The sequence below is a fragment of the Lissotriton helveticus genome, chromosome 1_1 (assembly GCF_964261635.1).
Source record: "Lissotriton helveticus chromosome 1_1, aLisHel1.1, whole genome shotgun sequence".
Taxonomy (NCBI): domain Eukaryota; kingdom Metazoa; phylum Chordata; class Amphibia; order Caudata; family Salamandridae; genus Lissotriton; species Lissotriton helveticus.
Genome location: NC_136057.1, coordinates 1,721,147,557 through 1,721,291,735, shown reverse-complemented (window position 1 = coordinate 1,721,291,735; position 144,179 = coordinate 1,721,147,557). Strand labels below are relative to the sequence as shown.

At 44.9% G+C, this 144,179-nt stretch overlaps 1 protein-coding gene across 1 annotated transcript; it reads left to right on the top strand.

Annotated features, from left to right (window-relative positions):
- The first annotated feature begins 41,810 nt into the window (after positions 1–41,810).
- Positions 41,811–126,942, top strand: LOC144833098 (keratin, type II cytoskeletal 80-like). Its single transcript, XM_078689143.1, has 9 exons — positions 41,811–42,587; positions 49,976–50,196; positions 101,590–101,650; positions 102,727–102,822; positions 114,420–114,584; positions 115,221–115,346; positions 116,353–116,573; positions 123,121–123,167; positions 123,280–126,942. The coding sequence occupies exons 1-9, from the start codon at positions 42,234–42,236 to the stop codon at positions 123,384–123,386; spliced, it is 1,398 nt and encodes a 465-aa protein (XP_078545269.1). The 5' UTR covers positions 41,811–42,233; the 3' UTR covers positions 123,387–126,942.
- Positions 126,943–144,179: the final 17,237 nt, after the last annotated feature.

Sequence of the window (144,179 nt, the reverse complement as noted above, 5' to 3'; positions counted from 1 at the left end):
AAGGGCTGCCACCTTTGATAACCCCTGCTCAACCCTGTGGTAATGTAGCACGAGCAGTTAGGCCTATCTCAGAGGCAATGTGTGAAGCGTTTATGACCACGTACAATCAGGCAGTAATGACACCACAAAAGGACACAACTCAGGTTGATATAGAAAAATATTATCTTTATCTAACAGTTTAACTCAAAACTCTCAAAGCGTTTCAACAACTACAATTGACGTCAACCCATAGGGACTCAAAGAGACAACAACGTATTCCCCCAAAGCGTGACACTGACTGAGTTCAGGGCCAGGACCTACGCGGCCCGTTGCGCACCAGATACCTGTTGTTGGAAGGGACTACAGCACGCAGCTTCTGGAAGAAGTGGAGACGGTGACTGGCAGACTCCCAGCGACCACAAGTCTCAGGGGCTGAGGTCCGCAGCGTGCACTCACAGTGGTTTGGGCACTCAGGGACAAGCGGGCCCCCAGCGGCAGCAGCGCGTGGCTGCGGCGGCCCGGGCTGGTGGTGATGGCTCTCGTCGTGCAGCTCCGCGGTGGACTCACAGCGGCAGCAGCTCTCTCTTAGCTGCGGCAGCCCACAGGGCAAATCCCAAGGATGCAAAGAGGTCAAGGGTGCGGTGCTCAGCGGCCACAATTCTTGCTTAGATGCAGTGGCCCACAGGGCAAATTACGAGGATGCAAAGTTGTCAGTGGGGCGGGCGCTCAGCGGCCACAGCTCTCCCTTAGCTGCAGCGGCCCATGGGGCAAATTACGATGCTGCAAAGTAGCACAGGGTGTGGGCACTCAGTGACTACAGCTCTCTCTTGGCTGCAGCGGCCCACGGGACAAATCACGATGATGCACAGTAGCAAAGGGTGTTAGCGCTCAGCGCCTACAGCTCTCTCTTGGCTGCGGCGGCCCACGGGACAAATCACTATGATGCACAGTAGCAAAGGGTGTGGGCACTCAGCGGCCACAGCTCTCTCTTGGCTGCGGTGGCCCACGGGACAAATCACGATGATGCACAGTAGCAAAGGGGGTGGGCACTCAGCGGCTACAGCTCTCTCCTGGCTGCGGCGGCCAACGGGGCAAATCACGGTGATGCAAAGTAGCAAAGGGTGCGGGCACTCAGCGGCAGCAGCTCACTCTCAGCTGCGGCGGTCCGCACGACAAAGGATAGTCTTGACCAGACGGACACCACGGTGGACGCTCAGTAGCCACAGCTCTCTCTCAACTGCAGCGGTCCACGCAGATTCTGCGGAAGGTCCGAACGTGCAGATTCCGGCAGGTGCTCAGCGGCGGCAGCTCTCTCTCAGCTGCAGCGGCCCGCACAGATCCAGCAAAAGGGTTGAAGGTACAGGTTTAGGCGGGCCCTCAGCAGCGGCAGTTCTCTCCTTAGCTGCAGCGGCCCACACAGGTTTAGTAAAGAGGTACAAAGGTTCAGAGTCAGGCGTGCGCTCTGCGGCGGCAGCTCTCTCTTAGCTGCAGCGGCCCGCACTGGTTCAGCAAAAGTTTACAAAGTCTCAATTTCGATTCAGGCGGGCTCTCAGCGGCAGCAGCTCTCTCTTAGCTGCAGTGGCCCGTACAGGTTTAGCAAAAGTTCAGAAGGGCCCAATCCGTGGCCCTCGCAGTAGAACTAGAGGCTCTGGATTACTCGACGGAGGCCTCACCTGCAAGCAGAACTCCTCGCACAGGAATTCCGACGGCTGACGGGGTGAAGTCTAATGTTCCTGAGACTTCTGCAGGAGGCGCTCTCGATTTTAGACCCTCGGGTAGTTTCTTCGGCAAGCTTGATGAAAGTTTCATAGTCCTTTCCTCTGTTCACTCGGACAGAGTTTCGTCTTGACATCTAGAAGGAACACCCTTGGCAAAAGTTCCAGTGCAGCATTTTATACCTAAAAAGTATTTGTTCTTGAAGGTTGAAAATCACTGACTCCGGACAGAACCAGTTCAGTGGGGTCGGGGAGCACTTGATTTACGAGGCGACATCCTGCCCTTTCAGAATGAGGGGGTCTGCGATCAGCAACCCAGTCGGAGGTGTAGCCATCATTCACCTTGCCAGGCACGGCCCTGCTCGGATCAAAGAGTCACCCCTCCCCATGCTCTGAATACCGATCTCTCTCTCCAGCCAGGTCTGACCCAGCTGGCCCTGCTGCTCCAAAACCAGATGGCCAATACACATACTCGCAACAGCCTACAGTAAAGCTTAGGCAAGAAACGATCACGTTTTTAGGAAAGGTATTTCTACACATGTAATATATAAACAGTCCTTACTAAAAGATGCCCCTCAATGTCCTGAGCATATACCTACCAAACTCGAGGTTCTTATCAGGTTCCTAGGGCCCGATAGGATGATAGAAAGCAACCTTTAACCGGCCCATCCTGGCCAATGAGAATGGATCGTTTCACAATAGTGACAGGGAAATGGAGGGTAACTCACTATTGAAACAGGCTACACAATGTAGGTATTATAGTTATCCTTATTCATACAGGTATATATATATATACAGAGATCATTGGCGCTGGGCACTGAGTAGAAGTGGCATGGCGCCCAGAACATCTAAATCCAACCAATCTAAAGGATAGGGAAAGTAGAGAGGAAGGGAGACCCACACCAATGATGCCAGGTCTAACACACACCATACAATAAATAGTGAACTCCATAATTTGGGGAAACACTTGAGGCATTGCTGAACACTATATGTGCCATTCTCACACAAGGCATACTTTCCAACACTCTTAGCATTGACAAGACCTTCCAAGGTTAAGGAGTAGGAAAGGCTACTGTGACCATGAAGACCTCACCAAATAACATTCTATTACCCTCCTCCGAGACAAAATCATCTAGAAGTCAGCCATGAACCAGCCACATGAAGGAATCAAGACTAACAACCTCCACTGGACTCCCAGTCAGAACTCAGGCCACAGTTCGCCGAGAAAGGTTAACCGTCCCAGTGGTTGACTATGCCTTCCTCATTACAGATAATGGCAAACCTGGCCTCCTCGTATTTCTTGACCTTTCTTTTGCTTTTGATAAGGTTACCCATCAAGCCCTACTCAACATAAGTGTCTTCACTTTTTACAACATCATCCTGCATTGGTTCATCTACTACAGACATGCAAATGAACACCTGAAGTTTATGGCACATTTAAGTGACCTGCGTTGTACTCCAAGGCTCTATTAACAATTGTTTTGTATAGGGCAGCTGTTCCTTACAGTATTAGCACACCTTACATAGAATAGGAATAGGATCAAATTACATTACAAGAAACAAATAAGTAATACTATGATTTCATAATAAAGAGTCAAACATAGAGATTATATTTGAGCAAAGAGACCTAGTTGAGAAATAGCCTGAAGTGATGGGTGTTTAGAAATCTCTTAAAGGAGAAGAGGGTAGTATGAAATACTGCATCTGCAGGGAGAGACTTTCAAAATGAGTTAGCCGCTACGTCTAGCTTGTCAATCATATACAAGCTTTAGGAGGAACTTCTTTGAGTACTCCTAATGAACAAGAACATGAAGATCTACCAGTACACGGGTGGCCTGGACCTCTTTTAATAGATTTCACTCAGACCAAAAATGAGAGCATGTGGAACTGCGACTCCATCATACAAGCACAGATTTCGAAATCTGACCTGAATCTGAAACCACTGTGCTATTTGTCTTGAACGCCAATGAGAACAGACAAGCTTGTTTGCAAGTATTGCTAGCTGGAATGGACTTCAACAGATGCATCCCTCAACTTTTCAATAGCCTCAACTCTCTTGGATTCCATGTTAAGAGGAGCCTCATCTTCAGGACCGACAGCACTGAGTACTCATCTAGTCAGGCACCCATTCTCCCTTTTGCAGAATCAAGTCATACATCCCAGAGACCAGGTTCAGAACTACAGCTCAAGCGTCCATTGAGACATATCTCAAAAACTGTAATTCCTTGTTCACCAGTATCCTAGTTATTAGCCTCGCATCACTAACAATTCTCTTCCACACACCTGCATGTCTAAGAAATACAACCAGCTCACGGCCATGCTGTAAGAATTCTTCTTGCTCTTCCTATATGCTTACATCACTATTACAATTTACGCCTTCATCTTGAAGGCTGTGATCTTCAACACACCATTCAAACGTGCACACAATATCAAACTCTCCGGTGGTGAACACATGTAACCATGACACTGTCAGATCTGAAACTAAGAAGTGCCTGAAGAAAAAGACCACAAGATGGGCACCTGCCATGCACCAAGAACTTGGAACTCAAGTCCGGCACAGTTACGATAAGCATCCTCACAGATTTGACAAGCACCTATATTTCTTTAAAAAAAAAAAATATTTAGCTATTTTTTCAATGTTTTCTAAGTGTATATGTAATGCCAGTCAATAAAAATGCACTCACATTTAATATCATGAAAGGATGATCAATGATGTTTAAGTGACATATAATACCAAAGTTACAGATTGATAGGTTAACAAATGAGGATCGCAATCTAACTTAGTCATGGGCACCACATATGTAACATTTCCAGAGCATATCATCCATAAGCAAGAAGACCAAGGAGGCAACCACCCAGTCTGAGAATTGTAAGCATGTACCCATAAAATGTTCCAGTGCCATTTGTCAGTCAGTGTCTTGTCATTGGCCGCCATATGACACAATAAATATGCACGTAGCGGCACCCATATATCTTGAGGTCGGGAGGCTGCAGGTTGCATCTCTGGTGTAGCTCTAGTTGTTTATGTGAGGTCCCATAGCCATAGTTTGTTAGTGGGCATCTAGCCACTGCCCCAATGTTTTACCAGCTGCATTTTGGCTAGGAGTAGGACCAGATCCACAGACTTCCTGGGTGCTGTTATTATGAGTTTCACCCACTCAGGAGAGCTAATTTTGGCTCCAGTTCAATAGGTGTATCAGTCATTTTAGAGCTAATGCTACCCACCTCCAGCCAATAGTGATAGCAATATATCTGGTTGCATCCCCATGCTAAGTTTAAAAATCCTCACTCGGGGGCGCCACATCCTAGGCATTCGGAGTTAGGCTTGAGGCAGGACCTGATGTGGATATAGCCTGTGAGGAGAGCAGAAGTGAATAATGCGAAGTCCCCTAATAGGTGAGAGGGCTTTGGTTCATGAGCAGGAATATTCCCAATCCTTGTCTGATAACAGAATCTGCAGCTCTCCATTCCATTTGTTTCTCAAGCTTGGAATGTGAATAGGGGTCTGCAAGTGAGAAGAGTTATTTAGGATGGCCACCAGCCGTTTAGGCATTTTGGTCGAGGTTATGATTTCCAGGTGGGAAAAAGAGGCTTCATCACTTTACCGGGTACCTGAAGCATGTGGCATAAAAGTATATCTAACTATGTGTAGGTGGGATTGTTTGTAAATGCATCGGTGCCAATAAACTCATCATCCCTATATAGGCCTCCCCACTTTGTAATGTTAAGATGTGGAAGTTGTATTGCAGCCTTACCTTCGCCAGTCAGTGGTAGGCCAGGGTGCCAATTAAAAAAATAGTAGGGATGTGCATTAAATTGAGGCTTGCCCTGCTCTTCACTCTATCCCATTACAGCTTTGTGCAATTACTGGTGGTTACTTCAGCCTGCTGGTTATGGCGCGTTGACAGATGAGTGGTGCGAGAGTGATGGGGGTCAGCATTATATTTTCGACTGCTACATGTAGTATTGGGTTGGGGTGTAGTACCAGTAGTAGATGATTTGTGACTGCACCCATAAATAATGCAGCTCAAGGTCTTTAGCTGCAAATCCCTCTTAGCAATATGGTAGCGTTAGCGTTACGCATTTAAGCTGGTTGTTTGCTGCCCATTCCAGCCTAATCATCAGAGAACATAACACCTGGAAGAATGATTCAGCAAGCTGGCTGGGAATATTAACAACATATAATAGAACTTTGGACAGCACTACCATTTTAAACAGTGTGACCTAGTCAACAAAATAAAACACTGGAGTATGTAGTAAATGAACATTCAACAAAGTAGAGCGCCTTGGTGGCATCCAGGAATAGAGCTGCCACAACTAACTGTGGAACTATATGAGGCAAGAGTTCAAAGAGAGTGTGTAGCTTGTGTGCTGTTGTTTGCTGAGGTTCCGTGAATTCTGAACCCGTTTCATAAAGGTCATGGTTTTGTTACGAATTTGATATTAGCGAACCGTAACTAGTTAGTGCGGCAAGTATGAGTGTTTTCATCATGTTAGACCAATGGATTCACTACGTATTTAGGGATTTCGTTCTGAACCCTTGGGTTCCATTTTGTGTATGGCAGCCATTTTGTGGTTGCCCTCACATAGGCCGATGACTGTGGCTGAACTAGTCTTTTTAAGGACATGTACACCTTAGCTCGAGTTCGTGCTGACTCCTGATTGACCTGAGTGAACTGACCCTGTTGCCTGAAGCTGACCTTGTTAAACCAGTTCCTGCCCTTTAGCTGATCAAGATTAAGGATCAGAGCACAGGACATCATAAAGTTTTATTGCACACAAATATGCCTTATCCTACTCTCACCTGTTTCTGCTCCTTTCTTTATGGTCTATTTATGATTGGGTTGTGGCCTTTTTTATTATGGGTTCGTTCGACCTGTCTAAAGAAGAATGTTGGGTTTGACCGATGATTGATCATGGGCTGGGCAACTGAAAAGTGGGTTTTACCGTCATGCGATACCTCTGGTGTGGATACATGTGATTGGACAGTTTGTAAATGTTAGGTATTTGTCTGGAATGTGATTTTTGGCATGAAAAGGGATGACTTGCTTTGTAAAACTGAGCAGTCTCCTGAGAACTCATACCGTGATGACTTCTAGGACTTCTGTTACTGGCTGCAGCCAATAAATTTGATCTTTGACGCCACCAAGAAGTATCCCGTGTCTCTGTATTCTAAGACAGGGGAACCCGAAGACTTTGGGTGTGCCCCTGGCGCCGCTGGGTTCTAAAACCCGGTTCTTCAGTTGGCGCCCAACGTGGGGCGACTTCAGCGGTACCGGTCCATGCCTGAAGATCGTGAGGAGCTTCGTGAGGAAATTCTGGAGGACGGCCACCACTTCATTGACCCCGGCATGTCGAACGTGGACTGAAGGTCTTTGCTGCGAGGCTTCCCGCTTTCCTGACGGCTATGAAGGACTGCTGCCCTGACTGTCGCCCTGTCTTGGACCCATTTGTGATGCTTTGTACGGCGAGACGATAGACGGGTCTTCTGGTGGCGTGACTGATACCTCAGTTAAGTATAAGTGGGTCGCTCCCAGTCCTTAGTTTTTGGTCCTTTGGTTCTTAGTTTGTTTGGTGCTTAGTTTTGATTTGAAAATTGCAATTTCCAAAGCCGAGGGTCTCATATATTTACAAGTGTATCGGTAGAGATAATCCCTTGAAGTTTGAAGCTCGATTAGTGAGCGAAGATGCCTAATCATAGCAAATTTGGTACTTGGTTTGGTTGTGGTTGCAACAGGGATTACCGATTGGAGGATTCGTGTCCGATACCTCCGGTTGGAACTCCGACTTATGAGCTCTATTCTAAACACGGAGTAGGCCCCATTACGTTCAATGAAGTATGGGTCCACTACACTAGATAAGACGGTGTCTTACAATGGCCCCAACATGGTAGCTTTAATACAGAGATTTTAGACAATTTAGAAACTAAATTATTTAGGAAGAAAGCCCGGCCGGCAATGTTTGACTCCTTTCGCCTTTGGCGTAAAGTAGCCAGACAACGAGAAATTAAACAAGCTAAAAGAGATAAAAGAGAAAAGGATGTATCAATAATGCAAGCTGCTAGGCAGCTTAAAGAAAACGAAGAAGATAAAACAATTGAGGTGTCAGATAGGCAACGTTGCATGGCCATAGATAAATGTTATCCGGCCTTGCCGTCTTCTCCTCCGAAAGCGATTGAAGATCTTGAAAAAGATTCTTTGATCTCTCATTTACTAAGATTGCCACCTCCTTATGTGCAGGGTGCTACTGCGCCTCCATTACCACCGGTTGTTCCACCCTTTGTTGTTCAACCTCCTGCTGTTGTTCAGCCACTCGGTGCTCCACAGATGGTTTTACCTTCTCCTGTGCAACCCACTCTAGGGTCGCCATCTTTGCTACCAACTTTGCCTCAAGCTTCTTTGCCTTCTACTTCTGTTTCTTCGCCTCCGACTGTTCTTATGCCTACACCTTCTTTGCCTCAGAATACTTGTTCTCCTATTCTTATGTCTGCTTCTTCTCCTTCTGCTCGAAAACGAATGACCGAGACTGTTGTTAGTCTGCTGTCTCCATTGTTTGGAACAAGGGGTGGTGATGGACAGAGTCTCTGAATTAAGCAGAGTACTCTCACCCAGTCAAGAGATCAGGGCTAGATCCAACACCGTTTTTTAGCTCATTGCACCATCCCAGTTTCAGAACCTGGCTGTATGCAAATTAGTCTGTCCCTGGCCCAGTGCATCATGGGAACAGGGCAGACCAGACTACAAAAGCCAATTCTTACACTGGGAAGGAAACAAGCTTCCGGGGACCGGTTTCTGGCATTTCAGCCGTCTTCGGTTCGGCTTGCTTGAATCCTGATGGTGCAATGAGCAAGGGACTCACATCTGAGTATACCCTTCCACGCTTAGGGTGGACAAAATAATTTACAACAAGGGGTGGTGATGGACAGAGTCTCTGAATTAAGCAGAGTACTCTCACCCAGTCAAGAGATCAGGGCTAGATCCAACACCGGACAGACTAATTTGCATATAGCCAGGTTCTGAACTGGGATGGTGCAGTGAGCTAAAAAACGGTGATGGATCAAGCCCTGATCTGTTGACTGGGTAGGAGTGTTCTGATTAACTCAGATACTCTGTCCATCACCACCCCCTTTTTGTAATTATTTTGGCCACCATGAGTGTGGAAGGGTATGCTCAGACATGAGTCCCTTGCTCATTGCACCATCAGGATTCAAGCAAGCCAGGCCGAAGACGGCTGTAATGCCAGAAACCGGTCCCCGGAAGCTTGTTTCCTTTCCAGTGAAGAATTGGCTTGGTAGTTTGGTCTGCCCTGTTCCCATGATGCACTGGGCCAGGGACAGACTAATTTGCATATAGCCAGGTTCTGAACTGGGATGGTGCAGTGAGCTAAAAAACGGTGATGGATCAAGCCCTGATCTGTTGACTGGGTAGGAGTGTTCTGATTAACTCAGATACTCTGTCCATCACCACCCCCTTTTTGTAATTATTTTGGCCACCATGAGTGTGGAAGGGTATGCTCAGACATGAGTCCCTTGCTCATTGCACCATCAGGATTCAAGCAAGCCGGGCCGAAGACGGCTGTAATGCCAGAAACCGGTCCCTGGAAGCTTGTTTCCTTTCCAGTGAAGAATTGGCTTGGTAGTTTGGTCTGCCCTGTTCCCATGATGCACTGGGCCAGGGACAGACTAATTTGCATATAGCCAGGTTCTGAACTGGGATGGTGCAGTGAGCTAAAAAACGGTGATGGATCAAGCCCTGATCTGTTGACTGGGTAGGAGTGTTCTGATTAACTCAGATACTCTGTCCATCACCACCCCCTTTTTGTAATTGTCTCCATTGTTTGGGTCATTGAATATGACCCCTGTTTCGGAACGTAAGCAGAGTCGTAGTCAGCTTCCTAGTTCCGAGGAACGGACAGTGTTGGATTTGTTGGCTCGTAGATGGATTTTGAATGCTTCAAGGTATAATTTGCCAGCGGTTATGGATGTTTTCTTTCAGTGGGAACCGCCTAAGCAAAGGTATGTTTTCGATGTGATGTGTACTTTCCTGCGTCAGGAATGGGAAGATAATGAGTTGAGTCCGATTCCGCAGGATGTGCTTGATGTTCAGTCAGATTTTGCTAAAGGGATGATAGTGGACACTGATGTTACAGATGCTGTAGAGATGATATTGGCTTTTAGATCTAGACTTCCGCCTCAGACGTTGTATGAACCTGATCCCTCTGTTATGAGGAAAGTGAGACAGTATCCAATGAGAGAGGTTACTCCACTTTGGGAAAGAAGGAGACGCAACTGCTAATCCGCCTGTTTTGCCTCATTTTCAGCAAATATGGGTACATGTCCCTTGGAAGAGAGCAGAGGTCTTGGCTCTTAAGCAGACCTTACCTGATCCTCGTAAGAATCCTGCTGGTTACTACAAAGAGTTGTCTCAGACAGTAGATGCGTGTATAATGAATTTAGCCGACGTTGACATGTTGATGGGTAATGTAGTTCCGCAACCTTTGTGGGCGAAGATTCGTCATGAGAATCATGCAGCAGAGTTAGGTGATACTTGGGCGAATATTGTTGCTGCAGATGGTAGACAAGTAGGAGGTGCTAAACCTGAACCCTTAGTTGCAGAATTACCTGGTAGAATTATTACTTTGATGAAGACGATGATGCCTGCTTTACGAGTGAATTGGGATAAGTTAGCAGCATGCAAGCAGAAGAAAGATGAGAGTGTGTCTGACTTCTTCACTAGGTTTGAAGAGACGTTTATCGATCACAGTGGTCAGGATATGAGTACGGAAGGTGGTCAAAGGTTGTTCGTGGATAAATTTGTCTTTAATTTGCTTCCCGAACTTTCTAATAAGTTGAAGGACTCTGAGAGTTCATGGGCCGTTTCTTCGTCGGCCCAGATATTGGCTACTGCTCAATATTACGAGAATAGGGATAAAGATGAGAAGGATAAAATAGAGAAGAAAACGAAGGATTTAAAGACGAAAGTTCTTTTGCAGCAAGCTTATCCGCCTCGTCAGAATCAGCCTCAGTTTCAGCAACCTCCACAATTTCAGAGATTGTTACAGAAGCCTGAGCCTTATGTTCAGCGATTCTTTCCTGGCCCGAATCAGTGTGCTTACTGCAGAGAGGAAAGTCATTTCAAGAATAATTGTCCGACTTTGTTACAGCGTGCGAATGGTGCACCTGGTCAGAGAGGTCGTGGTGGTTTTCAGCAAGCGCCTAGAGGAAGAGGTCGTGGTGTGATCCCCCGGAATGAGCGTTCCTCTTCCCTACAGAATTCTGCGAATTTTTTTGATAGAGAGTGTTTCGAGTGGTCAGTCTCCTCAGTACTATGTTGAGAATTACTATGTTGAAGGTGAGAGTGTTGGTTATAATGATAACTAGGACAGCCATGGACAAAGTAAGGGAGTAGTGTCAGTTCCAGTAGATCAGAGTGGACCGTATGTTGAAGTGATTACATCAGGTGTAGTAGAACCTTTTCTTTTGGATACTGGTGCGACAAAGAGTTCTATATGCATTCTAAACTCCCTGGCGCACCTTTGTCTGGCTTGACCAATGTTTCCGTAGGATTTTCAGGCGCCCCAGTTCGTTATCCGGTTTCTAGTCCTTTGTCCCTTTCTATTGGCCCTTGTGAATTGGAAGCTCCACTTATTCTAACGACTGGTTGTGGTGAGAATTTGTTAGGATTGGACTTGCTGAAAAGATTGTATGCAACATTGCATTGTTCTCCTTCGGGAGTACAACTCACTCTTGGTAAGAAAGTGATTTCTCCAATGTATTTGTCTAAAGATTGTTTGCCACTGGAATTACGTTCGCTTCCTGAAACGCTTTGGGCTACAGGTCCAAATAATGTTGGTCTTTTGCAGATTCCACCGTATGTTGTTACGCTAAAGTCGAATGTTAAGTTGCCTCGTATACCACAATACAAGATTTCGAGTGATGGTGAGAGAGCTCTTTTAGCGATTGTCTATGATCTGGTTGAGAAGGGTGTGGTTGGGGAAACGAGAGGTAACGTGTGCAATAGCCCGGTTTTGCCTGTTCTTAAGCGTACAGATGCTTCTCAGCCACCTGTGTACCGGTTTGTGATCGACCTTTGAGAGGTCAACAAGATTGTCGTGCCACAGTTTCCCGTGGTACCTGATATTACTGCATTATTGACTCTGATTCCTGCTTCAGCAGTTTGGTTTTCTGTCATCGACTTGAAGAATGCTTCCTTCAGTATTCCTATTGCTGAGGAGAGTAGGGATATTTTTGGCTTCTCATTAGGAGGACGAAGCTTCCGATTTAAGAGAGCTCCCCAAGGTTATTGTGAAAGTCCCTCAATTTATAGTCAAGCGTTGAAAACTCAGCTGAGACGGGTTTGTGTTACCAGTTGGTTCTACTCTTATTCAGTATGTCGATGATTTGTTGATTACTGCTGATGACGAAGAGATTTGTAAAGAGGCTACTCTTTCGTTGTTGCGATATTTGTCTCTATTTGACTCTTTTAATTGTAGAGTAGAATTCTTTGAGACTATGCGGAAGATTAAATAAAAAAAAAATTGCTAATCAACCGCAGGAAAGTCAGAAAGGGTTCAACACCAATTTAAGGAAACCTTCCACATCTGTACCAGCAGGTGGGTCTTTGGGTCCTGAGATTGCGGTCTTCGAGTCTAAAGTGCTAAATGACATTGAATCATTAGAGACCAGAGAATTGCACAATATTCACAAAAATATGTCTAGGTCAGATTGGGAAGCCGTTAAAAGCCTGCAGAACAACTGTGATCTGACCATAAAAAGTGCAGACAAAGGGGGAGCTGTAGTTGTCCTTAACACCTGTGATTATGAAACTGAGGTCTACCGTTTACTCAATGTCCGTGCTAATTACCAGCCACTTAACAAAGATCCCACTCCTGAATTGCTTACCATCATAAAAGGGTTGGTGGGAGAGGCCAAGGAAAAGAATTGGATTTCTGGGAAGGAAGCGGAGTTCTTGGTGAACACCAGCCCTAGAACTCCTGCGTTTTATATCCTCCCAAAAATTCATAAGCCAGCCAGGCCCACCCCGGGCAGGCCCATCGTGTCCGGGATACAGTCGGTTCTTGAACCACTATCGCAATTCGCGGATTACTTTCTGCGCGAATCGGTAGTCACACAGAAATCTTTTGTTAAGGATACTATGGACATTTTAAACATCATCAATGATATGTCATTTGATCCCTCTGCAGAGATTTTGGTAACAATTGACATTGAGTCTCTGTATTCTTGTATACCCCAGGACGCTACGCTGGTGGCAGCAGCACGCGCCCTGGGATCACAGGAATGGTTTTATGATGCACCACAAACTTTCGTGTTACAGTGCATTGAATTAGCCTTAACCAGGAATTTTTTCAGCTACAAGGACAAGCTGTTCTTACAAACTACGGGAACATCTATGGGGGCCACTATGGCTCCCAGCCTAGCATGTATATATGTTGGCCAGTTTGAAGAGCACGTCGTCCACCCCACCACCAATCCCTTCAGAGACCATTTGCGCCTCTGGAGGAGATACATAGACGACGTGCTCTGCATCTGGACTGGGGACGAACCAACTCTTCTGGAATTTTTCAACTGGTTAAATGTGCAGGATCAGTGCCTGCGTTTCACGTGGTCTTATAGCCGTGAATCTGCAGTATATCTTGACTTGGATATTACAGCTAAAGATGACTGCCTCCTGACGAGTGTCCATCATAAACCCACCGACAGGAACTCTCTATTGGCATACGACTCATACCATCCAAGGGCCTTGAGAGATAACCTGCCGGTGGGCCAGTTTCTTAGATTTCGCAGGAACTGCTCAACTAGGGAAATGTATAATGAGCAGGCCCAAGTTCTATGTGAGAAATTCGAAAGGAGGAACTACCCTGCAAAGATCATAAAACAAGCCAGAAAAAGAGCACTAAACACACCCAGGAGTGCTCTTCTTGAGGTCAACCATAAAGAAAAAAGTGATTGTCTCCCAGTGGTCATGACCTTTGATCCACTGGCCACGAAAATAAGACAATCCATACGTAAACACTGGTCCCTATTGTCTAGCGGAGATTTCAGAATGCCACCACCTAGGTTCGCTTTTAAGCGTGCTAGTAATTTAAAAGATAAACTAGTCCATACTAGGACACAAGTCAACAATGTGGCTAAAAATAGCACAGTCCCCAATGGACATTTCCCTTGTGGGGGCTGTTCTGTGTGCCCCCTTACTTCCAAGACGACAAGTGTGACCCTGCAATCAGGCAAAGAATGGTTTCTGACTAAGTTCAGCAACTGTAACACCACCAATGTGGTGTACAGGCTGGAGTGCGAATGTGGGTTAGAGTACATAGGACTCACTACCCGCAAGGTAAAAACGCGGATTCAAGAGCACCTTAGTACTATCAGAGCAGGGAAACTGACTACTAAATTAGTCCAACACTGCCACACTAATAAACATTCATTCCGGTGGGTAGTGTTGGAAAAAGTAACAGGAGAGTCTGGCATGGTGGAGCGGCTGCTCACTACTAAGGAGGCCAGATGGATCTACCAAGAGAAATGTGAAAGGATAGGGCTCAATGAACTCCTTGAATGGAATAAAGTGAAATAAAGTGCTTCACACCTACTTTGTTATGTATGGTGAGCCCGTGGGTATTGTTGCAATCTGTACCCCTGTTTCAGTATAGACTTCGTAGCTGATGATTAATCAATATGCTACCTTGTATATGTACCTGAGTAACAAATATTACCTGGATACTATGGCTTATTCTCGTACATATCCATTTTTGATGCGGCTTTAATCCTGTGGTAACTAGAATGCTGCCTTGTACGTTGCACTGTAGTACTCACTGTTGCCCTTAAATTATTGGCTGGAGAAATCCAGTTGTAGATGTTGCACTATAATTTTGAAAACGTACTAATTAAAAATTCCTTTTCACATTAGACGACCAAGACATTATTTGAATGAATTTTTATGGTTTATGTCTTAGGTTTACGTTTGGCAGGTTTTGAATAAGGTGCCCGGCGAGTTCCGCGTTGCCTTCCTGTATAAACATACAGGCTTTCCCCAATCCAAAATGGAAGTTCCGTGCTCTCGCGAGTGCACGGGATCCCTCAGCGACGCCCAGGAACTATTTGGTTCACGCTTCTCAGCCTTGGGGCGTTCGCGAGTGCTGAGTTATTGCCGGCCCCGACTCTCTTTCTGGTAAGACGTAAGACTTCTAGTTTTGGGCTCGCGAGCTATACGCAGGAATGCGAAATTCGAACATAGCGGTGTGAAAAGCTTTGTGATCCATGCATTTACTGAGTTTGAGATTTTTCTCAAACGAACAATTATTTAACTATGGGGTCTGAAATCGCCACCAACGATATGTTTGGAAATGCAAGTGTGAGCCGCTAATGACTGCGTTGTGATAACAGAATTGAAGGGGCATTAATTTTCTCCTTTTTCCCCCCGTTCCCACCCCCCCTTGCCCCCTTCTCCTCGGGGCATACAGGCTTACTATGGGGTGTTGGTCTAATGCATTAGACCGGAGGTAGACGTACAGAGAACACAATTGAAAAATAAACATTTTGTTTTGCAGTAACTGTACAGAAAGAAAAGTTACCCACGTTTGGGGTTACCCAGAAACCTACCTGGGGTTGAACCTCTCGACTGGTATGCGCCATGGTGGTCGATTGAGGGTAAATAATGGATGTTGTCTGTGGTATGGGTGCTCTTACTTTCTAAAGCCTTCTGTTTGGGCTTTGTTTATAAGGAAAGATGACAATCACACATACAATTTTGGGTGTGTTTTTATTTGTTTTTTTCAGTTGTGAAGACAAAGTATGTCCTAATGCAGTGGCCTAACCTGTGACACCCTGAAGAAATTGCCTGAATTGGGATTGGCAATGAAACATGTCGGCAAGTAGAGCAGGGCTAGATAGGTATTAGCCTTCCTCTCCTTTTTAACTTCCCGCAACCAACACTTAATTAAGAGAATAAAGCTAAACTTTGTGTTGTTTGTGTGGCTTTTATATGTTTTATGTTTGACACATTCTTTTGTGTTTTTGTCTGTTCTCACACACTGCATTCTCTCACAAACACTGTTTTGTTTGTTTTTTGGACACAAGTCTTTCTTTTGAGCTTGATGGTGCCAATGATGAGAGCAGGGCAATCCTGGTGAGTACCTGCCAGGTTCCCGTTGGTGGTTCGCCCGTGAGGCGCCATCTTGCTCACACACACTTTTTTCTATCTGTCTTAATTTGACACTTAAGTGTGTGTTTTGTTTGTCTCACAACTGTTGTCTACTTTTCCATGGGACTGGGCAGATGTTTTAAATAAGGCATAACCTGGATGTACCTCCTACCTCATTCATCAAAAGAGAGGAGTGGTTTGCAAATGATTTGCATATGATGGTACACCATAAAGTGGTTTAAGATTTAATGCCGAGGTGGTCTAGGTCTTATTTGTGAATGCGATATTTGTCTGACCTTCATCATAAAGTGTCGCCTTTCCAAGTTGCAATATTGCCGCCAAGAGGTAACCTACTTAGGTCATCTCTTGTCGAAGGAGGGAAGGAAATTGACCCCAGAAAGAATTCAGGCGATTGCGCAAATGAGTGTGCCATCGACACAGAGAGAAGTTCGTGCCTTTTTGGGTATTACGTCATATTGTAGAAAGTGGATCCCCAATTTTTCACTGTTGGCGAAACCTATGTTAGCATTGACTCTGAAAGATACTCCGTATCCTCTTCCTTGGTCTGATGAATGCCAGAAAAGTTTTTCTGAATTACGTAATGCATTGTGTTCGGCTCCTGTGTTGGGTACTCCAGACTATAGCAAGCCTTTTATGTTGTATGTGCACGAGAGAGAAGGATGTGCGTTGTCAGTGTTGACCCAATCTTTTGGGGACAAGCAGCGTCCATGTGCGTATTTCTCAGCAACGTTAGACCCAGTTGCTAAATCATTGCCGAGTTGTTTGAGAGCTACAGCCGCAGCTGCCGTTTCTATTCGACAGTCTGCTGGTGTGGTATTGGATAATACACTGATTGTGATGGTTCCGCATGCAGTGGATACTTTACTAAATAGGACTAAGACACAGCACCTTACTAGTGCACGTCTTCCCGGTTACGAGTTGACACTTTTGGCTAGCCATGTTCACATTAAAAGATGTAATGTGTTGAATCCAGCTACGTTGTTGCCGATCTCTACAGAGACGGATGCTCAAGAACAGCATGATTGTTTTCTTCGTACAGAGGAAGAAACAAAAGCTAGAGTGGATCTTAAGGACACTCCTTTTGAGAATGTTGATGGTACGCTGTGGGTTGATGGTTCGTGTTTTAAGCTTCCGAATGGTGAAACGACCGCACCGTATGCTATCACAACTTTAAATACAGTCGTTGAGACAGCACGCATACCACAGAATTCTGCGCAAGCAGCAGAGTTGATTGCATCAACGAGAGCGTGTGTTTTGTCTGAAGGAAAGAGAGTGAATGTCTATACCGATAGCCAGTACGCGTTTGGTGTTGCTCATAGTTTTGGACGCTTGTGGAAGGAAAGGGGATTCTTGACATCCCATGGGACTAAGATTCAGCATGGACAGTTGGTGAATGAGCTTCTCGAATCACTTACTTTGCCGAAGCAAGTTGCGATTGTGAAGTGTAGTGCTCATCGGAAGGTTACGGACAATGTTGGCCGTGGTAATGCGTTTGCGGATGAAGTTGCGAAATACACAGCAAGAAATCTGATGAGCCGAATGTATGTTGCAGGCCCTGTGAGATGGATTGGTGATGTTGGAATGTACGAAGATACGATTGAGAGTGTGAAATCAATACAGGCTGAAGCTACTGAAAGTGAGAAGAATGTTTGGAGAGAAACTACGGGTAGATTGGATTCGACTGGCTGTTGGGTTGAATTGTCAGAACACCAAAGATGGATGTTGCCAGATGCGTATGTGCTTGCGGTGGTTACGATTGCACATGGTTTGTCTCACATTAGTGTGAAAGGGATTTGTATGTTGTTGGCTCCAGTATGGCAAACTGCTGGAATTTCCAAATGTGCGGAAAATGTGGTCAAGAATTGCATGGTGTGTTAGATGTATAATCCTGGCAAGGGAACTCCAACTCCAGCTGGTCATTTTGCGCCTCCGACGTATCCATTCGAGGTTTTGCAATTGGATTTCATCCACATGGAAAGGTGCAATAGTTTAAAGTACGTCCTTGTAGTTGTTTGTGCCTTTTCTAGATGGGTAGAAGCATACCCCCTAAAAGATAATACTGCCTCGTCCACTGCCAAAGTCCTGGTCAAAGAATATTTCCCTAGATTTGGATTGCCAAGGTATGGAGTGATAATGGAAGTGAATTTGTGGGGAAGGTGATGAAAAGAGTGTGTGAAGGGTTGGGAATTCGTCAGAAGTTTCACGCTGCGAATCATCCCCAATCGGCTGGTTTAGTGGAATGCTATAATGGCACCCTAAAGCTGAAACTGGCCAAGATTCAAGCGAGCACTGGTCTCCAATGGCCCGATGCTTTACCGTTGGCACTTTTGTCAACTAGAACTACAGTACATTCCCGAATAGGCCTTAGTCCCTATGAGATAGTTTTCGGCCGTCCGGCAAATGTGTGGGAAGTGCCGAGGCCAACGAAGTTCAGTGACATCGATTATCCTATGCTAGTGGACTACTTGTATGACTTAACGACTAAATTACGTGTCTTGCATCAACAGGTTCATGATAAATTGCCGCCAGCTTCTGTAGATCCAGGTCACACCCTCAATCCTGGTGACTGGATTTTGGTGAAGAACTTTCAGCGAACCAATAATGATCAGCCCCGCTGGACCGGCCCACACCAAATCTTGTTGTCTACGAGGACCTCAGTGAAAGTTTTCGGGAAAAAGAACTGGATCCACGGCGTACATTGTAAGAGAGCACCGTTGCCTCTGCCGTACGACCAGTGGGTCCGTGAAGGTATTGCAGATTCCGAGACTGAAAGGGTGCCGAAGTTTGCACCATTTAGCGATGCTGAGTTGGTATGGGGAGGTTCCGAGAAAGAAGATGAAGATGTTCTGCAAGAAGCTGTGCCTTTGTCTCTAAGATTGGACACTACTGAACCTGAACTATTATTCCAAAGTCAAACGAAGCCTGGGAAAGACCGTTATAATCTACGACCTAGGGACAATGAACTAATAAAGTGAATAATTCCTTTTTGATTTTTGGAACTGAACTCTCTCAGCCAAGAAACTTTTTGGTATATTTTTGTGAACCACCATCCGGGTTCAGCTGTAGGGTCACGGTGTAAAGACTAAGGAGTGCAGCCGAAGACGCAAGGTCGATGGTTCTGGTTGGTCTAAGGGAGTTCCCTGGGCTGACAGAAGCATTCTTTAGCAGAAGAAAACCAACCGTCGTGAACAGCATCGGTTAGAGGATGGAGTTTTTTGAGATTGAGAGAACTGTTGAGAAAATGAACTTTAAGAAGAAACTGTGTAGAATTATGCATAGCAAATGTTTTCTGATCACATGTATTTTGATGTTTTTTAGCATGACGTTAGCTTTGGTGGGTTGGATTGTATTTTCTCTTCAACTGATTTCTGCACCCATTTATTTATTATTTATTTGCGAGTTTGTATAGCGCTAGGATAAACTCCCAAAGGAGTATCTCCACGCTCAAAGACAGCAGCAAGCATAGGTCAGGACAATGACAATAATACCGCACCAGAACGCATAGATTAGCTGAGCTTTAAAAGTCATAGCTCAACTAGTTTTGCTTGAACAGGAGGGTTTTCAGTTGCTTTCTAAAGGAAAAATGATCGGAACACTGTCTCAGTTGAAAAGGAAGATCGTTCCATAAGATAGGACCTACCACTGTTAAAGCCTTACCACCCAGTCTGGTCCTGCTGATCCTGGGTACCCTCAGCAGCGACTGCTCACTTGACCTGAGTGTGCGTGTAGGAACATATGGAACGAATTTATTAGCCAAATAGGCAGGTCCCAAATCATGTAAACCTTTATGTATAATGCAGCAGGTCTTAAAATTCACTCTTTGGCGAATGGATAACCAATTAAGTTTATCCAACAGAGGTTTAGATGGAGATCTGGGGGGGCATTGAGGACTAGCCTGGCTGCTGTGTTTTGCACCACCTGCAGTCGGTCTAGTACCTCTTCATTTGCAGACACCAGAAGACCGTTACAATAATCAAGTCGGCTGATGACTAGAGCCTGAACCAGAGTTCTTCTGATGGAGTCCGGAAGGAACGGGAAGATCCTACGGAGGAGGCCTATCACGTGGAAACAGGATCCCACCGTGGTATTTCCATGTTGTTTCATGGTCAACTCCGGCTCCAGCCGAACCCCAAGGTTCTTGATTATTTGTTTTGGTTCGGGAACTGGGCCTAGATCCAGTGGCCACCAATCAGGGGACCATTGTACCTTAGCCTCACCGAAAAGCATCACCTCAGTCTTACCAACATTGCAGTGCAAAAAGTTGGAAGACATCCACTGGGATACTGCTTTCATCCCCTCGGAGAAAGATTGTATAACCTCCGGAGTTAGTAGTTTAAAGGGAAAAAGCAGCTGAGTGTTGTCAGCATAGGACACTGGACAGAAGCCAAAGGCTCTTGTTATATCTGCCAGCGGGGCCACATAGGTGTTAAAGAGAGTTGGGCTCAGACACGAGCCCTGTGGCACCCCCTTGGTGATCTTAACCTCATCCGACCGTAAATCACCCATGGTGACACATTGGGTGCGGTCGGAGAGAAAGCTCTTTATCCAGTCCAGTGCCTTGCCACCGAGTCCATTCACAGTCAGTCGTTCGATCAAGATCTTATGCGAGATGGTATCGAACGCTGCCGATAGATCCAGTAGCACCAGGACAACGGAAAAGCCCCTGTCCTGGTACATACGGAGGTCATCCGTTATCGACAGCAGGGCCATTTCGGTGCTATATTTTGGCCTAAAACCTGACTGTGAAGGATCAAGGCTTCCCGATTGTTCCAGGAACTTGGACAAATGCTTATTAGTGTGCTTTTCAATGATTTTCCCCAAAAAAGGCAGCAGGGAGATAGGCCTAAGATTGGACATGTTGGTCCACGGGAAGGAGGTGTTCTTCCGAATAGGTCTGACTAGGGCCTTTTTCCATTCCCATGGGACACATCCCGTTGTTAACGAGAGGTTCACCAGACTCTGAATGTCCGGACCAAGTACTCTCCCCACCGTTCCCATTAATCTTGCTGGTAGTAGATCAGAAGGGCTCCCACTTTTGATGTTATTGATCAGCATCTCTACCTCTGGCAGAGAGATCTCAGGAAAATTGAGAATTGAGTTAGAATTGGTGACAATTGCTTGCACCGGCATGTGGACATCCTGACTGATTATGGGTGGAATAAGTGCCTCTATTTTCTCATAGATAGCGTCAATTTTCTCGGTAAAAAAACTAACTCGAGATGTCGTCACAAATATGTTGGGACGCCTTGTCCGCACTTTCACATGCCACTGGTTTTAAAAAGGTGTTTACAATTTGGAAAAGCACTTTCGGATCGTTACCTGCCGCCTCCAATTGTGAGGTAACATAGCTTTTGCGTGCAGATCGGATGGCTTTATGGTAGATGTTTATAGCCCTCTGATAATTGATTTTATCCTCTTCCAAGTGCGACTTTCTCCAAACTTTCTCAGTCTTCCTAGCAGTACGCTTAAGGCACCGCAGTTCTTCAGAAAACCAGACTTCCTGTTTCCTTGCAGGACGACTTTTAAATATTTTTAGTGGGGCAATCTGCTCCACTGCACTAAGAGTGGCAGAATCATAATTAAATAGGGCAGAATCAATGTCATCAGTATCTAGAATATGTGGGGCAGCATAAACCTTTTTAAAGGTTTCATCAGATATTTTATGCCATTGCCTTCGCCGAACCGGGATCTGTGGAGGGTAATTGGGAAATATCTCAATCTTCGGCATCGAAAACTCAAGAACAAAGTGATCTGTCCAGTTAGTCTGTTTAGGCACATAGCACTTAATACCAGGAAAATTGGAAAGAATCATGTCTAAAGTGTGACCCGCCAGATGTGTAGGCTCACTATTACACTGTTTCAATCCCAGCAGAGATACATCGGTCAAAAAGGATTGAACCTCCATGCTGTCTTTCCTCTCGCTGTGAATTTTAAAATCTCCAAGCAGTATAAAATCTTTATCTGCATCAACATAGGGAGCGAGGGCTTCCACTAACACACTAGAAACTCTTTTTGTGGGGCCTGGGGGGCGGTAAACTAATGCTCCCTTCCTGCTGTGTTTGGCAGACGAACCAACCTTAAAAACCATCATTTCGAAAGCAGGATAGCACCATTGGTCTAAAACAGAAACCGTAATGTTGTCTCTATGTACTATCGCTATTCCCCCTCCGGCTTTCTTGGGTCGATCCAGTCTGATGATTTTATACCATTCCGGGATCCCAAGAGTAATAGCCGGGATGGAATGGGGTTTAAGCCACGTCTCCGTGAAAAAACACAGATCAGGTTTGTGTGTAGAAATAAGGTCCCATACCTCGATAAAATGTTTGGCTAGCGACCTTATATTACATAACAGGTTCATCCCACCCTGAATGATTTCGATGGGCTTATGAGTAATGCGTTGTTGGAATTTATTAATAGTCCTGGGGCATGCGTCATTTACAGCTTGAAATTGACATTGCCTGCATGAGAACGGCCCATCGGGAGGGGGATGGCTTTTTAGCTCACAGAATGTCTGTGGGTTAGTTCTTAAACGCTTCAGAGCCTGTGAGGAGTAGCTCACCCTTGATTTCTTTGGGGCGTTGGATCCAGATGGGAATAATGCCATGGCCCCTGGCCCCGTCCAGTCGCGGACGGGCGCAGACGGGCTTCTCTCTGGCTTGTCTCAGGCGCTCCCCTGCGCGCGACCGCTGCGCGCTCAGAGCGACGAGAGGGCTAAATAGCCCCTCCTCTTACACAGCTAGACCGCTACCCGCCGCGTGAAGCGGAAGTGGAGTGTTGTGCTGGTCTCGCTCTTACCTGTTCGCCCTCCTCTCTACGGCGCTATTTGCCGAGTCGGACCTGGGCGGGCAAGCTACAACATCGAGCGGACTTCCCTTGGTGTAAACAGGTAGAGTTAGAGTTATAACTCTGTGACACTGTAAAAAAACGCGCTACAATTTTGAAGTTAAAATATTACAGATAGTGCAATTTTAAAATCTGGTTTCATTTACCATTATCAGAGTCAATGTCACGCTAGCTGGCGTCAAGAGGTTCGGGAGGACTCTGCCACTGTCTCCCCTAGCCGCCATTTCCCAACCTACGACTTTACCGGCTACTACTTCTTTGCATTCCTTTCATGTCTTACCTGAACACGAACAGATTAGAAGGTCAGAATTTGTAAACAACTCGTTCATACAGTTACTGCATCAACATCAGTTGGTGGTGAACATCACTAATTGCTGGGTGTGCGGTCTTATGCCGCATACTACGGATAGAGGTGTTCCCTATTTGATTTGACCGTTTAGTCAGAATGGTTCTTTGTGGGCTTTTCAGACTATGTTCCTTTATGCCCTTGAGGTTTATCCTCCGCGTTCTGTAAGAGAAAACACGAGTAATCAAGCTTTGGTGAAAGGAGTTCTGAATATGAGTAGAGAGATTGACACTTATAGAACTATTCCCAGAGATGAGCTAATGGCATATGTCGGTTGGAATGCAACTGGATACAGTATTAGTCTGAGTGAAAAGCAGAAACGAAAGAAGTCATCTCCGATTTGGATCGTACCCCACCGAGGTCATTTTTGTCTGCAAGGTAATGGCAGGAATCCGAAAGCTCAGTTGGGGAAGAGCGTTTGTACTCAGACGTACGTTTTTACGTCTCAATATTCCCCGCCGTTTTGGCAGCTAAGGGCACGTATTTTGTTTGTTACGACAGAGCATATACATGGTTGCCCCCTGATTTTTCAGGCACATGTTATGTTGGTTACTTGTTGCCTCCTACGTATACTGCAGCGGCAGATTACCACAGAACTAGAGTAGTTAGAGGTGTCTTCAGTAAGGAAGATACTTCAGGACAAGAATTGGGAGATTTTCTTAAGGGTTTCCTGCCGTTTTGGGGACCTATGGTTAATAGTAGGAACATACGGCAATTGACGAGAGTGGTTGAGTCCACCATAGTTGAGACTTCCGGTGCCCTTAGTAATTTGACTGCTGAGCTCCAATCGGATCGTCTTATGACGTTGCAGAATCGAGTTGCGTTAGACGTCATACTTGCAGACAGAGGAGGGGTATGTAAATTGATTCAATCGAGCTGCTGCATTTTTATTCCAGACAATGCTCCTACAGTGTACCAGGCCATTTCCAAGCTACATAAGATTTCTGAGTCTGTACACATGGACGAAGGAGATTGGTCGTTGATGGGATGGTTTTGGGGATTGTTATCCACTTGGGGATGGAAGATCCTGATGATCATTGGGATGGCTTTAGCGATTCTTTTCCTGTTCTGTCTTTGTGTGCAGTGCGCTCCTGCTATATGTGGCCTCTGTGCTACTACGTGTGCAAGGAGGCCTGCCCCAAGAGAGGTACTAAGTAATAAGATTATGCTCCAGCAACATCTTGATGATCTGATGAATTTAGACCTGGACTCAGATTGACGTGAGTTTAGGTTATTGCCTATGTAAGGGCAAAAGGAGGGCCTGAGGTTGCGTGAATTCTGAACCCGTTTCATAAAGGTCACGGTTTTGTTACGAATTTGATATTAGAGAACCGTAACTAGTTAGTGCGGCAAGTATGAGTGTTTTCGTCATGTTAGACCAATGGATTCACTACGTATTTAGGGATTTCGTTCTGAACCCTTGGGTTCCATTTTGTGTATGGCAGCCATTTTGTGGTTGCCCTCACATAGGCCGATGACTGTGGCTGAACTAGTCTTTTTAAGGACATGTACACCTTAGCTCGAGTTCGTGCTGACTCCTGATTGACCTGAGTGAACTGACCCTGTTGCCTGAAGCTGACCTTGTTAAACCAGTTCCTGCCCTTTAGCTATCCAAGATTAAGGATCAGAGCACAGGACATCATAAAGTTTTATTGCACACAAATATGCCTTATCCTACTCTCACCTGTTTCTGCTCCTTTCTTTATGGTCTATTTATGATTGGGTTGTGGCCTTTTTTATTATGGGTTTGTTCGACCTGTCTAAAGAAGAATGTTGGGTTTGACCGATGATTGATCATGGGCTGGGCAACTGAAAAGTGGGTTTTACCGTCATGCGATACCTCTGGTGTGGATACATGTAATTGGACAGTTTGTAAATGTTAGGTATTTGTCTGGAATGTGATTTTTGGCATGAAAAGGGATGACTTGCTTTGTAAAATTGAGCAGTCTCCTGAGAACTCATACCGTGATGACTTCTAGGACTTCTGTTACTGGCTGCAGCCAATAAATTTGATCTTTGACCCCACCAAGAAGTATCCTGTGTCTCTGTATTCTAAGACAGGTGAACCCGAAGACTTTGGGCGTACCCCTGGCGCCGCTGGGTTCTAAAACCCGGTTCTTCATTGCCCGGGGTGAAGCCTGTCTGTTCCGGTAAATCCAAATCTGGGACCAGCGAGAGTAGCCTGTTCACTAACAGTCTTGCAATAATTTTGATATCATGCTTTATTATCAAAAGGAGTCTATTTCAATCATAGCTTTCGGGGGTGGGGGGGTCTCTTTGAGGAGAGTGATCAGAAGGATTTCCCTCATGGTCAGAGGGAGACTTTGTTTGGTAGGAGGCTGTTCAAAGAGGGGTAATAGGTGGGGGGGTTGGGATCTCTGCAAATCCCTTGTAAAATGTAGCTGGCAGATCATCTGTCCCTGGGACTTTTCCGGTAGGGAAGTGCTTAATTACAGTCACTATGTCCTCCACTGTAAATAGTTACCTCAAGTATTCTGTGTGTGTGTCACTTAGTCATGTGAATGCAATGACATTTAGATAATCATCTATGTGTGTAGTCGAGTTAAGTTTGGATTCATAGAGGTATGTGTAATACAACATGAATCCCTGCTAGATGTTCTCAGTATCAAGTATGATATCACCAGTGTTGGACCTGGCCCTTTTTGCAGGGTTAAGCCCAAATGTTTTGCCCTCTTCCTCCAATTTTTTCTGACCTGTTTTTGTTGGCTTTAGGACTCTGGGCCCTTTACTACTGCTGATCAGTGCTAAAGTGCATATGCTTTCTGTCTAAATTATAATATTGATTGGTTTATCCATGATTGGCATATTTGATTTACTGAAATCCCTAGTAAAGTGCACTGTTTGTGCCCAGGGCCTGTAAATTAAGTGTCTGTGTGGGCAGTTTCAAACTGCCATGTCGACCTGGCAAGTGCAGACCATCCCTTTTTCTACAGAAGGCCCAATGTAGCCCCATAAGCAGCGTGCAGTGTATGTGAAAGGCAAGGCATGCACTGGTGTGTTTCACATATCCTGACAGTGAAATACTGCCTATTTTGTTTTTCACTATTGCAATGGTTATCTCTCTTTTAGGTTATCATTGGAGCTGCCTTGTATCCTCTTAAAAGTGTAACTTTCAGTTAGGAAGAGATAGAGATTTGGAGTTTGGGCTCCCTGGACTAAATTGAATTTAAAAATACATCTGCTAGTGAAGTTGGTTTTTAAATTGTGTGTTTGAAAATGTCATCTTTAGAAAGTGGGCATTTTCTTGCTTTGCCATTCTGTGACTCTGCTTGCCTGTGGAACTAACGTCTGGTTTAGATTGACAGTTGGGCTGTTTGTGCATTCATTCTAGACAGTCAAACAAAGGTATCTGAGGTGTGCCCTGCATATCCTGATGGCCCATCACCAGGCTGATGGGTCTTCCTGAGTTAGAGTGGTGGGACAAGCTGTAACTGACACCTGAATAGGGCTGTGCCTGTCCTCAAAAAAAGCTATCTCCACCCCCTGTAGTGTGCCTGGAGCCAGGTCAGGGAGAGGCAGGATCTTCTGTAATACAAAAACTTTCCTTTAAATTCTTCCAAGGCAGAAACTGGTAGAAGTACTGGAGCCGTGTCACCGTAACTTCAGAACACTTCTGGACTTAGAGGAAATTCTGCCAAAAAGAGCTGGGGAAGCTGTAGGAGGGGAACTGTTGAGCTGGCCTGCTGCTTGCTGTTTTTGTCTTGGACTGTGAAAGGACTGGACTTTGTTACGTTATGTTATGTTAAATTTAATTTCTATAGCGCACGGCTACTCGAATAGAGTGTCCCGGCGCTCTATTTTTTTGGCAGCTCAGAGAAAAAAACATAACACCATATAAGACTTTAATGAACAGTAAACAAAAGAACACACTAAAGGGTAAAAAGCCAGGTTTTAAGGCCTTTGCTTTATTATCCTGCTTGACAATGAACTTCAGGGTCTTGTATGTGCTTGCCTTCTGTTAAGAAGTTGCAGGGTCATCAAAGACTTCAACATATCGACCTTCAGTGCCTGTTTTTACTGTCACAGTCTTGCTGTGTGTTTGAAAAACCAACGCACTGGTGCGGTGCAGCAAAAGAATCAATGCAGCGCCTGTTGTGCAGCTCCAAGATTACCGCAGCTGAGTCCTGAGCATCTTGTCTCTGATGCCAGAGGCACCCAATCCGACGTAGGCCCTACTGTGTGGTTGAAGTTTCAACACTTCACCTGCATCACGGCTGGGGAATTGATGCAGCACCTGTTTTTACGCATCGATCCAGTGCGACCGGATTTTCCGTCCATCGCACCTATGCGGCAAGGCTTCATCGGCATTGCCCAGCAGTAAGAAACTGAGGCCGCATGTCCGAAACTCGACGCATCCTCCCCTTGCAGAAGGGAATTTTTCCATCACCTCCCCTGACAGCAAGGAATCGAGGCATCACCTCCTCTGCACCGCAGGAGGAAGTGAGGGATGACCTCCTCCGGCAGTAAGGAATCGACGCATGACCTCCCTTGAGAGTAAGGAATCTACGCATTACTTTTTTTGGGCCACCTCATTTCCCCTGAGTCTGTTTTCGTCTTTTGATTTTGGAACATGCTTCGGATTGTTGCGAGGACTCAAACCCATCCTGGGCTTCTTTGATGCCCCTACCAGGCAGATTATCATCCAGGCCCTGATCATGTCAAGACTTGATTACGCCATTTCACTGTATCTGGGTGCTAACAAAGCTGAAATACAGAGGCTTCAGAGAGTTCAGAATGCGGCCGCAAGATCTCTCTTCGGTCTGTGTAGAGTTTGCTCAGTGTCTAGCGCCATTTGCCGTCTCCACTGGTTGCCTGTGGCTAGGCAAATTGAGTTTAAGGCTCTCTGTATAGCTTTCAAAGCCCTGAAACTGGCATCTCCGAAAATCCTGACCGACCTGCTTCTACCTTATGTCCCCTCCCGCCAGCTTCGCTTCAGAGGACAACACCGGGCGGTGGTCCGCCGAGTTAGGAGGGTTCATGCCGGAGGTCGTTCCTTTCGGAAGAGAGCGGCCTTCCTCTTCAATTCCTTGCCGCCCTACATTTGGGGGCTTAATATTTATCTCGCGTTCAGGAAAGCCATAAAAACCTTTCTCTTCCCCACTCCGTAGGTCTCCCTTAGCCCTTTTGTGTGTTGCCACCTCACTGCTGTTCAGTGCCAGGGACGCCTATTTGCTGGGGCAGCTATTGCGCTTTATAAACCTGCTAACATAACATAACACATCCTAGGTACTTTGAACTAAAAAGTGACGCATCCATAGTTTCCTATGGACTGAACTATTTTGGACCTTCTAAAAGTGATATCTTTTCTTGTGTATGTTGGATTTTTGGCATTTTGGTCTTGTATTAATCAGATAAAGATTGGTTATTTTTCTAAACTGGTGTGGTGTCCATTTGCAGTGGTTTCACTGTGTTACTGTGCATCTTTTGTACAAATGCTTTACAGATTGCCTCTGAGATAAGCCTGACTGCTCATGCCAAGCTACCAAGGGGGTTATCTTAGCTGTTTTATCACCTTACCCTGACTAGAAAGGAGGGTCCCTACTTGGACAGGGTGCAAACCACTGCCAACCACTGACCCCTATGTCTAACAACCAGCATTATCTTTAATACAGATAACATTATTTGTGGTCTAGGGCTATTTAATGAGGCCGGTTATGGACTTGCTAGAGCAATTTCCCTCCCCAAACGTGTGTGCTATGGTGTATTTTCCTAAGAATTTGAGCCTCTCTATGAGATTTATTTATATTCATAGAATTTAGTTCTAATATTGGCTAGTGCTGTAGTGCCAAGCCCCAGCATCAGCTTGGCCTGAAAATCGTTGCTATCTTGATCAAGAGATTTCATGTGGTTTCTTAACGATTGGAGCATGCAATTTTGCTTTGTAATGCAAAGCCCTTGGACCACCACCTTGAATGCTTCCCAGACAGTGTATATGTCCTCTATGAAGCCTACAGTATGTTTAAAATATTCCAAAATTTCAGGATGCATTTTGGCACAGAATACATTATTCCGCAAAGCCCCTGGTGATAGCATAATTTCATTAGGTGTTTGCTTTGGGCCTCGAAGCTGCCATTTTAGCAGGACCAAAGCATCATTGGAATGTGTTCTAGCTAGGTGCTGCACATCTACATCCAAAGAGATGTCTCGTGTGGAGAACTAATAGTCAAGCCTTGATGGCATTATTGGTGAGAAAATGCAAGTACCCTCTTTTGTGCTGGATGACTCAGCCACTAGTCTGAGGGACAGAGAGTAGTTCTCAGGACAATTAGTGGAAAATAACTTCTGCAGAAGGATGTTGAGAGCACCGATCTCTAGCTCTAGTTCTGTTTGTCATAACGAGCTAGGTCTCCCCTTTGTTGAGAATTATATTAGTGCTCGCCCCCTGCTTTTTTGGCATGCTATTTGACAAAATACAGAGGGAGCACTAACAAAAGACATTATAAAAGACTACCTTGCATGTGACAATGGTAGAAAAATCACCTGGATTAAGTACATCGAATCCTGTCTGCGCAAGATTGGTTGGAACCAATTATTTGAAAATCCGGAGGACCCTTTTCCTATTACAAAGAAACAGCTGCAGGCGTGCTGGTACCAACATTTGCAGGAAGAGAGAACAAAGAGAGAGATAGTAAAAACAGATCGGACTATCTTACTAGGAATCAGGGATGAATGGGCTTACCCCAATGTTATTTGATTGGCAACATCAATCAATCAATCACTGCATTTCTAAAGCGCGCTAGATACCCGTGAGGGTCTCAAGGCGCTGGGGTGGGGGGTTGCTACTGATCGAAGACCCAGGTCTTGAGAAGTCTTCTGAAGGCCAGCAGGTCCTGAGTCTGTCGTAGGCTGGTGGGAAGAGTGTTCCAGGTATTGGCGGCACTATGTAGGAGAAGGATCTGCCACCGGCAGTGGCTTTCTGGATACGAGGAACTGTGGCGAGGGCGAGGTTGGCTGAGCGGAGGCGTCGGGTGGGGGTGTGGAAGCTGAGTCGGTTGTTGAGGTATGTAGGTCCGGTGTTGTGTAGGACTTTGTGTGCGTGGATGAGGAGTTTGAAGGTGATCCTCTTGTTGACGGGGAGCCAGTGCAGGCCTCTCAGGTGGGGTGTGATGTGGCTGCGTCGGGGGACTTCGAGGATCAGTCGTGCCGAGGCGTTCTGGAATCGTTGTAGTTATCTCAGGAGCTTGGTTGTTGTTCCTGAGTAGAGGGCATTCCCTTAGTCGAGTCTGCTGGTTACGAGGGCCTGGGTGACGGTTTTTCTTGTGTCGGGGGGGGATCCATTTGAAGATCCTGCGGAGCATTCGGAGGGTGTTGAAGCAGGACGTGGAGACGGCGTTGACTTGCCTGGTCATGGAGAGGGTGGAGTCGAGGATGACCCCCAGGTTGCGTGCGTGGTCTGTGCGTTACGGGGCTGTGCCTAGCGATGTGGGCCACCAAGAGTCGTCCCAGGCCGATGGGGTGGGTCCGAGAATGAGGACCTCCGTTTTGTCTGAATTCAGCTTCAGTCTGCTGTCCTTCATCCAGTCGGCTACGGCCTTCATTCCTCTGTGGAGGTTGGCTTTGGCGGTGTGGGGTCTTCGGTGAGGGATATGATCAGCTGGGTGTTGTCAGCGTAGGAGATGATGTTGAGGTTGTGTTGTCGTGCGACGTGGGCGAGCGGTGCCATGTAGATATTGAACAGCGTCGGGCTGAGGGAGGATCCCTGTGGGATGCCGCAGAAGATCTCGGTGGTTTTTGAGCGGAAGGGTGGGAGGCGGACGCTCTGGGTTCTGCCGGAGAGGAAGGATGTGGTCCAGGCCAGGGCCTTCTCTTGGATTCCGGCGTCATGGAGGCGTGCTGATAGGGTTCGGTGGCAGACTGTGTCAAAGGCTGCTGATAGGTCCAGGAGGATGAGGGCGGCTGTTTCTCCTTTGTCCATCAGGATCCTGATGTCGTCAGTGGCGGAGATGAGGGCAGTCTCGGTGCTGTGGTTGCTGCGAAAACCAGATTGGGTAGGGTCCAGGATGTTGTTGTCTTCGAGGTAGCGGGTTAGCTGTTTGTTGACAATCTTCTCTGTCACTTTTGCTGGGAACCGGAGCAGGGAGATGGGCCGGACGTTCTTGCGGTCTTTGGGGTCCGCTTTGGGCTTTTTCAGGAGGGCGTTGATCTTGGCGTGCTTCCAGCTTTCCGGGAAGGTTGCTGTTTCGAAGGAGCTGTTGATTGTTTTCCGGAGGTGGGGTGCGATGATTGTGCTGGCTTTGTTGAAGACGTGGTGAGGGCAGGGGTCGAATGGGGATCCGGAGTGGATGGACTACATGGTTTTGATGGTGTCTTTGTCGCTGACGTGGGACCAGGCGGTCAGGCGGCTGGTGCGAGTGGTGATCGCAGGGGTGGTGGGCTCGGTGGTGGGTGCAGGGGTGTCGAAGTTGAAGCTGTCGTGGATGTCGGCGATCTTGCGGTGAAAGAAGGTGGCCAGGGAGTCGCACAGGTCCTGTGATGGTAGGATGTTGTAGGTGTTGGAGCTGGGGTTGGAGAGTTCCTTCACGATGCTGAAGAGCTCTTTGGTGTTGTGTGCGTTGTTGTCTAAGCGGTCCTTGAAGGCGGTCCTCTTGGCGGTCCTGATGGGTTGGTGGTGTCTGCAGGTGGCGCTTTTGTGGGCTGTGTGGCTGTCTGGTGTGCGGTCGTGGAGCCATTTCTTCTCCAGCTTACGACAGGTGCGCTTGGAGGTCCGGAGGACTTCGGTGAACCAGGCGGCTTTCTTGTTGGTGTGGTTGGTTGTGGAGGTCTTGAAAGGGGCGAGGGTGTTGGCGCAGTCGTAGATCCACTGTTTGAGGTTGGTCGCGGCGGTGTCTGGGTCGGTGGGGTCGGTGGGTGGTCTCAGGGTGAGGGTGGTGGTCAGTTGGTCCTTGGTGAACTTGCCCCAGCAGCGGCGTGGCAGCTGTTGGGTGCCGTGGTGTGTGGTGGGTTTCCTGAAGGTGAAGTGGACGCATCTGTGGTCGGTCCAGTGGGGTTCGGTGGTGTGGTTGAAGGAGACGTGGGGGCTTGTGGAGAAGATGGGGTCCAGCGTGTGTCCAGCGGTGTGGGTGTGTGTCGTCACGAGCTGTTTGAGTCCGAGGTTGGCGAGGTTGTCGATCAGGGCGGTGGAGTTGGCGTCGTTGTTGTTCTCGAGGTGGAAGGTCAGGTCCCCGAGAAGGATGTAGTCCATGGAGGCGAGGGCGTGGGTGCTGACGAGGTCGGCGATGGTGTCGCAGAACTGTGGTCGTGGTCCGGGTGGTCTGTAGATTTATTCCACTATGAATTTTCCTAAATCGAACGATTAATTACACACAGTATTCATGTTGTTGCATTGGTTGAGAAGTTGAGTTGTAAAATAGACTAATTGTATGATTTTATGATTATCCCACAGTGACCCCCGAAGAAGGGCGTGCAGCCCGAAATGCATTGGGTAATTTTATTGAAATAAATACTGCCTTAAAAGAATTCACGTATCTTTCATGTTCTTGGAAAAGTCACGTGACTCCATGGAGCAGTAGAAACTTGGAAATAATGTGTACACGAAGCGTGTGGCTCTGTTCAAAAAACACTGACAAGACATGGTTCAAATAATTTTGATGAAACGGATAAAAAGGACAAAAAATAAAAGCATGGATTAAGATAAGCCGAAAAACGGCACATTTGCTGTGCATTCACTTGGGACTGGATGAAGTCCCACCTCTGTTGAAGTTAGTAACCTAGTGCGATTGGGCACGGCACTTCAGTGAAGTCGCACGCATATAATGACACAAATTGAATTAACTTTAAAAATACTGAAGCTACAGGTGTGCATCCTGCCTTTACAAATAAGCATCTTAACCTTTGCCCGACACCAGGATTGCACCCACGGAAATCAAAAGAGAAAGAAACAATGGGAGGAGTTGTCGAGTTCACACGCAAAGAATCAACGTCGTGGTTCTGGGAGAAGACAGTGTATCTACAAAGACTGTTACTCATATGAATACACCAACATGTTTTATTTATTTCAGATGGACTGTGGGGTTAATTGGGTTCATGATATTTAGAGGTTGATGTTGACCGTATAGGGGGATTATGGGAAAGTGAGTCCCGAAAAATACTGGCATCATAAACCACATAGTGAGAGCGGGAAAAGTTGATGTGATGAACCAATCAGGGCCATCGGGACGAGTTATAAATGCAGAAGGATTGTGGGAGGCGGAAGGGCGTTTGGAGAGAACCAGGAGGGAAACGGTGTGCTTTTTTTAAAAGTGAACGGCAGGTACGTGATACTCGAGATTGGATTACCGTACTTTAAGAACACGGACATTGCTATTGAAGAATTGTTGAATTTCTAGGATTAGATTGAAAGGTGTTTTCACCGTCAGTATACTTGTGATCGCAATAGAGCGGAATGATATTCAGTTTTTTGGAGATGGTTCACGAAGGGGGTACGCCGAGAGTATTAACACCAGTTAAAATCTTGTAAACACCATTTGTTGAGAGAGTTTCAGATGGGGAAATGCGATGGGAGGTCAGAAGGGGCATAATGACTAGGAACAAGCCGTTGAATTGTAAAATAGACTATTTAGGTTTGAGGGGAGAAATATAGATCTGATAAGCGCACAGCGCTGGTTCATTTATTCCACTATGAATTTTCCTAAATCGAACGATTAATTACACACAGTATTAATGTTGTTGCATTAATTGAGAAGTTGAGTTGTAAAATAGACTAATTGTATGATTTTATGATAATCCCACAGTGACCCCCGAAGAAGGGTGTGCAGCCCGAAATGCATTGGGTAATTTTATTGAAATAAACACTGCCTTAAAAGAATTCACGTATCTTTCATGTTCTTGGAAAAGTCACGTGACTCCATGGAGCAGTAGAAACTTGGAAATAATGTGTACACGCAGCGTGTGGCTCTGTTAAAAAAACACTGACAAGACATGGTTAAAATAATTTTGATGAAACGGATAAAAAGGACAAAAAATAAAAGCATGGATTAAGATAAGCCAAAAAATGGCACATTTGCTGTGCATTCACTTGGGACTGGATGAAGTCCCACCTCTGTTAAAGAAAACAATCTCAACTGCCATTGCTGGGGCCTAATAGCCCATGTCTGCCCTGCGGTTCCCCCAAACGAAGTCTGATCAAGTTTGATTATTCCCAATTTTCATCATTATTATAAAGATCGAAACAAAATGTGCTTAATTGGCAGGGTCTATCTATACTATATACATAAGACAAACAAGTAGACTATCATTACGAGTATGGTAGAGTGATGTTCTTGGAGGCGGGATTTCATTCTGCCATACTTTGAGTGGTCATGTGAGTCTGCACCTAGGATTACCAGGTATGGAAATAATGGACACAGTTTCACTATGTACAGATCTGCACAAGGTAAAACTGCAGAACACTTGTCATAGCAAGGATGCAAAGGCAAAGGGCTGCATAGAGTTGGGTGGGATCACTAACAGAATATCGGGACCAAAAATATTGTGTGGACAGAACATTGTGTCAAAAATATCGAGGACCGAAATATCAAGATGGTAAGTGCAAATACGCAAGTTTAGATTTACTATTCTTAACTCCACATCTACATACCTTGAAGATATATGTATTGTCAAGGTACACATATGTAGAGATATACATAGTAAAATGTTGCTTACCTATAGAAACTTATCTTCACAATATTCTTGCCCTCGATATTCTTGACATGATATTTCGTCTCACAATATTTTTGGTACCAACATTCTGTCTAAACACCAGTGGGTGAGCAACTGAAAGCTCAAGCCAGGCTTGAGCCTGAAGCTTGCCTCTGGCTCAGCTCAATGTCTTTTTGGAACACCGAGCCCATAATAAGCCAAGCTTCTGTGTAGCTTCTGTCTGCCACCCTCCCTCTACACAGTATGTGGTGTTATGGCCAGAGCAGCGGACTTTTGAATTCGGGAACCAGGTTTAAGCCTCGGTGCTGGCTCAACATCCTGTGAATCTGGACAAATCACGTAATATATAAAATGAATGTGACCTTGTGTAATGTAACTGGTGCTCACGTAAAGCACTTCAATACCTTTAGGTCGAGTTCGCACTGTACAAAAACTGCAGAAAAATGCACAAAGAGGGAAAAATAAGGCTGTAACCTAAAAAAGGAGAGACAAATAAATAGCTATTTATTGTCTGATCTGTAAAAAGTGAAACCAGAAAACATGGATAAATCATGGATTTCCCCTCTTAAATTGTGTGATCTTAGGAAACTATTTTATTTTGGCAAAACCCTGTTTTCTTCATTATCACGTATGAAAGCACTTCCACATATGTGATTTTAAAATATCCCTTGCACAAAAACCTTTTGAGTTGGACCTAATAGATTGTAATGTTGCTCTATAATAATGTGGGTCACATACAAGGTTTACATGACAACTGTCTTGCCTCTTAATTCACTAATGGTTCATGTTTAAAAACTATCCTGTTTAATAAGTACTTCTCAGTTTAGTGATATATTGTGATGTATTAATGTCAAAGCATCCATGTTAACGACAGACACGTTTTAAAAAAATGTAAGAGACTTTATCATATTTTACATTATGATTGTTGTATGATTTATACAGCAAACATTTTCAGGGCTTACCTCGTGCATTGGCTCTAAGAGCCAAGCCAGGCCCTTGGCTTCACTCTGGCTCAGTTCTCCCTGTTAATTTGTTGGCTTCCCCACTTCTAGGCCTACATCCATTCACTGCCCTGCAGCACAGCCTCCCATGGCCCCTTCGTGTGCCCTGCCCCCCACCCCTCAAGGCACATTAGCCCCCACTAATATTTACCACCTGCATAATGCATATGGTAAATGTCAGTAGAGTAGTACATGGATTTGGGGAAAGCATATATTTTAACGGGTATTTCGGAGTCTGTAAAGTTATTCTTTATTCAGGAACTATAACTCATAGCATCTGGATTTAGATGGAGAGATTTCGACCAGAATCAGAGCTACTGACCGAGTTTTCCCGCAGCTAACTTCGACCAACACATCATGAGGGTCCAAGTCTCATATCATCATGGGCAGCTTTTGTTTTACTGGTGACATTTAGAATTCCAGTTCTTTTTTGTTTGGGATGTATTACTGAAATCTATTGATTTAGAGTATAAGTAAGGTATTTAACCTAATGTTACTGTGCCTGTTAAGAATGTGACTTTGTTCGTTGGTAGAAATGGTTAGGCCCAAACTATCAAAACTGAGGGGAGAAAATAGCAGAGTTACTTTCCTAAACATCGGAGTAGTAAAAGATTGCTCAACATCTACTTAGTTAGAGACTAACAGTGGCTCCTGGAGCATAGAATGTGGGAGGCCAAAATTACATGCACCAAGCGTAGAACCTAATGACCTGAGTAGGATCAATGAGAAATAGACAAGTTACTTTCATTCTGTAACAGCCTTTTCTAGTTGAGACTCCCTCTAGCCACAGATTCTTGCCCTTAGAATTATGCCTAGGCGTCAGACTGGATCTGGACATTTTTTCGTGAGCAGTATGCATGTACACCGGTGGCTGGTGTTATTCCATTCTGCATGGAGTCGGCAGCCTCATCTATGCTGGAAATTATGTGTGCTGTGCCTATATAAGTGCCACCCCATCGCGCTGGCATCAGTTTCTTTTTGCTATTATCCACGCTAGGAGTATGGAGCCACGAAGAACACTGATCACTGGTTTGTGGAACTAGGGCCCTGAAAAGGGAGCAGCCTTGGATCTATAAATCAGTTTTCAGAGTGGGGAGGATGGGTGGGTCTGTAAGGAATCTGCAAGGCGCAACCGAAGGTAAGTAACTTGTTCATCTGGTAGAGACTTATAGCCTCAGATTCCTTACCTTAGAATATATACTCAAGCAATGCCTCTCCAGACGTGGGTCTGCAAACTTGATTTAGACTAGGAAGTCATGCAGGACTGAACAGGCAATGTGTCCATTCCGATGGACCGAACTGTCCAGGCTGTATTTCTTGGTGAAAGTATGCAGTGAGGTCCAAATTCCTGCCTGGCAGATGTCCAGGACCAGAGCTCTGTGTGCTAACGCAGTGGTCGCAGCCTTTGCTCTGGTGGAATGAACATGCAAACCCTTGCTTCTTGGCCAATGCATAGCAGATCATAATGCAGACTATGATCCATTGGGAGATGGTGTGTTTCTATAAGGCCTTCCCTTTTGTGGTACCAACATATCCCGCGAAGAGTTGATCGTCCACCAGAAACGGTATTGAGCGGTCAAGGTAGAACAACAAAGCTCTTTTTGGTCCAGACGGTGGAGTATCTCCTCTTCCTTAGAGGGATTAGGAGAAGCATAAAAAGTAGGCAAAGTCATGGGCTGGCCTATGGGGACCACCTTCAGCAAGAAGTTTGTTTGGAAAGAAAGAGACATATGGAGCCTGGGATGACAGGGCCTGCAGTTCACTGACCCTCTGGGCAGATGTAATTACCACCAGAAAGACTGTCTTGATGGTGAGAAACCTAAGAGGGCAGGTATAAAGCAGCCGAAAGAGAGATTACATTAGAAAAGTAACAACCAAGTTAAGATCCCATTGAGGCACAACAAAGGTATCTGGATGAAATAACTGTTGCAAACGTTTGGGGAACCTATTTACAATTAGAGACTTGAAGAGAGAAGGCTGATCTGGCTAACGCAGGAAGGGGGAGATAGCCGATAAATAACCCTTCAATGAACATAATGCAGAGCCTTGCTGGGCCAGGGTAAGGATAAACAAAAGAACGTGGGAAAGGGGTGCAGATAAAGGCTTAACCTGTTTGGTTGTACGCCATGTCACAAACTTGCTCTAATGGCCGGCGTATACCGTCTTGGTGGAGGTTACAGAATTCGTGTGGAAGGCCGAAAGCTGCCAAATGTTGCTGCTCAATCTTCACGCATGAAAGTGGAGCATTGACAGGTTCAGGTGGAGAACCCTCCCCTGCTGCTATGTGAGAAGATCCTTCAAAAGGGGCATCCTGATCATAGGACCGATGGCCATGCTCAACAGCTCAGGAAACCAGACTCTCCGAGCCCAGTCAGGAGCCAAACGGACGAGTCTGGCCCGGTCGTTCCTGATGTTCTTGAGAACTCTGGGTAGGAGTGGTATGAGCAAAAAGGGGTACAGGAGATTGGAGCTCCACTTGAGACATAAAGCGTCTACAAGCAACAGCCACCTTGGAATCTACGGCACACAGAACTTCTGACATTGTGCGTTCTCAGCAGTGGTGAACAGATCTAACCACGGCTTTCGTCACTGCTGAAAGAGACCATACACCAGCTCTGAATGAAGATACCATTTGTGAACCGCTAGGCATCTTCAGCTGAGTTCATAAACTCCTACGTTCAGAGATCCAGCTAAGTGTTGAACTACTAGGGAAATGCCCTATCTTTTCAGCCATGCCCAGAGATGTAGGGCCTCTTGACAAACGATCCCCAAACCCACACCACCCTGTTTGTTGCAGTACCACATGGCGTTGGTCTTGAACATCTGCACTGGCCTTCCCTTTATGGAGGTTAGAAAGGCTTTCAATGCCAGTTGGATCACTCGAAGTTCCAAAAGGTTGATGTAGAGTGTGCAGTCCATATTCTTCCGGAGGCCTCTGATCTCCACCTCTCCCAGATGGCTGCCCCAGCCTAGGAGTGATGCATCTACCACTACGGTCAGATCTGGTTGGGGAAGGGAGAGGGGTCTGCTGCTGAACCAATCACGGTTTGTTAACCACCGATGCAAATATTTTGCAGTGCCCTCAGCGATCTAGACCATGTCAGAGATATTTCACTGATGCTGCGCCCAATGGAAAATGTGGTCCCACTGCAGAGCCTGCATATGCCAGTTGGCATGTGTCACACACAGGATGCAGGCGGCCATGATGCTCAGCAGGCTCAGAGTCAGTCTAGCCGAAATCTAGGATAGAGGATGAAACATCGCTATCATAGCCTGAATATCTGGATTTTTCGATCGGGAGGATAAGCCCGAAACTTCACTGTGTCCAGAACAGCTCCAAAGACAGGATGCATCTAAAAAGGGGTTGGTGTGACATTGGCACGTTCATAGTAAGCCCCAGTGAGTGAAGGCGGTCTGCCGTAGTCTAGGGGTGGGAGACGACCACCTGGGGTGAGTATGCATTCAACAGCCAATTGCGGATATAAAGGAAGTCTGGCACCCCTGATCGCTGCAAATGAGCTGAAACCACAGCCATCATCTTGGTGAAAAGCCAAGGGGCACTGGGAAGGCCAAAGGGGAGCATGGTGAACTGAAAGTGCTCATTATCTACCATGAACCACTGGTATGTTCAGTGGGCAGGCAGGATCGGGATAAGAAAGTATGCGTCCTGCAAGTTCAATGCTACCATCCAGTCTCCTGGGTCCAGGGCAGACAGGATTTGAGCGAGCATGAGCATTTTGAATTTCTCCTTTTTCAGGAAGAAATTGAAAGGGAGCATGCCTTTGACAGGATGAAGACCTCCATCCTTCTTGGGCACCAGAAAGTAGCGGTAATAGCAACCACGACATACTGCTGATGCCGGCATCCTCTCTGTGGCTCCCTTGGCCAAGAGAACTGTCACTTCCTGGAGAAATAAGGAGAAATGGTCCTTCATCAGCCTATCGCATGTGGGTGGCATGAGTGGAGTGGTAGTCATGGAGGGCCCCTTCGGATAATCTGGAAAAACCCAGCGGTCAGATGCTATTGACCTCCAGTGGTGCAGGTGATGGCATATCCTGCCTCCCACTGGATGCCCAAGAGGCAGACGAAGTGTGGGTCTGTCACCAACATTTACTGGTGACAGGAGTCACAGGGCTTAAAGTCAGCCTGCTTCACGGACATCCCTGCCACACCACGAGAAAATGTCTCAAAAATCTTTGACAAAAGGGTTGCATAAAGGTCAGTCAAAAAGTGACTGGAGATAGCTCTTCTACAGATCTGCGCTGACTGGCATGGGAAGAAAAGAACAGACGTCAGTACGCTGGGGTGGCACCTTTATAGGCAGCACGCAATTCACTTTCAGCACGACCAATGCTGAAGGATGTCACATACCGGCATGCAGGGGTACTGCTTACCAGTCTGATACCTGGGGATAATTCTAAGGTAAGGAACCTGCAGCTAGAGGTCTCTGTCACATTCTGTGGCACACTAGTTAACCCAAACTCACAGGGAACGATTTTAATGAAACATTTGGTTTAACAGAAAGGTGAGCATGTGATTCACTGCATATTGATCTGTGGACATACAAACGCATGGCTTGATGGAGCAATGAATGTATATTTGGGTGGACACTACAGAGCTCTATAGGTTGCTCTGTGACCCGGATGGTCCCATAGAGCCTTTAGGCAGAGAGAATGGGACACTGAGAATTAATCCAGATAAAGCTTCTGCTCATTTTGCCCTGCTCTAAAGGTCACATGTGCCTTGATGTGTAGCCAATAAGGTGAATTCTCGTTCGGTTGATGATGCCTGAGAGCTCCTTTGTAAATTTCAGCCTGGCTGCAGTATTCTGGGCACTGAAAGGCGTATCGACAGGTAGGTAAAGATTGAGGATGTTGCCTTTGTCCAGGTGAGGGAAGACACCATTGTTGCCACTATTACAGATGAGGAAGTAGTAACATTTCAGTTTTATTGATCTTTATTCGGATATGATCTATCCATAAAAGTACAGACAGACATTTCAGATCAAGCATGGTTAACAGTGTGACATACGACCTACTAGAATTGCCTGAGTACTCAGATTCACTTGCCGGAGCAGGATCAGTTGTAGTTTGATTTTAACTTTGGCCTCGTCGGTGACTTACTGACTAAAAACATGTGATGGATGTGTGCCTGTAAATGGTCATGCATTGGGGGCTGTGAGCGTTTATTTGGAATTTTCAGCAAGTGTGTATCAATCTGAAAGCGTGTGATTCTCTGTTGCTGTACCTGATTGTGTATGTTTATCTATACGTTCTGTGCAGATTTGTGTGTTTAATTATCTGTGAGTTTCAGCCCCTTCTCTGCAGTGGCAGCTGGCACGGATTGGGGGTGGCAGGGCGGGTGAGGGAGTGAAAATAAAATTGAGACTTACCTCTTCACTGCCACCATCCCTCCTCTGTTGCCGTTTCTCTTCCTGACAAGTCCCAGAAGCAGGAAGCACATAGCCTCCCCTAAGCCAATCACAACGCTGCTGTCAGCAGCGTCGTGATTGCTCTGAGCGCCGTGGTTCGGCGCTCAGACAGGGACTAGCATCCTGTGCATGTTCTCCACCTAGGCTGTGCAATACAAGATGGCCGGCCAACCCGTCATGCACACAGAGAGTTCCCACCGCTCCTTCCCCTGCTGTTTACAGCCCAACCCTGTCCCACACCCACAACTGAGCCACTATGGAAAAATAAAATGAAAATCACATTGCGTTATTATCATTTTATTTTTCCTTTTTTGCACTGCTGAAAAGCCACCCCTGACTGCCCCAATGTGTCTAGGTGTTTATCTTTCTGTGACAATGTGTGTGTTATCGCCTGAGTTCGGTGGCAGAGTCTACCTGTCTGTGGATTAGTGTGTATCTTTCAGTATGTTTATTTGAAGCTTGCTTCTGTGCGTTTTCTGTAAATGTGTGTATGTGATTATGTGTTACTTTGCTGGATTAAATTTGAGCAGGGGAGTGGGGTGCCGAAACATTTTTTTTTGTTAATCCGTGCCATGTCTGTGCGTTTCTCTTTAAGTGGCAGTGCCAGTAAGTCTGTATGCTTCCTTGTGCATTCCTCTGCCCGTCGGGCTCTGATAGTTTGCCTCCGCCTTTGTAGGCATCTGGTACAGTACCTGTATTGTTTTACCAGGTCTGCTTTTCGGCTTTCTGTCACTACAAGTTTAATCGTTCGGTGTATGCCTTTATACCTGTTTTTAGGTGTTTGCATCTGTGCTGTTTTTCTCACAATTATCTGCTTCGAGATGTAATATGTATATTTCTCTACTCAAACAACGTGCTTGAGAAATAAGAAAAAGACAACAGGTCGGTCTGGAAAATTTGCAAAAACAGTCACACCCTTAAAGCAATTACTGGTGCCAGGGTGTTAGGGATGTTACGCTGAAACACTGCTGTGAGCGGGCGGATTGCAATCTGTACTCGCTCCCAAGGAAAACATTAATCTTCCCAGCAAGCTGCTTCGTCCTTCCCTGAAACTTTGCCCCAGATCCCGTGCAGGTTGCTGCCATGGCGAGCGGTCTCGAGCCATTCTGGCTCCATCGGAGCAAAAGTACGTCCACCAGCGAAACTGTCGTCCAGAAGGTAAAGGTGCGCTCAGCCGTGAGTGGCTCTTCCGGTGGGGGTGTCGTCGGAGACTACCATTCCATGTTCAACGGGGCCACCGATTCTAACAGCAACGACTACGCAGCTACGTCCTCTTTCACCCACGTGACGACCAATGGCGGCCATTCCGCGCAGTCGACCGACAGCGATTCTGATAGCGCCCCGCGCACGTCATCCAGGAAAAGGGTGACGTTCCAGGAGAACGGAGCCAATCTCGACACGACCCAGGACGACGAGTGTGCGTCATTCAAAGACAAGGTGAGAAGGAGACTGTTTAGTTGGCCCGTGTGGGCTCGGTGAGTCGGAGGCAGGGGAAAGGAGTGGTAGCAATGAGTTAGAGACGGAGAGTCGCTGGGGGAGAAAGGAGAGATGCTTCTTCGAACCCTATATGTAATATTAAGAAGAAACCATTGCCTGAGACGTTCACGGGCACTATCAGACAGACTTGTAGACTGTATGAGGGATCGATACAGGCTCCAATCTTTACTGTCAATCTGTGTACCCAAATGGCACTAAATTCAGCTTTCAGCTGACAAGGGCGATTAGGCACTCAGGTACTGCACCACGTGACTGTCACGTGACTTTCTTGGTCCAGCCTCTGCACTGTAGTGCAATTAAAAAATATTGCATGCCACTGGAGAGTCTTGTGAGCTCCTACTTTTATTCACTCACTGCCTTGTTCCTTGGCCTCACTTCCTTCCTGGCTCCTATTTGAACAGTCCTGCTCTCCAGGCTTCTTTTACTCTGCCCATCACTTCCAGTGTCCCACTCCCTGTTTTGCTTCCTAGTCCCAAGTCTCTGTCCCTGCCCCACTAGTCATATATCTATGTCCAGCCCTCAATGTCTCTGGTTTCCTGATACCCTTCCTACTCCTTTCTCTGTCCCTGGCTCTCCGTACTGCCCGTTCCGCACTCAGCATTTCCCAATAATGATAAGATAAGATAGCATTTATAGAGCGTACTATACCCGTAGTTGTCAAGGCACTAAGCAGACGCAGAAAGGAGGAGGGAACACAGTCACCAGTTAAATAGGAAATTACCAGGTTTTCAGGAGTTTTCTAAAGATAGAGAGATAACTAGCATTGACAATGTAGAGGGGAGAAGATTCCAAAGCTTGGCAGTGGCCACCGGAAAAGCACGACCTCCCCATCTGGATCTTCTAAATCTAGGTAGCGCAAGTTTGAGCTTAATCTAGGTAGCGCAAGTTTAAGCTCGGGGATATATCGGTGGAACAAAGATTGAAGTTGGGAAGGACCCTTGCAATGTACTGCCTTATAAATTGTAGTAAGAGTCTTGGATGAGATGCTTTCCTTTATCAGTAGCCAATGTGAAGGCCGAATACCTTTTCAAGCAGATTGGTATTTAGGGATGTTTAAGATCAGTCTTGCAGATGCATTCTGAACCAGCTGAAGTTTGTACAGAGATGCAGCGGTAATATTAAGGTAGAGTTCATTACAATAATCTAGCCTGGAAGTAATCAGTGCGATAATAGTGGAACAATGCAGTTCCACTATTGCAGTAAAAGTTCCATAGTGACTACAATTATATTTTCTCTTTCTCCCTCTTACTCCCCAACCAGGAGGAGCAAAGATGCATAAGCAGGTTGACTATTAAGGGAATTATCAAAGACTCTACCCTTCGGAAGCGTTCCCCTGGAAAGAATCTGAGGAGAGTCCACAGTGCAGGTCCATGAAGGGAAAAGTCCCCTTCTTCCAATTGGTTCCTTTCTAGGCTATCTTGATGGTAGATTCATTGACAGAGGTGTTTCAACAGTGTTTGTCGTAACTCACCCTGTGACAGACTCTATGTTCATGTTTGGTGCAGTAAAAAGTTTCTTAGGTTCAGTCAAGCTGGTTTGCACCTCAACTAGAGAAGGCCTCTGACAGGTAATTGTGGGAGACAGCAGATGACTGCTCAGATAGTCCTGCTAGCAGAGGCGAGTAGATGACAGTTGAGATAGTGACGACCTGGTACAAACAGTAATGCTAGTACTCGATATTAGACTGTTCGTGAGATGTAGAGGGTTTCTGAGTGACAGTCATGCTAGCAATGTGCAGTAAACCACAGCTAAAATGGGAAAGGCCTTTCAGAGACAGTGATTATAGCTGCAGACAGGAGACATCACCTGCGTCTTGCTGCTAATATTGACATCGGAAGATGCGTACACCATCCAGTATGGCTTGTAAGACTCCCCTGTTGCCCTACTCTCCCTAAGTGTGTGGTTCCTTAGGACACCCTGACCCTAAGCTTTCTTGGTAGACATCTGTAGATGTTTTAGGGATTGATCCCATGCTAAGGCCTTCACGGAGGAATGATTTCCCTACAGTAATTGGCACAGGTAAGAAGAGGAACAAAGGAAATGGATCACTGCTGAGTGAACTTGGCAGTGGCAGCTCATCCGATATGGTGGAGGAGCGGCGCCTCCCCTTACAGAAGCCTCAAAATGTGAAAAATCAAACAGATAATAAAAAGTGTTTATTATCGTTTTATCTTTCCTTTCCTGCCGCATCTTGCTGGCGGGGTCATCGCGGGGGCCAGTCACAGGAGGAGTGGTGGCACTGCACTCAGCACGCATGACGGTTTAGCCTGCTGTCTGAGGACGGCCAAACCGTCATGCGCACTGACATCTCCCCAACCCGAGCTGCATTACCGGATGGATAGAATACCAGGCGTAGGCTCCCAGTCCCCTTTGGAGTGGAAAAAAAGCCAGCTCAGGCGAATCCCAGCGCTTCTCGTATGAATGAGAGAAGCGCTGGGATTGACCGCAGGGAAGTCTGGTAGCCTAGCAGAAAGAAGAAGTGTGGCGATTGGCGAGGGGAAGGTACGTTTTTTTCCCTTTATTTTTGTTGTCCGCCCGCCCCTCCAACTCATACCCGTCCTCCGCCCACCATTCTGCCGTAATAGCAGTTGCTACTAAAACTTGGACAGCTGTGAAGTAAGTGTAAGGATTGCCGGGTGTGATGACATGGTATTACTATTATTTTGCCTTTAATGGCACTCTTAGGGGAGCACTTCGGTTAATGCAAAATTACCACTTTTTTTAACCTATTTTTTTAAGCTTGGTGAATATTAACTTTCACCAAAATGTGCAAGTAGTAAAGTTAGAATAGTAAATAAGCCTCCTTGACTTTTTTGGGGAAAGTTGCACTATCCTCAAATATTCTAGGACTGGAGTTACAATAGTAAATTTGACATCGCAGTGTCCACCACACCCACTTCTGTCCTGAAGGTGCACCTCGAAAGCTATTGAAGCTGCTTCCATTTTGCAGATCCAGGAAAAATCCTGCATTGAAACTGTCAGTTAGGAGGAGGTCCTAGGCCTCCCTCATCATCTTCATCCCTACAGTTGAAAGAGTCTCTGAGTTAAATACAGAGATTTCATGTAACCTTGAAACGGCTCCTGGTCTTATGAACGTCTTAACCCCTTCCGCACTGCTCGAATTTTCACGCTGTGCGGGGGTTTTATTGAGTGGGCTGGTTTCGGACGGTCCCCGGCCGTCATCAGCACACGCCCCCCATGAAGTCGTACGGCGGGGGGCCGTCTGAAGCACACAAGGGGTTAATATCTGGCTCCTCTTATCAAATAAATAGCTATCAATACGTTTTCTTGCCCCCTTAAGTATAATATTTGTTTCAGGGGTCTGTGACATGATTAAAGCTGGAACTCCGAGCTGTGATTCTGATGTCGGGACCAATGCTGGGACTGGTGCCATAGGCATAGAGTGGGGTAAAGTTGGCCTTTTTGATTTTTCCACTGCAGTTGGCGATAGTGCCAGGCTGAGAGTAAGAAAACGGTTGGTTGAAACCAAAGCCAGAACCAGTGGCACTGCTGCAAGGGTAGCAAGAGCAGCTGGCACCATAGGAGTGCTAATGCGGAAGAGTTGGACCCTCTTTCTTACCCCCCCGTGACTTATCTTCTTAGAGTGCTTGAGGAATAAAAAAATTAGTTTCAATTCACAAATACAGTGCAACCCATTAAGTTATGTGGTTAAGCTCAGTCATTTAGTAGGATTAAGTATGGATTTATCGCAAATTCAAACCCAAAGTAATATAAATCATTCTCAGAAACATAGTATAGCAGTACAAGATTATCAAATGAAAGCCAAATCTGCAAAAAAGTTTATCCTCAATAACAAGTAACAGATGAGGACTTAAATAGCAATTGTGCATATATAAGTATACGAAAAATAGTATGTTGGTGGGATTGAAAGTTTTAGTTCTCCTACCTATAATTCTTAACAGGTTCCAATTTGCTCCAATGAAGCTACTCCAAAGAGTATTACATTAAGCCCAGATTAGATCCAATAAAGTAGTAAGGTATCAGCAAGAGTATTGCATGGCATGAAGCCGTGCAATGAGAATAGTGCATAGAAGTGTTTACCGCCCCTAGTCTGAAAAGAATCGGAACAAAGCAAAAGAGCATTCCCATATTATACACCCAAGGACTCTTGTAGAACAGAATCAACGGTCCAATTAGTGACCACCTTCAAATGATGCTCTTTGGCAGGAAAACTCATAATTCTTCTTCTTTTATCCACATATTCGAAGCAACTTTGGATTCCATCCACAGACAGTAGTCCTCCCTTCTGCTCATTAATTTTTATCACGCTTGAGTCCCCTCACGCTTACCTATTTTTTTTCACACAATGTGCCTTTCTTCATTCATTAGATCACGCACCAGGCACCTACAGAAGAAACAAAAACACTGCACCCAAAGAAAACATTCACGTTGAAAGTTAAACATTGCGAAATCCAAATGCTTATGGACTTTGTTCAAGTTAGCAAAAGCTAAGATTCAATACACATTGTAATTGAGTGAATACAGGTACATAGGCAGTTACGTTATAAATGTAAAATGCAATTCTGACTGATACATGTTCCATTATATAATAAATGCAAGATATCATTAAGCAAATACATGAATATATAAAGATTAATCAATATTATTAAAATACACGTGTTAAATATACATGAGAACTGCAATTTGTTGTTACTGTAAAAGAATCATTAATGTACACACATTTAAATGTTGAGGTTACATGGTAAATGCACTTTCCATATCGCTTTAAGTGCACTTCACTCGTCATACTACACCACATGAGTACATAAGGCCCTTAATATATGTATATGTGGCCTAATCAGTAATAATGAAGGTGGAGCCAACATTACTCTGCTCCAGGAGCAGCAGCACTAATGTCCCAGCCTTCAAATATTGAAACTGGCCCCTATTGTCTTCTAAAACTCTGAATTAGTTCAACTGAGACTCCAACACAAGAATAGCTGACCTGAGTTTTCAGATTTTCAAACATGGGAATTGATTCAGAAGGCAATTCAGAGTAATCTCTGAACCCTCTGGCATGTTTCCCTCCATGCTTTTGATGGCGAAAGGTGGAAGATAGTTTATGTTTTTTATGTTTCTTATGATAAAAAGGCATTTATTTTCTCAGGAGACAAGCTTTTTGATTGTGTCCTGGTTGATATTTGGACTTTGTTCTCAAGTACTTCAGGACAGGACTGAAAGCCTCTTCTCCAGAGACAACATTTATGGACCTTCCTCGTCATTTCATTTGGCATCTTGCTTATCCACAGGTTGAGCCATACATTGCCACCTGATGTCAATGGATCGGCATTGCTACCAAAAAATTCTGAATGCAGTCTAATGCCTCGGTTGAAGGTACATATGACTAATCACCTAGAAGAAGTAAATTGATTTCTATGGCTCTGACACTCCTTGCTAGACGGTCTCTACATGCATGGGGGAATAACCTAATGTTTGGCATGTTTGCACAGAATTCCACAACTCCTCATAACGCATGAACTGAGGTGTCCAAATGAAGAGGTTATTGATTTTCAGTGACATTTTCTAAAGAAAAGTCCAAATTACTGTTGGGCTATGTCAGTGCCATTTATCATGCTACCCCAATATAAATATTAAGCCTCCTCTAGCTGGTACAAAATGAACCAGCAAGCTAAAATCTGGGCCTTCAGAAGAGGAACTCCATCATCGCTTAGAACCTTACATTGGCTTTCAGTTCAGAGGAGAATCATCTTCAAGTGCCATGACCATCATCATCAAGGAACTTCATGACCACACTCCTATATTTTGGATTGACAACACAGGTGGCCTACTCCAAGGTAGGTCACATAGTCTGCTTATCAGTTCAAACTGTGTGTGCCTAAAACAAGAAATGCCACCTTTCACGACCAAGTTTCTCAGTTGCGGCAGTCGAAGTTTGTAACAATCTCCCCCTTTTCCTATGTGCTAAAACAAGTTAAATCAGGGTTAGGAAATGTCTTTAACTACAGTTGTAGGTTTTATATGCTGGTTACAGGTTTTCTCTGAAGTGTTATTAGGCATCAGAGACGTACGCTAAATAAATAAATACATGATATAAACCAACACAATATAACATATCATCATAATATTCCGTACTCCCGCTATTTCCCAAAAGGTAACACCATCTAAGAAAAACACAGAAAGCTTCCTTACAACTACTGCATTAGTTCTTCTCTTTCTGCCATTTCCTACAATGCACCTCAAATGCCCCATTTTTTTCGGTTCTTACCACTTTCTTATTGGCTCCAGTCAAAATTAATGAACTACGATATAACTACCAGCAACAGGGGATCAATACTATGGGTACAGCTGAAGTCCACAAAGACTCTGATTTCAACAAAATGGGGTTGAACATTCCAACCATTGTGCAAACCCCTTTTTGCACAGTGGTCCAAATTATGAGTTGTGCAACCATATCACACTCTGTAATTACCAGGGGAAATAAAGCCCACAGCCCCTACATTTCAATAGGTCAAACCTACTAGATTTTGACAAGGGAAAAAAGGTCCAGTAATTACCAGGACATGCAGATTTTGGTGCAGTAAATGCCAAAATCCACATGCAATGCCCCATTTATAGGATGAAACTTGTAACAATGGCTAGTTATCGAATCCAATAAATACTGAACCCCACTGTGTCAGAATGTATCGGGAGCAATACATACCTGAAACTGTTCCAGATCACTAGTAATCAGCGATGCAGCGCCTGATTCATAAAGGTAAACTTACCCTTATGTGTATGTTTTTCGATTGTTTGCTATTCACAAATGTATTTTACTAGTAGTATCTTTACAACTACAGTCTCCACACATATAAAGATAAGACAGTGCTAGACTCCACAGTTGTAAAGACACTGTTAATAAAATACCTTTGTGAATAGCAGTCAGTCATAAACTTACACATAGGTGTAAGGTTACCTTTGTGAATCAGGCCCATAGTATTTTTGAGTAAGGAGAGTATAGGTATTAGACAGACTAGTACTGGCTAGAAGCTTCACATTCCATCAGCTTCTCTGTTTCTGTGTCAAATTACACCATGAGAGGCTAGTGTTGGTCTACTATGGTTGTATCCTTTCCCAGTCTTCAGGTTATGTGACCATGAGGTATGAGATATACTTACACACAGTGTACCTAAGTAAAAACTATTTGCATTTTCAGTGGTTATCCTGAAAATCTAGTATGGCTCCGACCCTCAAGCACAAAAGCTGGGGGATTCTTGCGCCAGAAAGAAAGCAATCCACTTCCTGATGGATTATGATTAACATTCAAAATGTGGTTTAAAGCACACTTTAAAAAACTTCTGCAATTGCAGATCCGGTACCTCGAGGAGGAGAAGCGGATTCTACAGGAGCGGTGGTCCATGCTGGAGATTACTGACGATACCTCGGATTCTAGTCACACAAACCTGGATGCCCTCTACAAGTCATATATCGATAGGCTGCTGAAGCAGTTGAACACCGTCTACGAGGAGAATGGAGACAGCCAGTCCAAGCTGGTGGACATGGTGGGCTCTGTACATGACCTTAAAGACAAGTAAGAATTATTTGCTTCTAAACTTTGTGGGGACCTGCTGAATTGTGCATCATTTTCTACCCAAAGGGAGTTGGTCGGATTTTCCAGAACACCAACAGATTGGAAGATTTGGGCTTTGTAATGAGTTCCAAGACTTCAACATTGTGCGCAGAAGAATCATTTAGCAAGAGTGTTAAAAACTTGGTGATCGAAAAAGAAATATGGACAAACAGTAGTCATGGTGAGGGACAAAAAGATACAATAGGAAGAGTGGAGACATGGTCTTAAATATTGAGACATGGGGTGGTAAGTGGGACACTGCAAGGGAGACATCAAGCGGAAGGTGGCAGGTGAGAGAGAGGTGCCATGAGTGGAGAAGAGAGGACAAGAGATAAGTAAGCAGAGTGAGGGACGTGGAGACCTGGTGAGGAAGACAGAGCAAGGTAGGCATATACACAGAGAGAAGGAGACAAGGCAAGGAAAAATATATGTCTGGGGAGCAGGAGACAGTAAGAGAGAAGAAAACATGAAGGAAACATGATGAAGGAGATGTAAAAATAGTCAGAGGCTTCAGAGGGATACAAAATATAGTGAAGGTGAAGATGAGATGGGAAGAGAGAAGGTACATTGAGGGGGAAGGTCTATAGTGACAGAAAAGCAGGGACATGATGAGAGAGAAGAAGGCACTGTGAGGGGTGCAGAAACATTTTCAGGCAGTTGTGAGTGATAAGGAGAAGTGGGGTGGCAGGAGGAGACAAGGTCAGCCAGAAGAAGGAACAGTAAGTTGTGATAGTGACCGAGTAGGAAACTGTGAGGGAGAAAGAGTGGAGTGGTGTGGCTCACTGGTTAGAGGCGGCAGACCCGTAAGCAGAGGACAGCCCGGGACCAGGGTTCGATTCCCGACGCGGCAGGGTCGTGGACCAGGGTCAGCGGGCTCGATAATTCTCGCCTCGGTGCCTACTCCAGTCAGGGACCACACTCGGCAACTCTGGGCATTAGCTTGTCTCATCTTCACAACGGCCCCCCAGACCGCCGGGGATGCTTGGTCGCACCTTAGAGATACCCATTAGGGACCATCTCTCAGGGTGAGCCAGGACGGGTTCCCCAGCGGTCGAAGCGCGGAGATACTCCTCCGGGAGTTGATTCTAGCGCTATATAAACCCACAATTAAATTAAAGAGAAATATTTATCGAATAGCTGAGACACGGAGAGGGAGAAGGAGGCATTGTGAGGAGCAATTTGTCACAATTAGAGCGATGGAAAGGGGCAAGGAGATGAATACAGTCTTGAGGTTGAGAGCTTGCTATGGCAGTACAGGAAACAGAAAGAGGTACAGCAAGGGACAGGGAAACATGGTAAAGTAGAAGGAAAAATGCTGAATGAGAGGGAGGCATAGCGAGGAAGAGGGAAACATGATGAGTGAGGAGATATGATGAGGGAGAGGTGTCATAGTGAAGTAGAGAGAGGCTCAGCAAGGGAGGACACAAGCTGAGGGAGGAATCACAGAGAGGAAATGGAATAATACCATGAGGTAGAAGGAGATAAGGCAGTGAAGATAAGGCAGGGTAACAGAGAGGAAAAAAATATGAGGAGGGGGTAGTGAGCGATAGGGGATAGACGAGTGAGAAGTAGAGATGGCCAATGAGTAGGAAAAGGTGACGCATGGCGAGGGAGAAGGCACATTGTCGAGGAAGCTGTGATGGAAAATAAGAAATGGAAATGGTGAAGATATGGACACTGAGGAGAGATGATGGGTGGCAAAGAGGCATGCTGAGGGAGACTGGAAGACAACAAGCAAGAAGTATACAAATTTGGCAAAGGTATCCTGGTATCGGACAAATGGGCATTGCAATGAAGAAGGACATTAGGCGAGAGAACAGTCATAGTGAGTAAGTGGACAAAGATAGAAATGGAGAACGAGACATGAAGAGCAAGAAAGAGATACTCAAACTGAGCACAGAGTGAGGGAGATGGTGGCACAGGAAAATCTTAGAAAGAAAATGAGATATCAAGTGAGAAGGAGACACAGCAAAGGGGAAGGAGAGATGACAATGGAGGAGACACAGAAAGGGAGACCAAGCAAGGGAAAGTGAAACACATTCAGAGAGTTGAAGAATGATGGATAGAAAGACAATGTGAAGGTGACACAGCAAGGATGAATAAGGTACAGCAAGGGTGAACTAAAGAGGTATGGTAACTAAGATAGTAAGGAAGGAGACACATAAAAGAAGAAGATTCACACATTGAAAACGAGCTAGCCAGCAAGCGAGGGGTAAAATGAAACACTGTCAGTGAGAGGTAGACAGAACCATTAGAGGAGGAGTACAGCTTTGTGGATGGGGATATATGTTATGGTTGAGGGAGACAATGAGTGGGAGAGAGAGAGTAACACTGCAAGAGCAATGGGAGACAGAGGGAGAAAAGAGAAGACCTATTAAATTAGAGAGAGGCAGGGGGCGGAGCCAAGCCGTGGATCAAGATAGCAGCGCGGCATTGAAGCTCTGTTCGGGTGTCCCAGCTCCTATCCTGTTGTCTTCGAGTAGAAGCATCGAGTAACATAACATGTTTATCTGTAAAGCGCACGTTCACCCAGAGGTCTCTTGGCGCTGAATAACAGATGTTTATTATTACCCAACTCAATGGTATTCATTTTATCGACCTTAGATGGATGAAAGGCTGAGTGGACCCGCCGGTATTGGAACCTGTGACCATGAGGTCGAACACAGGCCTCTGCAATGGACACATTAGTCCACTGAGCCACCAAACTCAGCTCCATGAGGTGGAGCATCCCCATTCGATGCAGCGCCAGTAGCGACTCCTCTGACCCGCAGAGTCGCCCGCAACGCGCAGAAATCCACTCCGTGGCCTGAGGGGGCGGAGCTTGCTGCGGCCTGCGTTGCTGTCTGCCGGGTCCTCCGGTCCATGGCCTGTGGACCTGTGCTGGCGGAGTGCGAGTGATCCGAAGGAGGATGTCGGGCTGCGGTGAGCTTTTTGTGTGATCCCCTTCTGCATGCCCTTCCCCATGCCGCCGTCACAGCGCACTCCCCCTTGCTGTACTGCCGATCTGGGGGCTGCACACTGATCTGCTGACGCTCCTTTAGGCCCCTGGGGTGACAGGGAACACCGGTGCCCCAGGGAGACAGCTGCCCGGGGACTCTGCACGTGGGCTGCGGGAGGGGTATCGAAACACCGGTGAGTCTGCTTCCATCCGGCCGCAGGACTGTTGCGGAGCTGTGCTGCCTGGGGTGTTGCAAGGTGGACTCGCCATTTCCATTGTAGTGCCGTGCAATGGACACGCCAACACACCTACGCCCACGGACAGCATTGGGCGCTGAGAGGTGAAAGCATGGGCTGATGAGTGTGCCTACCCTTAACTGCGACTGGTGCATCTGGGCATGATCTTGGAACGCGACAGCCCCTTCCTGTACAGTTTGTGTGCTCTTCTCCTGGCCTCTTGCTTGACCTGTGCTATCCTGACTACTACATCCCCCACAGCCCGCTCATTGAAGGGTGGGCCCCCACTCGGCCTCTCAACTCCATCGCAGCAGGTTAAACGCTGGGGGCCTACCTCGTAGGTCACACACCACGGCTGATGCCGGTTTCGCACTTTGCAGACGCCGCTCGCCTCCAGTTCTGAGGGCAGCAGGGCCTTAACGTCTTTACCATTGGCACAGTAATTGCGTGACCTCACCTCGACCAGGTCTTGTTCCTTTGGATGGTTGCGCGCTCTTTTACTGGCTGCGGGCTCACAGGCATGGGCAGAAAAGACCCTAAGCAGAGAGTGCTATCCTTTCCCATCGCCACAGAAAAAGCAAAAGAAACTAGTGTTGACATGGTGGATAGTACCCAGGGCTCGGCTGCGGCGCTTGGGGTTGCGGCGCTTGGGGCTGCTTCAACCCACCCCAAATTACTGGCGGAACTCAGGGCCGGATTTCAGTCAATAGACAGCAGATTTGACGTGCTGGATAAGCACTTGGACTCCCTTGGGGCAAAAATAGACATTCAAGATCGGCGGTTAGACACAGCGTAAGGTCGTATTTCAGATCTTGAAGATGGCGCTGGTCAAACGACGAAACGATTGGAACAAACGGAAAAATCTTCAAAGACATTGCCATTAAAAACGAAGATTTGGAAGCGTGTAGTCGCCGCAATAACCTTCGCATAATTGGGGTCCCGGAGTCGACGAACACAGGCAGAATGGACACCTTTGTGGAATCGTTGCTGGTTGACATTTTTGGAAAGGAGGAGTTCACCCCTGGTTTTGTTGTTAAATGGGTGCATCGATCGCTGGGCCCACACCCTAATCCTGATCTCCCGCCGCGCCCGATCATCGCCCGCATAATGAACTTTCGGGACAGGGACAGGCCACTGCGCTTGCCTAGAGAACGTGGTGCAATCACATGGCAGGGATCGGCTGTATCCTTTTTCCTGAATTTTACACTCATCGTCCAGGAGGCCTGTCACACGTTTACTGGTGGTGTCAAAACAACGCTACGGAATTTGGGCCTCAGATACGGTATGGTGTACCCGGCGCGTCTGCGTCTGTGGGTTGATGTCAACGGGAGACCCCCTCATTTTCGAAATTCCCACGGAGGCTCAAGCCTTCTGTAAGTCCTACAAAGGCTCTGATGGTCAGCGACTTGATGTTGCTACTGACTCTTCGCCTCCCCATAGCGGATCTGTTGCCAGTGTCGAACTCTTTTCTCGTGAATGACACTTGCTCCGCCTTCGCATCAATCTCTGATCTCACGCCTAAGAAAATTGATAATATGCAACATCTGTATTAGTATGATAGTTAAGACAGCAGTGCTATGTTTCTTTCATATTGATTATGTTATGCTGGGCGCCATTGGAGCGTTGCTTCCCCCCTAGGTACGTAGCACATTGTTAAACTCTCAGATTAAAATGCATCAGTCATTGTCCCTGTTTTCCTAAATGGGGTGTTTTCAGGATGCATTAGGCTATTGTTTATTTGGGTATCTACCTTGCGTACTGGGGCGCGAGGTTGGGAAGGGGGTGGGGGGAGGAGAAATTTTCCAAATTGTTTGTTGTTATTTCTTTACCAGCCCTACCCAAACCATGACTGTTGACACTCCTTGCGTGCTTCATACTCATGGGTTCACCACACGAAACAAACGACTTCTGTCAATGACTGAGCTGCTCATTCGACTCTGTCCCTCATTACCTGGAACATTAGGGGGCATAATAACCCCCAAAAAATGCAAACATGTGATCCATTACTTGCAACGGCACAATGTGGACATTGCCTTCTTGTAGGAGACACTTACCAAAGTCTGCATCCACATGGTTTGCGGCTGGCTGGGGTGCACACTGTTTTCTTTCCAATTACAGTACTTATGCCTGCGGCACGGCGATCTTAATCCATAAGAGAGTACCATTTTCCCTATCTGACTGCCACACTGATCAAGACGCGCCATACGTTATTGTAGTGGGTAAACTGATGGGTCATATTGTTACTCTTGTATGTGTTTACGCCCCTAATGTTGACAGCCCTGAATTTTTCCAGGGGCCTGATGCCCATATTCTACGTATGAGTACCGGTAGTGTGATACTTGGTGGAGATTTTAATCTACTTTTAGATCGCACCATAGACTGCTCCTCTAGAGTGGCAAATCCCAAACCCCGGGCCCGTAAGGTATTGCTAGAAATGTGCGAGACACTTCACATCTCTGACGTCTGGAAGGTCCGTAATCCGGCGAACCCGGGTTACACTCACTACTCATCTCAACACAACACTTGGACCAGACTAGATTTCTGGCTGCTCGCCCCGATCCCGCACACATGGCAAAACACACTTGAGATTCTCCCTCGCACCTATTCGGACCATGCAACTTTGCAACTTTGCATTTCCAGACCAGAGGGACATGAACATCAATGGCGATTCCAGAGCAGGGCGTTGAATGATTACCTATTCGCCAACGAAATTAGGGAGGCAATTGAAGAATACTTTGATTTGAACACGGTCAGTGGGCACGTGGGCGACTCTCTGGGAGGCCTTCAAGGCATATATCAGGGAAGTGGCCATATCAAAGCATGCAGGTGTATTGAGGGACTTGAGAAATACTTTAGCCACCATAGAGAAGAAATATCCATTTTAGATTCCCCAGAATCCGCTGATTGGGAAAGGTGTTGATTGACGTTATTACTTGACTTCTGGGAAGAGGCGGAAAGGGAATCTCACTTCCTCAGCAAAGATGCGGTGGCACGCAAATAGGGGGAGGGCGAGAGGCCGGGGCGTACGCTAGCTCAACTATTGCAACCTCCATGTTCTAAGTCGTACATCACAGCCATCGATACTGACTTCAGGCCTACTCTGACGGATACAGCTGATATTCGAGACACCTTCCTAGGGTATTATGAAGAACTTTATACCTCCGAGCTTGTGCATTCCCCTGAGTCACAGGAAGAATACTTTGAAGAGATTGTGAGTGTATATATGGACAAATATATGCAGGACTTCCTGGCCGAGCCATTTTCAAAGGATGATATAACAGATGCGATTGAAGCATTAAATGGTGCCTCCCCCCCTGGCCTGGATGGCTTCATGAGTGATTTTTATAAATGATACAAAGATATCCTAGCCCCTAAGCTCCTGGAGGTCTACCTTGAATCCTTGGAGCGGAATCAGCTTTCACCGTCCCTGAGGAAAGCGGTGATCATACTATTACCCAAGCCTGGCAAGGACCTCTCACACTGTGGATTGTATCGACTGCATTCACTGTTAAATTTTGATTATAACATTCTGGCGAAAACAATCTCTGTGCACCTTGCACTGTTGCCGGATAAAATAATTTCCCTTGTCCAGTTGAGATTTGTCCCCCATAGATCCACCTCCCTAAATCTATGCACTCTCTTCGCGGTCCTCCACCGAATCAACCCGGCTACTCCGGCAGCTGCAGTGCTATTAGACGCAGAGAAAGCTTTTGATTCATTGGAATGGCCATTCATCTGGATGGTCATGAGCAGGTTAGGTCTGCCCTTTGGGTTTATCAACCTTATTGCATTAATATACTCAGCCCCCACTGCTCGACTGCGCCTAAACAGAACACTCTCCCGCTCTTTCACACTTTCTCGAGGCACAAGTCAGGGTTGACACTTGTCCCCACTGCTTTTCATAATGGTAATGGACCCCCTCATCAGGCATTTTCAGGAGCGTCACCTCCATAGAGGGCTCCAATTTAATACTAGGCCATTATTGGGGTCACTATACTGAGACAATGTAATACTGTATGTCAGGGATCCTGAAACCAACTTGGCCCCCTTAATTAGAGAGATTGTTCGGTTTGGCAGTTTTTTCGGCCCTGGAATAAACTGGCATAAGTCTGTGATATTCCCTCTTACCACTGGCACAGTCAGATAGGAATGTGAATACCCACTCGCCTGGTGCTCCGACTCCGTCAAATACTTGGGGATACATGTACACTTAAACACTACTGAGGTTCTATTACTGAACTATGGCACAGCAATATACAACTTGGAGCAACAAGTTGAGAGATGGCACCAGCTTCCACTCTCGATTGCTGGGCGCGTGGCACTAATTAAGATGATCGTACAGCCAAAATTATTGTATTTATTTAATAACATACCTTCACCTTTCACAAATCACTTTTTTAAAACCACCAATACCCACCTTATTCGGTTGACTTGGGGTGGCAGGCGCCCTAGGGTTCTTTGGGAGGTCATGACCCTCCCATACCATAGGGGTGGATTGGGAGTGCCAAACCTTCAGTTATAATATTTGTTCGTGCAGTGCGGTTATGCTCACTCTAGGTACCATCCTGACACCAGAAACCCCCTATTTGAGACCTGAAGCAGATCTAGTCCTCCCGGACTCCTTGAGCACGGTGTTGCTACAGGGCTACCCATGCAATCCCTTAGACATCCAGACGGTGTACACCACCAGTTGGGCCTGGCAAAATTTGCTCAGGATGCTGGGATCTCCGAGTATGTATTCCTCAAGCCTACCGCTTCCGAATAATCGATGGACACCGATAACTGGGGAAAGAAGAGTGCAACACACGCTAACTAAATTTGATGTGACAAAAATAGGCGATTTTTACATTGAGGGCCAGGCCTCCTCAGTCTCTGGCGGAGGCAGGTTTCAAGAAGCTTCATTTATGGATAGGTTTGTGCTTTCCCGCCTTTGTGCAGCTTTAAAAGCAAGGGTTCCCAGCTTTCCAGTCGAACCTGACCCACTAGCCCCCCTTTCCTTAGTACTAGACAGTAGCTCAGGGGAACATTTGGTTTCTAAACTATATAGGGCCTGCGTAGCGATAGTTCAGTTTACGTCACCAATCTACGGGCTGCATGGGAGGCGGACCTGGGACACCCTATGACTGATGACCAGTGGGCTTCTTCCTGCTTGCAAACAAAAGAGGTGTCCTTGAACAGCAGGCACAAGCTTATTCACTTCAAGTTCCTACCGCGAATTTACATCACACTCGACATGTCACACAAAATAAACCCGGACAGGCCCCATTTCTGCCTCAAATGCAAGGCCCCACATGCAGGCTTAGCGTACCGTGCTTGGACCTGCCCTAAGATTGGCAGTTTCCGGACCGACATATTTCACACATTGGGGGACATGATTGGTTTTGACATTGATCCTACACTGGCCATGACCTTATTGGGATATGTAAATAACATACACAAATCGGTCCGGAAGTTCACAGCACTGGGGCTGCTACTCGCAAAAAAGGAGGTTGCACTAAAATAGGGGCGGAAGGAGGTGCCGAAGTGCAGGGACTGACTACATAGCCTAACACTGTAACCTCAATTATGATTTATATGCTTCCACACTACCCAGTAAGTCTCGTCCACTGGATATTTGGGTCTCTTTTAAACAATACACAGCCTGACGCACGGTCAAATAGCGGGTTGTTCCTGTGGGTATTGGCTAACCTTTGGGACGCTGATCTCCGAGAATATCACTTGAAAACACCAATTGAGTGTGCACCTGTTGCCCGTAATGCGATTTTAATGGTGGTACAGATATGGGCAATTGGGGATGTAGTTGGCCAGGTGAGGTCATTATGTGAGAGAATCATTGTTAATCCAAAAAGTGCGAAGTCATGTGGAGCATCATATAATGTCTTACAGGCGCAAATGTTGTATAAAGTGTAATGCTGCAAATGTTATTGAATTCGAGCTGGTAATAACATTGTGTTTAACTTTGAAACTGGTAAATAAAGTTTTTAAAAAACTTAGAGAGAGGCAACTGAGAAAGTGGCACAAGTTGGAAATCGTTTGGATAGCTTATCTGCAGGCACAATAGGGCTTAAAAGATACCGTATAACTTATGCCACAACCAAATATGAAGTCCAATCCAAGTGCATGCCCGACATGAACAAACCTAAGCACTGCTTCCTCTAGTGGAAAGAGATTATCAGAAAGGCTGGACACACAGAATTAGATACTGTTCACTGGATTGACGGCAATCACACCCACCAGCGATACAGCCTGAATGTGAGTGGTAGAGGGAAAATAAGTGTCATTTTCCCCTTGCTAAGCTACAAAGTCTTGTAAGAGAAGCCAAAGCAGTTCTAGATCTTTGTTGACAAGGCCTACTTAGAATGGCGCCCAACACAAGTGTAGCCTCCACTGGGAAGGGATGCAGAAGAATTTATTAAAAAACCAGAGGGAAGAGATAGAGGAGACAGCACGTGGGTCTTAGGAGAAACGCATTCTGGAGGTCCTGCTAAAGGCAGCATATTTTTGACTAGTACTCACAGTTTCACCGGAAGACGTCCTGGAACTGGCCAGAGTAGAAGGCATTGGAAGGGTAGGCACAACAGCATTAGGAGCCCAACTTTCCTTAATAAACACTTCCTCTGTCCTATGCAGAGTTTCAAGGAACATGGGCCTTTTATGCAACATACCCATACACCTGGTGTGCTGGCCATGGCTAGTCACACACATGATGAGAATTGTTATATTCACCCTACCATCGTGTATGAATAGATCATGTACACCAGTAACACAGAGCAAACCAGGAACGTCAAACAACATAAGGATACAAGGCACATCATTCCAATCACCATGAGAGCACCTGGCATATTCTGAACAACTGGCATTCCACACTGCTGGTGCCAAAAGGGGCTTATGGGCACACATAGACCAAAGTGATCAGCAAGGACATTTGCCATAGCTTATAATTAGATTACACCACTCTCCAAAAACTTCAAGTTGTTCATTGTCAACCAGCCTGGAATTTCCTCTCACACCACTTTAATCTGATACATTCCAAGTTTCTGTTTGCCCATCATAAATGCAGGATTACCTCTACTAAAATACAGATTGATATTTGATAAAAACAGTACTGTCTCAAGACCTCCCACTTGTCATGGGGCATCCTGAGATCCTTCTTTACACATCACCACGATTACTCTATCTGGATATATACCTCAAGCTTCTCTACATGCATCACTCTGCGTGGATATATACCTCAAGCTTCTCTACATATGCTACAGCGGATACAAAATGCAGCCGCTAGATTGATGCTGGGACTTAAAATAGGGCCATAAATGTTCTGAAGCACATTTTTCCATCTATATACACAATTTTGTAACTGCCCTGTAGGATTAAATTGTGACATACTTCTATAGCTCCAATATGCTTTTGAATGTACGCTAGAATATCTGTGCGTATATCCTCATAAGGATACATTTGATTATTTTCATACATGTCAAGAGGACCCTTGACTCTAGAGAAATATGTTGCTCTTTTAGGGATAGATACTATAGTTTTTATGGTTACCCTGTATAAGTAAAATATTATTTATCGATACCCTTATATCATTTACCAATATCCTGCATTTGACATCAAAATCCTCTGAAATGTAATTTAATTTTAATGATTTGTCAATGAGAGAACCTTTAAACCCGTATGGGTATCTTTTTACTGTGGATCCCATAATTCAAACATTAAATACCACACATTTTTTCTGATCAGTTGCCACACTTTATAAATCAAAGATTAAATACAATGCATTTTCGTATATCACTTTGCACAGTTTTTGCTCAATAGTTTACTAGTCCTTTAGGCTTAATATTTTAAGTGTGACTCCCACTTTAAAATAGAAGAAAAAGTTCAAATATATGAATTTATTCATTAGTAAAATGCACTTCTATGCCATGCCCCCTGTAGTTCTATAGAGGTGGACCCGAATGTGCAAATAGTAAATAAAAAGATCCTTGAGACAGTCCTATAGAAGTCTTTTAAATAAAGCGAAGAGGCCAAAACTGGTCAATAGAGAAGAACATCTGCTGTACCACGTAAAAACAATGAACTTGAGCTGCGAAGAATGTATGAGCAAATTTGACCAGGGAACAGGGTCACTTGTTTAAGATATAGAAGACTCATATATTTGAACTTAAGCTTTTATTTTAACACGATAGTCACACTTGAAATATTGAGACTCAAGGTCTAGTAAACTATTGAGCAAACAATGTGCAAAGTGATAAGAAAATAGATTGTATTTAATCTTTGATTGATAAAGTGTGCAAACTGATACGAAAAAAATGTGTGGTATTCAATGTATGAATTGTGTAGTCGACAGCCAAAAGATACCCACTAGAGGTTATATTTTTTTCTCATTGATAAATCATTGAATTGAAATTAAGTGTCAGACGATTTTGAAGTAAAACACGTGGTATCAATAGATAATACATTACTTATACCTGGTTACCTCATAAAATATATTAGTCTAGCCCTTAGAGTGTAATATTTTTCTACATAGTTTAATTTTTCTCATACTCTCAAGGGCTATTGGGAGAACCCAGCACTTAGTAATTATTAACAGGGCCCGTGACTTCATTCATCTAGCCTGTGCGACTTTGTTTGCACTGCTACTTTACTCCATTTCCTTGTTTTTATCAGTTGCCCTCTCATTCCTCAATACAGTATACCTCCTATTATTATGCTTTAATCATTCATGACATCAAACACTGTATTTCATTGGCATTCATTAAAAATATTGAATGCGTCTCATTCACTATATGCACGGCTCACTATTTCTTGTTTATTGTACACAACACATTCATGTCCATGTGTGTCCTTGTATCCTGATTTCTAGCAGGATTATTTCAACGGAGAGCATTACATGCCACCAATATGTGCTGCTCTCTGAAGAACCTAAACTTAAAAGTGTACAGTAGTGTTTTATAAATAGAAAAATACGAAAACCTTGAGTATCCTGAGACACAGACAAGGAGCGGGTCACACTCTCATCCCATTTACCACCAGCATTACTACCCATAGCAGTAGTGGTGACAACAACCGGTGCCATGCGATGAAGGTCCCCCGAACGACTGAGGCAACAAGGCTCAGCTGTGATAATGGGACTACTACAGATAGAGATAGGGAACACGGGCACCATGAGCTAAATGCATAGGGTGACCATACGTCCTGGGTTTGCCTGGACTGTCCCGGCGTCCCAACACTTCCTTTTAAAACACAAAAATGTTGCGGTTTTAAGGGAGGGCTGGGTGAACCTGCACAATATTTAGTCTTGTGTAGGCTTACATTTCAACCGGCCCTCTCAGGACAGAAGTTAACTTGTTTAGACTCTCAGTCTGTGCTGCCTCACCTAATTCAAGCAGCACAGCAATTTAATGAGGTGTGAATTCTAGCTGCAGAGCCCATGCCTCACTTCCATCCACACAACGACGGCAGTGACACCCCCTCAGCCACGGAAAAGGTAGGCGGTTTCGAGTCAGAGGACGCGAAGTGTGACCAACCTGTTGGAGTGTAAGGGGACAGCCATTGTATCAAGTGCAGCCGGGTTGGAGGTGTGCGTAACACATGGTGTGCAAGCAACTCACGGCAGATCAGCCCGTAACATAGTGTTTCACGTATTTTACTAACTATCAGCCTGAAAGTATAATCATGTCAGCGGATGCGCTGATAGAAAGAGTAGCGGTGGCGGCCGATATGTTTGATGACAACCGTCTCGTGATTCAAACTTACTTGCCGCCAATGCACCAGCAGGGACACGGAACTCCGGTTTCAAAGATGTTGTATCTGTACCTTTTATTTCCAATTCTATGACGTGTACTGTATTCTATAATGACACATACCGCATTCCATGTTCTATGTTTGAGCTCTGCTGTCGGGTCATTCGATTCCGTGACTTGGACACGACAGCATTGCTCTTCCTTAGCCTGTTCTTGTGGGTTTATATAATTACAGATTTATTCTTAATAAATCTCCTACTCAAACTCCTGCCTTGATATGTTGTTATTCCTGTAGAAATACAACATAAATATGGCGACGAGGATGGGATCTTAGAGATATTTCTATTGAAAATTAATTTTTTGGCAGTTCGAGTTTAATTTGAATTACCCACCGAGAAAAGACTCAATTTTTCAAGAAAAGAAGACTTTAATTACAGCGACTATTTTCATATGGTAAGATCAATTTACCAATTTGTTTACGTCGCTAGGCTAAATTCGTTTAAAAGTTACCTTAATTCCATTTGAAAATCGTTGGGAAACGAGGGCGTGTGAAGAGGGGCGAGCTGAGAGCAGAGCGTCATCAGGAACTGAGCGCGAGAGGGGAAGAGCGAGAAAACTCTGTGCGCGAGATTAAAACAGCTCAGTTACACTCTGTCATCACGCAAGGTCAAGCAACGTGACACCACGCAGCGGCCATTTTGATTCACTCGTAAACAAAGGAAAACATCACCGGTTAAAAAAACGAGCAAGTTCTTTTCACATATTAAAAGAAGATCGTCAATGGTAATATTAATTATTTATAAATCGGATCATTTTTGTTTTCGTTTTCTGAACTTAACTCTTTAAAAACAAAAAAAAAAATTTTTTTTTTTTTTTGAAAAAAAGTATTTTATAATAACCTAGATTCTATTCTTAGTAAATACAAAGAAGTATTTGAAGATAGAATCGGTTGTGTGAAGGGTGTTGAGCATGACATTAAGTTAAAGGACAATGCTGTACCTATTATACACAAGGTCAGAAATGTACCATTGAGTGTGCGAGCAGAGTTAAAAGAGCATTTGGATGGTCTATGTAAAGATGGAGTAATTATACCTACAGATTCCTCTGAGTGGGTTTCTGCAGTTGTATTGGCCAAACGAAAAAATGGTAAGTTGCGCATGTGTGCAGATTTGCGCTCTCTGAACAAAAACATTTTGGTGGATTGTCACCCATTGCCATTGATTCAAGAGATGCTTATGGCAATAGGAGATTCTACTCATTTTTCATTAATAGACTTAAAATCAGCCTACCATCAGGTTGTTTTGTCAAAGAGATCACAAGATCTTACTACTTTTGTTACTCCCTTTGGTGCCTTCAAATATACGAGACTCCCTTTTGGATTAGCTTCTGCAGCAAGTGTATTCCAGAAGCTAATGGATTCGTTATTTGGAGACATCAAAGGGGTGCAAGCATTTCAGGATGACATACTCATTTTTGGAAATGGAGTCGAAGACCATAATAAAACTCTTGACAAGGTCTTAAACATATTGAGTAAAAGGGGAATGACTGTGTCAAAAGAGAAATGTAGTTTCTTAGTTCAGGAATTAGAATATTTAGGGCACTCTATAACTAAAGAGGGCATTAAACCAAAAAAGAACCTGATTGATTCCATCATGCTTGCACCTGCTCCAATTGATAAAGACTCTCTTAGATCTTTTTTAGGATTAAGCGAATACTATGCACGTTTTGTGCATGGTTATGCATTTGTGGTGGAACCTCTCAGGTGTTTAACGAGGAAGAATGAAAAGTTTGAATGGTCTTTTGTCCATGATGAAGCATTTAACAAAGTCAAGGATATGATTAAGAATGCACCAGCTTTGAAACCATTTTCTTGTGGTGTTAAGTGTGTTGTTACCGTAGATGCTAGTTGCGTAGGTCTTGGTGGAGTTCTTACACAGTTTGTGGATGGAAAAGAAAATACCATTGCCTTTATTTCGAGAACCTTAACTACAGCTGAGACCAATTATAGTACCATAGAGCGTGAGGCTTTGGCTTGCTCATGGGCGGTCGAAAAGTTCAGGTGTTATTTATGGGGAACTCGTTTTGATCTTGTTACAGATCATAAACCCCTCATTTATTTGATGAATGGGAAAGGTACAGGCCATGCAACTTCAAGACTAGTTAGGATTATCTCTAGGCTACAAGAGTATAATTTTGATGTTAAACACATCTCAGGAGGAGCAAATTTTAGGGCAGACTGTTTGTCAAGAATTCCTCTTGATAATCAGATTGGATCCTCTGACGTTCTTGATGATGAGTGTGTTGTAGTTTCAGCAATAGATGCGTGTGACAATTCTTTGGGATGTTTTTCTGAAAATGATTGGTTGGATGGTTATGAGAAAGATCAAATTTTGAAAAAAATCAAAGAATACATTAGAAAGGGATGGCCACCTGTTAGAAGTCTTAGTAAAGATCTTGTACCTTATCAGCAAATATCCTCTGAATTAAGTTTGGAAAATCAGTTCATCACCAGATGTGGACTTTTTATTCCGCCCTGTGATTTGAGAAAGGGTCTTGTAGAGAGAGCTCATTCTGGGCATCCAGGAATGTCTGGCACCAAGAAAATTTGGAGAAAATTTTATTGGTGGCCTAGTATGGATAATTTAGTTGATGATTTTGTTAACCGGTGTCCTGAATGTCTTCTGTCCGACAAGCATTGGAAGAGTAAAAAAAATGTTACATCTACTAATTTATTGCCTGAACAAGCATGGGAAAAATTAGCAATTGATTTTTCGGGACCTTATAATATTTTGTCGGAAGATATGAGATATTTAATTGTCTTAACTGACTATTATTCTAAATGGATCTCATATGATTTTGTTAAATTTCCCTCTACGGATATTGTAATTGAATTTCTAGAGAAGATTTTTAATGTAGAAGGTTTCCCAAAGAAATTAGTATCCGATAATGGCACACATTTTGTATCTAAAAAAATGGTGGATTTCCTTAATAAATATGACATAAAGCATATTAAAAGTCCTTTGTATTTTCCAGCTGCAAATGGACTAGTTGAAAGAGCAAACAAATTTTTCAAAGAAGGCATACAAACAGCTTTGTCATCAGGAATGGAGGTCAGGAAACATGTAAAAGACAAGGTTTGGAGTTATCTTAATACTCCGCATTCTATCACTGGTTTTACCCCTTTTTTCTTGTTGAAGGGCAGGGATGCAAATGATATCATCAAACCTCTTTTTGATAAAAAATCATCTTCTTTAAATAAGTTGCATCTTTCAAAAGCTGATTCAGTTGATGAGTGTGTCAGGCAGAATTTTGAGAAAAGATATAAATTTGCTAATAATATTTCTCCGACAAATTTTGAATTTAAAACTGGTGATTGGGTAATCATTAAAAAACCAAAAAAAGTTGTCAAAGGTGAATCTAAGTTTTCTTTACCCCAACAGGTTGTTAGATCATCTAATTCATCTGTTATGATTAAGAATAAGGGTTGGTGGAATAAGAGTGCTGTTATCAAGCTTGAACCTTATCAAAAAGACATTATCTTAAAAAAACTTAAAAATAAGAATATTTCAAGAAATTCCTCCTTTTTATGTTACAAAGATTTTTTGGATTTTGTGCAACCATTTTTTCCTCTTGATTTTGATCAAGGGTTAACATCTAGAGATCACGAAGTTTTTGATAATACTCAAAGTTCTTCACGTGTTAGTGAAACTAATTCTCATTCTTGCTTTGGTGAGGGAGTGGGTGAGAGTAATCTGTTAGATGTAGAAACTGATGCAAATTCTGTAGATAAGGTAGCAGAAACAGTTGTTAATGCTGATGCTAATTCTGCAACTAAGGAGGTTGATGCAATTCAAAGTTCTTTATCCGATTCTGATTTGAATCTGACTTCTGTTAAGAGAAACATTGTTATGCCTTCCAAATTTAAAGATTATTATTTGTATTGAAACTTGTTGAACCTAATGATATTTGTTTTACTTACTTTTGTTTTCTTTTCCTTTTATGGAAAGGAGATGTTGTATCTGTACCTTTTATTTCCAATTCTATGACGTGTACTGTATTCTATAATGACACATACCGCATTCCATGTTCTATGTTTGAGCTCTGCTGTCGGGTCATTCGATTCCGTGACTTGGACACGACAGCATTGCTCTTCCTTAGCCTGTTCTTGTGGGTTTATATAATTACAGATTTATTCTTAATAAATCTCCTACTCAAACTCCTGCCTTGATATGTTGTTATTCCTGTAGAAATACAACAAAAGAGAAACTAAACATCCTGGAGAAACTTAGCAAGGCGGAGCAAAGCAAGTGGTGGGAAGCAAAATTGTTACACCGATACTTAGATGTGGGGAGAGTGCCTCTCATGAATGGGCCGAGACCAACTTAGAATCCTCACGTAGACTAATTACAATACTGGTAAAGTATGCCGAATCAGACAGGGATAAACTGGTGAAAGAAATTGAACAAATAAATCAAGAGCTCTCAACTATGGGGCAAAATTATGAAGTATTAAAGCTGAAGGAGGAAATGATTAAGCGGATTAAAAAGCAGGAAGACAAAATAAGAGAACGAAAGATATACAAATTTCACCGTGAACGCATGGATTACGAATGCGGGAGAATATTCACATTTGCCAAAAAATATGACAAACTAAAGGTTTCAAAATATGGAGAGACCCAGCAAATAACAAGGGGGAACCAAGCAGACCCAATGACACATCCAGATGGAGCTTCCAGCTCAGACTTCAGTTCGGCCTCGAAGAGCGAGTTGGAAATGGACTCTCGCCTCCAAAGAATGAAACAAGTTCCAGCTAAAATTTTCTTGGAAGATGAAGTGGATTTTTTTATGCAGGGAACGCAGGGACACCCTAGGCCGAGAAAACCAACAAACAAATTGCCAGAAACAGAACAGTCAAACGCAGACAAAGGAGGCAGGCAAAACGAAAAAGAGCAGCCAAAACAGTTTCAGAAAAAACAACAGAAGCGCAATTGGAGGCGCTAACTCAGACAGAATCAAATACCAATCAAACAATCATCAATCTCACAAATATAGTTCTGAACAAAGCTGAACTTCAACTGTTACAACTTGGATTATACTATTGCCCGGAGAGTTCCTTTGGTTATGCGGTAATACAATGTGTTATATTCAAGAGTATCAGAAAACTGAAACTGAAGAAATATTTTCTCCAACAGAAACAAAAGTCTGATAAAGATGAAACAGGGGAAATACATGACCAAGTAACTAGCCCTATTCAAGCAAATCTAAACACTAATGATATGACAACACTGCACACTATGATTGAGCTTGCCCAGAAAAGCAACATAGGCAACCTCACAAATGGCAATGTGGAGAATATACAGGTACAAAAAAGACCTTTAGCGCCATTCAAATCTACTTCCACCTTTAACCCCATCACCATTAGAGACTCTATTGAAGTGTTCAATGAACAAGTTACGTCCAGCCTCAAAAAACTTAACTACAAAACATGTGCCTCAACTAGACGCAAAACCAGCAAAAGAGACATCCAATACTATAACCTCATGACCAAGCTAAAAAACAACAAAGGTATCATTATCCACAATTCGGACACAGGGGGCAACTTAGTCCTTTGGAACAAAGTAGACTACATTGATGAAGCAATGAACCAACTTGTTTGAAAGGTTTTATATAGCGCTAGCCAGACCCGAAGGTATCGAAGCGCTTTACAGCATATAGGGGAGAAAAAAACACATAAAAGAGGCAAAAGAAAGCATAAGTGTTCAAAAGTTCCAGTGTGCTGTGCCTCTGAGGAGCACATTGAGGTAGCCCGGTTCCGAGGCAGTCTCGATGCGTGGGTAAAGTCCTGAGCTCAGTCTTCCTCTGGGAGTAGAGGAGAGTAGGGAGTTAGGGGACGGGGATGAGGTGGGGAGTGTTGGAGCAATTGCCTGGTGGCAGCAGGATGCTGACTTGTGCGTTTCGGGATTCAGTTTGGGAAGGCACGGTTGCGGTATAAGTCTTTCAAGAGTCTTTTAAATTTTATGAAGGAGTAGTCCCGATATCTGGCAAGTTCTCAAAATCCTTTACTTCGGACGGAACTGCTGAATCTGCATCACATGAATTTAGAAGGCTTGCATTTAGATCTAGATTCCTGATATCAATCGGGATGGAGTTCCAGATTTTGGGCGCGTTTCCTGCGAAGGAACGTGCCGCAGTTTTTTGCTTGCGTGTTTTCCGAGGGATTAATAAGAGGGTGTTGGAACTTCTAAGGTTTCTTGACGGGCCGGCTTTCTTGAGCTTGGAGGCCAGGTTTTCCGGTTTCCCTGTGTGCAAGGCTTTGTGAGTGAGGCAGGCAGTTCTAAAGCTTGCACGCATTTCCACTGGGAGCCATTTTAGTTCTCTGAGTGGGGGAGAAAGGTGGTCGTATTTTTTCACTCCGGCGACCATTCTGGCAGCAGCATTGAGAGTTGTTTTGAGTGGGGCTAAGCGGGAGAGAGCTGTACCGGAGAGAACTGAGTTCCCATAATCCAGTCTAGATAACACCCGTGATTGGGTGGCTTGTTTGAGGTCCATGGGTGGGATGAAAGGTGTAATTTTGTTGAGGAGCTTCAGATTAAGGAATGCACTCTTGGCGGAGGTCTTAATGTGGTTGGTCATGGTTAGTTTCTGGTCAAGGGTGATTCCTAGTGATTTTACTGAGTTAGCCAGGGTGAGATTGCCATTGAGAGCATTGATAGCTTTCAGCCACTCTACGATTTGCGGGTTTTCATCTTTGTTGGAGATGAGGAGGATTTCGTTTTTTTCTTGATTGAGTTTAAGGTGGTTTGTTGCAAGCCATTGTTGAACTTCTTTGATAGTGTTGTTGAGTCTTAGAATGTCGTTAATGGAAGAGGTTTCCAGGTAGATCTGGGTGTCGTCTGCATATAGGTGGAAGGGTATGTTGGCTTTTATTAGAATGGTTGTGAGGGGTTCCATGTATATGTTGAACAGCTAAGGGGAGAGTACTGAACCTTGGGGGACACCTCTGCTGGCGGGGAGTAGGTCAGACGTAAAGCATTTGATTTTTATCCTTTGGGAGTGACAGTGAAAGAAGGAGGAGAACCATTGAAGGACCACCTCGTCTGCACCTACTCGGTCTTTGAGAGCCTTGATGAGAAGATTGTGATCTACTGTGTCAAAGGCTGCTGAGAGGTCTAGGAGAATGAGTAGGCAGCATTGGTCAGTGTCAAGGGATTTGAGGATGTCATCGACGATGTTAAGGATCGCGGTTTCTGTGCTACAGCCTTTTCTGAAGCTTGATGGGTGTTGGTCTAGCAGGTTGCTATTGTCCATGTGCTGATTCAGTTGACGGAGAACGCATTTTTGAGGATTTTGGCTAGGAAGGGGAGATTGGAAACCGGTCTGAAGTTGTTCAGGTCGTTGGGGTCTAGGCCGGGCTTTTTGAGTGGTGCTGTGACTTGGCCGACTTTGAGACAATCTGGTATGATGCTGGTTTTTAAGGAACTTGTTATGATTTTGCACCAAAGTGTTGCGAGGGAGAGTTTCAGTTTTTTGGTTATTTGAGAGGATACAGGGTCGAGGATGTGTGATAAGGGCTTGCAGGAGGAGATTAGATTGAGAATCTCAGCTTCAGCTACGGGGTCGAAGGTTCTCCAGGATTTCGTGGGGCTCGAGGTGATTTCGATTGCTGTGGCTGAGTTTTTGGAGGCGGGATTGAGGATGGTGTTGAGTGATTGCTTGATCTTGTTGATTTTTTCGTTGAAGAAGGTTGCGAAGTTGTCGCATAGAACTTTGGAGGCCTGGACAGGGGTTGAAGGGGATTTGGAAGTTTGCTGCTTGATGATGTTAAAGAGTTCTTTTGGCCTGTTTTTCGCATTGTCATGGGCGGAGCAGAAAAAGTTTTTTTTTTCATTATTGATATGTTGTTTATACTTTCTTCTTGCAGTTTTGAGTTTTTCGCAGAGGCTAGAAGAGGGATTCTTTCTCCATAGCCGTTCTGAGGCTCTAAGCTGCCTCTTTTCATCGTTAATGTCCTTGTTGAACCAGGAACTGGAGGGGATGTTCCTGGTTTTTTTCAGTTTCAGGGGGGCAAGTTGGTCTAGGATAGAGGACATAGTTGTGTTGTAGTGGGATGTGAGTTCTGTTGTGGAGAGACCGTCCTGAGGGATGGGGAGGAGGGTGGTTATTTTTTCTTCTAGATCGGCCATATTGATCTGAGTTAGGTTTCTTGTCCATGGGAGGGGAGGGGGGGGTGTCTTGGATGGGAGGTTGCCGCATGATGGGTTGAGAGATGCGCAATAGGATTAAGTGGTGGTCTGACCAGTCGACCGGTAGGATGTGGTCTATTGTGATTACGTCATATTAGGCGATGATGGCATCCAGGATTGCTCCTTTGTTGTGGGTTTCTTCTGAGCAGTGCTGGGTAAGGTTGATGCTATGTAGTAGCTCTTTCAAGTTTTGGATTGGTGCACTGTTTAAATCATTCCAGTGCAGGTTGAGGTCGCCCAGAATTAGGTTGTTGCTGTCTCGGAGAGAGCAGTGGGCGACCAGGTCTGAGAAGTGTTCCGTGAACGAGAGGGTGTTGCCTGGAGGGTGATATAGGAGATGACAGTGTAGTGGATTATTGTTGCTGGTGTTAATGTTGGCGGTTAGGCATTCGAAGGAGTTGGAATTGAACGTGTCGATTTCGGTCATGGACAGGTTGTTGTTGTGTATGATTGCTAGTCCCCCACCTTTCTGGTCTGTCCTATCTTTGTTGATGATAAAGAAGCCCGGGGGTACGAGCATATCCATAATTGGAGGAGAGGTGTAATTAAGCCAAGTCTCTGTGATGAAGGCTATATCAATGTCATGGTTGAGGATGGATTCTGCTAGCTCTGTGGCATGTTTAATGGCTGACCTGCAGTTTATGAGCATGCAACTAAAATATGAGCATGCAACTAAAATACAAAGGATGTTATCATCAGAGTGAGCAACAAATGCTAAAAATCATGTACAATGATTTTAGGATGAAATTGGTAGCATGGAAAAATGGGGGATTACTGTCTTTGGATGAATGCAATTTTTAAAAAAATGACAACCTGGTAACCTCTTTTTTATACTTCATACCCAAGGTACATAAAAATCCAACAAAACCACCAGGGAGGCTGATGATTTCAGCCCGAAATAGCCTCCTGGAATAAACATTGCAATACGTGGATTTTTTTCTGCAGGACTTTGTGCAGCAGCTACCATCCTATATAAGGGACACAAGGGACTTTTTGGCGAACATACAAACAGTCAACTGGCAAGACAACTACCTGCTTATAACACTAGATCTTACATCCTTGTACATGTCTATTTAACATTGTGTTGGTCTAAGAGCCTTACGGCACTACCTGGCAAAGAGAGCATTGGAATTTCAACTTCATAGTACAATGCTAATCAATATGGTTGAATTCATTCTAAAAAATAATTTCTTCATGCTCCAGAATGTGATATACCAACAGCAACGAGGGGTCGCCATGGGGGCCAGCTTCTCCCCCAGCTACGCCTGCCTACATATGGGCTGGTGGGAGGAGCTGGTTCTTCGCAAGCAATGTTCAGTGTATATAACCAACAACATAAAAGCATGGCTGAGGTTCATTGATGACCTTTTTATCATTTGGCAGAGCACTAGAGAGGAGGCGGAAAAATTCATAGAGGAGTTGAATGTCAATAATTTAAACTTTAACTTCAAGGCATCAATCAGTTCAGAAACTGTTAATTTTCTAGATGTACAAGTGTATGTGAAGGAGGGCCAGATACAAACCATACTGCGTAGGAAAACCACAGCTGGGAACTCGGTACTCCATGCCAGCAGCACCCACCCACAGCACCTAATACAAAGCATACCCTTCGGGGAGATGCTGAGGCTGAGGCGCATATGCAGTGATACCGAGGATCTGAGGGAAGCCCAACTAGCTAGCAAGAATATGTTTTAGCTAGGGGATACACCACTCCGTGCATCAACAGGGCCATTGAAAGAAGTATCAAAGTGAATTGTGACACTATTGAACAAAGGGGCAAACATAACATCGTTGGAAGAGGAAAAGACTGACATGTTCAGGTTCATTCTGAGCTATAACATACAGAGGAAAGCCATCAAAAAGATTATAGACAGAAATTGGCCTATAATATTAGGGGGGCCTATAATAGGTCACCTACTGCCCAAGAAAGCAGCTATTACTTACAGCAGGGCTCCCTCTATGAGGGATACATTAGTACACAACGACCCTGGAGGCTGCACCAACACTACCTGGTTAAGTCAGCGCAAAGGGTTCTACAAATGTAGGTCATGCAAAGCCTGTACGCATGGGGTCAATACCACCAAATACAAAACAGCTTTTGGAGAACAGGAACATCCAATCACAAAAGCCCTGACATGCAAAACAGACCATGTGGTTTATGTGCTGGAGTGCCCTTGCAATCTCAGATATGTCGGCAGTACTATACTGCAGGGACACAAGAGGGTGCTCCAGCACATTAGGGCGATCAAAAACCAAGACCCCCTGTATCCAGTGGCTCGCAATTTTTGCGTAAAACATAATGCAGACCCCCAATACCTCAGGCGGAGACCCACCGGCCATGATTCCTGAGTGAGTATTCAATACCCCTTACCTTTTAGGCGCAATGACATGAGCTCTTACAGCCTCTCTGATACACGGCATTTATTTAATTGCAGACTGTCTACTCCACCCCCGTCTTGAAAAAGACCCGCCGTGACCTCCGACTGGGGCACCACAGGGTCGAAACGGCTGGGGTCCAGCACAGCCAGGATTCCGACAAGAAAAATAGGAAACCTTGGTCAAAAATCACTTGCTGGCCACTGAAACTCTTGTATATATTTGTACATATGATTTGCCTACACTGTATATATCTTTCACCATTAAACTGCACTTTTGCCACATATGTTGACAGTCTACCCATGTATTGTTAAAATATCATTGAATGACGTAATTCTGATAAAGTGATTCAGTACAGCCAAGAAGACGATCTTTTGATTTATTTGTTAAAATTCTACTTTATTTTTGAAAAATAATGTGTATCTGAGAGCATCCGTCCTAGAGTGCAATTTATAGCAGTCTCAAAAGCAATTTTGTTTTACCCAACAGAACCAGCTAAATAACACCAGCCTAGACAGCGAGGCTATGTGCCTTTACACAAAAAACATGGTAATCAGAGAAGGCGCTGTAATCTATATAGAAACATGCGGAAGGTACAGATGCTGTCAAATGAGTACAATTTGGTCAAACGGATAAGAATGTGAATAGGTGATATGAGCAGAAGACACCCGTTTTTCATAGGAAGGGATACTGCTGTATAGATGCACTGCATGACAGAGGAACAATTTGGAAGAGGAGTCAAGCTTGGCAACCAGAGAAGAAACTACACAGTCTTTAAAAGGTCAACATTTCACCTACTCCTACTAGGCCCAAAGAGGCCACAATTTTTTTACCAGAGATTCCTGGTCTAAGTCCCTCTCATGCCATGAAAGGTTCCCAAAGCACAAGCACCAGACCGGGAGACCTGGCTAGGTCATGGCTCAGACCCTAGACAAATTGACTCCCTGCACAGGTGGGAGATGAAGTGCTTGGAAGGTTGTAGCCCTGGCCCGCCTCGTCTTACCTTTCTGTTTTCTTCCCACTAGTTGAGCCCAGTATTTGTGTCTTCTTTCCAGCGGTTTCCCAGAATCCTTAGTGCGAGTGTAACAGCACATTAAGTATTTTTTGTGTTACATGTTCGATGGTTTGATATGGAACTCTGATCTGTGGTTGCCCTTGTGGTGGGTGTGTCATTTTGTGGCAGTGTTTGTCCTTACACCCATTGGGTAGTGTGCAAATAGAGGTCAATGGGCAGTGGAGAGGAGGAGACACACAACAGCAACACAACAAACCACGCCAACTTAACACTGCCCCAAGCACGCGAGAAACCTTACTTGAGCAAATAAAGCTCTTCAGTTGGCATTGCAGAAGTAACGAGGCGTACCACAGGTCTTGTGGTGTGTGGTTAAACGTTTTGTGGAGCTGGGGCAGTATCAGTCGCTTGTTAAGCCAGTACCCCTGAAAGGCATATAGAGGGATGATCGAAACAGTCCTGCCTACAAGTGTGTCAAAGCAAAGGACTACCTGGAAATCTCCTTAACTCCCCGAAGCCAGGGAAGCGGTGAGAGAGAGTGAAAAAGACTAAGAAGTGAGAGCATGCCAAGGAGAAAGAGTAAAGCAGGCAAAAGAAGGAACATTAGATAACAACACATGTAGAGTGAAATTGGAAGTCTAAGAAATAACGAAAAAATATAGCAGTCACCAATTCAGAAAGTCCATTTCTGTCATTGTGATCCCTTTCCACAAAATGTAATCGGGGTGACATGATCATTAGTTTATTTACTGACAGTACTTCTCCGACTTTCCATGTATATCACGATATCACGTTTAACATCATTCGACAGAGGGAGAAGGCAGACAGAGGAAGGTGAAGTTGGTAAAGGGGGGTAAAGGAGGAACAGAGGGAGAAAAAGAAGAGAGTGACAGGTGGGGGCAGGTAGGGAAAGGGATGGCTTGGCAGAGTGAAAGGGAGGGGTAAGTTGAAGAGTGAGTGCTGGGGCAAGGCAGAGAGGCGGAGTGAGAGTGCACAGTGCTTCCATTCAGCGCCTCCTCCCGTCAGCCTCCACTAATGCAAACACCAGAAGCCTTAGGAAAACAGGCCACCCAGAACCTGTTCTACCCTTTTTCATGTTCAGAAATGTTTCTGCTCTTGTTGCCAAGTGTGTGACAGCGAGCTGTGGCTCTGGGGAAGCACTCCAATGCCAGGGAATGGCTGGCCGTGCTCGCCTCACCCTCCCATGGACCATCAGGGTTCTGCTCACATTTTCGATACACCTTGCCAGGGACCCTTGCACTGCTGTTCCTTCCAGAGGACCCCTGCACGCTGCCTATCTCTGCACCCCTCACCCTGCCAGCAATGCCCAGCATCCTGCCTACCACTGCCCACATCAGATTGCCATGTTTCCCCTGTACAGCTCCTCCAGCTAGCGCCCATGAACTCTGCCTAGCCAAACATACGTCACAGCCTCATCCTGTCAGAAATCCAAAGGCCCCTTCACATCCGTGCTTCCTCCTTCCGAGGAACACTTCGTTCACTGGGTGCCTTCCCTCGCATCATCTTGGCGGGAGCTCTGAGCCCATTGGCTACCTCTTCTGATGGACACTCAGGGTCCGCAGTAACGTGACTCCCTCTACCTCAGTCTGTCATTCACCCTCTGCACTGCTGCTCGTGTCAGGGTCCCCTTGGCTCTTACCCTACCTCTGCTCACCAAATACTTACCTCTGCTTCCGGACTCCTGTCAGGCACTTCCGGGGCCCTGCCTGTCTCTGCTCACCTCGTCCAGGCATGCACCCCTTGAGCTCTCTGCTCATCTCACTCACTGGCCAGTGGCTTGGTTACCTCACCCCTTCTGGGTGCCTCGGCACTGGGGATCTCTTTTGGGCGGGTGGGGTGGAACTGAGCTAGAAACCTCTAGAAACGCACACAGCTTTACAGTGTCACCAACGCTTTGACCAGTGATGGCCCGCTTGATTCGCGGATGGTTAGGAGGGCGCGGGGGAGGGGATGCGCAAGACAAAAAGGAAAAAATATACACTTACCTTGCCGCTGGGTCCCGCGTCTCTGCTCCTTCTCTTCTCGTGGTACTCCCTCGAGGAACAGGAAGCCAGAAAGAACATCCAGTCTCCCCATACCAATCACAACGCTGCAATGCAGTGTTATGATTGGTAAGCACCCAGGCTCCCCTGACCAATCGCAACGCTGCAATCCATTGTTGTGATTGGTTTTAAGCATCCTGGTACGACTCTCAACCAGGGAATGGGGGCCTGGGCATGTTCTCCACGCAGGCTGTAATGCAGCCTTCACGGAGAATGGGGAAAGTGTGCATGAACGGTTTGGGCGGCACGAGACGGCCGACCAAACAGTCATTGCGCACTTGGGAGTGGGAAAACCACTCCTTCCCTGCCCTGCTCTGAGTAGAGCAGCCCCGCCCACCCACCCGCCTGCAAAGGAAATATAAAATGATAGTAACTCAAAATTATTATCATTTTTTATTTCCTTTTCTTTGCTGCTGCTCAAAAGTAGTGGGGCGACGCTCCTATGCCATAGCGGAGGAGCCGCCAGACATACATGAGCCAGATGTGGCTCATGTATGTCATAGGACTCAAGCTGCGCCTCACGAGGCCCAAGACGTCCGAAACCGGTCCAGAGATGCTTGTGTTCCTAATCAGGGGGACCTGGCCTGAATGTTCTTATTGAAGCAGGACCAAGGCTGATTTATAAATGGTTGTTGATTCCGGTCTGCAGTAGCATGTGAGCAAAAACACACAATAGAGTGGAATGCTGCCCAGAGTCGTTATTAATGGCTGTAATTAAATCAAGCATTCCACCCACACATTGCCCTGAATGAGGTTTACAGGGAGATTGGTAGGGGATGATAAAACGTATCCGGGCTTCCTCTGTTCTGGGCACAGTGGAGCAGCAGGGGATGCTCGGAGCTGAGCAGAATAATGGTTCTCCAGTATTAGTGGTGTCTTTCATAGATTCACATGCTTGAATATTCCCCGTCGTCGAAGTGGGAGTACCACTGTAAATAAAATAGCAATAATGCTAAATATACATATATAGATATATAAAAAAACAGTTTTGTTGCCGTCGAAGCCTGTTCCGTCGATGATTCCCATCTCCTCGTCGACGAAGAAGAAAGAATCCTCGTCGACGAAAGGCCCGAAGCAATCTTCTTCATCGTCGTCGTCGACTCCGTCGACCAAGGTCTCGTCGACGAAGACACCGTCGACCAAGGTCTCGTCGACGAAGACATCGTCGACCAAAGCCCCGTTGACGAAGACTCCGTCTACGGAGGCTCTACCAGCGTCGACGACTGCACCGTCGACGACTTCGTCTACAGTGGATCGCCCGTCGCTGACGACGGCTCTGTCGACGGCCAAACCGTTGACGATGACTTCTCCAAAATTATCTTCGTCGACAGCCAAGTCAGTATCGTCGACGTTAACGACGACGGCACAGTCGACGGCGGCACCGAGTTCATTTGCCTCTCTGCCGTTAGTGCCATTGAAGACTACAGAATCTTCACATCGTCGCACTAAGGTTCCGTGCCAACAGATCTCTGATCCAGAACCGCAACCACCTTCACCAATGTTTGCCACTACCTCTGAGCATGACACAGACTCGGAGCATGAAGGGGATACGTTTGGGGAGGCACATAGCCCCTCTGATTTGATAATTAAATGTCAAGACTCTGATTCTGACGATGATGGCGGAGACCAAGAGTCTCAGCAGGAGGAGCAATTGGTCCAAGTTCCTATGGCTACCATTCCAATAACCTTGATTTCAAATCTCCAACATATGCTGGATGATTACAACCGCCGTTTTCCAGCAACACCACAGACTACGCCTGTGCAATCTCCTGCTCCTGTGGCGATACCTCCACCTTCTCTGCCACCTGTCCTACCACCTACAACTTCGTCTCAGGTCCAAACGTCCATTAGAATCCATACTACGGTTTACCCGCAGGATGCGGATGATGAGGCGGTCCCACAGCGTGAGGACGGAGAGGTCCCTGACAATTCGGATGACGATGCAGGCGACCAGGATATAGCTGAATGGGACGATTATCGGGCACAGACACCCTCTCCTCAGCCAGGGAACGCTGGTGAATCACCTCCTGTAGATATCGCCAGTTTCCATCTTTTAATGGAGAAAGCGGCTCCGCGTTTCAAATTACCAAGATCACAACGCGAGGAGGACTGTTTTCTTCATGATTTTAAAGACAAACCCTATAAGCAGGTCCACACAATTCCTATCATCGATTTTGTATGGAAGGAGGGAATTAAACTCATGAATGCTCCAAACTCCTTACCTGCTCAGATACCGCGCCTTGAGAAAAAGTACAAGGCCCCAACTGGTTCTCCAGCTTGCCTGATTTCTCACCCCAAGCCGGACTCTGTAGTGACTCAGGCGGCACAGCGTCGAGCACGGAACCCAGCGTCTCCAATCACAGCCCCTCCTGATAGAGAGGGTCGACGCCTAGATGCTATTGGCCGCAAGTTTTCAACTATGGCTTCAACATCTGTCCGGGCAGCCAATGCTTTAGCCAGCTTGGGACGTTATGACCGGCAGATGTGGTCAGACATTTCAGATTTGATGACCCTCATACCTGATGCTTCCAAGGCTGACGCTCAACAGATTCTTCGCGATGTTCAGAGGGCGTCGGAAGAAATGATCGACTGCGCAGTCGATATTGCTAACACAGGTTTCCGTCTACTTGCAAGTGCGGCTGCACTCCGACGACAGGGCTGGTTAAAGTCCACCTCCTTCCGGCAGGAAGTCCAATCCAAAATACTGGATATGCTCTATGATGGGGAATCGCTATTCGGATCCCATATCGATGACGCCCTGGAGTCCATTAAGAAGGACACTGATACGGCAAAGTGTTTGGGCACGTTGCAATTTCGGAAGCAGTCCTTTCGAGGTGCGCGCGGACGCGGCACCCCTTCCAATGTTCGAGGTGGGCAGCAATACCGCTCCTACAATCAGAGCGGCCAACGTTACACGCACAATCAGCAACCTCGTCAGTAGTCCTCCAGACCCTACAGAGGAAAGTCTTCCTATCGTGGATCCAATACTAAACGTCAATGACTTTTGTCACCCTCAATCAACATGTTGGAGGTCGAATCTCTCTATTTTATTCTCAGTGGTCCTCGATCACCTCGGACCGCTGGGTTTTGGACATTGTACGACGGGGTCATACCCTAGAGTTCGTAGAGATTCCTCCTTGTACTCCACCTCGTGGCCCACCTCCTCCACATCTCGAGGAGCTTTACCATCAGGTCCGTCTTCTTGTTTTAAAAGGTGCAGTCGAAGTGATCCCGAAACATCAAAGAGGGAAGGGGTTTTACTCTCGATTCTTCCTCATACTCAAGAAGACCGGAGATTGGCGACCCATTCTGGATTTGAGGGCTCTCAACCAGTTCCTAAAGTCCCAATCGTTCCGCATGCTGACGTTACTGGAAATCCTGCGTCTTCTATCCAGCGAGGATTTCATGACCACCATAGACCTTCAAGACGCATACTTTCATGTCCCAATTATGAAACAACATCGCCAGTACCTGCGTTTCAAGGTGGGACCAATGCATTTTCAGTTCAAAGTTCTGCCCTTCGGGCTGTGATCAGCTCCTCGTGTGTTCACGAAGGAACTGGCCCCTGTGGTGGCTCACCTGCGTCTACAAGGAGTTCAAATCTTTCCATATTTGGACGATTGCCTTCTGAAGTCTCAATCCCACCATCAGCTAAGTCAGGACACTCGCCTCTGCCAGCAAGTGTTTCAGTCCTTGGGGTTGACCATCAACATCGAAAAGTCACAGTTTGCACCTCTGCAAACCAGAACCTTCCTGGGAGCGATCCTAGACACGAAGCTCTCGAAAGCGTTCATCTCGAACGAACGACGTCAGAAGATCCTTCGTCAGGTCTCCCTCATTCGCAGAAAACAGTCCGTTTCTGTTCGAATGTTAAAGTCATTCTTGGGAATGGCGTCATCTTGTATCGCACTGATTCCAAATTGCAGGTTGCGTACCCATCCCATTCAGGAAGAACTGGACTTACAGTGGCGTCAGGTCTCCGGGTACTTCAACGACCTAGTTGCAGTCACAGCCCGCATGAGAAAGAGCTTGCTTTGGTGGGCGCAGCCAACGAATCTGGTAATGGGAATGACTTTCCTCGTCCACACACCAGATCTTACGTTGACGACGGACGCCTCCCTGGAAGGATGGGGTGCTAATCTCCAGGGCTTATCCATCAAGGGCAAGTGGACTCCGCCCCAGCGGTACTAATCATAGGACTCAAGCTGCGCCTCACGAGGCCCAAGACGTCCGAAACCGGTCCAGCGATGCTTGTGTTCCTAATCAGGGGGACCTGGCCTGAATGTTCTTATTGAAGCAGGACCAAGGCTGATTTATAAATGGTTGTTGATTCCGGTCTGCAGTAGCATGTGAGCAAAAACACACAATAGAGTGGAATGCTGCCCAGAGTCGTTATTAATGGCTGTAATTAAATCAAGCATTCCACCCACACATTGCCCTGAATGAGGTTTACAGGGAGATTGGTAGGGGATGATAAAACGTATCCGGGCTTCCTCTGTTCTGGGCACAGTGGAGCAGCAGGGGATGCTCGGAGCTGAGCAGAATAATGGTGCCACAGTATTTGTGATTGGTTTCATCTGAAATTAAAGACAAACTCACAACTTCAAACCGAATGATAAGGGATCGATGAACTGGAAATGAAGGCAGTGGCAAAAATAATCATAAATCAGATGACAAAACAGGTCATCATTAGGTCTGGAGGACATCCAGGAGAAGGGTAAACTACAGATAAGAATGGAGGGGAACTGGCAGGGATTTTTTTTTTTGGCGATAGTGGTAGAGAGCAGAATACAGGTTTGCAAAGGCCCTGTGGGTGAGAGGGATGAAGAGAATGGGAGATATGGCTCGGGGCAGGACAGTCACTCTGGATACCTGGGGGCACTTAGGGCCACATTTAATAAAAAATCGATTTTGCATTTCTTTAATTGCAATTTTAGGTAATCACTTTTTAAGGAGTGCAAAATGGTATGTAAGAAAATAGCGATTACCTAATCGAGATTCCTAAAAATTTGATAAGCACAATTAGGTAATCGGTAATAGTACTCCAGTCATCCCTATGGGCCTGAAAGCCCATGGGTGGACCAATAAGTGCAACTGGTTTTGCATTACCAAATTTGTGATTACCTAATTGGAAATCGCAAATTAGGTAATACAATAACAAGGGTGCCCAGGGGCCTATGGCTCCCCTGAAGTACCACCAAAAATGTTTTGCACATGTAAAGCGCACACATACCCTAGGGGCATGGTACTTGGTAATAGCATTTCCTAAATGCACAGTTTACATTTAGAACATGCTTGGTACATGTACTAAGGGAATCGGAATTTGCTATTTTCTATTTGTATTCGCAGTTTTAGGCAATCAAAATGTTTACGATTACCTAAAATTGCAACTACAAAGCCTTTCATATATCTTGAATGGCTATTTTGCATTTGCATACGGCCGAAATTACCGATTTGCACCGTTTGCGAATGCAAAATAGTTCTCCATATAAATGAAAGGACTCTTCCCTCCTCTCTAACATTTTTCATATTTCACGTTGTTCTCAATGTAGCCTTCTTAAAGGTTCCCAGTCATCTGATTCATTTTACTATAGCAATTGTCATATTTTTATCTTCCAACTGCAATATAACCTTTCAGGGTCTAATCATTCTTTCTCACTTCCATTCTGTCTGCCTTCTATTCCACCTCGGTGCTTTGAGAAGCCCAATGCATGCGTAGGCACTATAGAACCATCGAGTACAACCGCAACATGTAACCTTATGCCACGGAGCTGGTGGCCACGCACCAGGGGAAATGCTACTGTGCAGCCAAGCCAGTAATTTGAAGACATAGTGAAGCTTTACGATGTGCAAATATCTAACTGCATACAAACAGGGCCTTCTACATTTTCCTGATGAGCTCCCTCTAACGCAAGTGAAATATGCATTAGGAGTTTCACTGATGCCAATCGTGACGAAATGTGCACATGACTAACTGCAATGACCACAGTGATGTGTGAAAAGAGAAAAAGGGCGTTTAAAAACAGACGAAGAGCGAAATATACTACTATAAGATCCACAAAGCAATGGAAGACCAGCATCTCAGGAAAGGCTGTTAAAGGCACAGCACACACCGTGGAGAAAGTGATGCTGGCTTGTTGTCACTTGGCCAAACCATTCTTTTTTAATGTAGGTGTTTATAACAAGCATGTAAAAGGCCCTTTCATCTCTTTCTATGTTTATTAGATAAATGAGGCAAAATAAACATTTGCTCTCGCACCGGGTGAGTGTTGTGTAAAAACCCGCCTAAAATGGAGCGCGGCCTTCCGATTCTCTATCTCTGTTTGCAATCTACCTAGCAAAGCCGCGACCAAAGTTTACCTATTGTGTTTCAGCGGGAAAATAGGTGGTAAAACGTAGGCGTTGACTTGTTTGCATCTTCATAGAGGGATTGTAGTAGAACTGTGCCAAGATTTTGACAATCTTCTGCTGCTCAACCATTCATTAAATATTACAGTTAAACACCTGATTTAGATCTCGGCGGACTGGTTACTCCATCACAATGGTGACAGATATCCTGTGTGCCAAAATATAAATCCCATAGGATATAATAGGATTTATAGTTTAGCAGACAGGATACCTGTCACCGTTGTGACGGAGTGGCCCGTCCGCCGAGATCTAAACCCGGCCCCTAGTCCGAAATGTGGGCTCAAATTTTCAAAATGTGTTTCTCAATTTCCGGTTTTGGGACACCCTGATGTTTTTGTTATAGTTTCTAGACGCTGATGTGGCTGCACCTCCACACCCATAACACTATTATTAATTGTAAAAGCTAGGTTTAATTTTACCTCATTGCTCATCGCCCCTGCCAGCAGCGGCTCCAGGAGCGCCATAGGCTATCTAGTTCATCACTCCTCCTACTTGCAGATGACTGGGATCTTCTCGTTGGTTCAACTACAGAGGCATGTGCACCACAATCAGTAGCCCCCGAATATCAACATTTTTCATGAACAGTTATCTCAAGGGCCACATAGGCACTAGTATTGTGTTCCTTGTTCCCTTACTAGGACACCCCTTAGAGCCCCTGCTTTCCAGTCATGTCTATCATTCCTGCAGTTTCTATGTCACAAAGAGTACCGCTCTCACCCTTTGCACAACTTATCCAGTCCCAGTAGGGCATACCCAAGTGTGACCTGGTTCTCTTTAGGTCAAGCCTGGGCAGCGCATGCGCTGCTCCGCGAGGCATGCTGTGTTCGAGTATGGAGTTGAACCTCTGCCCATATTTGTCATTGGTTTGTGCCATTGTCCTTCGTAAATGCTGACTGATTCGTTAATAGGCCTATTAGTCCCTCCATAGTACCGCCTTGTCTTCATTGAGGACTGTACCTTTTACTACGTTGTTACACGGTACGTCTTATTTAGTCTGTAAGCACTATTTTCTTTAATTAGTTTCTCCTACTGCAGGCACGACATGCTTTCCTGCAACATTCAGCGCGCTGTGTGCTCTTTCACTTTTCAAGCAGCACATGACCATGGCGACTGCTTCTTTGCAATGCAATAGGTCTAGCATTTACAAGAGTTTAAGTTATTGGCATTGTAAATGACAATGCCTTTTATTCATGTGTTAATTATCAAAACAGAAATAAAAGGCATTGTCATTTACAACACCAATAGCTTAAACTCTGACAGATGCAAGACCTATTGCATTGCAAATGCTTGTTTTATGAGGCCTAAGAAATGATTTACCCCTCATCCCTTGCCATGAAGGCCTGACGGTCTGTGATTTTGTCACCCAGAGATCAGAAACTCAATCTTTCACCTTCCAGGATCTGGGCCCTTTCTGTTACTGTTTCTTTCTCAGATCTTCAAGCCTCACCCCTTTTCCTCTGCCCAGGCAGCAAAGAAGTTGTTAACTTTAAGGTGGTATACCTGTGGCTCACCTGCATTATCCTTCATTTAGAGGCTGCTGTCAGGGTGGCCGTGTGGGACATAGTGTGGGAGCGCGGGAATGCCCTTTCTTAGTCGGCAGGAACTTTGAGTTGTTTGAGGTGACCCCATAGTCAATAGATAATCTCAGTACATCCTCTGTTACCCCTGCTAACCATACATAGAAACATCATTGAGTGTGAACCAAAAAACAGGGTGTCTTTCAGTATATTCTGTATCATGAAGGCTTTATGCAAGAGGCTCTCTGGAGACCGATAGTTGGAAACTCACCCCTATGATTGTATCAACCACAATCCGAGTCTGACCTGCCTGCGTTGTCGCACTCAGGGACCTTCTTATGTGATTCCTTGTAGCTGTGACTATTTACGACTATACAAGATTTACCACACCCTCATGACGGTAATATAGATATAGTTTGTGGTTTGTATTATGTTAGCAGCAGTGATAGCTCACTCTTAACTCAGGTATTGTTATTTGGGAAATCACTGTAACATTTTCCACTGGACATCTGCGGTAAACCGCTTTTGTGTGAAGATGAGGTTTCAACCACTTGTGGTACTTCATTATTACTTCTGCACTGTTGATTACTGCCACACTTTACCTAATAAGGGATATATTCTCTCAAATCACTTTGCAATTTCACATCTCAGAGTGCTTCCCATGCGAAATGATGTCATACTGGATTAAGTGATCCAGCTCAACCTTCTCTTTTATCCTACACCTAGTATTTATGTTGTTGTGCCTGAAAGAATGAGAGGCGTAGCTAGCCCTGTAAAGATTCAAACCTATGAAGTACAGCTTAAGCACAAACGTCTTCAGAAGCACCATTAACTGGCTTTGCTATCTCACTGGCTTGTGAGAATAAGTGACAACTGTGTGAAAGTGCTTCCAAATCACCCGTTTTAGGAGAGGCTAAATCTTGGGCTTGATGGCGGGTTCATGGCAGTGTATTTACACTCAGAACTATAGACTGTGATGCAAAAACTTTGGTTACATTTTCAGAGGATGCACACTTATTCCAAAGTTGTCTAAAAAAAACAGTATCAGGGTGCCATTTTGAAACTCGCTCACATCAATTTATCAGAACAGACGCCATTTTGCAGAAGGGGATTTTTAATGGTGCTGGAGGTGGACTGGTTGGGATAGTGCTTTAGGGGGAGTCTTCATAACATAAGAGAAACATTATGCATTTTTTAATACACTTCTACTGTTCTGCGAAACTGGGTACATTTTAGGATCTTAAATGTATCCAATGTCTCTCCATGCTCTGTCCCTGGCCTCTCCTTTACTCTCCTCTCCATTACCTCTCATGAGGACCTTCCCTCTTAATTTTGTAAATTTTTTTTGCCATCTTTACGCAGGTGTCACCCATATATTTTTCTTGTTTCCTATTTTCACACTCCTTGTAGGGCACAGGATATCTAACTGCCTCAGTGCCATTAGCCACTGGATGGCCTTATGAGTCTTAATGCTGAAATACTCTAAACTGAGGTGCTGTATTTTCCTTCCTCATCAGCTCTTGCCTCTTTAACTGACTCATCCTCGATACCTTGATGTTTGCCTCCTCTTCTAGGAACCTTGGCGTTCTTTTTTGCCTATCAATGAACATGAAATCATTCACGTCCATGAATTCCATTGCTGCATAAAACCAAGTATTAAACATATTGAAGATCTGGCAATTTGTCCACATTTAATACAGCTAAAATAGTCCTCAACTCTGTAGTGCTAGGCAGATTGGGCCACTCTAATAGCCTATTGGTGGGCCTCCCAATATCCCTTTGCCCACGTAACACGCTCTTAAAATTTGCCACTAGAACTTTATACAGTTTCCCTGGACACACCCAGTTCATTACCTCACCCTCAAGCTGTCTCCTAAAATCAGAGGCCATATATAAGCTACTGGCTCTGGCATCCCTAGCAGTTAATGATGCTGCTGCTCCTCACTATATCGCAGACATCCTATCCCGATACACTCCGGCCACAAATCTAAGATCCACAACCTTACTTTCCTAACCACACCCAAGCTGCCCAGTGGTTGCTCTAGTTTCGTCATTTTACTTTGTTTGCTGTCTGCTTTGGAACTCTCTGGGTCAGAATTACAAGCCCCTTGCACCACTTTTGTGTTTGCCATGTTAAAAATAAAGCAAAAGTGGCGCAAAGGCCTTGTAAATAAGCCTCTCTATCCGTAAGCATTTTTGAATATCGATATCACCAGGAGTTAAAAAAGGATTGAAATATCATCTCTTGCTAAGAGAATAGTGAGAGTGAATATTCCAAACGCATCCAAAATCTCCACAAATAAGTAAAAAAGATCTGCCTTTATGGTCTCATCAGTGTAATTAAATGTGTTTGCCTTTGTTAATCCTGACCTGAATGGTTAATCTTGGTTAAGTATCATACACACTGCTCCAATTGCTTCATGTACTGACAGTTTTCTCATGTACAACGTTTTTTTTATGGCTGCTAAACAAATAAAAGAAATGATGGTCATCACATTTATAAATAACTTTTTAACCTGTTAGGATATAAGAATCTTGCATAGTACTCCACAACATTTTTTGCATTTTTCTTCATAATGTTTTCTGAAAGATGCATGTAAAAGTGCAACAGACTTTTTGTGAAATTAATTGGTTGTGTTGCCTAAAAAGTTCAGTACCTGCTCCACCACAGGCAGAGATTGGTAAGGACTGCCTCAGTGTCCCGCCGATGCTAGTCTCAAATTGGTATCTATGTTTTAGCGAGCAGAAGCAAGTGAAGGCTGCTGGTGGGTCTCCAAGCTTGGTGAGTTTTCTGCCACAAGTCAGGGCAAGTGAAGACCGCTGTCACAGTTCATTCCCTATAGCTTGTTCCAATGCCAGTGCGATAGAGCCCACTCCTCCAAGCATGAAGCCTTCAAGTTACTCAATTTCACATGTGTTTAACATCCACCACCATGTGTAACTTCTGCTTAGCACCCATATCACACACAATCTCTGCTCAGCATCGAACTCAAAAGCAATATCGGTTTAACCTATCACTCAGCCGCAGCTGGGTATCCACTGCAAACAAATGCTGCTCAACATCACTCCTCACATGCAAACGCTGACCATTCTTCCCAAACACAACCTATGATCTGCATCCACCAAAATCACAACAGGCTTAGGTGGACATGCTGCTTCAGCTCTGCTTCCAACCTGGCAGACTTCCACATCTGGCTAGCTAAGTGTCCACTCCAGCTGTGACCCCCATTCCTTATCCACTTTAAAAGTATCTGTGGTTAAAGAAGATGCAAGGTAGCCAGTAGTAAGGTGATACAGGATCCGGTTTATTCATGTCTCGTGTTACAGGTAAAGTAGGCATGACGGAAGCCCCGCTGGGAGCAGCATCCTTGATGCTCAGCCACACATTCAACTGACACTTTCTCAAACCAGCCACATGCCATCATTCTAATTACATCACAGTAACTCAGGCTGCGCAGCAGGGGACATAACACGAAGGCAAAGATGAAGGTACCACACAAACCTTCACGGACGTTCCACCCCACATGCAATTTGTCCTTACAACCAGCCGTCACAAAACCTGTGACTGACAGTTCTCGATGGAATAGAATGTTTCACCAATGCAATTCTATATCAGTATGCTCCAATAATGGCTTGTACTCCATTGACAATCTATTATAGCCAGAAGAGTGGTCCTACTCCTGTCCTTGACAGACAGAGTATAATCTGCCCCACTTGTGTAGTTTGACTTGCCATCACACCATTCTTCTGATGGGGTGTCATCTATCCGTTTATGAGATATCATGTGTTTCTGTCCTGCCATCACATATGTCTACTAGTGTAATTTCACCTGTCTATTCACAGAATATATTATGTGCCTCTTGTTATCATACCTATCTACCAATTTTATGTCGTAATTTGTTCACGGAATGTCTTGCGCGTTTCTTCTGCCACCTCTCCTGTCTATCGATATGATGTCAACTGTCCCGTGACAGAATGCCTTATACCTATGTCCTGCCAACATATCTGTCTACTGGTGGTATGTCACCTGTCCATCGACGCAACATCATTTTTTTCTTGGCAGCAGCCCAGTCACATCCTATCCTAAACACATCGGCGGACTGAGCGGGCTGTAGAGGTATCTCGGAGGTGCTAGCACTTTGACGAATGTGTGAATATAAGGCAGGACCAAACCGCCTGATCTGCATGTCACAAAAATTAAAAAAGCAGTTAAAAACCTACTGAGGACATAGTGAAGACAGGTGAGCGCATTAGGCCTCATGTCAGTGCATGGAGTGTGTGTACCTTATAGGAGCAGGGGCACTAAGCAGTAGATAAATAGCCATGACGAAGGCCCCAGACCCACATGGGCTCCTGGTGAGGGCTGAAACATGTGGGCACTTTACAAGGGGTACAACTGAACAATTATATTCAGAAAACCCCAACCCGTTCACGTTTTCTATTAATTGATTCCCCAGGTACACTCCGACTAAAGCACATTGTTTGGGTATACCTGCAGGTATTGTTATCATCACTCATCTGGTTCCCTGCATGACCAGTACTCTTTATATAAGAAAACTCATTACATCAAAGATTGAGTCTGCCCGGGCAGTACCATCTTACCCGGTGTGGATAGATGCCTATTATGAAGCATGTCACGATAAGTGAGTGAGGCGTCTACTCCAATATCTTTGGATACTCCATTGAACAAAGACAAAGCGGAGGGAAACCATCACATCCTGATAGAACCCAAGTTCTTCCCCCCTTTTCTTTATAAAAGGCCACATTTCCCAATGGGAAATCATATAGCAGTGGTTGCTTATATGTGATAAGACAGTCACATCCTATACAAATGGTGTGAATGGATGGAGAACTGTTTTCACTCCATTATGATTAGATTGTAGCACATGGTTAATGGTGGGCATTTAACACACCATCTTGCTGCTAAGTTTTTCAGACAAATGACAGAGATTTGCTGAATGAAGTGGTACTGCTTAGGACATGAGACTGGAGATTTTGGGGTGCTGTGTGCTCAATTACTACAAGCCAGTGTAACTTTGCTGATATTTGCCTATAGATACCAAGAAAGAACTGGGGTAATACATGTATTTTTACTGTCTGGTTTGGACCAATTCCTACTCTCCCTTTCCATAGACAAGAAAGTTGCTAAGAAATGATTATATGTATACTATTAGCTGTTTACAGCATATGAAGAATGAGGTACGGTAGTTAGGATGCTTTATCACCTACAGGATGCCTGGGGTTATCTGTGAGGTTAGTTCACAACAGGGATGAAGTTCATTTTACATTGTTGGGCCTTGTCTGCAAAACCTTGTTTATTTGAGGATGTCTAAGCTTTGATTTTAATCAAGCATGCGAGTAGGCCTTTGTGTTTTTAAAGCTGTGTGGGACTGTGTTCTTTCTGGGCATTTGTGACAATTGCACAAGTCGCCTTACCTTTGTATTCTGCGCAGTGTGCATTGTTATAGTGCATTTTTCTGTTCTAGGGAAAGAACAAGCGCAGTTCAATATGTTCCCATTAAAGGTAGTCAATGAGTTTCTCACAGATGATCTTGCCAAGTATCATGCCTTGTTTTGGCACCATAAGTTCCAAGTTTCTTTTCGACTTGGAAGCAGTAGGAATGAAAATTGAACCTGGTGAATCTGGGGCTATATTTCTGTCAGTGTGCAGGCTCAGAGTGGATCCATGCACCTATTTTTAAATTTTGCAGAAACCGCATCATCTGCAGCATGTTTTAGTTAACTTCGAGTTGTACTGTCTAAAACTTGTTCGCTAACTCGTGCATTTACTGAATTACTACATGCACTAAAATATGCGCAGTTTCACCAAAAGCAGCTTATGGGTATCTATAAATAGTGCGTTGGCACTGAACATTTACATATTATGGCTCTAATCATTCTGTTTGAAAAAAATGCAGCTCTATAACCATGCATTTTAAACCATCACGTTATAAACCTAATAACAGGAGGTTTGGGAGTTGTGTTTTATGAGAGGACATTGCATCTGGAGGCATGTATATGCACAGTGATCTTTGTTTTCACAAACCTGATAGCTGAGCTTTTAGAAAGATTATCTCTGTCCAATTCTCAGTGAAGGAGGGTGGAATCATGGAGGTGCTCCTTGCCCTAGGCTGAGTCCCTGCTGAGAGTTTAGCTGCAAACCTAGTGGCCACTAGGCATCAACATTCAGTGAATAGTGACTTGAAGCCATATGATGTGAGCCATGCAACCAAACACTATGAAACATAGGGCCTAGAGGTTTTTGCAGACATTGACAAGGGCATATTAAATGGCTTACTGTGGCCCAAACATCATAACGGCATTATCTATCATAGAGAAGTTCTTAGAGGTAGGGGCTGCATTTATACTGTTGGACACCAATTGGCGCCAATGCACAAATCCAGTGTTTTCTGGTTTCTACTGAAAAACAATCAGAAACATGAACAAATACCCCCACTACAAGCAATTTAAATGGGCAGTAACTCCAAATATAAAAATGTCACCCACAGAATAACTAATATCACAGTTATCTATTCATCACATTTTCAAAATTCATTCATTTTTATATACATTTTTAAAATAAATATATGTAATGCATAAATATTTTTGGTACATGGGTGTGAACACATAATAACATTCATGTATACAGTGAGCAAATAATCACAAGACAGAAGAACCCTGAAAAAAAGAGATAATTGACAATGCTATACAGGTGACCAACTAACTTACAAATAGACCAAAACTAAATAACATTAATACATCAATATAAAACTAAAAAAACTACATGACAAACAAATACCATTATACAGAAAATACATAAACAATGCACCACATATCAAAAGCGCGCGTTTTGGAAATGCCACTGCTTGAGACTTCCTTCATCAGGGCGCAGACTTCATCATTTTAGTTTGTGGCCAGGTGATATCCATCAACATTCAAGATACGCATAGTATATGTATATAAGCAGGGCTCTAAGGACTGTCTCGGAAATAATACACAGCGAAGGGCATGAGGTGGATACAAAATGTAGGTATAATGGATTTACACCAAGAGTTAAAATACGTATAGAGCAGAGGATCCAAGGACCTGCCTGTCTACCAATGTGATGTCACCGTTTCACACACGGAATCTCATGTGCTTCTCTCTGCCATCACACCTGTCTATTGATTCAGTGCCATCTATTCATCAATGCAATACCATCTGCTTCTGTCCTGCATCGCACCAGTCTGTCGGCGGGATTTCACCTGTCTATTGATGGAGTATCATGTGATTCGGTTGTGCCATCACACCTGTCTGTTGATGTCTCCTGTCCATTTGCGGAATATTGTGCTTGTGTCCTGCATAACACCTAACACAGTTGCAATGTCACCTGTTCTTTCATTGAACATCATGTGTTTCTGTCTTCTATCACACCTCCTTATCAATGCCAAGTCATCCGTCAAATCGATGGAGCATCATGTGCTTCTGTCCTGTTACAACTGTCTATTAATGGCATGTCACCTGACAGTCGATGTAATATCCGGTGCTTCTGTCTTGCCATTAGTCTGCTATTTATGAGATGTCACCTGTCCATTAAGGGAATAACCTGTGCTTCTGTCCTGCCATTAGTCTGCTATTCAAGAGATGTCACCTGTCCATTAAGGGAATATCCTGTGCTTCTGTCCTGTCATTAGTCTGCTATTTATGAGATGTCACCTGTCCATTAAGGGAATAACCTGTGCTTCTGTCCTGCCTTTAGTCTGCTATTTATGAGATGTCACCTGTCCCTTAACATTAAGCGAATGTCCTGTGCTTCTGTCCTGCCTTTAGTCTGCTAATTGTGAGATGTCACCTGTCCATTAAGGGAAGATCCCGTGCTTCTGTCCTGCCTTTAGTCTGCTATTTATGAGATGTCACCTGTCCCTTAACATTAAGCGAATGTCCTGTGCTTCTGTCCTGCCTTTAGTCTGCTAATTGTGAGATGTCACCTGTCCATTAAGGGAAGATCCCGTGCTTCTGTCCTGCCTTTAGTCTGCTATTTATGAGATGTCACCTGTCCCTTAAGGGAATATCCTGTGTTTCTGTCCTGCCATTAGTCTGCTAATTGTGAGATGTCACCTGTCCATTAAGGGAATATCCCGTGCTTCTGTCCTGCCTTTAGTCTGCTAATTGTGAGATGTCACCTGTCCATTAAGGGAAGATCCCGTGCTTCTGTCCTGCCTTTAGTCTGCTATTTATGAGATGTCACCTGTCCCTTAAGGGAATATCCTGTGTTTCTGTCCTGCCATTAGTCTGCTAATTGTGAGATGTCACCTGTCCATTAAGGGAATATCCCGTGCTTCTGTCCTGCCTTTAGTCTGCTAATTGTGAGATGTCACCTGTCCATTAAGGGAAGATCCCGTGCTTCTGTCCTGCCTTTAGTCTGCTATTTATGAGATGTCACCTGTCCCTTAAGGGAATATCCTGTGTTTCTGTCCTGCCATTAGTCTGCTAATTGTGAGATGTCACCTGTCCATTAAGGGAATATCCCGTGCTTCTGTCCTGCCTTTAGTCTGCTATTTATGAGATGTCACCTGTCCATTAAGGGAATATCCTGTGTTTCTGTCCTGCCATTAGTCTGCTATTTATGAGATGTCACCTGTCCATTAAGGGAATATCCTGTGCTTCTGTCCTGCCTTTAGTCTGCTATTTATGGGATGTCACCTGTCCATTAAGGGAATATCCTGTGTTTCTGTCCTGCCTTTAGTCTGCTATTTATGAGATGTTACCTGTCCATTAAGGGAATATCCTGTGCTTCTGTCCTGCCATTAGTCTGCTATTTATGGGATGTCACCTGTCCATTAAGGGAATATCCTGTGCTTCTGTCCTGCCATTAGTCTGCTATTTATGAGATGTCACCTGTCCATTAAGGGAATATCCTGTGCTTCTGTCCTGTCATTAGTCTGCTATTTATGAGATGTCACCTGTCCATTAAGGGTATATCCTGTGCTTCTGTCATGCCTTTAGTCTGCTATTTATGGGATGTCACATGTCCATTAAGGGAATATCCTGTGCTTCTGTCCTGCCTTTAGTCTGCTATTTATGAGATGTCACCTGTCTATTAAGGAAATATCCTGTGCTTCTGTCCTGCCTTTAGTCTGCTATTTATGAGATGTCACCTGTCCATTAAGGGAATAACCTGTGCTTCTGTCCTGCCTTTAGTCTGCTATTTATGAGATGTCACCTGTCCATTAAGGGAATATCCTGTGCTTCTGTCCTGCCTTTAGTCTGCTATTTATGGAATGCCACCTGTCCATTAAGGGAATATCCTGTGCTTCTGTCCTGCCTTTAGTCTGCTATTTATGAGATGTCACCTGTCCATTAAGGGAATATCCCGTGCTTCTGTCCTGCCATTAGTCTGCTATTTATGGGATGTCACCTGTCCATTAAGGGAATATCCCGTGCTTCTGTCCTGCCTTTAGTCTGCTATTTATGAGATGTCACCTGTCCATTAAGGGAATATCCTGTGCTTCTGTCCTGCCTTTAGTCTGCTATTTATGAGATGTCACCTGTCCATTAAGGGAATATCCTGTGTTTCTGTCCTGCCATTAGTCTGCTATTTATGAGATGTCACCTGTCCATTAAGGGAATATCCTGTGCTTCTGTCCTGCCTTTAGTCTGCTATTTATGAGATGTCACCTGTCCATTAAGGGAATATCCAGTGTTTCTGTCCTGCCTTTAGTCTGCTATTTATGAGATGTCACCTGTCCATTAAGGGAATATCCTGTGCTTCTGTCCTGCCTTTAGTCTGCTATTTATGAGATGTCACCTGTCCATTTAGGGAATATCATGTGCTTATGTCCTGCCTTTAGTCTGCTATTTATGAGATGTCACCTGTCCATTAAGGGAATATCCTGTGCTTCTGTCCTGCCATTAGCCTGCTATTTATGAGATGTCACCTGTCCATTAAGGGAATATCCTGTGCTTCTGTCCTGCCTTTAGTCTGCTATTAATGAGATGTCACCTGTCCATTAAGGGAATATCCAGTGTTTCTGTCCTGCCTTTAGTCTGCTATTTATGAGATGTCACCTGTCCATTAATTGAATATCCTGTGTTTCTGTCCTGCCTTTAGTCTGCTATTTATGAGATGTCACCTGTCCATTAAGGGAATATCCTGTGCTTCTGTCCTGCCTTTAGTCTGCTATTCATGAGATGTCACCTGTCCATTAAGGGAATAACCTGTGCTTCTGTCCTGCCTTTAGTCTGCTATTTATGATATGTCACCTGTCCATTAAGGGAATATCCTGTGGTTCTGTCCTGCCTTTAGTCTGCTATTAATGAGATGTCACCTGTCCATTAAGGGAATAACCTGTGCTTCTGTCCTGCCTTTAGTCTGCTATTTATGAGAGGTCACCTGTCCATTAAGGGAATATCCTGTGCTTCTGTCCTGCCATTAGTCTGCTATTTATGAGATGTTACCTGTCCATTAAGGGAATATCCTGTGCTTCTGTCCTGCCTTTAGTCTGCTATTTATGAGATGTCACCTGTCCATTAAGGGAATATCCAGTGTTTCTGTCCTGCCTTTAGTCTGCTATTTATGAGATGTCACCTGTCCATTAAGGGAATATCCTGTGCTTCTGACCTGCCTTTAGGCTGCTATTTATGAGATGTCATCTGTCCATTAAGGGAGTATCATGTGCTTCTGTCCTGCCTTTAGTCTGCTATTTATGGGATGTCACCTGTCCATTAACATTAAGGGAATGTCCTGTGCTTCTGTCCTGCCTTTAGTCTGCTATTTATGAGATGTCACCTGCCCATTAAGGGAATATCCTGTGCTTCTGTCCTGCCTTTAGTCTGCTATTTATGAGATGTCACCTGTCCATTTAGGGAATATCCTGTGCTTCTGTCCTGCCATTAGTCTGCTATTTATGAGATGTTACCTGTCCATTAAGGGAATATCCTGTGCTTCTGTCCTGCCTTTAGTCTGCTAATAATGAGATGTCACCTGTCCATTAAGGGAATATCCAGTGTTTCTGTCCTGCCTTTAGTCTGCTATTTATGAGATGTCACCTGTCCATTAAGGAAATATCCTGTGTTTCTGTCCTGCCTTTAGTCTGCTATTTATGAGATGTCACCTGTCCATTAAGGGAATAACCTTTGCTTCTGTCCTGCCTTTAGTCTGCTATTTATGATATGTCACCTGTCCATTAAGGGAATATCCTGTGCTTCTGTCCTGCCTTTAGTCTGCTATTTATGAGATGTCACCTGTCCATTAAGGGAATATCCTGTGCTTCTGTCCTGCCATTAGTCTGCTATTTATGAGATGTTACCTGTCCATTAAGGGAATATCCTGTGCTTCTGTCCTGCCTTTAGTCTGCTATTTATGAGATGTCATCTGTCCATTAAGGGAGTATCATGTGCTTCTGTCCTGCCTTTAGTCTGCTATTTATGGGATGTCACCTGTCCATTAACATTAAGCGAATGTCCTGTGCTTCTGTCCTGCCTTTAGTCTGCTATTTATGAGATGACACCTGTCCATTAAGGGAATATCCTGTGCTTCTGTCCTGCCTTTAGTCTGCTATTTATGAGATGTCACCTGTCCATTAAGGGAATATCCTGTGCTTCTGTCCTGCCTTTAGTCTGCTATTTATGAGATGACACCTGTCCATTAAGGGAATATCCTGTGCTTCTGTCCTGCCTTTAGTCTGCTATTTATGGGATGCCACCTGTCCATTAAGGGAATATCCTGTGCTTCTGTCCTGCCTTTAGTCTGCTATTTATGAGATGTCACCTGTCCATTAAGGGAATATCCCGTGCTTCTGTCCTGCCTTTAGTCTGCTAATTGTGAGATGTCACCTGTCCATTAAGGGAAGATCCCGTGCTTCTGTCCTGCCTTTAGTCTGCTATTTATGAGATGTCACCTGTCCCTTAAGGGAATATCCTGTGTTTCTGTCCTGCCATTAGTCTGCTAATTGTGAGATGTCACCTGTCCATTAAGGGAATGTCCCGTGCTTCTGTCCTGCCTTTAGTCTGCTAATTGTGAGATGTCACCTGTCCATTAAGGGAAGATCCCGTGCTTCTGTCCTGCCTTTAGTCTGCTATTTATGAGATGTCACCTGTCCCTTAAGGGAATATCCTGTGTTTCTGTCCTGCCATTAGTCTGCTAATTGTGAGATGTCACCTGTCCATTAAGGGAATATCCCGTGCTTCTGTCCTGCCTTTAGTCTGCTATTTATGAGATGTCACCTGTCCATTAAGGGAATATCCTGTGTTTCTGTCCTGCCATTAGTCTGCTATTTATGAGATGTCACCTGTCCATTAAGGGAATATCCTGTGCTTCTGTCCTGCCTTTAGTCTGCTATTTATGGGATGTCACCTGTCCATTAAGGGAATATCCTGTGTTTCTGTCCTGCCTTTAGTCTGCTATTTATGAGATGTTACCTGTCCATTAAGGGAATATCCTGTGCTTCTGTCCTGCCATTAGTCTGCTATTTATGGGATGTCACCTGTCCATTAAGGGAATATCCTGTGCTTCTGTCCTGCCATTAGTCTGCTATTTATGAGATGTCACCTGTCCATTAAGGGAATATCCTGTGCTTCTGTCCTGTCATTAGTCTGCTATTTATGAGATGTCACCTGTCCATTAAGGGTATATCCTGTGCTTCTGTCATGCCTTTAGTCTGCTATTTATGGGATGTCACATGTCCATTAAGGGAATATCCTGTGCTTCTGTCCTGCCTTTAGTCTGCTATTTATGAGATGTCACCTGTCTATTAAGGAAATATCCTGTGCTTCTGTCCTGCCTTTAGTCTGCTATTTATGAGATGTCACCTGTCCATTAAGGGAATAACCTGTGCTTCTGTCCTGCCTTTAGTCTGCTATTTATGAGATGTCACCTGTCCATTAAGGGAATATCCTGTGCTTCTGTCCTGCCTTTAGTCTGCTATTTATGGAATGCCACCTGTCCATTAAGGGAATATCCTGTGCTTCTGTCCTGCCTTTAGTCTGCTATTTATGAGATGTCACCTGTCCATTAAGGGAATATCCCGTGCTTCTGTCCTGCCATTAGTCTGCTATTTATGGGATGTCACCTGTCCATTAAGGGAATATCCCGTGCTTCTGTCCTGCCTTTAGTCTGCTATTTATGAGATGTCACCTGTCCATTAAGGGAATATCCTGTGCTTCTGTCCTGCCTTTAGTCTGCTATTTATGAGATGTCACCTGTCCATTAAGGGAATATCCTGTGTTTCTGTCCTGCCATTAGTCTGCTATTTATGAGATGTCACCTGTCCATTAAGGGAATATCCTGTGCTTCTGTCCTGCCTTTAGTCTGCTATTTATGAGATGTCACCTGTCCATTAAGGGAATATCCAGTGTTTCTGTCCTGCCTTTAGTCTGCTATTTATGAGATGTCACCTGTCCATTAAGGGAATATCCTGTGCTTCTGTCCTGCCTTTAGTCTGCTATTTATGAGATGTCACCTGTCCATTTAGGGAATATCATGTGCTTATGTCCTGCCTTTAGTCTGCTATTTATGAGATGTCACCTGTCCATTAAGGGAATATCCTGTGCTTCTGTCCTGCCATTAGCCTGCTATTTATGAGATGTCACCTGTCCATTAAGGGAATATCCTGTGCTTCTGTCCTGCCTTTAGTCTGCTATTAATGAGATGTCACCTGTCCATTAAGGGAATATCCAGTGTTTCTGTCCTGCCTTTAGTCTGCTATTTATGAGATGTCACCTGTCCATTAAGGGAATATCCTGTGTTTCTGTCCTGCCTTTAGTCTGCTATTTATGAGATGTCACCTGTCCATTAAGGGAATATCCTGTGCTTCTGTCCTGCCTTTAGTCTGCTATTTATGAGATGTCACCTGTCCATTAAGGGAATAACCTGTGCTTCTGTCCTGCCTTTAGTCTGCTATTTATGATATGTCACCTGTCCATTAAGGGAATATCCTGTGGTTCTGTCCTGCCTTTAGTCTGCTATTAATGAGATGTCACCTGTCCATTAAGGGAATAACCTGTGCTTCTGTCCTGCCTTTAGTCTGCTATTTATGAGAGGTCACCTGTCCATTAAGGGAATATCCTGTGCTTCTGTCCTGCCATTAGTCTGCTATTTATGAGATGTTACCTGTCCATTAAGGGAATATCCTGTGCTTCTGTCCTGCCTTTAGTCTGCTATTTATGAGATGTCACCTGTCCATTAAGGGAATATCCAGTGTTTCTGTCCTGCCTTTAGTCTGCTATTTATGAGATGTCACCTGTCCATTAAGGGAATATCCTGTGCTTCTGTCCTGCCTTTAGTCTGCTATTTATGGGATGTCACCTGTCCATTAACATTAAGGGAATGTCCTGTGCTTCTGTCCTGCCTTTAGTCTGCTATTTATGAGATGTCACCTGCCCATTAAGGGAATATCCTGTGCTTCTGTCCTGCCTTTAGTCTGCTATTTATGAGATGTCACCTGTCCATTTAGGGAATATCATGTGCTTATGTCCTGCCTTTAGTCTGCTATTTATGAGATGTCACCTGTCCATTAAGGGAATATCCTGTGCTTCTGTCCTGCCATTAGTCTGCTATTTATGAGATGTTACCTGTCCATTAAGGGAATATCCTGTGCTTCTGTCCTGCCTTTAGTCTGCTAATAATGAGATGTCACCTGTCCATTAAGGGAATATCCAGTGTTTCTGTCCTGCCTTTAGTCTGCTATTTATGAGATGTCACCTGTCCATTAAGGAAATATCCTGTGTTTCTGTCCTGCCTTTAGTCTGCTATTTATGAGATGTCACCTGTCCATTAAGGGAATAACCTTTGCTTCTGTCCTGCCTTTAGTCTGCTATTTATGATATGTCACCTGTCCATTAAGGGAATATCCTGTGCTTCTGTCCTGCCTTTAGTCTGCTATTAATGAGTTGTCACCTGTCCATTAAGGGAATAACCTGTGCTTCTGTCCTGCCTTTAGTCTGCTATTTATGAGATGTCACCTGTCCATTAAGGGAATATCCTGTGCTTCTGTCCTGCCATTAGTCTGCTATTTATGAGATGTTACCTGTCCATTAAGGGAATATCCTGTGCTTCTGTCCTGCCTTTAGTCTGCTATTTATGAGATGTCACCTGTCCATTAAGGGAATATCCAGTGTTTCTGTCCTGCCTTTAGTCTGCTATTTATGAGATGTTACCTGTCCATTAAGGGAATATCCTGTGCTTCTGTCCTGCCTTTAGTCTGCTATTTATGAGATGTCACCTGTCCATTAAGGGAATATCCTGTGCTTCTGTCCTGCCATTAGTCTGCTATTTATGAGATGTTACCTGTCCATTAAGGGAATATCCTGTGCTTCTGTCCTGCCTTTAGTCTGCTATTTATGAGATGTCATCTGTCCATTAAGGGAGTATCATGTGCTTCTGTCCTGCCTTTAGTCTGCTATTTATGGGATGTCACCTGTCCATTAACATTAAGCGAATGTCCTGTGCTTCTGTCCTGCCTTTAGTCTGCTATTTATGAGATGACACCTGTCCATTAAGGGAATATCCTGTGCTTCTGTCCTGCCTTTAGTCTGCTATTTATGAGATGTCACCTGTCCATTAAGGGAATATCCTGTGCTTCTGTCCTACCTTTAGTCTGCTATTTATAGGATGTCACCTGTCCATTAACATTAAGGGAATGTCCTGTGCTTCTGTCCTGCCATTAGTCTGCTATTTATGAGATGTCACCTGTCCATTAAGGGAATAACATGTGCTTCAGTCCTGCCATTAGTCTGCTATTTATGAGATGTCACCTGTCCATTAAGGGAATATCCTGTGTTTCTGTCCTGCCATTAGTCTGCTATTTATGGGATGCCACCTGTCCATTAAGGGAATATCCTGTGCTTCTGTCCTGCCTTTAGTCTGCTATTTATGAGATGTCACCTGTCCATTAAGGGAATATCCTGTGCTTCTGTCCTGCCTTTAGTCTGCTATTTATGAGATGTCACCTGTCCATTAAGGGAATATCCTGTGCTTCTGTCCTGCCATTAGTCTGCTATTTATGAGATGTCACCTGTCCATTAAGGGAATATCCTGTGCTTCTGTCCTGCCATTAGTCTGCTATTTATGAGATGTTACCTGTCCATTAAGGGAATATCCAGTGTTTCTGTCCTGCCTTTAGTCTGCTATTTATGAGATGTCACCTGTCCATTAAGGGAATATTCTGTGCTTCTCGCCTGCTGTCATGCTAGGCCTGGGTGAAATTCCAGTGACGCAGGCATAATCTCTTTTTGTGCTTGTTTGTGAAAGTTCTGAAATTACGCTGTTGTACTACATTGCAAATGATATGCCATTTGCGGCAAAAATGTACACAACGCACATAGGAGGAACATGAATGACCACCAGAATGCAAGCTGCTTTATGTTTGTAGCGTTTGTGTTTTTTGTGCTTTTATAAACATGAAATACGTCTTAGCACATATTTGGCACACACCTACATTATACCTGTCACTTAATTAAATATCACGTGCTTGTGTCCTGCAACCATGCCCGTCTGTCGATGGGATATCACCTGCCAATCAACAGGATATCATGTGCTTGTCAGCTGTCACTCTGCCTTTCTGTCTAAAACTGGTAATTCACCTCTCCTGTCCTTAGTAAATGGTGTGTTCAAGCATAGGTTAACATCGATATATGTCCAACAACTGCCATGCCTTCTATTCCATAGATTGAATATCGTAGCACTGGCGTTTGGTATGTTACTTTGAATGAATGCTCTTTTTCTAACATATGCATCTTTTGTGCGCTAAAGTGAACATAATGACCTAAGAGCAAAGCAGTAAAGGAAAGAACATATTAACTCCTAAGATGTCACTGACGCTCACTTTCTCACTTTCTCTCTCAGGTTCGAGGATGAAATCAGTACCCACACACAGCTTGAATATGACTTTGTGCAAGCAAAGAAGGTAAAGTGGGATCAATATCTGTCCTCCCCACCCCACCCCACCCCTATCGGCGTCGGCTTCACCCACCAGACTTATACCAGTGCACCCAATGACTGAAGGCCACGGCCCTCTGTCTCTTGCCACTGCTCTCTGGCTCTTTCTCTGTCACTTTCTCCCTTTCTGCCTCTTTCAATCACTCTCTGTCAACCTCTCTTCCTCGCTCTCTGTTTCGTTGTCTCGCCCTCCTTCTCTATTTCTTGATTTCTCTCTTGCTTCTTCTCCCTACCGCTCAGTTCTTGTCTGTCTTTTTTCCCTCTCAGTCTATCTTTCTATCTTTTGTCCCCCCACCCGCCTCTCTTTATATCTTTCCCCGTCTCTCCTTCTGTCATCCGCTGTCTGTCACTCGGTCTGTCTCTGTTCCTTTATATCTGTTTTTTTCTTTCTCCATCTCACAGTCTGTGTCTGTCTCTTTCCTTCTCTCAGGATTTTTCTTTCTTGTTCTCCTAACTCGCACTGTTTCTCACTCGCTCCCTCTTTTAGTCCATCTGCCGCTTTCTGTCTCGCAGTGTTTATTTATCTCTCACTCTGCCCCTCTCTGCCTCTTCTCATTCCCTACATATCTCTCTTTCTCTCTGCTTCCATCTCTCTGTTTCTTTGGCTCTCTTTGCCTCTATCTCTTTCTGTCTCTCTCTCACTCTTTGCCTCACTGTGTCTCGCTCGCTTCCTCTCAGTTCATATTAGCGATATCATGAAAGTCAATCTTTGAAGTCGATATGCAAACAAAAATATAGTTAGACGTTATTGCAGTTTGTACACAGAAGAGCCATTGCCAAGGAGGTGTGTCTTGGAGCCCAACTTTATTGGTCTAATTTGATATTAAGCCAATTTCTTGCGATTGTACTAATGGTCATCTTTAGCTTTTGTTGCTGCTCATTCACTCACTCGCTCATTGCCAACTTCTAGGTCCTTGGTGTGAAAGCTCCTGGTCATATGTCTCAATAGGAGTTAGGCGCACAGAGAACAGTGTGATAAATGGTGCCCAGATCATGTTGTTGACACAGACGTTTATGCCTTGATGTTCTGATCTCTCGTTACAGGATTTGGATACCTGCAGCCTGGAAAAGAGTGAACTGGAGGCAAGAAAGAAAGAGGCCCTGGAGACAATGGAACTGATGAGAGCCGTTTATAAGCATGTAAGCAATGCATACCTTAAAAATCTCGGATGTAAACATCAATGCTCCTGCTCTAACCAACCAGTAGAGATCGCCAGCAATGAGTCTCACAAAAGGAGTCCCGAGGGTGTGCTCGGACAGTTGAGGTTCAGACCTAGCCACACTGTCCTAACATCAATGGATCCAATCCAGCAGTCTCGGCCGCCAAAACGAGTCCCAGACAATGCAGTAACTGAACTAGTGTTGATGGCCATACCCTCAATCATAGTCTAAACCAATCCGATCTATACACTCAAGCACTTAAACTATGGCCGTGTATACACTGGAACACTGCAACGCCAACCCCCTTACAAAACAACGAGTGCTGGCTACAAGTTCCCAACGGGTGCCTAGAGGCTGTCACCGCTCTGATAAGCCTCAACCCAAGCCAACCTAGCCACTCACTACAGCCTCAAACAAAATCTCTTAGGCCCCAAAAGGCAGATGTTCAAACCAACATACATTCCCTGACAGGATTTTGAAACACAGACCATTTGCTACATGAGTAGAGTCCCAAACTAAGCACCCCATTCCCAAACCCAGCACGTTCCTGATGGGAGTACTAAAGACTGTCGGTCTTTAACATTAATTTCAACTGAGCGGATCCCCTATAAGGAAACATGCCTGTCACACTCTCAGGCAGCAGACTTGAGCCAAAACATCTCCGTCGAGCACATGGGCCACTCTTAGAGTACTTTGCAGATTCTAGACCACTGCAGATTCTTCTTATGTAGAGCACCTGCATACCTATCACAGAAACTGCGGTTAGATTAGCGGAAGTCCGGGGGGAGCTCAGTGGATGGAGTAGGAGGAGGGAAGTCACTATCTGGCGTGGGCAGGATAGTATTTGCGAGAATTATTTGCTTTTTTTTTTAATTTATAAAGATTTATTGAAATCTAAACAGCCCTAAAAAGAGTATGAAACAACAAGCCCTTCTCTATCAAAAAACCCAAACTAGCACATCCTAACAGAGACCAAGCCAAGGAAACCCCCACACTCTAGGATTCTAGAATCATGATCCCACTAGACCTTAAAGTACTAGACGCCGCCCATGCAGATCCATTTCAACAGCATCAAACCAGGCCTCCACCCAGCAAGCATTTACACAGAGGACCTCTCCAAAATAGGCCCTACATCATGCATTCCTGTGCACCTTCTCCAACATGTGGCCTGTATCATGCATCCGCCCTGGAACTTTTCAAACATAGGTCTTGTGCCATACATCCTCTCTGCAACATAAGCCCCAAACCAAGCATCTCACTGCAACTTCTCAAGTCAAAGTCCTGTAACATGCTTGCACTAAGCAACTTCTCATACATAAGATCTATAAGCTGCATTTCATTTGCATCTTATCCAACATACTTCCTGCACCATGCATCCTCTTTGCACTTTTCCCCACATTTACTCTGCAACATGCATTTCCTAATTAACTTACACAGCATATGTACTGCACAAAACATCCTTCCTGCAACATCTCTCTGCATTAGATTTGTACCATACCCCCTCATCAGTAATTTCTTGAACATAGAGCCTATAACATTTTCCGACATACACCTTGGACCATGCACCCCCGCCCCCAGCAACTTCTTCAACATAAGTCCTGTACCATCACTCCCTTACAATTTCTCCAAAATAGATTATGTCCCATGTGTTACTTCAGCAACTTCCCCTTCATATGTCCTGTATTTTGCATCTCCACAGCAATGTTTCCAACAAAAGCCCTGCACCATGCATGACCTCACAAGTACTTTAACATACGTCATGTACCAGCCATTCCCTCAGCAACTTCTCCAACATGAGCCCTGTACCATACATCCTCTCATTTACTTCTCCAACGTAAATTGTGTACCATGCACCCCTTCAGCATCGTCTCCAATGTGAGTTCCATACCATGCATTTTCGCAGCAGCTTCCCCAATAGGTATTTTGCTGTACAGCCAATCAGCAGCAGCTCAACCCTGGGATCTACACTGAGGGAGACTGCACACATTTCTTCGAACCTATATGGGCATGTGCCAAGCATCGGCTGGATAGAACCAAAGAGCCAAGCATTTTCCACCATCAGTACTCCTTGTCCAAATCACTTCCTAACAGCAGAACAAACGAAGAAAATAAGTTCTATAATGAGCACCTCCCTGCCAAGAGTCCTCAACCAAATACTTTGCTCAAACAAGTTGACCAACTATGGGGTAGATTTACTAACATTTGCACAAACATTAACCAACTTTCTATTTAGAACGTGTTTGCCAACAACATAATCGGCCTCATACATGCAAATGGCTTGCAATTATGATATTACAATGAGGAGGAGATTGCCGACCGTTTTAACAACTGTATTTTTCAAGTCAACATCTGGATGCAATCCAATTGTCTAAAACTCAACGGTGGCAAGACCGAAGTACTGCTGTTGGGAGCTAATCCTCCGGTCTGGTCCCCGAAATGGTGTCCGACAGAGCTGGGTGAGTGCCCAACACCTGTATTAAAGGCAAAAAATGTGGGGGTGACCTTTGTCTGTCGGCTGACCTTTGACAGCCAGATCAACTGTCTTACCGCCAGTTTCTGGGCCACTCTAAAAATGATCAGAAAGATCCGTTCCTTCATCACCCCTGAGGCTCTAAAAACATTGGTGACTGCCCTCACTATCTCTAGGCTAGATTATGGCAATGCCCTTTACATGGGGATCTAAACACAACATCTGAGAAAGCTCCAACGTCTGCAGAACGCAGCCGCAAGACTGATTGTGGACATTCCCAAACATGAATCAATATCACAGCAACTAGGAGTTCTGCACTGGTTGTCGGTAAGGAAAAGAATAATTGTTAAGTCACTGTGTATCACGTTTAAGGCGCTCCAAGGAAGGGGCCCTTCTTACCTGACGTCATGCATAAAATACTATGTGCCGTCCTGGAACCTTAGATCTGCACAACTTAAACTGCTGCAGGTCCCCAGGTTTAAGCATGCACGGTGGAGAGGAAGGAGCTTCCTGCTAAGATCTGCAAAATCGTGGAATCTTCTTCCACTAACAATTAAAAACAGCCCGAATCTCTAATCATTTAGGAAATCAGTAAAAACATGGTTATTCCTAGCACACCTCTAATTTTATTTCTGCACACCCTCTCTGCACGTCCCTCTGAGTCCTTCAGCGCCAAGACGCCTCCGGGCATTCGCTGCGCTTTATAAATCCAAAAATCAAATCAAATTATAAAAGAGATTTCTCTTTGCACCAAGGCCCAAAGGCTACAGAACTGTATCCTGCATGACTCTGGTGCCCGTGGCATATTCTCTAGTCCACCTGCATTTCTGCAGAGGACCGCCCTTGAGTAAATTCCTTGATATTGTTTTAGGTCGAGCATTCGAGACCGCTTGTATATACTTTAGTATATACTTATATGTGTATGTACTTTGTGGGCTCTGGAGATCATCCCTAGGACATGTCTGCTTCCGCTTTGGGACATTTTTTCTGTTCAACTGCCTCTATTTAACTGTCTTGAGAGAAAATGACCAGCACAGGTCAGTAAAATACCAGAACTGCTTTCTGCTGAGGAACTTTTTAAAATTTTTCTGGCAACTGCCTCTATTTAACTTTCTTGATAGAAAACGACCATCAGAGGTCAGTAAAATACCAGAATCACTTTAGCATTCTCTAGATTCCAGTCCATAGAAATTGGCTTCCATGAGCACCCTTAGACAATAATATATTTTTTTAATCTTGTATTTTCAGTGATATGACCTGCGCAAGCCCTGATTTTATGTTAAAAACAGAGCTTTGGACTATACCATTTCCCGCTGAAAGGCAATATTTCTCTCCATGTGTTCTCATACCTGCCATGTCATGTAGTTTAGTGCTTACTTTCCCTCCATGTTAAAGAACAGTAGATGTTTCAGCACCCAGTCTAATGTGCTGCATAGCTAAATACATATAAGGTCCCAAAGGTGAGACCGATTGCATTGCAAATGCTTGTTTATTGTTACACTCATTACGCATATTGAAAAAAACATATGTGACCCATCCCAAATTTAGCCTCTTTTTTTGCCAGTTTTCATCTGTTGTTACTATCCCATATAATGTTAGTCAGTACTACTTAGCATGACTTTAGTAGGTATGAATTTGCGTAAAACCCTGTAGGTGTTTGCCATGCTCTTGCTGGTATTGCCCACTTTACATACATTAACAGGGTTTTCATGGCATGTTTCGCGGTGCTCTTTTATACCTGCGTTCATAGATCTTTTTAGTGCAAAAACCTTTTGTGTGCGAAAGGTGACTGGCGCCATAATTCGTGTCACCCAGCGACTTGCGATCACTTGCACAAAACTTTAGTAAATCCCTGGCCTAAATACCCTAAATCCAGTAATGTGCTGTATCAAGACCCTCATCATAAATACACCCCTAACATGCACCATCCATTAGTTTACTTACACCACCCAATAATTCTGAGCCCAGCAAGTCCACCCGTAACATGCACCATCCATCAATTTACTTGCACCACCCAGTAATCCTGAACCCAGCAGCACCGGTAACATGCACCATCCATCAGTTTACTTGCACCACCCAGTAATCCTGAACCCAGCAGCACCGGTAACATGCACCATCCATCAGTTTACTTGCACCATCCAGTAATCCTGAACCCAGCAGCACCGGTAACATGCACCATCCATCAGTTTACTTGCACCACCCCCTAATCTTGAACCCAGCAGCACCGGTAACATGCACCATCCATCGGTTTACTTGCACCACCCAGTAATCCTGAACCCAGCAGCACCGGTAACATGCACCATCCATCGGTTTACTTGCACCACCCAGTAATCCTGAACCCAGCAGCACCGGTAACATGCACCTTCCATCAGTTTTCTTGCACCACCCAGTAATCCTGAACCCAGCAGCACCGGTAACATGCACCATCCATCAGTTTACTTACACCACCCAGTAATTCTGAACCCAGCAAGTCCACCCGTAACATGCACCATCCATCAGTTTACTTGCACCGCCCAGTAATCCTGAACCCAGCACCACGGGTAACCTGCACCATCCATCAGTTTACTTGCCCCACCCAGTAATCCTGAACCCCGCAGCACCGGTAACATGCACCATCCATCGGTTTACTTGCACCACCCAGTAATTCTGAACCCAGCAGCAGCGGTAACATGCACCATCCATCAGTTTACTTGCACCACCCAGTAATCATGAACCCAGCAGCACCGGTAACATGCACCATCAATCAGTTTACTTGCACCACCCAGTAATCCTGAACCCAGCGGCACCGGTAACATGCACCATCCATCAGTTTACTTACACGACCCAGTAATCCTGAACCCAGCAGCACCGGTAACATGCACCATCCATCAGTTTATGTACACCACCCAATCATTCTGAACCCAGCAACCCCATAACATGCACCATCCATCAGTTAATTTACACCACCAAATTGCTCTCAACCCAGCAAGTCCACCCGTAACATGCACAATCAATCGGTTTACTTGTACCACCCAGTAATTCTGAACCCAGCAGCACCGGTAATATGCACCATCAGTTTACTTGCACCACCCAGTAATCATGAACCCAGCAGCACTGGTAACATGCACCATCTATCAGTTTACTTGCACCACCCAGTAATTCTGAACCCAGCAGCACCGGTAATATGCACCATCAGTTTACTTGCACCACCCAGTAATCATGAACCCAGCAGCACTGGTAACATGCACCATCTATCAGTTTACTTGCACCACCCAGTAATCATGAACCCAGCAGCACTGGTAACATGCACCATCCATCCGTTTAATTGCACCACCCAGTAATCCTGAACCCAGCAGCACCGGTAACATGCAACATCCATCAGTTTATGTACACCACCCAATCATTCTGAACCCAGCAACCCCATAACATGCACCATCCATCAGTTAACTTACACCACCAAATTGCTCTCAACCCAGCAAGTCCACCCGTAACATGCACAATCCATCGGTTTACTTGCACCACCCAGTAATTCTGAACCCAGCAGCACCGCTAACATGCACCATCTGTCAGGTTACTTGCACCACCCAGTAATCCTGAACCCAGCAGCCCCATAACAGCAGCCCCATAACATGCACCATCCATCAGGTAACTTACACCACCAAATTGCTCTCAACCCAGCAAGTCCACCCGTAACATGCAGCATCTATCAGTTTACTTGCACTACCCCATAATTCTGAACCCAGCAACCCACCCCTTACACGCGGGCTTTTACCACGTTGCACTCCTTCAGCGTCACTGAGCACTCCTCACTCTTACTCCTCTTTTACACTCACTGTGTCCCCGGATTGGCCTTTGCCGAGCAGACAACCCTCCCTATCTGCCTCGAGCAGTGCAAGTGAGGCCTCCCTCGGAAACCGAGCAAACTTCCGTTGTTTGCCAAAGATTTAAAGTGTCCGAAGAATAATGGAGAACCTTCTCTCTGGAATGAAACCTTTCAGCACCTCGAACCGGCCAAGAATGCCAGACAAGCACAGCCGACGCTCCGTTAATCAATAAGAACAAAAAATGTGTTGACTTAAATATTTTTATATGAAGACATGTGGTGTTATTAGAAGGAATACTAAAAGGCGGACACGGGGAGGAAAAGGCGGGAATCCGAGCTCGTGGAAGCTCCAAAGAGAGAAGGGGGTGCCGAGGGAAATAAAACGAGGTGTAGGGTGTGGCAAAGAAAAGGGTAGCAGTACAGAGTAAAAGGCGAGAGAGAAATGGACTTCGGATAAAAGGGTATGAAAGATTTCGGTGGGAGCAGTAAAGTGCAAAACAGAGATTAACAGAGCGACAATGGTTATAGTAGTTGAAGGCAGGAGAATTTGGAGTTTATATCGCAAGTCTACTGCCTCTGAAGATGCTTGAGGGAAAAGATAGAAAAGATGAATATATGGAGAGTGAGGGAAGTAAGATGAGACAAACAAAATACCACAGGAAAGCAAAAAAGGGGAGGGGGGAGTGCGTTGTTTGTGATTAAAGCCCCTCCACTGACCTGTTCAGCGATCTGGAGATTGTGTTTTTTAGTTCCAACTATGCCGATTCAGCTTTCCTTCCTTCCGAAGACGGCAAATTGAGTACTGATGAAATGGGTTAAACATACCATCTGCTCAGACTCGTCCCTCCACTGAGTTGGGGGAGACTTTAATGATGTCATACCTATTGAAAGGAATAGGTCTGGAATTGCCTCATGCACTACTAAGGAAACACCCCAGGCCCACTTTGCCGCGATCATGGGACTCACAGACCTGTGGCACCGCCACCACCCAACAATTGGGGACTTTTCCTACCATTTGGGTGTACATGGGGTGTTCTTCAGACTAGATTATGTCTTCACGCTGACTGGAGAGGTGGGAGCGTGTCAAATACCTTGCTAGAGGGCTGTCTGACCCCTTTCCCCCCTGGGATAGAAACCCTGAGGTACTAGGGTGAGATGGAAACTGAACGCATGGGAGTTGTGAGATAAGACTATAGCATGTGCACTCCGCATGGAAACTGAACTCTGCTTCACTGAAAATAAAGTCTCTCTGGGCTCAGTGGTGGTCCTATGGGATGCATTCAAAACAGTGTTGAGGGATAGAGCCCAGAGCATTATCGCTTTCAAGAAAAAAAATGGTGAAAAAGGTGGAAAAAAATGGTGGAAAAGCCTGAGAATCCAATTTGAAGCAGGTGGAACTTACCAATGCAGCATGCCCAGATCTCGTTCCGCTGAGAAAGTTAGAGGCTAGGGGAGATTAATATAAAGCACTGAAACGTAATGAGGTGCGTAATCAAATACTGGTATCTCAACACCCCCTCTATGAGACCAGGGACAAGACGGGAAAATTGTTAGCGTGGCTAGGCTGCCGATAGATAGAGGCTAGATGGGTAGACAGCATAGAAGGGACAGATGGTCACACCTACACAACAGATAGAGACACAGCAGGAGCATTCACTTATGAGACTTTATATAGTGTGCAGACCCAAGCAACGCAGTCTGAAATAAAAGAGTATCCGTGTGCAGTATTGGTACCGACCCTCAAAGCAGATGGCCGTGAGGCCCTCGAGGAGACAATTTCCCCTGCAGATATACAGGCAGCCATAGCTAAACTGAAACCTGGTAAAAACGCCACAACCCAATGGCATCCCAGCAGAATTTTTTAAGAGTAACGCGTTAGAACTCGCCCATCACCCCTTCTCAACATGTACCTGAGCCTGGGAAGATGCAATTCTTCCACTCGATCTACGTAAAGTCACAATAGTGGTGATACTTAAAGTAGCAAAGCCACACTCTAGATGTGGGTCATATCGCCCTATCTCATTGCCTAATATAGAGACTAAATTCCTCGCAACAGTACTGGCCACAAGATTTGCAGGTGCCATATACCCTCTCATCTACAGTGACCAATCAGGCTTCATGCCTGGACAGTTGACTAGGTACAACCTTTGCAGGCTTCATAATTAGTTGACAGAGGCCCAGACTCGAACAGATCCTCATGTTTTTATCTCATTAGATGCAGACTCTACAAACCTTTGGCCCCCAGTTTTTGAAGTAGCGCTCCTGTACAGTGCCCCTATGTCCGTTGAACGAGCGAATGGAGTTCTTACCCGAACTTCCCCATTCGGGGGGTAAACCGCCAGGTTTGCCCTCTGTTGCCCCTACTGTCTATTCTGGTGATGGAGCCTCTGGCATGTCTGGTCCGAGCACATCCAACTATTAAAGGTTTCCATGCCCCTGGGTCCCCGATAGATGTGGAAAAAGATCTCGCTATAAGCAGATTACATCCTTCTATATCTCATTCACCCAGAAGAATAAATTCTTGCAACATTCCGAGCTTTTGATAGTTATGGGGCCCACTTGGGATGCATCATAAATTGGGACAAGTCAGAGGCCGGTTGAACCCATCGGTTCTCCCTGGGAGGCTATGAATTGATCAGGAGGGATTTCAGTATCTGGGGATTTATGTGACCCTAGTCTTCGGGAAAAAGGGATTAGAGTGGAATCTTTTTTTTAAAGTACAGACCACATTCCGGTGGAGGAAGCTGCCCCTCACGATATTGGGAAGGGCAGCCATGTTCAAGATGGTCACTCTCCCAAAATACTCTTACATCCTCCAGGACACCTACTATAAAATCCCTAAGGGGATCTTTACTAAGATCGATGAAGAACTCAGGATATTACTGTGGGATGGCCAAAGGCCCAGGGTGGCCCTCAGGACGCTGCAGAGGAACTAATACAATGGAGGTCTCGCTCTCCTCGATATCCGAGCCTATTACTGGGCAACCCACATAATTGCTATCAATGATTGGAGGTAGGCTTCAGGGGACCATCCTACTTATGCACTTGAGTGGACTCGGTTTGGCAGGTGTCCTTCCAGCACTACCTTTACCGGGAAAGGGAGTGAGTTACTTCTTTCCTGCAACTCAGGTGCCATTTGAAGCCTGGGTTTGAACAAACAAATTAATTGGGTGGACTCGTAGAATCACTCGGGAAACACTGTTATGGGTGGGGAAACTCCGGGGCTTTCCCTCCTTGGACCTTATTGGCATCTCCAAGATGGGGGATCCTATTGAGAACTGGAGATTTATCTCCTTTCAATCCCTCCAAGGGGACTATTAGCTCGATGACACGCAATGCTTCCAATACTCGCAGCTCAAGCATTAATGGGGAGCAGAAGATATAGTGCTGGACCTTCCTGAATATGTGCCCCTAGAAGGCCGGCTCTTAATGGGCGAGGTGATGAAAAAAGCTGTTTCCTCATTTTATAGGACAATTAAAATTAATTTACCAGACAATCTGAAGACGCTGAGAATCAAATGGGTATCTGATTTGGAGGAAATGGATGAGCTAGAGTGCGAGGCAGCCCTAATGCACCCTAAGGAAGTGGCAATCTAATCTAGATTGAAACTCATTCAATTTAAAGTTGTGCATCAGGGTTATTTTGATCGTGCATGCTTGCATAAAATTGGGAAGGCGATGTCCCCGGAGTTTCTGAGGTGTACAGGCCAGACAGGAGACAACTCGCATATGCCATGGGCTTCCCAACCATATGTATGGACTCGGAGAAAGTGATACACAAGCTGGGTAGGGTGGTGGAGGCGCCACTCCCTAATGATTCCAAATATGTCCTCTTGGGTGTACCCAATGATGTGGATGTTCTCAGAGCAAAGCGGCTCTTCTGTAACCTAGGTCTAGTGGTGGCGAAGATAGATGTGACGAAACACTGGGGGACCTCTCGAACCTTCCTCTATGTCTGAATGGAGGAACAGGATAGACCTGTACATAATTGATGATAAGGTCACCTACAGTACTAGCAGATGCCTACGTAAGTTTCGTAAAGTCTCGGGTGGGTGGATTGCATATCACAATCTTGATGCTTTGGATGAGGAACTTGGGACTCCACCTACTTAAGCCTGATGATGGGTATATTCATACTGATTGTAATGGCTTATTGTTCGTTGATTACTTACCTGATCTCATATGCCATTGCTGGAAAATGTGATGATTGATATCTGGACTGTGCTCACTTGTAATGTTTGCTGGTTGATATGGACACGTTTGTGCCCACTTGTGTTGCTCTCTTAAAAAATCAAAGAAAAGTATTTTTACAAAAAAGCATACATCTGCTATTTACAGAGAAAAGAAATGGCAGAAGTGCAGTATGGAGCACTATACACAAAACAAAATATTATTATTGTTGTTTTTAGCACTATTATTATTATTATTATTAATGTTATTATTGTTGTTGTTATAGCACTGAAGGACTAACATACCCTTCAGACTAGAAAACAATACAAATGAGACATATCTGTGAAACAACACATACCAGGAAAGGGCAGACAGAGAAGATGAGTTTTACATCCACTATAGAATATCTCAACCCACATTCACGAGCTGAATGCAGTTGTTTAGATCACTAGGAGTTGCAATTAGAAATGGTGCATCCCAGAAAGTGTGATCTAAGAATCTTTGGCCACCGAAGGCTGGCAGAATCAGAGGCACTCAGGCAATGTTTATAGATGTGGCAGCATTGATCACTGGAGGGCCTTCGAGGCCATAGCTGTTACTAGCTTGCATCTCATGCCAATGGCCATGGGGGGGGGGGGGGGGGGGGGAGGGACAGATGCAGATAGTGGTGCTTGGTAAGATAAAGAAAGCAAGAGGAAGATGAAAAGATGGCGAAGGGTTGTAAGGTAAGAATGAAAACAGCATAAGAATGGAGAGAAATAAAAAGAGAAGTGAGGGAGAAAGGGAAAAGAAAACAGGCGACCCTATGAAACATAGAAGGGAGAGAACACTTTGGAGAGATATTAAAGAAGAGAAATATGTAGAGGTGGGTTGCACAAAGAGTGCGAGCAGTGACCAGGTTTGTAGCCACAACACGGCCCTTGTTCTCCTATTTGCGGTATTCTTGATGCAGTAATAACTCATGTGGGAAAGCAGGTGCAACTCAGAGTGAGGTAGAAAGGGGGAGAGAGGGAAGATCTACTCAAATACTGATTTCTGCATCCTTGGCCTCTCTCAAATGCCTGCCCTCTGTTGGACAACCCTCTCCCCATGAGAAGGTCTGGGCATCATAGCTTCTACTTTTTTATGTTTAAGGAGCTCGAGGAGCTGATGAATGAAGTCGAAGACATCTCTGTGACCGTGGAGATGGACAGCGGGTGCCCCGTGAACCTGGAGCACATTGTGCAGGAAGTGAGAGACCAGTACGAGCTTCTGGCCATCAAGAGCAAAGAGGAAGCAGAGGCCGTCTCCAGGCGCAAGGTAAATTGTGACAAGAGTGGGATATGTATACAGGGAGAGCCGTATATTGCCGCAAAAGAACGAAGCCGAAAGAAAGGATAAGGTAGTGCTTGTAGTATAACTGTCAAAATAAAAAACAACAAAGAGACGAGCTCCAGAGAAGAACATCATTCCAACCATTCAGATCTGTCCATTTTGAGTCCTTCACACTACAGAGACACAACCACAGAGGCCCATAACAGCAGAGAATGAAGGAGAAGGCGTAACATAATGGACGTCACAGAGAGTCAAAGAGGTAGGGAAAGTGACATCATGCCCTCTTTAGCTCCCTTATGACATCATAGGATTGACCCCTTGCTCCACCCTTATCCTTTCATCACATCACCATTTACCATGACCATTGAGATCAGCGCTGGCATAGGCAAAGCCAGTTGTACAAAAGGACAAGTCAGAACTAGAAACTTTAGTGCCTGCCTGGCTCTCATTGATATCCATGTGAAACAGTAATGGGCAAATGGAATAAGAAGGGGTGGGGAAAGGCTGCATGTGAGCTGACACTTAGGCCAGTTGTCTTTACAAGAAGCTGTTTGATCTCTTGGTGGTTGCCTTGTTTTTGATCCAAACAATGACTTTTGTTCTCTGGAATCTCCTGGGCAGCTGGAGGATCAGGCAGCCAAAGCCCGGAAATGTGGAAGCGATTTGCTGTGCGGCAGGAGCGCCATCGCAGATCTGAACGTCAATATCCAGAAGATGAGGTCAGAGATCTTGACTCTTCAGAATCAGGTGAGCCCACATGTTCATGAGAGGCTGTGGTGGGCATTCAAAGGTCAGACCCTCAAACCGTAGATCCGTGAATCCTAAGCAGGGATCAGCAAACTAAGGGTCCTACAATCTACACCTGAAAACAGGCATACGCCAGAATAAGGACTCACAAAATTCAAATCCTTTAAGTGTTTCACATCACTATAAAGTTATCTTCTGATTGTTCCCCTTTCTGATCTTATTTGTTGTGGTGATCACATTGATCAACATTAAGAATGCTAGAGTGCCCACTTACAAAACTTTCTGGCAGCGAAAGGGCAACTCCAACCCAGCTGTATTCTTTTATCGCTGCTGTTCCACATCCAGGATAGCAAATTATCACCCTAGCCATAAGATAATACCCGGGGGCTGCCTTGGAAAATACTCCATGTCACAGGGTGGTGGGGGGTCATTTGTATTCAGGGACCATTTTGTCTTTGAGGCAGGAGTTCTTGAATCCGTCCATATGGGGTGTGCTCATCCTCTACAAACTTGTCCTGATAGCTCCTTATTTGGAGCGATGTTGAAATAAGCACTTCCTTTCTGAAGCCTTAACATAAACAATAAAAAGTCCCAGGTGAAGGTAGTGGTGCAAGGGCAGAATAGCCGTAAAAAAGTATATTTCCTTAGAATTCCTCACTAAAGAAAGTCTTCCCTTGGCCAATAGCCAAGTCTTTGCAACAAAATTCTAAAAAAGGGGATAGTGCAGAAATCCAGAGGTTTACAAATGAAATTTCCAAATCCTCATAAAATCGATAACGTATTAATGCCACAAGAAGTATCTATGAACTCAGACAGAGGCCCGAAGCCAAAAGTAAACTAGGAAATTTCCAAACCAAATAAATTGAAGATCAGACAGTTCCTACACTTAAAAGGTCAAAATTATTTCAGACTGTGTCTAAAAGTCTTACATGTGTGAATTTAATGTACATTGAAAAGTACTACTCCCCCACAATTAAAATAGTGTCTCGTTTTTACCTGTTGCTAGAGCATGCATCTGGAGAACTCTATGTCCGAGGTTGGGGGTGACGGAGAGCGTGCAGTCAAAGATGCCAGCGCCAAGCAGTCTGAGGTCGAAGTGGCACTGCAGAAGGCCAGGGAGGACATGGCTCGCCAACTGCTTGAGTTCAAGGAGCTGATGAACGTCAAGCTGTCACTGGACATGGAGATAGCCACCTATAAGAAACTTCTAGAAGGCGAGGAGAGCAGGTAAGCTGAAGAGACTTTGGATGTGGTGCAAGACATACAGCATTTTGTGTCTAATAGGGGTGAGGGTGGATCATGACTAATATCCTTCATTTGGAATGGGGAATTCTAGGATGATCAGGAGAATATGGTACTTCATTTCAAACAGAGAGGGACAAAGGTCCCCCTAATGCTTCATCAGATATTCACAAATAAGCTGAACATCCCCTATTTATCGTCCAATTTGCAGAAAGGATATTCTCTCCTAGTTAAAGCAATTTAGTCAAATTCCAAAGGTTGACCAGACAAACACACTTATGCTCCTACCTCTTCTATAATAACATTTTCACGGGCATGAACTTATAGAACACCATTCATCTTCATGATTATGAGAAGATTTGTCATGATGTGGCAAATATTCCCGTGACAGAGAATACAAAATTTCCCCTTTATCTCAAATGAATAAAAGTAGGCACAGTTTATAAACTCTCCATGATGCGATGTTTGATGGGAGGCCGAAGAGGGTTGGAAGTTCTGTCCTTGCAGAGACAGTACACTTTGTCTATTTTACTAATGCTGAGATCAACCGAATACTAGGTGAAGTATTGGTAGTTAACTTTTCAAAGGCAGGGGAATTATTGTGTGATCACAAGTCTGATAAATATATTAAGGTAATCGCTATGGGATTCATATTATAGAAGAGTTAGGGTACTGGAGTGCCTGTCTGAATGATAATCCGCCTCTTGGTGACGTAATCGATTCAACTTGATGAGACAGCTCTCTGGCGGCTAAAGTAACAGAGTTATTAAAATACAGACCCTTGACACCAAAAGCTCCTTAGCAGGTGTAGCTGGAAGCCCTTTACTTAAGATCATGCTGTGCGAAAGCACAATAGGGCCTAACTCAAGGGGCCTACCTTCTAATCTTGACTTTAGTTCAAGCAAATAGAGAAAATCAAAACTAACCAGCAGCTCTCACTGGAAGGTGAATAGGATTTGAAATTTCCATGGTGTGGTTGAATTTAAAACCGGTGCGGCCCTTTAATTCAAAGCCAGGACAGCTTGCGCACAGCTCTCAGCTGGGAAGAGACACGCACTGCACAGCTTTCCATCAACCTAATCAATTTGCTGGATTGGACAAGGACAGAAAATAGGCCTGGGCACCGAAATAAAAGTGTCCCGATTAGCGAATTAGAAAGCTATACAAATGGCCCTTATTTGCATATTGGGGCAGTTTTGAACTTGTAAAGACGCAGAGTAAGAGTTTTGTAAGGTACAGGAGACTGCACATATTTGAACTTGCGGCAGGCAATTTTTGTTTTAAATACAGGGAAAACAACAGTAAAAATCACAAAGCAGCATAAAGGACCACAAACAGCCAAGAAAACGGGCCACACGTTGACCTGTAAACCCAGTCCATTGGGCACTGCCTGATTGCCCTAGAAACCGGTCCGACCCTATCAATATTCTGATGTGCCATACTCGGTGTGTGCACATTTATTAAAATGAGTATTAATAATGTAAATGGCTGTCATAAGTCTGGCTAGAATTGCCCATCAAGGCTCGCCGGTCTTATTCTTAGTGTTCTGAATGCCAGCCAAGAAGAGAACTGAGGCATGAGCCGATAATGTGATTTATCCAGTACATACTGCGCAGTCAGTTGCATGATCCTGGTTTATAGCTCAGATAATCCGTGGAAAGGAAACCGAAGCAAGGGCGTAGATTCAGGGGGGGTGTTTGGGGTGTTGCACCCCTCTAATAAATTTATTTTCTGGTAAATAGTTGGGCTCAGGTGCAGTCAGTCGGATTTAGTGAGGTATCTGTTGGATTTAACCAGTTTTTACATGCAGACAGACAATAACGCCCACGTATTCTCTCCGTCACTGTTCTGAAAATCTTAAAAAATATTGGTTATTTTACAAAATGTTATTTCTCTCACTTCGTACTCCACTGACCCTTAATCCCTTCTCATGCGCCCTGCTTGTGGTATAATGTATTTTAACATTATACTGTTAGGAAATCTGAAGCCCCCCCCCCCATGTTACTGACCAAGCTACGCACCTAGAGCTGAAGCCCAAGCAGGGCAGCTGCAGCCAGAGTCCAGTGAGTTAGAGAGTCCACGCTGAACGCAGACAGTCCATCCGTTTCATTGACATCACTTCCTATCTCGGCCCCAAAGCACAGCATGACTGCCAGGTACAGGGGATTCGTTTCATAAGGGCTGGTTCCCATCAGCAGAGCTAGCCTTAGGGTATTACATCTTCATTCATGTTCAGAACCGATAAATATGAGACTTGAGGGCTATTCAGATATGTTTCACTCCAGCACAAGGAGTATGTGGGTCGTGTGTCTTGTGAGGGGAAATGATTCATTGTGGTGGGAGGGGCGTCACCCTCAATTCACCTGGCGCTGTTTTTAGGGCTCGGCCTACATCACCACTTCGTCAGAAGTGGGGCGGAGCTCCGAGCCGTATTGTTACGGGGCTCAGAATAGTGAAGTAAAAATTGCTCACTGCGTGAGATTTTTCCGTAGTTTATTTTGGCATCTGCATGCTAATTGGTCCTCGCAGTGCTGTGTTTCTAGAGGCTTCACGCAATAGGCCATATGGATTTTAGTTTGTGCACTTCCTGCATATTCTGTGCGGTTACGCGCAGGGGAGTGCAATAAATTGTCAATTACGAGCTCTCAGGGTGCCGAGGTAATTGAACCCAGATGTTCGGGGCGCGTTCACCAGTCTGCAGTGAGTTTGGTGGGCGTGCGTTCGTCTGCATCCTTTCATGTGTAAGTGTTGGCCTTTGAAGAGCTGGCTTGTTCGTGCGCCGACAATGAGACACACAGTCTTCATTACCCCACAAAGTATGTAAGTGCGTTTGTATTGGAGACAGTAACGTCCAGGTACGAAACGGAATTCTTTTCGCTGGCTTACGAACAGTCCCACATTTTGCCGCATTCTCCTCATCTCATCAAAGGGGCTCATGTCTTGTTCAGCAAAAAAACAAAAACCTCCGAGAGCAGGAATGTGTTTCTGCATCTAGTGTCCGAGCAGCCGTGTTGCAACAGTTGTGCTTGTGTGTCTAACCTTGGGCCTCATGACAAGTAGGTTGAATTTAGGTGCAGGGATACACAGGCACTGCTCACACACACAAACACTGTTGACACACACGGACACTGCTCACACACACAGGCACTTCTCACAGACACCGGCACTGTGCGCACACATAGGCACTGTTCACACACACAGGCAGTACATACACACACAGGCTGCTGCGTGCACACATAGGCACTGTTGACACACACAGGCACTACATACACACACCGGCACTGCGCACACACAAAGGCGCACTGCTCACACACAGGCACTGTTCACACACAGGCATTGTCCACACACAGGCACTGTTCACACACAGGCACTGTTCACACACAGGCACTGTTTACGCACACAGACACTGCTCACAAACACATACACTGCTCACACACACAGGCACTGTTCACACACACAGGCAGTACATACACACACAGGCTGCTCACACACACCGGCACTGCGCACACACATAGGCACTGGTCACAGTGACTGCAGTGTGTGAGTGTGCAGGGTAAACAGTGTGAGTGTGCAGGGTGAACAGTGTGTAATGAGTGCAGAGTGAGTGCGAGAGTGACAGTGAGTGCAGAGTGAGTGCGAGAGTGACAGTGAGTGCAGAGTGAGTGCGAGAGTGACAGTGAGTGCAAAGTGAGTGCGAGAGTGACCGTGAGTGCAGAGTGACAGTGAGTGTAGAGTGACAGTGAGGGCAGAGTGAGTGCAGAGTGACAGTCAGTGCAGACTGACTGCAGAGTGAGTGTGACTGCAGAGTAACAGTGACTGCAGAGTGACAGTGACTGTAGTGTGTGAGTGTGCAGGGTAAACAGTGTGAGTGTGCGCGTGAGTGCAGAGTGACAGTGAGTGCAGACTGAGTGCAGAGTGCCAGTGAATGCAGAGTGAGTGCAGAGTGACAGTGGGTGCATAGTGAGTGCAGAGACAGTGAGTGCAGAGTGACAGTGAGTGCAGAGTGAGTGCGAGAGTGACAGTGAGTGCAAAGTGAGTGTAGAGTGGCAGTGAGTGCAAAGTGAGTGCAGAGTGACAGTGAGTGCAGAGTGAGTGCACATTGACAGTGAGTGTAGAGTGAGTGCAGAGTGACAGTGAGTGCAGAGTGAGTGCGAGAGTGACAGTGAGTGCAGAGTGAGTGTAGAGTGACAGTGAGTGCAGAGTGAGTGTAAAGTGACAGTGAGTGCAGAGTGACTGCAGAGACAGTGTGTAAGGGTGCAGGGTGCACATTGTGTGAGTGTGCAGAATGAGTGTGCAGGATAAACAGTGTGTGACTATGCAGGGTGACATTGGGGGTGTGCGGGTGAGCAGTGTGTGAATGTGTAGGGGCAGTGTGTGAGTGTGCAGAAAACACCACACACACATACACCACACACACAAACCACACACACACCTCACTCTCTCAACACCACACACTCGTCACCACTCACCACAACACACTCACCACCACACACTCACCCCCCCCAGGCTCACCCCCACAGACTCACCACCACACACTCACAACTACACACAAAACAACACACACAACAACACACCCCCAGCCGTCAATGAATGCTATCACCAGGCACAAACACCAACAACCATCAATGTACACTTTCACCAAAAACAAACACGACCATGCATCTGTGCCGCTAAACACCCACGCACACAACAAACAATGTCAGTGCAACTTTCACCAAACACACACACACCCCAACAGCTGACAGTGCACCAGCCACTCTTTCAATTGGCACAATCATCAACAGCTGTCAGTGCACCCTTTCACCAACCACACGCAATACCATCCAGCTCTGTACGTTTGACAGCCACACTTAACAGCTCTTACTGCACGCTACCACCAGTCATACACACCTCAAGCCACCACTACACGCTTCCACCAAACACACACACCAACAGCCATCACTGCACAATTCCTACAGGCACACACATCCACCACCCATCAATGCACATACCAATTGATAACGCATCCACCAATTAATATTGTACCTATCGCACTATGCTGCACCTTACCTTTTAAAGATAATGCGTTAAAGTGCAGCATGCCACCATTGATAACATTCCAATCCAACACACATATCTCCAACACACACCACATGCTTCCACTCCAAAACACATGCCTAAAACACATTGCCATTTACAATGCCATTATCTCTAACTCAAACAAACCCGAGCCCTAATGCATTCCTAATGCTTGTCTCACTCCTGCTGCCGGCCTAAATCCACTGCTGCAGCTCTGTGAGTCACTGCGGCGCTCCTCTCACTTTCCCCTGCCCATCCCTCCTTGGGCCTTCCAAGGCCGGGCTGGTGAAGCCTGAGAAGGGAGGCGAGGTGACTGAGGCGAGGATGAACTTTCATCCTCACCACAGAAAGCCTTAGATAAGAGTCTCGGCTCACCTCCTGCCAGCCCGCTTACTCCCCAGCCTTGCACATTCCTGTGGTGAAAAAGGTTTCAGCATGGATATGGGATCCGAGAGGCTTGGCCCCCAACAGGTTTGGATTGGGATCAAAAACCGGCGCGGGCACACCAAATAAAAGTGGCCCTCGTTTGCGTATTGCCTTTCTGCAAAACACTGCTTCAGCAAAATGTTATGAAAAGAAAGGGGATGGGGGTGTGTTTTATTAACTTCACTTAGATAAAAAAAATATGCGCAGATTAGTTCACACTGCTGAGCCACACATGAATGCAAGTGAGACCACTTCTGCTCAGGCCCCCCTGCGCCGCTCAATCACCATACATTAATGGGCGGGCCCAGCGAGCGTATTAATAAAACGAATTTCGTTGTGTGCACTGCATCACCAAATGCGATGCAGTGCGCGCAACGAAATTCGTTTTATTTATTTATATGTTTACTTACCTGTTAAAGTTCGTAATCCATACATTACAACCCCCCACCCTCCCCCTTCCCCTCCCTACGTCACCGCCCTGCAGTTACACCTACCACCGCCCGTGGCTGCTTGTAAATAAGACAAAGGGTTTATCGCCACAGGAATATCATAAACAATTACAATCCTGTGGGGCTAGGGGCTTGTAAATATGCCCCTTTTTGTTTACATATGCTTGCCATCACACGGTCTCTTAGGCGGCAATAAGCGTTTCTTATCCTAATGAATTCACCCTTCTTGGAACCAGGCTTGCATCGCCCTCCTCCAGATGCATATCATACACCCCAGAGGTGAATTTCACACCAAAGATCTAATCCCCACTAATCAGGCACTTAATGACATCAAAGACATATCGCAAGCCCTGGGAAGTGTCAATCACATCCCGCAATGTACCCGTGACCCTTTGTGAGACATCTGTCATGCATCTATCTTAGCATAAGCATGTATACCCCCATGTTAGCAAAATTCCCCCAAAAGAAGAAATAAACCACATCCACACAAATGTGAGCGCACAGAGTTCCGTAATGCACCACTAGATGACAATGGTGTAAAGATTAATGAAAGTGGCTCAAAGAGGTCCTCATATCGATTTGTTTCACTTTTCCTGCAGGATCCATATTTCGCCAGCAACGGTGGTCAGCATACATTCTCGCCCATGTAAGTATTTACTGATCCGCCACCACTGAACAATAGATCAATTATGTGTTGTTCCATTTTCTACATTGGTTCTGTTTGGTGATGAGCAGTAACTCCTTTTCTCCTCCATCAGCTTTCACAAGTCGCTCATCGGAGTGGGCCGGGTCCACGGCCCCTCAGACCAGGCACCAGAAAAAGAAGCGCTCCCAGAGTATGCTGATCAGGCCCCAGTACAAATGATGTTGGGGTCTTGAGACCTGAGGCTGCGGTCGCAGCAGGTTCTGCAAGAAGTCTGATATCCCACCTCTTTCTTTCCCCTGGCTTCTCGCTTCAAAGAGCTGCAGAAATGAGAGCATGTGTGAACTAACATCTTGAGTAAAAGTCAACTTTAGGTTGGGACAGTGACGACTTGAATGTGAAGGGATGGGATCACGCAGGATGTTTAAACCACAGCCTTTAAAGACTACATCATTTAAGTTCCTTGACACCAATTCTGTACTGTTCTTGGAGTGAGGGAGGTAGCCTTCAAGAATCAATTATCCTGTATTGGACGAAGGAGGATGGTTGTGTTGCTACGTTTAATAGCCCATGTAAAGAGATGCAGTATTATAGTTTAGTTGAGCTGTGCTGTGCTTGGCTGTACTTTCAGAACACATTATGGCTCAGGTCAAATAAAGTTTGCTGGGGCACTAACATGTTGCAAATTGATATAAACAACAGCAGACCTTTGACATAAGTGCACCCAAGACCTGGAACAACATCCCTGTATTCATCAGGAACTCCCCAGTGCTGCTTCAATTTAGGAAAGAGTTGAATACTTACTTCTTTAAAGATCACCATATCACAGTGCATTAACTATCCAAAGCCCAGCTGCCTCTCCTATCAATCATCAACTTTATGCTGATCTTTGACCATATACTGTGCTCTGCTGCCTTTTGGTAAGGATTGCACTATAGAAATACTCTATACATATATTGCATAAGAGAAAGAAAGTCTGGGCTTATAAGTTATCCTCCACCGCTGGAGTTTGGACCTTTCAGATACCTCAGGTCACTCCAATTGTCCTATGTCTAACCCAAAACATGCCTCAGCTTCACTTATCATTTAGAACGTATCATTTTAATCCAACACTCCTTTGTCATGTAATAAAGTTAAAGGGCCTAACAAAGTGCTTTGATGGCTGAAAGCCTTATTTAGAGATTGACGGACTTGATACTCCATCACAAAAATGGTGGATATCTTACCCACTGTATTTTAAGTGCATTATACAGCAGTCAGAATGTTCATCATGTTTTGACAAAGTATCCTGTCCACCAAACTCTAAAAAATGCCCATAGTGTTTCAAGGCTTCAGGAAGTATTATAGCAATACATTTACATAACCATGTGTCTTTTTCTCTCTCCCTCTTTCTCTCTGTCTGTTTCCTTCCTACTCTCACTCTCTGTCTCCAGATATCCCCAATTCCCTCTAAAACACACCTCCACAGTCAGTTCTTGCCTGTATGTTGGGTCTGACAAAGCACTTTGAGCCCTCAGTGTTTAAAGGCTGCAAACAGTAGAATAGCAACAAACATACTTAACCATCTCCTTTTCTCTGTCCCTACGTCTCCCTCTATCCTTTGCTCTCTCACTCGTACCATCTCATTATCCTTCTCCCTTCCAATAAACCCCCTTCCTACATTTCCTCAACCTGTTCTTGCCAGTATTTTGACTTTAATTTATCACAGCTGGGGCTGGTGGCTTAGTGCACTAATGTGTTTGCTTTAGGGACTGTGTTTGACCTTATGGTCACAGGTTCAAATCCCTACAGGTCCACTCATCCTTTCATCCTTCTGAGGTTGATAAAATGAGTTCCATTGAGTTGGGAAACAATAAGCATCTGTTATTCAGCACCAAGATACCCTACTGGGTGAAAGTGCACTTTACAAATACATGTTATGTTTTTGATTAATTCCTCTGGTTTGATGGACGTATTCGGGTGAAGAAAAAACCACAAGCTTTTGCCATTGTGCTAAGATGTTCCTTTTGCTGAGCAGAAAGTAACGTTTGCCTAACGACTTCTTTTCGGTCTGACTAGAAAGAGCATTAGCCGCCTCAGTGAGTCTAATGATAAGGTACAAATGGTGGTATTCCGAGTTGGGCAGATTTCGGGCTGATATCCCTTCTCCACCCATCAGAGTAGCCAATACTATGTACAGTGGTAACTCAAGGGTGCCGAAATCTCAAGATGATACATCACATCTTGTAATCTTCATGGAATTGCTTACTCCTGTTACCAGTCGCACTGCTACCCGTAACTCCTATTTTAAGCCACATCTGGATAACGAGGACACTTGTAATGAAGCCCTGTGTAGGGTACTAATAGAGATGGCTGTACACCAGAGGAAGTACTGCATGGTAGCATCTGACGTCACATCACAGGCTTAGATTTAGCACTGTTTCCTGACGACCTACACCAGCATCTTAAACAATTAGACCAGATTTACTAAATTCTCATATATTGCAGCACACCAGCCAGAAATGCAGAGCTTCCTTGTGTGGGAGGAGAAAGCAGGAGAGCACCATATATACAGAGATATGGCACTCTCCTTCCCTCTCCCTAGCGCCAGCACAGAATTTCACTTCCAAGCACCATGTACACACCTTTGCGTCATAGTGCAAGGGTATGTGCGTAAGTCTAGCATAGGTTTTGTACTGTAAGGGTTCTCTTCCAGTACAAAATACTATGCCTAGACAACTTTTAAAACTTTTCCTACTTTGCATGTGTGCTCTAGAGTGCAGCACACCTTCAAAGTCAGAAAAAAGAGGAGAAATGAAAAATGTCACCTTTTAACACCTGCTTTCAAGTGGTGTTAAGTTTTCATGGAATATCCTGTCTCAAATGTTTAGTAGGTAGGTTTTTGCTTCAAAAAGCATGGGTGGTTGCATGAGAACACCCATATGCCACCCATGTAATGCCCCCTTGATACTAAGTAACTATTACTTGCTGGCAACTATACAGCACAAAACAAGTTTTATGCTGGAAAGTAAATAACAAAAAGAATAATGTTTTGCTGGTTGTTTTCTCTTTTGTGACACAAATACAGTGCAAAATGTTTGTTAATCTGGCCTTTAGTGCATTGTTTGTGCCTCCCTGTCTGTCTTGCCACACTTAGCACATAATACAAACACTACTGGTGCGAAAAAGCTGAAAATAGCGTTATCTTTAGTTAATAGTGATTCTGTTTCAGAGAAAAAAATGTTTTTTTCAGATCTGACTTTGACATGCATGATTGTATTCCATGCGTGCTTTGGACACTTCAGGTAGATGGGTCAGATGTTGCAAAACCCAAGCACTGGACATGTTTGATCACCTTTCGCTGCACAAGGATACTCTACAGTGAACATGTGTGGTTTTTGAGTGCATAAACTGTAATGTGCACTCAGCGTATGGCAACTGTTAGGTAGCATCCATAGGTGTTTAAAAAAGGCTGAAATTATAAACTTAATTGAAAACACATATAGTATTTTTTATAACTAGCGCACTCATACAAAAATACATGGGGTAATAGTTTTTAAAAGACTTGTATTTATAAATTAGATTTAGGGAAATAGCAATTGCATTTACATAACTCAATCTCGGCAGTTATAATATTTCTGTTATTTTATCTATAGACATGTATTTATAATCAAGCTTACAAGTAGAATTGTAAAGCAGGCTTTAGGAAAAAATCTACTGAACGGGGAGCACCACCATTTGTTTATTCATTTTTCTGTGAAAATGTGAAAAAAATACAAAAAATGCAATAAGTTTTTAAGTGTGGCTCTTTTTTAATCTGTAATTATATTAAAGTGTACTGCTGCCATGAGGATTGGATTGGAAAAAGCACCCTCCAAGGCAGGTCCAAATGATGTCTGATCCATGAATGCCACCTGACAGCAGTTCCCCATGAGGAGTCTCGGCCCTGTATGCTTCATGAAGCAGGGTCCTCATTAGGGGCCTCATTTATGAGAAATGACGCATCGCTGCGTGAAAGCAGCGATGCGTCACTTCTCAGTGCGCACTCCTTGCGACATTCCTGATGCGTCATATTTACAGTATGACGCATCATGTCGCAAGGAGTTACAGATACGTCAGTATTTCTGATGTATCTGTAAGCGCAAAAGTGACACATTGCTGGAGTGTGTCACAAAAGTGACGCAACTCCAGCAATGCGCCCTTTCACATGGGGCAAGCCCCATGTGAAAGGGCCTGCGTCAGTCTTATGCCTGCTGTGAGGCAGGCGCAAGATTTTGACGCAACGGCGTCCTAAAAGTGACGCTGTGAAATCTCATAGATTTCACTGCGTCACTTCTACAACCCTTCCTTGCGTCAATACGCCCCCCTTGCATACATTATACCTGGCGCAGGTATAATGTGGCGCAGGGGTTTACAAAGTGACGCATCTACCTAGATGCGTCACTTTGTTAATATAGCGCAACAAGGCGCATTTTTTACACCACTGGTGCGTCACAAAAAGTGACGCACCGGCTGCGTAAAAGTGACACACAGCCTCATAAATGAGGCCCTAGGTGTCTACTCTGTGTATTCCTACATTCAATGTACGCCTCCAAACATCAGTGCTCCCACTGGATGACTGACCTGTGTAGGACTTTTAACAGTAATGCTCCCATTACACGTCTGTTTTGCATGTTTCCCAATGAAAGTGCTGAAGATTGGGGCTTTATTTATGAGGCCCCTTGTGCTGCTGGAATGTCACTTTTTGTGACTTTCCATGGCGCAGGTGCCTGCTCCATATTTACGAGACAGCACTAACCCACTTTTTTTGGCTTAATACTGCCTCATAAATATCATTACCTTTAACACACTTTTCTGCATTAAAGGGGCAAAGTGTTGCTGGGGGCATTCTTTGCAGCACCCATGTCTTTTTGACACTGTCCCAGATTTACGAGAAATCATAAGTCTGAGGCAGCGCAAAAACTCATGCCTCTCCAGGAGAGGTGCACAATGAGGAGAAATATCTTTATTTCTCCTCGTTTTACCTTTTTCTCTGTGTGCTGCATTCTGTAGCACACATAGAATGAGGAAAAAGCCTCTTGTGATTGTTTTTGTGCAGGAAGGTTTTCTTCCCATACAAAAATAATCATCCCCGCAACGCAGGCGCCCTTGCACCATGGTGCAAAGGTGCCTGCATTGGTGCATGGCAGCCCATTGTGTGCCGGTGCAGGGGAAAAGGTCAGGAATGCGCCGTATCTGATAAATACGACGCATTCCTGCCCTTTAATTTTGCTGTGGGGCAGTGCAGCAGGAAGGCCAGCAGCGCTGCCCTATGGCAAAACCTCATAAATGAGGCCCTGGATGTCTGCTCAGGGGTACTTCCTAGCAGCAGTGAGCCTTCCAAGCCATTTGTTCCATGTATGTCTCCCAACAGCTCTGCTCTTCATTAGATGCCTGGTCCCTCTGTCCTCCATACCTTGCGATCCCATAGGATGTAAGGATCCTAGTATGGCCACAGAAGGCATGGTTCTATTGGATGCCTGATCCCTGTATGCATCTTGAATCAACGTTCCTATTAAATGTGAGGCATTGCTGTCATGCTGCTTGTGCCGTACTGACTTCCAGAAGGTGTTTTTCTACTGGGTGTCTGATCCCCAGCTGCCTTTAATGCTGTGTTCCCATTGGGTGCCAGACCCTGTATCTTCCATGAATCTTCTTTCCCATTTGATGCATCATCTACTTTTGCCTTCCTTCGTCTGTCTTGGCATTGTAAATCTCACTTATGAATGATAACATGGTGCAGTGCTCCCCATCAGAGCCTGGTCCGTGGCTGCAATCTTTTAAACAAATGTGGAGTTAGTTGGTCTGTGAGACTCTTTGGCAGGTCTGCCTGCATGGGCGTGTGTGTGCCCCCTAGGACACAAGGAGCTATTTATATATGTCTAAGCTACTATGTAATTTAGGTATAGCACTGAAAAATAACATTTAGCCATTTGTTTATGAATGTTCTCAATCAGAAATGACAATTTTGGAGCACATCCTCACAAGTGGCCCGATTCACAGAACTAACTTTAGACAAAATTCTAAACTTACTACCATTTTGGTATTCACAGAAGGCACTACTCATTTTGGTATTCACAGAAGGCACTTACTCATTTCAGTATTCACAGAAGTTAGGAGTCCTAACTTTAGGACTCCTAAATGCCTTCTGTGAATACCGAAAGTCTAAAAGTTAGGATTTTTCTCATTTTAAGAGTAGTAAAGTTAGCTCGTCACAGCTGCACCCGTTCCCGTGGAATGCTCAGCACAGCAGGGGAATTATCCCTGCGTGTGAGCGTTCCACGGCTCAGAGCACCGGAGCACCTGTGTTAAAGGTGTTAAATGCCTTCTGTGAATACCGAAATCCTAACTTTAAGACTTTCGGTATTCACAGAAGGCATTTAGGAGTCCTAAAGTTAGGGCTCCTAACTTCTGTGAATACCGAATTGAGTAAGTGCCTTCTGTGAATACCAAAATGGTAGTAAGTTTAGGATTTTGTCTTAAGTTAGTTCTGTGAATCGGGCCCAAGGTTAGTAACACGTGTATGTGTGTGGATTGGCCATCCTCATGTAGCAGCAGAATCTTGGCATTTCTGAGTGGTTGATGACCTGTTACAACGATGCGCGTCCTTCTCCTCCCTTCTGCCTTAAATTTCCCTTCTTAGTCTCACTAACATGATAATCGTGTTCAAATAAAATGCACCACCATGCTAATAAATGAAGATTCGGCTTCAATGTTTGACAAGGAAAGTGCGTCTTCAACAAACGTCTACAGGTCCAAGTGACAGACCCAAACACGCTCTTCACGGCTCTTTGTCAAAATCTTATTACAAACCCTCTCAGCTCCCAAGTAAACATACTGACTTATAAAACTGACAAGCGCACTCTTCGGTCGTAACTCATATTACATTGGGCAGATTACCTTGGGCAGCTCAAACTCTCAGCTGCACTTGTTTTATTCAAACCAATCACGTGCTTTGTCGCTAATATTCTAACCAGTCACAACATCGCAGTCTTTCAGGTAAGCAATCCAATCACATGTAAATCCATCTCGGGACAGCCAACCAATCATAACAAAACGCAGTCTCAAGTCTCAAGTCAAAAGTTATGTTTATTATGACCGTAGTCTTTAAACAAACGAGCAGTGAGCATAACACACTAAGAGGAGTTTATACAGTAAAACCTATGCTTATTTCTTAAAAAATTATTCTTTAAAACAATTCTACATTTCAAGTCCAAAAATACATAGTCGAGTTATAAAATCCTAGTCCCTCTAAAAATTACAAATGCCTTAAAACATGTTATAAAAAGTTTAAAATCCTAATCACTTTTCTCACCATCTTAACAGATTCGGTCAATAAAACTTCCTGCAAAACTACATTTCCCTAGGTTCTCAGTACCTCTGGGTCACCTTTAGAAATTTCCCTAGGGCGATTGCAATATCAATGGAGGGTACTTCTGTTAGGAGGCTGGCTGCCTGCGTCCTTGTTTTAATTCCGTATTTTTGGAAAACTGGGCGCAGCCATAGTTTTCTCTGTTCCAGGAGAAACAGGCAATCCAACAAGATGTGCAGCCAGTCACACTTAGTTCTCAGGTTACACTTGCATCGGCCTTCTTGATCTATGCATGTGACTTTGAGCTCTTTGTTTATTATCCACGGGTTAATCCCAATTCGACACCTCAGGATGTCTTGCCTAAGCCCACGGTTAGGTAGTCTGTCAAGGTAGGGGAACCAATTTCCGTTGGTCCAAGCCTTTATCATATGTGCCACTGATTTTTTGTTTGTTAAATAGCTTAGATCAATTGCTTTAGAGACTTCCCTCCCCCTTTGTTTCAGCTCCCCTTTGGTACTTATTACCTGCAACGTTTCCTGGTCCCAATCAATCTCTAGTGAGTTGCAGATTCCTTTCAATTTGTCCCTGCAGATTTTTGCCCATTTTAACTCACTTCTCAGTATTTCATTGCGGCACCAATATGCGACTTTTTGGCTCTCGGGGTCTTCCAATCTCTTCCAAAATCTAATCACGGCCATCTGGGATTGTATTTTCCACGATTTTGAGGCTATTTCTAGCCTGATGGCTTGTGTCATCGAGGATCGAGGAAGAGATAGGAGTCTTTTTAAGCAATTTCCCTCTATCACGTCCCAGGACCCTTTACCACTCAAATAAAGGATCTCTGCTCCATATAGAATTTGAGAGGGTATCATTGCTTCGAAGGCTCTCAACATAGGTCGGTGTGACATCTCTCCATACACCCCATTAAACCTTTTTAACCCACCAATGGAGGAAAGTGCCTTCGCTTTTTGGGTATCCAGATGGGGGTTCCAATTTAAATCTCTATCAAACCACAAACCCAGATATCGATATTCATTAACCGCCTCCAGTTTGAGGTCGCCTATATACCAGGAAAATTTATTTTTCTTTTTCCCGAAGCACAGGGTTTTAGTTTTATCTAAATTGATTGTTAGGAATTTTCTGTCACAATATGTTTTGAAGGCGTTAAGCTTCCTTTGTAGGCCCCTCTCAGTCTGGTCTACTATCACCAGATCATCTGCGTACAATAGGCAGGGTATTTTATTGCCATCCATTTTAGGGCTGGCGCTACCCTCCACCTCTAGAAGTGCCGGGAGATCTGACAGGAAGATTGAGAAGAGCTGTGGGGCCAGCACACAGCCCTGTCTCAATCCATTCTCTATGGGTATTTTTGGTGTTAAGGATCCAACCTTATCCTTAATTACTTGCCCCCAGTTTTCCCTGTGGAGCTCTTTTATTATAGTGAGTAGATCATTGGGGATCTTCAACCTCTCTAATAACTCCCATAGGCAGGCCCGGTCCACTGAGTCAAATGCAGCTCTGAAGTCGACGAAACAGCAGCATAGTTTGCCGTTCTGTTCCGTCGACTTCTTCGCCATCGCCCATAGTGCAAATCCGTGGTCTATTGTCGAATGGCCTGCTCTAAATCCCCCCTGTTCTGTGGGTATTATTTGAAACTCATCTACCCATACATTCAGTTGTTTCAACAAAATTTTAGAGAACACCTTCTCGCCTATATCTAGCAGATTGATTAGCCGATAGTTTTGTGGCTCTTCCTTGCTCCCTTTCTTATGAATTGGCCTAATTATTGCCCCCTTCCAGGTTGGTGGCATTACCCCTTCTTTTAGGACTACCTGGAACATCTTGGCAAGAAATCTTGCCCACCAATTTACCTCGGATTTCAAAATTATAGCAGGAAGATTGTCCGGACCTGCTGCCCGAGTTAGCTTAAGTTCCCTTATTGTGCGCTCGACATTGTCTTCATTAAATTGTAGTTGTAGGTCATCTGAGATTTCATGCCATACTTTATGCTCCACCTCCTCTCTAGAAGCCCTTGCCCCATACAGTTCCCCTATGTACCCTTCCCATGCAGCCTCACTCACCACACAGTTCAAGTCTCCAGCTGGTGTTCCCGCTACCGACTTTACTAATCTCCAAAATTCCCTTAAGTTTTTATCCTCTATGGCTTCTAGTAGTTCTAGCCAACACTTCTCTTTATAAACCCTTTTTGCATTAGTTACCATTATCTTAAATTCTTTTTTTAGTTTGGCTAATTGTGCCTGTCTCTCGGATGTAAAGTTCTTTTTTTGTCTTCTTTGTGTTGCACGTATCTCCTTTTTCTTATTTTGGCACTCCACTGAGAACCCTTTACATTGGTTTATTTGTTTAGCCATTATACGATGGTTCCCTTTTAGCTTTATCTTTAGGCATTGGACCACCTCTTCAAGTTTCACTAAGAACCATTCCAATTTCTTATTCTCACAGTTTTCCGGTGGTAAGTTAATTTGCAGGGCCTTCAATTTTTCCATATATTTTTCAGTTAGGCGTGTCGTCACCCGTTTAGGGTATTCAACCTCCTGGGTGATTACCCTTTCTCTCTGTACTTCGCTTCCCCCTATCATTGATATATACAGGAGTTTGTGATCACTCACCTCTTTTTGTTCTAACCTAAACTCCCTGATCTGGGTGAAATTCCAGGCCTGTAGAAATATATAATCTATTGGGCATATCTGTTGCCCTGGGATGAATGTCTTTCCTGCAGGGGAGTCTGACTCCGTTCTCCCATTTACGCAATGAAAGCCTCTCCCTCCCAGGGTGTGAACTAGGTCGAGATCTTGTTTCGAGATTTCCCCATCTGGGAACTTAGCCGGGTTTATTCCATACACCTCTAGCTGTTCCCTATTCCAATGGTCTGCTTTTTTCGGATTTAGTTTATGGTTAAAATCCCCCATTAACATTATTGATTCTGCAGGATATTTTTCTAAAAAATTATCTACATCCTCTTTGAAGTTCTTCATTTCCCTTTCATATTCCTCCCCGTTATCCCACTGCATGTATACATTAATTAAAATCAACATTTTATATTTCTGCTCCACCTTCATGAGTTCAATTCTGCAAGCTTGTGCCCATTTGCATTTTGTATTCAACAATTTAAAGTCCCTCATTGCTTTTGTTGATATCAATGTCAGCAGCCCCCCCGAGGGCCGTCCATGGTTTTTCTTTATGGCTGACAGCTGTATCTGAGCGTATCCGTCGAATGTAGGGGAGTTATCGCATACCCAGGTCTCTTGCAGGCAGGCAATGTCCACTTTATTTATGACTTCCTTTATATACTCACGTTTTTGCTCATTGCCTATCCCATTTATATTCCAGGTTAAGAGACCTAGATCTTGCGATCCCCCTCCATCCTATTCGACGTCACTCAAATCGCCTTCTTCCTCCATATCCAAAAGATTACTTGGGTTGTCTTCTTCCATTGGATTACTATGGATCGACCAATTGCCCCATGAGGAGTCATTCCTCGTGTTATTTATTACGACATTCAGGCGGCTTAGATCCTTCTCCGTTTCTCTACTGAGGATTACTTGCCTCTTCTGGAGCCCGGCATGATGGTTTAGGAAGTTTTTATCATTGGAGGTTTTTATTTCTCTCTCTGGGATAATCCTTATTCCCTGTTGAGTTATCTCACTTGATGCATTCAGGATTGCCCTTTTTACTAGTCCTGAGTGGAGGGTAATTTTTGTTATCTCCTTTCTATACCTGTTTTCTACAAAACCAACCTGCTGTAGATCTTTAGTACCAATCCCTCTCAAGCTGTCGCATTTTTGAAATGCGGACAGAATCCGTGCCCTATTTAGGTGCAGTCTTTCTTTGGGAGAGATCACTTTTTGTTTTCTAGGGGAACGATGCTTAACAGCTGAGGCCCCTCGCAAACACGAGTCGTAGTCAGCTTCCATTCCAAAGTCCAGTTTGTCCTGAAGGTGGTGTCCAGGTGCTTACCTGAAACAAACATGGCCGCCTTTAGAATGAAAACACGCTGGTCTCGCGCACAATAACGGCATCTTTAAAACGCGCTCCCACGTTTAAACCTTGACCCTGATGCACTACCAGAGACAGTCAAGTCTCACCGCTCATAGGAACAGACTGCCTACCTTCACGTGAAGCAGAGAGACCAACAACACAGGCATGGGATTTTAATAAACCCTTAACAACGAGGTGGGTCCCTTGAAGGTTCTGCACACTGAGGGCCTCATTTATGAAAAGTGACGCATCGCTGCGTGAAAACCGCGATGTGTCACTTTTCATTGCGCCCTCCTTGCGACACCAATGATGCGTCATATTTACAGTATGACGCATCATGTCGCAAGAAGTTACAGATGCGTCAGTATTTCTGACGTATCTGTAGGTGCGAAAGTGACGCATTGCTGGAGTGTGTCACAAAAGTGACGCAACTCCAGCAATGTGTCCTTTCACATGGGGCAAGCCCCATGTGAAAGGGCTTGCGTCAATCTTACGCCTGCTGTGAGGCAGGCGCAAGATTTTGACGCATTTGAGTCCTAGAAGTGGCGCAGTGAAATCTATGAGATTTCACTGCGTCACTTCCATGACCCTTTCTTGCGTCAATACGCCCCCCCTTGCATACATTATACCTGGCGCAGGTATAATGTGGCGCAGGCGTTTACAAAGTGACGCATCTACCTAGATGCCTCACTTTGTAAATATGGTGCAACAAGGTGCATTTTTCCCGCCACTGGTGCGTCACAAAAAGTGACGCACCGGCGGCGTAAAAGTGACGCACAGCCTCATAAATGAGGCCCTGAATGTCTCATCTGTCCCTCACACATGAACGCAGTGTGGGTTGCTCAGTCGCCCCCTCCTTTGCCACTATGTCTTGCTGAATGAAGTCTCTTCCAAATATATATTATGGCACCCCACCACCTTCACAAAGCTGCAGCCCACAGCTAACTTCCATCGCACTTGTTACTTTTTCTCTTCTCTCCTTATCTTGTTCTGGGCGTTTCCCATTAGCTGCACCCCGACTCTGGGGCACCCCCTTTCTGTCTCCACTCTCTGCTCAATGGATCCCTTATTCTCCGACCCTGGTCTGATGTCACAGTTAATCCTCTCTTTGTGGCGCCCCCTCAGTTTAACTCCCTATAGTTTTTGCATTGTTTATGATTTTTGCGCTTCTCACCTTGCCATGATGTCATCTTCCTTTGATTTTAGATTGTGTTTCAAACACGGTAACAGTTGCTGTGGCAACCGTGGCCTGAAGGCTGCTGTGGGCTGGGAAGGCAGCCATCCTTGCCGCATTCCTTCCTGGAAAGGTAATGCAGGCAGGTCGGGGACCCGTAGTATGAGCCTCTGCACCTGAGGGGAGGTGAGGTGGGTGTCTGCAGTGCACGCAGACAGGTCTTGTACTTGAGCCACTGACAAAAGGGACCCTTCTATGCACTATCTTGCTAATAAAACTCTTGATAAAGTAGACGGGGTGTCTGGGTTTCCCAGCACTCACTCGTTGCAACCAGAGTCGTTTTTGCAGAGCTGCTGTTAACCCTTGAGGGGCAATATCTTCAACCTTTATTCTAAGCTATGGTAAATTTTCAGGAGAGAGGCCACATAAAACAGAGTAGTGCCCATGTACTGTAGTCAACTGAACCACAAATGCTCAAGTGCCCTCATTTCCTCCTTGGTCCTGAGTCCAACCCTCACCAGCCGCCACCACAGGAGGAGTCTACAACCCACAGCTGAAAAAGGCAGTGTAATTATCCTGCAATCCAACATGAGGGTGGAAGCTCTAATCCGAAGACACCTCTGACTTGGCAGGCTCTTTCCCTCAAACACACAGCGAAGAGGAAAATAACAATTAGGGCCTTGTGCAATGTTGAGGCAGACAGCAAAATATCACTGCGGCTTGCGCTGTCTGGCAGGGTTCACCGCATGCTCCTCCCTACTCTTCTTCCCTGCCTTTTCTCTTCTTCCAGGCCTTTCTTGATTGTGTCACCAGGTCTCATCCCTCCTTTCATAGCCTTTTTCCTTTTCTTTCTTGTGTTGTGCTTCCAAGAAAGTGGAAGGTGGTGTTAGTTCTAAGTGGGTTGAGTGCCAGGATCAGAGATCTGGGTAAAGCATGTAGGACATTAGTTTGGAACGGTTTGGTTCAGACAATACCTTTCATCCTTACAGGGTCAATAAAATGACCACTATTAAATGGGAGACAGCAGCATCTAATTTTAAGGACCAGCGACGGCCAGCACGGATTGGAGGTAGGGGAAAATTTGGGTAATCAGCTCAGAGCTCTGGCAGTAGCTTTTCTGTTGCTGCTGGACGAAATCTAAAGCATTACCGTATACTGAGTGTTGCTCCTCTGTTACCCCTGGGTGGACTCACATTTCCCTGGTTCTTGGAATCAGTGTCTGTAATTGCGTTGTTCCTATATCACTTCTGGGTGGACTCTGTCAAACTTTTCTCTTGGCTGCCAGTCATCAGTGCAGTCATATAGATTGACTCTCTGTCATTCCTCAGTTGACTCCCTAGAATATTTACCCTCACAGCCTGGGCTCCTATGCCTTGCTCCTCTAATGCTCAGCCACATCCAAAAAGAAGAACATGTTCTCTGCCTCATTCCACTGCAAGCATAAGTGTAGCACCATGGCTGTAGCAATATGAGAGCTGCATTCCAATACTTGTGCCAGAACTATTGGAGAAGGTCTGCATGATATATGGGCACTGCGAAAAGGATCTGACGAGACACTAGAAAAAGTCACTTAACTTCACTAACAATATTTCTGGTGGATTTGTAATCTTCTTGCAGATTCCTCACCTTATTAATATCCACATGTCGCAGGAGAGGGTTGAGAAAGCTTTTCCCACAGGGAACAAGTTTTCAGTGCTGCCGGGTGACACCATGTTACCATGCCGTAACTTCATACACCAAGGATGTGATGACATTGGGAGATATAATGTGCTGACTGGTGCACTGGTATTTGTTTCAGGAACGTTTTCCACACCTCACTGAGGTGTGCGGAGAGGAACCGAGAGATCGCGAGAAACAGAGGCAAGTGCATCACATAGTAAGTTTGTATACCTAGGATCTTATAAATGAGGGCACTATATATTCAAAGGAGGAGAGAGGGCAGGAAGGAATCTGCATAAATGTTATCTATCCACCTGAAATATTGTTATCGATGAAAAACATTTCTTCTGATAAATACAGATTCAAGCAGATTCTCTACCTTAAGAATGAGCCCTGAGAGGCAATAATATTTTTTTTAAAGTATGCAATGATCACCATGTGGCTGAATGGCAGATGTCACCCACTGGAACACCTATGCTGCGAGTCATGAAAGCAGACATGGCCCTGGTGGAGTGGGCATGAATACCATGGAGACTCTTTTTTGGCTAAGGCATAGCAGATCTTGATACAGAGTATCATCAAATGGGAACTGGATATTTGGTCACTACCTTGCTCTTCTAAGTTCTAGTGAAGGTCCCAAAAAGCTGAATCTGTCCTGTCATGAGTGGTCACTGTAATAAGATCCTGAACCGCTGGTGTCAAGTTTATGCAGTTGTTCCTACTCTCTGGTGGGATGAGGGAAAATGATGGAAGGGTAATGGACTGATGCATGTGGCAGACGCCATCTTACATAGATAGGATGGGCAGTTATGGAGTCTGCTGTAATATGGTGGAAGGTGGCTGAACTCAGAGGGTTTGACATTCCCCAACCGTACAAAATAAAGCCATTTCGCCCAAGAAGACAGCATTCTGATAGAGAAGTTGAACTTTGCAATATGCATTGGCTTGAATGTGGATGCAATTTTAAAAGTCAACACAAGATTCAAATCCCATTCAGAAACAACAAACATAGTGGGTTGATACAAGTAAAGTAAACCATTCAGAAAATGCGTCATTAGTGGTCCTTAAAACAAAGATGGCTGATCAGGGAGACACTTGATGGTGGATAGGGCAGCCAAATAACCTTTTATAGTGGCCACTGGATGGTCCTGTGGTTATGAGACAGTGCAAATCGTGGAACGTCAGAAAAGTGTCGCTGAAAAGGATTCTGGCCCTACACCTTGCAGATTGGAACAATATTGTTCCAGTGTATAATGGATTTTGTAGCCGGTTTCCGGCAGCCAAAATGACATAGGCCACATCAGGAAAATAGACAAAAGACTCTAGTTAGCACCGCTCAGCATCCAGGCTTACAGCTACCACATGTGGGTATTGGAATGAAGGGCCAGACCATCCAGCTGCAAGAGCAGGTTCAACCTATGTGGGAGAGGAACAGGTGGCCAAATGCTGAGTTCCATCAGATTAGTTTACCAGATCCCCTCACCTAATGTGGCGAAGTTAGGGTCAGCTGTACTAACTATTTTTGCATCTTCCACAGGACATTTGACAGATGTAAGCACATAATAGCTCGGAACCTGAGACCCACTTAACCTGAAGGCATCACCCGGGGAATCATTCAGAAGCAAGAGTATGGTACAAAGTTGAGGACACTTTCTGTTCTGGGCAGTGTAGAACAGTTCTACCTATGGATATCCCAACCTGGAGAAGGTCATCTCTGGGTGTAGCTGCCACTCATGTGGAGAGAAGTGACTCAAAGCATTTTTTTTATGTTGGACAGACCCATAAAATGAGATGCTATTGGTAAAACTACTCTCAACACTATGCCAATGATCCCACCCTGCCCTGTATGTTGATATAATGCATAGCGATGTCACTGCCTAACAGAATCTAAATGGTTCTCAAATTAGAAGAAGCAAAGTAGACCTTCATGACAAGGTGAGCACCCATATTTCCTGCACCTTTATGTAAAGCACAAAACACAAATGCTTTGAACCATCATATTACCCAGATGGGTGCCCTTGTCCAGTGAGAAGCATTTGTAACCCCGATAGCCTTCACTTGTGGAGAACTGAATGGACAACTTACCAAAAGGTTAGCAGGGCACTAGTACAGATCTAGATGGACTTATCTAGAGATCTGCACCCGGACTGAGCAGCTCCCTTGATGCTGAAGCCACTGTTTTCTCGGGCATCACAAAAGGCCTAACAAAAACTATCTGTCATGTGGCATGAACAGAATACTTGAGGTTATAAAGCCAAGCAGGAATAAGACATGCAGAACTGTCACTTTGATGTCAGTCAGAAAAATGGAACTGATCTCTGGAAGATTTGGAATACTCTGAAAAGGAGGAGAAACATTCAGGCGGGTCTTGTTCAGGACCTCCCATATGACCGCAGTCTTTCAATGGGAGTGAAATGAGACTTTCTGGGCATTGATAGTAAAGCTCAAGTCATGGAGAATATTTTTCATGTGCTGAATATGTTCCTTGACAAATGCAGGAGATTGCCTCCACCAGCAAGTCATCAAGTATGGAAATTAAAAAATACGTGAACTTCTAGCCTTAGCTTTAAAGCTGACGAAACTGCCAGCATTATCATAAAAATGTGAGGTGCAAAACTCAGTCCAAATGGTAGGGCTGTGAATGGACCCTTCTGTGATCTACTGTCAACTTTAGTTAAAATCTGTGGACCGGAAAGATCGGGTGGTGAAGATAGGGTCCTTGATGTCCAGAGATGCCAAATAATCGGCGTATTCAGGTGCAGCAAGACTTGGCTCATGCATCTTTAACTTTTCCTGAAAATAAACAATAAACAACCTGCACAACCTGACAATAAACAACCTCTGTTCTTCTTGAAGACCAAGAAGTGAAACGAGTAGAATCCTATGCATGTTTCTTTCAGAAGCACCCTCACCTGGTCCACAGCCTCAACTCACACAGACACCTAGAGGTGACTCAGTTCGCAGTACGTATTATACATGAATAATATGCTGCAAAAAAATAAAAAGAAACACAACATCGTGGAAAAACAAAGGGCCATACTATCAAGACTGGGCGATAACATTATCGGCTCTTTATCAGCATGAAACTGCTGCTAAAATGGCGATAATGGGCTTGATAATATGCCCTTGTGAATTCCCATAGAAACCCAGGTTAGACATCTAACCTAGGCTTCCATGGGAATTCACAAGAGCATATATTTTCAAGCTCATTATCGCCACTTTAGCAGCAGTTTCCTGCCGATAAAGCACCGATAATTTTATCGCCCAGTCTTGATAATATGCCCCAAACACCCTAATGCAATGTGAGATCAAGTAAAATGTGAAATGTAAACAGGAACTACTTTGACTGTTTTTGTCATTGTTCAGAAATCAATCAGTGTTTTTGCCTGTAAAATTAAACACAAAATTGGGACCTGTTTCAATATAATTTATAAATAACTCTCGGGTCACTTAAAGTCCTGCTTCTGGTAGCCTCCCCTTGATCTCACAGCCCTACACCGTGGCTCAGATTCCCAGGGGGCACTCGCCCCTTGGACGTCACAGTGTTACACCATGGCTGCGAGGCCAAGGAGAGTCCATAGTATGACAGTTTCCTACTTCAGATGGCATCACTACTGCATAGCCGACAAATTAACAAGGAGAGCTGAGCCAACGGTCTAGCTTGGCTGGAAGAACATTTGCAGGAGCCAATCCATGAACCTGTCTGGTATGTAATTTGTGCAACAAAAATTATAAAAAATATGACAGAATCTCTTCAAATCTGAAAAAAAAGTGTCTTTCTTTAGCACTTGGAAGTGTTTCACTTTAGTACACCAAAAAAGGCATGCATTAAAAGTGATACTTTTTAAACATGAACTTGGAAACATTCATGCCCCCACCCTACCATTAGTGAAGTAAGAGGCACGTCAGTTGTCATATACACCCTATATTTGGCCTAGATTCTTATTATACATGGAGCACCATTATAGTCTGTTAAATCAAACACAAGAGGTCTTTGTACAGCACACATCCTGAAAACACAAGTGTCTGCTCACAGTAATCTAAAGTGATATTTTTTTACAGAGTTTTATATAGTGCGAACTTGACCCGAATCGGATATCAGAGCACTTTAAATAGCACCAGTTGCATTACATGAGGACACATTCATTTTTGTTAGGCACCGGGAGATTTAGGGGCAGATTTATGTTAACTGGCGCATCCCCAGGGATGCGCCAGTTAATGTGCGCCACAGTGCGCCACAGCTCCGCCACCCATGGTGCGCCGCATTTACAATGCGGCGCACCATGGGGCAAAACGGCACAGATGCGTGACGCATCTATGCCGTAAAGGTGGCGCATTGCTGGAGTTGCGTCGCAAGCGCGAAGCAGCTCCAGCAAGGCTCGGGGTGCGCCATCTTCACAATGCTGCGTCAAGACCTACGCCTGCTTCAAGCAGGCGCAGGGTTTTGACGCAGCATTGGCCTGAAAGTGACTGAGTGAAATCTTATAGATTTCACTCAGCCACTTTTAGGAGGCGTTCCTGCGCAGGAACGCCCCCCCCCTGCGCAGGAACGCCTCCTTATGGCGCAGGGCTTTACAACGTGACGCATCTCCTAGGGCGCATTGTTTGCGCCGCCGTTGCGTCAAATAAAGTGACGCAATTGCGGCGCAAAGAGGCGCAAGGGCCTCATAAATCTGCCCCATAGTGATTTGCCCAGAATCACAGTATGTTCAGCTTCATTGCCGAGACTCGAAACCAGTTCCCCAGATTTGAGGTCAACGGCCCTAGCCGTTAGGCCAGATAATAAAGAAAAAGGAAGCACAGTGAAATTAAATATTTGCCTAGGATCACACACTTTGGCCAAGTCAAGGTCACCCCATAGAGGAGAGAACACGATCAAAGGATAAGAATGCACAGTGGGCTAAGCTTATGACTTGAGCAAAACATTCAGTAGTGTGTACTAGATGCACAACTGTTCCTAATAGGTGTTACCAATCCATTTTTGTAGGTGCTACCATCTAATCCTGATGAAAATGTATCTGAAATAATTTATAGGAGTCAAAACATTGATGCTATGATGTGCAAGCTATAATTTATTTCTATTCACCTACATTTTTGCTAAACCGCAGTTGTGTGCAAGAAAGGAAGCTTAGGCTTACAGCTTTCTCCGAGGGATTCACCAGACTCCAAAACTATTGATTACCCAGGTTCCCTGGAATACAGGATTGCCCCATGTTTGGCTCTAGCTAGCATTCAATCTCAGAATGGACAACTTATCCTTCCATCTTTCCTAATTTAATTAAATGATTAACACAGAGTGGGATGATACCTATTACTTTGGCACTTAGAGGCTTTTCCGTTGGTGCATGTGCAACGCAATAATCATTTTTGATATGTGATGTTCCAAATGCGATGTAAGAGAATAGATGGATGGGTGGAAGACATGAAGAAAGGCAGAGTTCAGGAAAGGAGAACGTTCTAACCTTCTCCCCATATGTATAGCAAAAACGTGACCTTAGAAGCCCTTTAAGGTCACATATAAGAGACCTGATGCGTCGCCATGATACAAGAATATCAACACTTTAGGGGCAAGTTCTTGATGCCCATGTGTTAAGTTGTACCCTTAAATGCACTTTAGGGATTGGAAACTGTACTCTTACCTGCAGCCATGACAGTGAGCTCAAACGCACGCCCCTATGCCTCACATTCATGATGCAGTGCTTCGAGGCCAAGGAAAGGAGGTCGATTCCACCCAGGTGGCATTGCCCTTCTAGGGTGGGGAGAGAATACCAATAATAAAGCATGACATCATAAAGGATGACTTTCCTTAGAAAGGAGACAACATTTTAGTCACTTCCATAGTCCAGATTCTTGGACGGGACAAACGTTTTGGCATACAGTACATTATTTCCTCTTTTTCTCAATTGCCACCGTACTTTTTCCTTGTGTTTATTGCAGTTGTAAGAGCCGCATATAAAGGTACTTCCCTCAAGACATAAGCAGTAGTGGCCGGCATGGCTCGCGGGTGGGGGTGGGGCGGGTCGGGGTCGCACAGGGAGGCAGGGGTCAATAATAACATTTTAAAAAGTGTAAACCTACCTTACCACTGGCCAGGGTCTTGCGTCTTCACTGCTCTCCTGCCTCTGACAGGAAGAGGAAGCACGCGCCTTCCTCCCCTCCCCTAAGCCAATCACAAAGCTCGAGTGGAGCTTTATGGTTGGTCAGGACGCCACCCAACCAGGGTCTGTAGGGGATGGCATGTTCTCCATGTAGGCTGCAATGCAGCCAGCATGGAGAAATGCAGAGTGCGCATTATTATTATTATTATTATTATTAGGGACATTTGTAAAGCGCTGCGTTACGCACACCGGCGTGTCCACGCGCTAAAAACAGTGAGAGAGGCAGCGTGCAAGGAGCACAAAAGACTGGGCAGACAGTTATATGGTATACAGAAATGTTTTTAATTTCGCTCGGAACCTCGTTTCCTCCGGTTCCAGGCGCAGGTCCGCTGGTAGTTTGTTCCAATTATTTGCCGCTAGGCATCTAAAGGACCTACCTCCCATGCGGGCTCTCTTAACTCTGGGGATCCTCAAAAGACCACCCCCTGCAGATCTGAGTGCACGTGCAGGTTGGTACACTTCAATAAGTTTGTTCAGCGGGTCGGGTGCCCTACCATTCAGAATTCGGTGACAGGTGCAGAGGGCTTTGTATTCCACTCTTCTCCTCACAGGGAGCCAGTGTAACTTCTGGAGGGCCGCCTTCGAAGGCGCCCTTCTGGGCAGCCTAAGAATCAAACGTGCTGCTGCATTCTGCAGCACTTGCAGGCGTGCCATGCTTTTTTCTGGAGCCCCTAGGTACAGCAGGTTTCCATAGT

Bases quoted from the DNA above. Each gene is read 5' to 3' on its own strand.
- LOC144833098 (XM_078689143.1), top strand. From the start codon at position 42,234: ATGGCGAGCGGTCTCGAGCCATTCTGGCTCCATCGGAGCAAAAGTACG. The intron at 101,651-102,726 runs GTAAAGTGGGAT...CTCTCGTTACAG, and splicing joins ACTTTGTGCAAGCAAAGAAG to GATTTGGATACCTGCAGCCT. The intron at 114,585-115,220 runs GTAAATTGTGAC...TCTCCTGGGCAG, and splicing joins AGGCCGTCTCCAGGCGCAAG to CTGGAGGATCAGGCAGCCAA.